At 42.2% G+C, this 144179-nt stretch overlaps 1 protein-coding gene and 2 long non-coding RNA genes across 5 annotated transcripts; 1 reads left to right on the top strand and 2 right to left on the bottom strand.

The window, feature by feature from the left end:
- Positions 1-6337: 6337 nt before the first annotated feature.
- On the bottom strand, positions 6338-23410 carry LOC120399463. 2 transcript variants are annotated; one of them, XR_005595180.1, is made up of 3 exons: positions 23334-23410; positions 9606-9681; positions 6338-6716 (listed from the first exon to the last, which is right to left on the bottom strand). It is a non-coding gene; the product is annotated as an uncharacterized LOC120399463 (long non-coding RNA). The 2 variants fall into 2 exon arrangements; XR_005595181.1 differs by lacking the exon at positions 23334-23410 and adding an exon at positions 19561-19616.
- A 20711-nt stretch (positions 23411-44121) lies between these two features.
- Positions 44122-100788, bottom strand: CRISPLD1 (cysteine rich secretory protein LCCL domain containing 1). Of its 2 annotated transcripts, none has more exons than XM_039521565.1 (15): positions 100506-100788; positions 98816-99138; positions 73434-73552; positions 73152-73284; positions 69524-69639; positions 68739-68839; positions 66634-66813; positions 66472-66532; positions 66282-66348; positions 65146-65276; positions 60012-60055; positions 59851-59923; positions 57532-57607; positions 47700-47830; positions 44122-45487 (listed from the first exon to the last, which is right to left on the bottom strand). In XM_039521565.1, the coding sequence occupies exons 2-15, from the start codon at positions 99071-99073 to the stop codon at positions 45436-45438; spliced, it is 1542 nt and encodes a 513-aa protein (XP_039377499.1). In that variant the 5' UTR covers positions 99074-99138; positions 100506-100788; the 3' UTR covers positions 44122-45435. The 2 variants fall into 2 exon arrangements, with proteins under 2 accessions (XP_039377499.1, XP_039377500.1); XM_039521566.1 differs by lacking the exon at positions 44122-45487 and adding an exon at positions 46951-47062.
- LOC120396586 lies at positions 51012-66823 on the top strand. Its single transcript, XR_005593239.1, has 4 exons — positions 51012-51268; positions 55115-55205; positions 65207-65312; positions 66688-66823. It is a non-coding gene; the product is annotated as an uncharacterized LOC120396586 (long non-coding RNA).
- Positions 100789-144179: the final 43391 nt, after the last annotated feature.

The following is a 144179-nucleotide window of genomic DNA, read 5'->3' as shown; positions in this document are numbered from 1 at the left end:
AGTGACTAAGGAGCCAGGGCTTGTGGAGGTGCGAGGCCCTTGCTTGGGTGGGTTAGAATCCATACAAATTCCTGGAGGTCTACCAGGGTGGGTGTGGACTTTGCAGCTTATTTCATGGAGAGCAAACTCCTAGCCTCAATGGGATGATACTGGAGGTGCAATCTTGGCAAGATGATTCTGGCAGAAACTTCTTCCCCTTAGGATTTTTTCATTGGTTTCTCTGCAGCAGAGTTGATCCAGGCCCATGGTGCGGGGTGGAGGGGGGTTGGAACCATCTTATATATTTTATGAGAAGTTATATTCCTGTATAGAAGTCTATAGACATCATTTGCTATTACATTAGCTTTTTTAGAGTAACACTTTCTATAAGAACCTAGTGGTTTCATCCCTATTACATTCTACAGGTCCTTTCCATAAGGAAATTTCTAGATGAGACGGTCCAAGCTTTTCCAACGATACACAAATGTTGTTATACTTGGAGGGGATGGGGGGAAGGAGGTTGGGGGAGAAAAGAAAGGATATACACATCAAGATCCTCTCAGTTAGCCTACAGTATATAAAGCATGAATTTGACCCAACTCTCTAATGGAGTGGAGTTATAGCAGGGATTAATGTGGTCCAGTGTGATAACTGGATCTCTCTGTAATAGAAAGCTTTTAGTTAGGGGCTGTAAAAGAAAAACGTATTTAACTGTTCATTGTGTACCCGTCAGCAGAGCATATCACCATATACTTAGGGTGCTTGAAGTGCTTTTCTGAATCGTGCTAGGTGTATGCACATGATTAAAATTCAGCACATACTTCAGAGCTTTGCTGAATCGGTGTTTTTATGGCTGTTCTTTTTTTTAGTGAAGTTTGCTGTTTCAGAGTGCAGGGTCCTTATAGGCACCCAGTGACAGTGTGTTCAGATGATGTAATGCTTCTAGCACATTTGATTAAGTGATTTGCCACTTAATAGCATGATGGAAGAGTTTTGTTGGGCAGAATTCACTGAGGCTGCTCAGAACTCGTCTTTGCAGCTCAGGGTACGTCTATACTTACCGTCCGGGTCAGCGGCTAGCATTCGACTTCTCGGAGTTCGATATATCGCGTCTAATCTAGACGCGATATATCGAACTCCGAATGCGCTCCCGTCGACTCCGGAACTCCACCACCGCGAATGGCGGTGGTGGAGTCAACGGGGGAGCCACGGACTTCGATCCCGTGGCGTCTGGACGGGTGAGTACTTTGAACTAAGGTAGTTCGAGTTCAGCTACGCTATTCGCATAGCTGAACTTGCGTACCTTAGTTGGACCCCCCTCCCCTTAGTGTAGACCAGGCCTCAGAGAAGAGTGCTGCTTCAATCCTCCCTGCTCATGCAATTCAGATAATGTCCTCTTAAAGCAATTATTTTTCTAATTTACTTTTAGATTCTCACAAGCTTCAAAACATAGCACTGAATAAATATTACTCAGTGCCTTTATTAAAAACAAGTATCTCATGCCCTGTCAACTTACAGCTAGTGTACAACAAGAAAAATCATTTGGCCAATATTTTTATGGGAAAAATGCAATACAATGTTTGTAGCTACTGTGCATAATAGTGCCTTGAGTTACTGCCTGGCTGTTCCTCGAGTGGAATAAAAGTTAAATTTTCAGGCAGGATACAATGAAAGTTCCTCCCAAACTTATATTCTATCACTTGTGTGTGCACAAAAAATGCAAGTCATAATCTGGGACCCAGAACTAGTTCTAGATTTGCAACTGACTTGCTGGGTGATCTTGCTCCACCCCTAAATCACCCAAACCTCTTTGTGCCTCAATTTTCCTACATGTTGTGAAGTCAAATTTATGTTTGTAAAGAGCTTTGAGATCTTTTAAATAAAAAGTGCTCAGTACATTCAACGTATTACTGCCTTACTATTTGTACTATATCTCCTTATTGAGACAAATGATGTGACAAAGCAGAATCTGGCCTGAAAACATTAAAGAATTTGTATTAGTCTCATATCTGCTGTATTTTAGATTTTACTTACAATCCACAGCCACGTATGTTTTTATCAGATTGTTTTAGGCGCTTTTAATCTTCTTTTTCCTAAAAATAGGCAGATAAATCAAGAGCAGGCATTGAATTATGCACATACTTCCCATCACTGAGGTCAATGACCAGAGTTAATATAGAATAAATCCTTGTTAAAATGTACTCCGAGTTAGAGCTGTCTCAGTCTGTGACTATCCGCTCTCATAGGTATGTAAACACATGGGCATGTCTGCATCATGGTCTCACTGCTGTACAGCTCAGAGACCTGCCACTATATCACAAGTTAGAAGACAAAGTGGACAGCTTCCGGAATGGGCACACTCATTAACAGATAAGATAGAGGCAGTAACAGCTGACAGAGAACTTAAAAATTCGATACGATATATTTTTAAAACTGATCTTCTCTTTGTAGGTGCACTTGAATTGAATGAAAACTTTAAAAGTTGTAGTTGACGGCTTATTGTATTGTAAGACTACTTAGACATTGGTTCATTCTGATTAGCAGCAAGTACTGTAAGGCTCCAATCCTAAATCCATTGAAGTCACTGGCATACTTCCCATTGACTTCATTGAGGGCAGGATGACAAGCCTTAGGAGAGATTAGTTTTAGTTTTTCAGAGCCTGACTGTGGGATCGCTGAGCCCTTTGTCCCGCCAACCTGGACTCCCTTTCACACTGTGATGCTGTTGGCAAGCTACAAATCTCTGACACTGCACTTACACAGACCTCCACAGCAGGGACACACTTAACCGAGGTACATGAATGATTCTCCCAGCCACTCATGAACCAACAATAGAGAGGCTCCAGACAATTCCCCCCAGCTCTCTAGCCTTGTACCCCAGAACTGTACTGTCTTGCCCGGATCAGAACCTGGCCAGTGTAAGTTCATTACCCAGTCTGCCACTCCCTTGATGTGGAGAGAACACACACTAGCCTTTGTAAACTGAGCTGAGATTTCTCAAGTACTTCAACCAAAACACAGTTTTAGGTAAAATATAAAACAGGTTTACTAAGTACAGAAAAATAGATTCTAGGTGATTGTAAGTAGCAAGCATAGAGTTCAAAGTTGGTTATCTAAAAAATAAAATAAATTTGCAGTCTAAGTTCTATTAACTAAACTGGATTTGAATAACACAGTGTCTCATCCTGACAGATGGTTTAGTTCAATACACAGGCTGGGGCTCTCCTCTAGCCTGGTTCAAAGTCTTTGTCCTCCAGACAAAGATATTGAGTTGTGGGGGGAGGGAGGCCAAGATATGTCACTTCCCCTCTTTATAATTTCTTCCAGCTTGCTGGAAAGATCTTTTGCTTGTGACATGGGAGTCCGACCCCATTGGTCAAGCAGTCTCCATTGTCTAGGCACTCTCTAAGAAGTCTCCTTTGTATACAGTTCCTGGGATAGTAGATTCTCTTTAATGGGCCATCAGCATGTCTGGCAACTCCACTGTTGTATCTGAAAGGCTGGTTGTGATGTTCCCAACCCCACAACATATTTCAGTAACGCACTGTGGCGGGGCAACGACTCACTAGTGTGGCGCCTCCTGCTGGTCGTCTCAGAAATTAGCTCTTCCATCCCAGAGCGCCCTCTGCAGGCTGGTGTTACACCTGCCACTGGCCCCCTGTGTCCCTTCTAGACCCCAGTGCCCTTGTATACCAGGGTTCTGCCCCCATCAGTAACCCCTCCGTCCCTGGGTCTCCACTCCCAGGGGAACCTGCAACCCTCTAACCCCACCTTGCCTTAGTGGATACTATTAGTCTCCATCTAGCCCCCGCTCCCTGGCGCAGACTGCAGTGTATAAACCACTCATCATTGGCAAGGGGGGGTTGGACCAGCTGCATCTGCCTATATCTGGGCTGCCCCTCTGCAGCCCTAGTACCCTTTTGTGGGCCCTTAACTCGGCCTGCAGCCTGGGGCTTTGCTAGGCTGGAGCTCCCCAGCTCCTTCTGCACTTCCCCAGCACTGCTCCACCCTAGGTACCCTCCTCAGCTTCTCAGGCAGCCAGATCCTTCTCTCTCATGCAGCTAGAGAGAGAGTCTCCTCTTGAGTTCCTGGCTCACAGCCCTTTTATAGGGCCAGCTATGGCCTGATTGTGGTGTGGCCTCAGCTGTGGCTGCTTCCCCAGTCAGCCTTTCCCCAGCCACAGTCCTCTCCAAGGCTGCTTTTAACCCCTCCGGGCAGGAGTGGGGTGACCACCCTGCTACACACACATAGCAAACTTCATAACTTCATATATAATGATAGCACATACAATCCAACAGGATATTAATGTTCAACAGATCAAGACTTTTAAAATGATACTTCACAAGGCATACTTTGTTCAAAACATCTCATAATTATGTCAGTGGTGTATATGGGGGTTCCAGGGCTGCTTTGAGGTACAGAGTACCTCATAAGTCACTGGCAAACTTCCCATTGACTTCACTGAGGGAAGGATGACAAGCTGCAGAAGAGATTATTTTTGCTGAGGCCCATACAGCATGTTTGAAACAGCTGTTTAATATTCACAACTTTCAACAGCATCTCATGACAGCAAGAGAGCACATTTAACCCCATGTGTCATGGCTATGACAAAGGGGTTGTTCCACATTCTTGCATGAAGTTATCAGTGTAAAATAATCATATATATGTCAGAATTGTTTTAAAACAGTTGCTTGTTTAAACTGGTTTCCAGGGAAAGTGGCATTTGCCCTGCTAGCCAAGTCTCTTTGATAGAACTAATGCATACATTAGTTATTAAGTAGATATCAGTTTTAGGGCTTCCCATCGTGATCCTGGCTAGAGTGGGAGTAGATACTCCCCACAACCCTTAGAAGTGAAGTAGGATGCCCAGATTTCTGGAGTGGAGCTCATGTGTCATCTCCACCTCTTGTTTCACTAGCCCTTAAAAACTATGCTGACTGGGTGCATTTTTAATACCCAGGCAGAAGAGAGAGATTGGTTTGGAAACTGTGGAGTTAGTTTGGAATGCCTGCTGAGCTTTATATTCTTTATTGTCCATGTAGGACTACCTCATTGAGCTAAGGATAACGTATGGAAGCCCTGCGTTTCCTACCTGCACCTGAGGTAATCAGCTATATTTGAGCTTTGCTAAGCTTTCCAGGGGAATCTGGGGATAGCCTAGAAGCCAGGGGAGAAGACACAAGAACTGCACTTTTAATATTCTATTGTGTTTGTATTTAAAAAGTGGGCACCTGAATGTAGCCTGAAACTTTCCTAGTTTCGATGTTGACTGCTTCAGAAAGATAAGGAAACCTGAGCCCCCCCAGGGAGGATTTTGTCTCTGGAACCCAGGATTCTTGCTGAGTTTCTGTCCAGGTCTGAGAATCCTGACCTGCCACATGGATCCTATTGTATTGCAAAGCTCTCTGGGGGATAAAAAAAACAGTTCTTCCTCTGGACAGTAATATAGACATCTGCTGAGGCACTAAGCCCTGGTCTACACTACAGGGTGAGGTCGAATTTAGCCACATTAGGTCAATTTTATAATGAATGTGTCTCCAAATCAACCCCATTCTGTTGACCTAAGGGGTTCTTAAAAATCGACCTCTGTACTCCTCCCCGGCAAGGGGAGTAGCGCTAAAAATCAACCTTGCTGGAGGGATAGGCTTGGTCTGTCCTTGGTGGAGCTGCAGAAAAGCCAACAAGAGCATAGACTGCCGCTGCATCCACTATACAACTGCCTATCCTCCTCCCCAGGTTCCATCTCCTGCTCACTCAGACGCCCGAGAATGCAGGAAGGGGAGGCTCCGGGCACCCAGCCACTGCACTCCAGAGGCTGGTCCAAGCCACAGAAGGCTGTCATTCAAACAGTTTTGATTTGTAGTGTGGCTACAATAAGCAGTGTGGCCTTGTCCTTCCCTCCTCGCCTCCTCCCTCTCCCCACCCGGGCTACCTTATCAGTTATCTCCCTTTTTTTTTTTATTAATAAAGAAAGAATGCATGGTTTCCAAACAATAGTGACTTTATTTCTTTTGCTGGATGTGATTGAAGGGGGGAGGGCGGTTGGCTTACAGGGAATTAAAATCAACAAATGGGGCAGGTTTGCATCAAGAAGAAACACACACAACTGTCACACTGTAGCCTAGCCGGTCATGAACTGGTTTTCAAAGCCTCTCTGATGCAGTGTGCTTACCTGTGCTTTTCTAATCACCCTGGTGTCTGGCTGTTCAAAATTGACAGCCTCAACCTCCCACCCCGCCATAAACGTATCCCCATTACTCTCAAATATATTATGGAGCACACAGCAAGCAGTAATAACAGTGGGAATATTGGTTGCGCTGAGGTCTAACCTAGTCAGCAAACCGTGCCAGTGAGCTTTTAAATGGCCAAAGGTACATTCTACCACCATTCTGCACTTGCTCAGCCTATAGTTGAACTTCTCCTTACTACTGTCCAGGCTGCCTGTGTATGGCTTCATGAGCCATGGGAGCAAGGGATAGGCTTGGTCTGTTCTTGTTTGCTGAGCCCAGAATCAGCGTTCCACTTTATCAACCAGCCCCACTGCCACCATGATGTCCCAATTGTTACATCCTGTGCTTTCAGGAATGTCTGTGTCCATGTCCTCCTCACAATCGTCCTCGGGCTGTGGTCTCTTAGCCAGGTTCTGCACATACTGCAGTATAATGCACGAGGTGTTTACAATGCTCGCAACAGCAGCGGTGAACTGAGTGGGCTCCATACTTGCCGTGCTATGGCATCTGCATGGATAAACCAGGTAAAAAGGTGTGAAAATGATTGAAAGCAACTGCAGACATGGAGAAAAGGAGAGGAGACTGATGACATGTACTCAAAACCACCCACGACAATGTTTTTGCCCTATCAGGCATTGAGAGCTTAACCCAGAATTCCAATGGGCAGCAGAGACTGCAGAAACTGTGGGATAGCTACCCACAGTGCACCGCTCCATGCGTCAATGCTAGCCATGGTAGTAAGGATGTACTCCACCGACTTAATGCGCTTAGTGGGGACATACACGATCGACTGTATAAAATCGATTTCTAAAAATAGACTTCTATAAAATCGACCTATTTTCATAGTGTAGACATACCCTTAATCTCTCACTCAGCTGTCCCTTCCCTCCATTTTGTCCTCCCATGTCAATTTGTTTTACTGACCACATGAAACAGTCAGAACAAGAGGAGGGTTGGGGGTACAATTCACTGGTAAAAGCCTAGTGCTGAATCCAGCTGACTGAGACAAAGTATTCTGATTTTCTATGCCACAGCAAAGATTAAGAGATCACCTTCTCCTCAGCCAGAGCATTTGTGAAGGCCCGAGAAGCAAAACTGACTTAGCTTCCTCCAGATCCCAGATGAAATAGTTTATGCCAGGTCTACACAGTAAAGTAGTGTCATCACAGCTTTGTTGGTCAGGGTGTGAAAAAACTCCACCCTCTAATGGACATAGCTCTGCAGGCAACATACCCAGTGTAGACATAGCTATGCCAACAAAGGAGTGCTGTTGGTGGTACCAACAAAAGCTTTCTGCTGATATAAGCTGTGTCTGTACTAGGGGGCTCTGGTTGTATAGTTATACCAGTATAACTCTACTGAAAAGGCATTCGTAGAGTTGGCAAAGCCCAAACTGAAATGAGAAGTGATCAACATACTTGCAGCTATCAGAGATCAGATGTGAGGCAATCCATCTAGAGCCAAGATATAACATCAAACAGTATGAAGAAAAAACAATGTCTTCCTAGAGTGAATGCCATCCACTTTCTTATCAAGGTAATGAATGCTCTACGAGAACTTTGTGCAGCCTTCTGTAAGTTGAAGGCCTGGCCCCTACAGCTGGTCAGAGCCAATAGGAAATGCCGGAGCAAATAGGCAATCTGCAACCATGACATATTTTGGTGAAGAAGCTCTTGTTCAAGGCAACATGCAAAACACATTTTTCACCAATCACCCAGTCCCCAACCTCTCCTTTCTGGGCAAAGGTCACTGAAACAGTGGTTGCAGCTTAACTCCAGCAGCATCCTACAACTTTTGAAGCCCCAGTTAGTTAAACGTCAAACTCAGGGATGCTAAGAAACTGCATGAGTCTTGCTAGTCAGTGATCTTTCAGCTGATGTAAATTGGCATAACTCCAGCATCTTCAAAGGCATGACACTGATTTATATGAGTTGAAGATTTGACCCAGTGTGTTCATACCTGAGGTATTAAACAGTGTACCAGCCAAAACACAAATGCCTACTTAAATTTGCTAGAGCATTGGTTCACTTTCAATCCTAAACTTTTGTGCAGCATTGCACTTGTGTGCTTTTAAACTATTTAACATTTCACTCCAATGCAGCTGAATAAAGTAATCCATGTGCAAAGTTTCTCAAAACATCCATTTTATATATCAACAGGGCTATAAAATTGCAAATTATTACTATTGGTGATTATTTTCTGCACAGGAAGGCACCTATTAGTGTAGTGACAACTGTGCATGACTTGCAAAAGATTTCTGTAACAGCTGAAGGGACACAATATTATTGTTCATAATAGAGGCTAACTGATTGTTAGATGGCATCAGAAGTTAGGAGATCCTGAATTGGAAACAGACAATAGAGAGAGAAACCAACATACCAGTTCAATTTAGAAGGAAATTTGCCAGATAAAGACAAAACAGCATTTTGAAATGCTGCAGTAGTTTATTCTCACTGCATTTATAGAAATAATAATTAAAAAACCAGCATTGTTTTTGGTTGATTTATAGTAAACTAAGCCCCAGACTTGATCAGCTGTGAGTAAACTGTTTCTGAAACTAAATATTTAAAAAGTAACTTGTGCCAGCCAGACCAGCTCTCCTTTTATCAAGCGAAATGCCTACAGGATAGGTAGGTCAAAGGGCAGATTTTACATGCTTCATTGTACCAGAACGCTTTTTGATTCACTTCTGAATTTTCTCCCTTTTGTTTTTTTAAAACTTTTAAAACACACAGTTGAAAGAAAGAAATCTATCAAAATGCCCAAGTTCACTTCCATATATAAATCAAAAATGGAGAAAACTGTTCTGTATATTTATAAGGTCGAACCTTGACATGTACTGAGCATCCACAACTCCCACTGAGGATAACTTTTAGGATTTGACCCAAAGTCATTATCCAGACCCTTAAGCGACTTACGAGAAAAGAACAAAAGTAGCCTTTGTGAGAGTAAAACTGCTATTAGCATTACTGAGGTTGTAGTAGTATGAAAATTTCAGTTTGATTCTCCGGCTGGTTCTGTGGGATGTCTGCATGGTAAGGAGCCCCTGTTGTTTAAAACACCAAGTAGAATGTAATGCATTCCAACCCCCTCCCTCCTTTTTTTAAAGTGAGCTATTTACGTACAGAAAGATAAGCATTTTTATACACATTCCTCTAAAGAGGGGGATGACTTTGGCAGATCATCAGTGCAGAAAAACAATGTTAAATGCATGCTCCCACTAAGTGCATTCCAATTCAAAACAGGACTAAGCCACATATGGGTCTGTCTTACCAAATGCCTCATTCCCAATCAGACCACTGAAATATAAAAAGAAAACAAGAGACCACCCCTCAATATTACCCTCCCAAACAAAACACCAAAAAACACTGTTTAGTTTGCCATAAGAAATCTCACTTCATTTGAGATCCTCATTCTGCATCCATTTCATACATCTGAAAGTCTTAGAAAACAACTGAAGTGTCACCTATTCCTAGAGGAAAAAAAACAAAAAACATGAAGGTTTTCACATGAGCAGATGAAATCAAAATAATGGCAGTTAGGAATACAAATGGGAAGCACTGAGTGGAGTGGGGGCATGGCTAAGGTAACTGGGGATTTGTTCATTCAGTTTGACGCCATTCTAGCCTCCACCAGTTGGGCTTTTATGCAGAACTTAAAGCTGTCTCCCTCAGGGAGAAATGCTGAAGAAGACTAGGAGACATAAATGTATCAGCCTCCCAGATGACACAGGGAAATGCCATTTCAGCTTTCCTGTGTTCTGTAAAAGTGAATCTGACCTTAAGTCTTGCTTTTTCATGGCTAGAACGAGTGGGGGAAAGACTGTCTACTGGACAGTTGTGTACCAGTGTGAAAACAATGCACATTTGGTCTCATAAGAAACCCCTGAAAGTGTGGGGCATCTATTCCATGAAAATAGAAGTGATGTTAGCTTCTTAAAGAGATGCCAAATCCTTTATACGGAACACACTAAGGAGAACAGTAAGTTAGCATGGACCAATAGTTGGACTTCAAAACAATGTATGAAGGTCATAATTACTTGTGGATTAACATTAGCTATAGGTCAGTTCATGTGAGGCAGCTTTCCCCAGATCACAGACAGCTGCCAGCTCCTGAGTCCAGACCAGACCTGCACACCCACTATTCTCCATTCAGCTACTGGAACCCGCACTGAACTTGAACTCAGGAGACCTGTGTTCATTTCCTGATTATTCCACTAGAGACACCATTAGAGAATATAAAATTGTATATACAAAATAAATGATTTATGCACTTGGAAAAAAGAGTACATTAGTGAAATTATGATGTTATCAACTGCCTGCTTACATTAGTGTCAGTCCTTAGCCCAGACAGACACTAAGGACCTCACCATTTGAGCAACTGATTGCAAAATTCTTAAGAAATAGGGAATGTGTAAGTCTTATTTATGTTGAAAGATGTAGCTTCCTGACACAATATGGAACAGACGTCAGGTGACCAGATGTCCTGATTTTATAGGGACAGTCCCGATTTTTGGGTCTTTTTCTTATATAGGCTCCTATTACCCTCCCACCCCCTGTCCCAGTTTTTCACACTTGCTGTCTGGTTACCCTAAACAGATGCCATGACTTTTTTTACTCTGTGGACCACTCAATTCAGAGAATAATTTCAGAATGCCTCTCAAGAAAGGGACTGCACTTGTGAACTAATACTTAAAATGAATTGCAGTTCTGTGAATTAGTTCTGTCTGCCTGTGCAGCCAGTTTTTTTAATATTTAGATCAATTTAAATCAGAGGGCCATAACGTGCCACCAGATTTTAAAAAGAACTCCAGCTGAAATTTTGTTTTTAATGCATACCACACTTCTTAGCCAGAAATCTAAGTAGTTTGCACTATCTGGCAATTATTTATTAACTGAAATTAAGTTGGCATCATCTGTTTGTCTAGAGCAATTTGTTGGGGATAGATCATACTGCTATTTGCTTGTTTAAAAGAAAGTATGAAATTGCCTTATAAAAACAAGCTTCAGAGTCTAATTTTACCAATGGGTAAAATTCATCCCAGTACAGAGAGGGGCCGAGGCAAAGCTCTTGCACCATTTAAATCCCACTTAAGTTCTCAAAACAAAAACAAAAAAACAGCTTTAGTGGTCATAGCTCTTGTACGCTGTAGGCAGGGGTGAATTTCACCCACTGAGTACTGAGCTGAAAATGAAGTCGTTTTCCCTAGTGAAAACATTGAACATAGCCAGGAAATATTCACCAAGAGAATCCCAAAAAGAAAACAGCTTCTTCAGTTAAATAACTGAATTTAATATCAGTATTTACTAGCAATCCAACTTGAGGCACAGGCATCCACTCCAGGAACATGCTGTTTTAGATATGAGAGAAAATAATATCAGAAACAAGCAAATGAAATGATGACAGAAGCTGAGAGATGGAAATGGGTTTTTGTTTTTCCTCCTCCCAGATAATACAAGTGTTTTGCGAACATCAAAAGCATGCAGATAAATGAGGTTTCAAGGATGGCGGAGTTATTGGTAAGGATTTATACTGGAAGACCTAACCAGAGTCATAAAGAGTTTCAGATTAAAGGTTCTTGAATAAACAGGTTTAATATATTACTCCTAACATTTTTGCTTTTCCCCACAGAAATTTGTTTTCTTAATCAAAGTAATACAAAAAAGATCACTGGCAACTGACTTTGTACCATTGGGACTGCAGGACAGGGAATCAAATATAGTTGTATTATATGTTTTAGCATTACCTACAGTATATAAGGGGTCAAGAAGAAAGCAAAACATTTTACCGTCCTTCATAAGTACTCCACAGTGGCCTTTCCACACCTTTACATTCCTCCTTTGTAATCAGAGTTTTACAATTGCTCTTCCCATTGTAAAATGCTATCCAATTGCTATGGGACAAATTCTGTCACTGTTGCTAATATGGGGGTGAAATTCACCCCTGTGCAGAGGGTCAGCATGAAGTGTATGCATAACTCTCACTTACATCCTCAAAATAGGTGGTACAAGTGATACACATTTTATGTTTTTGTCTGCCTGGGGCCATGAGTAACAGTGGCAGAATCTGGCTCTTTGTATTACTACATTTAAGAACAAGAGATTCCTTAACTCAACCTAATTCTACTAGCACCACTGAGTTGTGTTCAGAATCAGTCATTTCTTAATAATGGTATCCACATGTCTACTAGAAAAAAAACATCTTTCATTTCAGATCTGCATTAACCCTATGTAAGGTTAAGATTCTATCAGGGACAGGTCACAGGTAATAAATAGAAGCAGCAAAGAATCCAGACTAACACGGCTACCCCTCTGATAGGTAATAAATAAAAATTCACAGAAGCCAGTGACCTGTCCCTGACTTTTATTAAAAATACCCAGGGATGGGGGACAAATAGTCAGAGCTCTGCCAGATGCTTTCAGCTTCTCCAGCCACTCCGCTGCTCCTGTGACAGGGGCTGACCTCACTCCAACTGCTGCTCCAACCATAGGGTCACTGCTTTGGTGGCCCCAGGGCTGACAGCTACTCCAGCCTTGTCCCAGAAGTAGTCCTGGAGATCCCTGAAAGTCACAGAATGCAAGACCTCCATGACAGAATCGTATCTTTAACTATATGCCACATTTTGGAGTACAAGTCAGATGAATGAGAGGTTCTGTCACTGCCTGTCCTGTACCCCTGGGTGCCTTAAATGCTCTGCTGCTGGGGCTCACAGCCCAGATACCAACAGCCAGGAGATAAGTATGCAGTTCCCACAGCACGTGTGCTGTGCAGCCATGGTTCAGCACTCTGACCCCAGCAACCTGCCTACAACATGACCCCACTCTGGTCTCCATCAGCCTCAGTTACTATTTCAGAATGATCAACACACCCGCAGTCCCAATTTCCCCCAAAATGATCTGCCCTGACATGTCCAGCCCTTTCCTGGAACAGAGAATTAATAAGGTTTGTTGCTCCTTTAGAGAGACAAAAAGCACAGCTTATTACTTTAACTGGAGCTAATTGCATCAATTCAAACATAGCACTGGATTGGTTTAGATGAAAAGCAAACTTGTTGATTTAATCAGAGAGGTTAAGTGAGTACCAGGGATAAAGACAAAAGTGGCTACAAGCAAATAAAAGTAAAATATACATTCTAGTGGCTAAGGGCTTGGCTACACTGGAGAGTTGCAGCACTGGTGGTGGCTTTACAGCGCTGCAACTCACTCACCGTCCACACTTGCAAGGCACATACAGCACTGTGGGCTTGGCTACACTTACAAATTTGCAGCGCTGCAGCAGGGTGTGAAAACACACCCTCTGCAGCGCTGCAAATTGCGGTGCTACAAAGCGCCAGTGTAGTCAAAGCCCCAGCGCTGGGAGCCGCGCTCCCAGCGCTGTCCGTTATTCCCCACAGGGAGGTGGAGTACTGACAGCGCTGGGAGAGTTTTCTCCCAGCGCTGGCGCTTTGACTACACTTAGCGCTTCAAAGCGCTGCCGCGGCAGCGCTTTGAAATGCAAGTGTAGCCACAGCCTGTATCTCCCTGGCTACAACACTGGCTGTACTCCACCTCTGCCTGGGGAATAACGACTGCAGTGCTGGTGCTGCAGCGCTGGAGTGCCAGTGTAAACAGTGATTAATCTTACTACGCTGTAACTGACCTCTGGAATTTTCCCATAATGCTTTTAACTAAAGAACTCTTTGTTTTGTTATGATGCCTCTTTGTTTTGTTGTGAACTCGGGGCTGCCGGAGCTGCTTATATAAAAAACAAACACAGCTACTGTTTGCTGTGAATGAGGCAGGCAGGGGGATGAATGTCCACAGCTAGTGTTTGTTTGAGGAGAGAAACAGCACAGCAGTGGTGGGGGAGGGAGTCCCTCAGAGCAGCTGCTTATCTGGTCTGAAGGCTATTTGCATTTAAGAGTGAATGAGGGGTCGGGGAAGTGGTCGGAATTTGCAAGGCAGGGAGCTGACAGTGTCGGCTCCAAAAATCCACTCTCTCTCTCGAACATGCTCCCTGTCACACTCCACCCCAGCCCCCTCTTTTGAAAAGCACATTGCAGCCACTTGAACGCCCATAATGCACCACTCCCAACACCGCTGCAAATGCTGCAAATGTGGCCACACTCCAGCGCTTTCCCTACACAGCTGTACGAAGACAGTTTTAACTCCCAGTGCTGCACAGCTGCAAGTGTAGCCAAGCCCTAAGACTAACAAGCTACAGCCTTGGTTCAAGGTGAGTATCTTATCAATCTCTTTTTCCCCCTGACTTAGTTAGGACCTTCCAGAGAAGCACAAGATGCTGGTTTCCCTCCTCATCCTAAGTGAAAAGTTTTTGCCGAAGCAGGTTTCTCATATATGTTTTCAGTTCCCAAAGATTCCAAACCCTTTCGTTGAAGGGTCCATCTTTCTTAGGTTGCAAGAACTCTGTTCCCTTGTATCTATCCCGTGGTGGATGCCAAGATGGCTTCTTCTTCTATCTTCCCAAACTCAATATTTTGTCCCCAGACTCAGGATGGCCTCATGCTGTTCTTCCCTTTCTGGGGGCTTCCCATTCCCTGATGATTTGTATGTAAATAAGACTTCCACTGTTTTTAGTCACACTTTGCCTTGCTTAATTTCATTATAGATAGCTCCCTTCCCTCCTGTCCGGGGGAAAAAACTGTTTATCTGTGTTTGGTCAAAGACTTTAAAGCATATATCATTAAATATCCATGATTTCTCATATCACTGTAAAATGTGTACATTAGTACTATTAGTCACCAGTGTGTCATTAGATTTCATAAAATACCTTACTCAATACATTTATAATATAGTAATATTGTATGCAATCAGTTGATTCAGTCACTTATCACTTGAAGTTCAGACCCCCACAAGAGGCTTCCCACTCACACTCACTCAGTTGCTGGGTTTGTTTATCTTTTATGTAAATATACCTTCACTGTGTCTGCCCAACAACCAGCAGGCTACTCAGACAAATACATTCCTTTGTCTAAGGCAAGCTGTGCATATGTATTGCTTGCCAAACACATTAAGAGCATAATGCTAGCACATATTCATAACTTTGTAAACATGCTGTATACAAAGTCACACAAAGATATTAATGATCAGTGACCTAGTTTTCCAGTGATCTTACATAACACCTTTTATATAAAGATTATGACTGTCAGATATAGTGACTATATCAGGCCTCACAGGAGTTTCTGACAGTAGTAAACCACCGAAGTGCTTCTGTGCCACACTATTACACAGTTTAAAGATATAGATGCCATAGAACTTAATTTGGAAACCATAATTTCTGTTAAATTTATGGTCCCCCTGCAGCTTTATATCAATGGCTTCAAAGTTTATGTAGCTTCTATTAAGTTTTGTTACTTTCACCTGAAGTTTGCAAAGTAATGACACAGCTACTAAATGAAGCTCTCTACAAAACAAAGAACGTTCTAGATTATGCTTCACTGCAGAGCATCTGAGACACTTTAGGGAATAATACTTTCCATTTTCTAATAAAGTGTCAGAAGAATGAGACTCCATCTATGGTTCTTTACCATTGTGAAATGACTCTTCACTAAGAATAGGACAAATCAGTTTCCAAAGGCAGCCCCTTCCTTTGCTTCAGATTGATTTCCAGGGAGAGTGTGGGAAAGCAGCACCAGAGGGCACTGGAAAGAAAAAAGTCCAACAGGAAAGAAAAAAGCTGCCAAACCGGTCCTCAAAACAAGGAAGTTTTTACACTAAGGAGCGGGGTTGCCTGCAATAGCAGGTGATTGGGCTCAGAGACCCAGGAGGTCCCTTCTATCCTATGTTCATTTAGAGCTGGTTGGAAAATGACAATTATTCTTCCCACATGAACACTCAGAAAATAATTTTGTTTTTCATTAAGATTTTCTGCAAAAAAAAAAAAAGTTTCAGTTCAGCACTGAAACCCCAAACAGTTTTCTTTTTGGAAAATTTTTGGTTAACATTTTGTTTTGAAGATTGAAAGTTACCCCCCAAAATTGGCTATTCATTGAAAAGCCAGAAGAGATTGTTAAAAATAAGTTGTTTTTTTTCCCCCTGTAAACATTTTCATTTTGACAAAAAAAACTTCAGTCAATTAAAAAAATTTCAACCAGCTCTAGGAGGTATTTGGTGTCTACTTTGCAGCCACTTGGGCTGCCCATCAGTGTGCCTACTATTCTGTGCTCTCCAGCTTCCATTATAGTTCCTTGAATAACAGGCTGGGGAGTAAAATATGACAACAGGGAATATGTTGCAAGGGAATAGAAGATGGTAGTAGCAGCCTCTTTGCCAGATGCCCATATAGTGGTAAGGTTCATCTACACAGGAAAGTTACACAAATATAAGGCAGGGTGTGAATTTAAAGTCACTATATTTACTGGTATAAGTCACCTTCTGGTTTAGTTTGTTTTAAAGTAGTTTAAGGTAAACTGAAAATGTCACTTATTTCAGATTTTTTTTAAAAAAGATGTTATACCAATGTAACTATGGCTGTTTAACTATGCCAGTATAACTGGAAAAATATCCTGCATATAAAAGGTGTAAGTGGACAGAGAACCACTACTCAAAAAGGAGGGTGAGAAGAGAGGCAGAACCATCAATAACTTGGAGAAGGAGTTTGGAAAAACAGGAAAGATGGAGAATCCAGAAACTTGTTGAGGGTAAGAAGAGGGCACATGGATGAGGATTGATATTTGGGAGAGTGAACGGTGTGGTGGGGCCATTCAAGTATTGTAATGTCTCTTGGTGCTTAGAGTGCCATCTGAATATTGTTATGCTCTCTGGTATTCTACTACTTTGTCATGTTTCAGCTAATTAGTTAATCATACAGCACTTTTAGAATGTAAAGCATTATGTACGTTTTACTACTCTATTTTTAAATTGAGTCTTAAAGTTCTTTTCTTTGGACACAGAATTTTAAATCGAATAACCACCAATGCTGTTTTAACTATAACAGATATATTTTTTGTTCTATGAAAGATTTCAGCTTTTATACAGTTTGTAATAAAACAACCATATTTTTGGTTTCCTGAAACCTTTTTTAGAGATTTATCTTGCCATATTGGCAAATGATTTTGCTTACATTGGAATATACTTATTTACTTTTACCATTCACATTAAGAAGGCTATTTTTGCTGTGTACACACAGTTTGTAGTTTTGATTATACTTTCATTGAGCCTGCCAAAAAACAAAATCTAAATTAAATTAGATTGCTTACATATCTAAATAAAAAATGGAAGCCTCGACTACAGGGACAGAAATAATTGCAGATAATTCAGACTAACTCTTAAAAAAGCCTCAAACTATTCAATGTGCTAACATTCAAAGATGCACTCAAATGACTCCAAGGGAGGCGGATGGATCTTTCAGATGAGGAAGGAGAGAGAGAGAGAACTGTTTCTAAAGCACTGTTACCAAGCAGGAGTCTGTAATAGGAAGTTTAGGACCTAAGTTTCTTTCACACCAGTGAAGAACAGTGAAGTTAATGGAATTACTTCACTGTAAGACCAGTGTAAATGAGAGAAAGTCCTCAAGAAGCAGAATGCAAGGAAAAGGGGGACGGGGGTGAATGGTCTCCTACAAAGCAGTTAATGCTACTGGTGTATCACATAGCAAGCTAAGAAGTCAGCATGGCTTCTATATTTTTTAATTCTTTGAGCCTTGAGAGCCCACTCAGGTCATATTTTTCTAAACAGCTAGAACTCCTCCTCACCTCTTTTGTTTTCCTAAAAAGAAAGCTGAGATTCACACAGTCACTTCACTCGAGAAGCTGGGGCCTAAGGAGAATACCAAATACCAGGAGATTTTCAGTCAGATTGCAAGAGCTCGCAACACTTAACTTACAAACTGTCAGCATTGGAATTACCTCCTGAAATCAGAGCAAGCTCCTGAACTGAACTAAATTTCTAACCTGGGGCAATCTTCTGATTATAAAAAGCTTCCAAGAGGTACTGAATTCTCAAATTGAAGAGAGTCTCTTAGGGCTGGAGCTGGCCTCTGCCTCAGCTGAACTCCCAAACTGAAACGAGCAGGTGCTCTAGTCCCTTAGCCCCACCCCAGTCAGCCCCCTTCACTTGACTCAGACTAGAATCTCATCTCCAGCAGCAGACACTGCAGCCTTTCCTAGCTCCAAGATAACTTCACTAATTTGTTCCCCAAACCTCCATCATTTCAAAACAAGTTCAACTCAAAAGAGGAAAATCGAGATCAACCCTGCACACATTGCAGTCAGCTTCTACTTTCCAGTGTCTCCTGGGGACTCAATAGAGAACCTTGATACAAATAACAGCCATACAGTTTGAGGTCAGGGAGGACCACCAGATCAGCTAGTTTGACCTCCTGTGTATCACAGGCCACCACCTAGCACCCACACACTTAAGCCAAACAACTGAAGTTAGTCTGCTGTGGGCTGTAATACTTTGCTCTAAACCAGTGGTGGGCAACCTGTGGCCCACGGGCCGCACGTGGCCCGTCAGAGTAATCTGCTGGCGGGCCACAAGACAGTTCACATTGACCATCCCCAGGCACGGCCACCCACAGCCTGCCGCAGGTTGCCCACCGCTGCTCTAAACTGTTCATGTGTGACAGGCAGAGAATAGGAGGAATCGAGGTGTACCAATGCTCTAACCCCCTTGCAATGGCAGGGAATTGATGATGAGAGATATACCCAGATAATCCTGGCAAGAAGCCTGCACTCCACCCAGCAGAGGAAGACAAACCCCACCCCCTCAAGGTCACACCCATCTGATCCAGGGAAATTCCTTCCTGACCCCACATATGAGGATCAGTTAGATCTGAACATGTGAGCAAGAACCAGCCAGCCAAGCACCTGAGAGAGAGGAAATGCTCAATACCACTCCTGAGTGCCAGCCCACCCCATCCAGTGTCCCATCTCCAGCCACGATGTCTCCATCTCTGATGTTTCAGAGGAAAGAGGAAAAAAAAAAACCCGCAAAAAAAACTAGAAAACATTGGGGGCAGGAGGCAATTCCTTCCTGACCCCTGCAGCATGACTGGCTGAAGCATGAAATTTGAGGAATTTTAGACATAAACCAGAAGGGACTCTCAGGGCTGCCGAGCCCTGCCTACCACCGTCACAAGCAACCCCATAATGCAATTCCACTCATAAATGTATTAATTTCTCACAAAATATGTTAGATTTGTGAAAGGCTTAAATGGTTATCAGTCAGAGTAGCAAAACATGTCGAGCTAATATCCATCTGCATTTTTTAAAGAAAGTGTATAAGGAAATCCATGAATTCATTACTATTTAAAAGTTCACTAGATTGAGGAAAGATGTGTGAGGATTGAGAACAGGCACCTCTCTTTTAAAACAGCATCAAGAAGCAAGTCATGGGTTGAGTCTACTCACACTGATATCAATAGCAAAACTTTCAGTTTGATCTATAGTTTCCTGTTGTGTTCCTCATAAATATTCACTTCAGAGCACTCTCCTAGCATCTGGAATGCTATTGGGCCAAACAGAATACAATCAGGAACTCAAACATTAATCCCTTATGTCTGTGAAATAATAAAAACAGTTCCAATTAGCTTGTTACATACTGCTCTAAACAAGTGTCATCCATGATTTTTATGCTTTGTAGGTAAAATCTTGGCCTAGTGATCAGAGCTAAAGAACCAGGCTCTATGCCAGGGGCACTGCAGAGACCAGCAAAAGGAATTCTTCGCCGGAGGCAGAGAAAAGACAGCAGAATTGCTGCATTGTGCAGCTCTGATACTGCAGTAGTGCCTACAATTCCTGTCCCACATGCTGAAAATCCAATTCTCCCCAACTTCATTCCCAAACATCTCCACAGATGGAACCCTCAAAGAGCTGTCCTCCATACATTTATGCAGAAATCATTTGTTTTGCCAACAACAAAATTTGAAAAATACTGTTGCTGTGCCAAGAGTGATTTACAGCTGAGAATGCCCAAGCTTGGGACAGACTGCCAGAAAATAGAGCAGACACCCCAAACTGGTGATATATTCTATCATTAGATTTCACCAGGCCAGTAATAAAAGGATACTGTTGGATTACTAAACTAATTTAAAAAAATAACAGGGGTACTTGTGGCACCTTAGAGACTAACACATTTATTTGAGCATAAGCTTTCATGGGCTACAGCCCACTTCATCAGATGCATAGAATGGCTGAGCCATTACACACATTGAATCTATTTCCCCATGTTAAGTATCCTCACAGCTTCTTGTCAAACTGTCTTAAATGGGCTATCTTGATTATCACTACAAAAGTTTTTTTTGCTGACAACAGTTCATCTTAATTAATTAGCCTCTTAGAGTTGGTTGGGCAACTCCTACCTTTTCATGTTCTCTGTATGTATATATATCTCCTCACTATATGTTCCATTCTCTGCGTCCAAAGAAGTGGGCTGTAGCCCATGAAAGCTTATGCTCAAATAAATTTGTTAGTCTCTAAGGTACCACAAGTACTCCGGTTCTTTTTGCGGATACAGACTAACACAGCTGCTACTCTGAAACCTATACTAATTTACCACAGAGTACAGACATTCCGGCCCCTGCTTACCATCCAGACAAACTGGATTTCTGTGACATAAGGTTATTAAAACCAAAAACATCACACACTAGGTTCTTCCAGTCCCAAAAGATCAGTCATTCACCCCAGGTCACTGGATATTTCAGGATCTCACCAAAAATAACACTGTTAGCCAATTAGTAGTATCTAAAAAGCTAAAGATTTATTAAGAAAATGAAAGTTAAGAGATTGAAGCAAATGACATATATTAGAGGTACATTAGAGGTTGTAGTCTAGGTGATCATTCAGATGTAGAGTTTCTTAATTTTTTTTCATAAATCCTTCAGGGGATTTCCCAAAGTAAACTTTTGGGGATCTCACTCCAATGGCTTGAAACTCTCCCTGTTTAGAGTTCAGCAGATTAGAGATTAAAAAAAAAAAATCCTTCCCAAAGCCCCTTTTATAGTTGAAACTGGCTTGGTGAGTGTTGCTGGCACAGCATGGGTTTTCCTCTGGGGAAGAATAGGTAATCCAGACAGTGTGTGAGCTTCCATTGTTAGACAAATGACCCTTGCTTTGAAGCTACCTACTTCCCATACATACAAATAATTCATTTACACTGATTTACATTAGGCAATTGCCAGTCCTTCATTAAAACTGGTGTGGACAATATGGGAAAGATTCTTTAGTTTCATGCAGTGTATACTCATCTTTGATCTTAAGTCTAATTGAGTACAGGATAGAGACAGACATCAACATACAAACAACATTTTCCTTGATTTCTTATCAACACATGTGGATAGGTTTGTGTGTTAATTGTCAGCCCAATGAACATCTCTTTAATATCCACACACAGTAAATTATCCTGATTGGAATTGCAATGCTTCTCCATATGCCTATAAGGGTCATATTCAGGTAAGCTGGCCTGTTAGTTTTAACCTGAGCTGGTTTGCCAGCATCACACTTACACAATCTATTTAAAGAAAATCTCATTCACTGTTTGCATCCTACATCCCCACACTGAATGGGACAAGACAATAAGACCTGCTTACCTTGCAACCACTATGCATGGCCAGCAGGGCCGCCCAGGGGGGGGGCAAGAGGGGCAATTTGCCCCAGGCCCCGCGCCCCACGGGGGCCCCCTCCAGAGTTTTTCGGGGCCCCTGGAGCAGGGTCCCTTACTCGCTCCGGGATGCCCGGCAAACTCTTGCGGGGCCGGGCGCAGGAGCTTCTGCCGCTCCCGGTCTTCGCCGGCGGGGGGCCCTTCCCTTCCGGGACCCGCCGCGGAAGTGCCCCGAAGACCCGCGGTGGGGCCCCCCCGCCGCAGAATTACCGCCGAAGACCGGGCTGCGCTTCGGCGGCGGGTCCCCCTTCGGCGGTAATTCGGTGGCGGGGGGGCCCCGCCGCGGGTCTTCGGGGCACTTCCGCGGTGGGTCCCGGAACGGAAGGGCCCCCCGCCGCCGAAGACCCCGGGCCCCCGGAATCCTCTGGGCGGCCCTGATGGCCAGTAAGTGAACCATGGATCCTGGGCACAAGAAATCACATAATCCGTAATTTGCAGATGACATCTTATGAAGCCCAATGGAAGTTCCTATAACTGAGTCCACTCATGACCCCCTCATAGACTTTAAGGTCAGAAGGGACCATTATGATCATCTAGTCTGACCTCCTGCACAACTCAGGCCACAGAATCTCACCCACCCACCCCTGTAACAAACCCCTAACCTATGTCTGAGTTATCAAAGTCCTCAAATCGTGGTTTAAAGACCTCAAGGTGCAGAGAATCTTCCAGCAAGTGACCCATGCCCCACGCTGCAGAGAAAGGCGAAAAACCTCCAGGGCCTCTGCCAATCTTCCCTGAAGGAAAATTCCTTCCCGACCCCAATAAGGGTAATAAGTTAAACCCTGAGCACGTGGGCAAGACTTACCAGCCAGCACCCAGGAAAGAATTCTCTGTAGTAACTCAGATCCCACCCTGTAACGGGTTCAACTCACCCCTGCGGTGCCTCCTGCTGGTCATCCTTGGGAATTAACTCAGTCCAGCATTCAGAGCGCCCTCTGCAGGCCAGTGATCCACCTGTCTTCTCCTGGCCCCCGTGCCCCTCCCAGGACCCCGGTGCCCCTTTAACTGGGTCTCCCCCTCCCAGGGGAACCCCCACCCTACTATCCCCACTTTGCCTCAGAATTGGCCACTGCCAGTCATTGTCTAGCCCCACGTCCTGGGGCAGACTGCAGTATCAGCCTGTTCATCATTGGCAAGGAGGGTTTGGACCTGCTGCTTTGGCCTACCCCTGGGCTGCACCTTGCAACCCCCAGTACCTGTTAGCCTTCTCCTAGGCCGCAGCCTGGGGCTTTCCAGGCCAGAGCTCCCCAGCTCCTCTGCCTTTCCCCAGCCCTGCTCCACTCTATCTCAGCTCCCTGCAGCCAGGCCCATCTCCTTCTGAATACAGAGAGAGACTATTTTCCTTCTGGCTTCCCTGGCCTTCTTATAAGGCCCTGTAGCTCTGTTTGGGGCGTGGCCCCAACTGCAGCCACTTCTCCAATCAGCCCAGCCTAAAGCCCCTTCCCAGGGCTGTTTTAAAGCCCCAAAAGGGCAGGAGCCGGTAGCCACCCCGCTACACACCCCATGACCAGGGACAGAATAGTACCTCCTGTTGACAGTTGCCATGCTGGTTTTTGTTTCAGATAACTTGGTCCTCCAACCTTTAGGCCACCCTTTCCGAGGTCCTAAATGTCCAAACTGAAGTCCAAAACTGCCTGTAACAGAAACAAAGAGATTGTCTCTCTGGGCTCTTCCTCAGCCTAATGCTCAGTTCAGTCTGCTGGGCTCAACTACCCTTTCACGGAGCCAGTAAGGAATCCCAGTCCCATCCTCAAGTCTGGGTTCAGCCCAGGGTCTTTCACTGCACAGCTAGGTCAGATCCTTTAACTCCAATGATCTCACTCCATATGTCAGTTTTCCCTGGGCCACTTCCTACCTTGACATTTTATTTCCCCTCCAGGTCTCTCAAACTCTTCTCTAGTTAGTCAAGTATCAGAGGGGTAGCCGTGTTAGTCTGGTTCTGTAAAAGCAGCAAAAAATCCTGTGGCACCTATCCAACGAAGTGGGTATTTACCCACGAAAGCTCATGCTGCAAAACATCTGTTAGTCTATAAGGTGCCACAGGATTCTTTGCTGCTTCTAGTTTTTCAGAGTCTCTACCAGGCCTCCCTGCTTCATCACTGTCTCCCTCAGGGTGCCTGCCTGGAGAACTTGCCTCCTAGCTCTTAGCTTGCTTGCTTGCCTCCCATTCCTGTTCCCATTCCCCCCTACTGACTCAGGGCCCTGCAACTTCTTCCCTAGCTGGACACTGCCAGCACTTAAATCTAGCTTCCTTTATATGGGAGTCACCTGATTCCTCATGGGAATGGCTTATCCTGTAATCACATTTGGCTTTGGCCCAGTCTTTCCACCCCAAGGGCAAGCCATCCTTTAAAGAGATCTTGTCGTTATTTGTTCTCTTCTTGGAATGTTGCATTTTTAAAAACCAAGGGCCAGATCCTCAGCTGGTCTAAACGAGCCAATCTCCATGCCTGTTTACACCATCTGAAAATCTGGCATCAGTTCTTGAGAAATTAATCTGTGTTTTTAAATTTAAATGAAAGCCAGGCTCCCTTATTAGCATACAGACAATATGGAAGCAAATGTGCTGCATTAGAACGGTATTTTTAAATACTTCAGAGACCAATTCCATACTGTGTTCCTAGAAAAATTTCCTGGTCTTTTTCATGTGTCTTTGATCCATGCCAAGGATACAATTCCCCAATCATTCCACCACAGTGTCTGTCTAGTGTAATTTGCTCCATCAAGTGCTATCCAATAAATAAAGCAAAGTAAAGGGAATTTTGTTACATCAGTTCATTCATCATATTCCTGCCGCTTTCATTGTACCTAAAATGGTTGTTTACAGAGCCAGTTTAGAAAGGGTTCACTCTGTGGATTTTCACCTCCTGTCTTGGTGCTCCAAAGACTCCTCACTTTTACTCTGTCTTTTACTCCCTAAAGCCATTGGGCCAAATCTGCAACTGATGCAAATTAGCATAAATAAAGCTATGCGGGGTTTTAATTGGAGAAAATAGTAGTGCAAGTCTCCGAGGCTCTGGCCACTTGAAACGTCAAAATAAGATGTCAGTTACAGGAGATAGTGAAGGTTTCCACGCTACATGTGCTCTGCTGAGCTTCACTGGGTTCTCCTTCAACTGAGTTCTGATAATCCAGCTGTGAATACCCATGTAAGGCACAGGCATGATCGGCCCATGCTTAAGTCCCTTTGTGGTACATTGCAATGCCTAAGTCCCTTAGGCATTGCAGTGCCTAAGATCCCACCCATACCTCTCTGTGCCATCTCTAAAAGGGGGATGATAATGCTTCCCTACCTCATATGGGATAACTATATTAAAGATTGTGAAGAGCTTTGAGATCTACTGATGAAGAAATAGGCATTCTGAGTCTGCAGGCAGCCTCCAGTAGAAGGAAGAGCAGCAACCACTACTTCCAGGGATGGAATTCTCAGGCACCACACTGACCACCACGGCAGACTAATCTAATGTAGGGGGATGACACTAAGATGTCCAGCTGGGTTGTACAGTATTAGAATATCCTTATAAGATGTGGATGCCCCTCTGGACAATATGGGAATGGATCCTCCTTCATGGAGTTCAAAGATCCTCTGGGCTTCATTCTTCCCCTCAGGCCTTTTGAGTCCATGGGGAAAAAATGTTGGTCTTGTCCCAGATCCCATCCATTTGTGGCACCAAGATGAGATGCCATTCATGGTAGATAGTGCATATCTGTGATCCTCCTAGTCCTTTCTTACGTGCTTTGAAAACAGTGAAATGGTTAACAATGTTGACATATCTGGGCACCCAAGTTAATACCTATTGAAATGAATGGGCAACTCACCCCTCTCAGAGCTACAATACAGTATAATATGTGGTTTGTTAAACTTCATTGTGCATGAAAATTTCCATTTTCTTTAGTTGTTCTACTCTGCTTTTTATCACACTTTTTCATACCTGATCATGGAACTGAAGAGTGTCCGAATTAGCTAAAGCCAAGTGGCTGCGTTTATTTAGGGACAGATTACAATTTGGGCCGGGGAAGGAGGCAATTTCCAACTGGGACTCAGGTAAACAATGCAAACAAATTTAAACCAATAACAATGTACTGTATACTGCTCACCACACCACCAAATAGACAGGCACACCAATCTCTCAAAGAGACCCACAGGCCACTGCCTAGAGGCAGCTCCCGAGTTTAACCACACACACTGGACACAGACAGAGCAGTGATTCATTCACATAAAGCAGTTTGCAATTAACAATTCAATAACAATTATAATGATTAAACAAGCTAGCTAGGCAAATGTGCAAATGTACAAGTGTGCAAATGTGCAATTGTTTGGGGCTGGTACCCATTTGGGAAAGGGAAAAATGAGAGGCTAACTATACTAACTGCCAGAAATTAAAAACAAATACTCCAGGAGCAGCTGACCAGCAGAACAGACACCAGGAGCATGATGAAAAAATAGATCCAAAAGATAAATCCACAAGATAACAAATCCAAGGTTGATCGGGCCCTTCAGCTGAGGTTGATCAGGCCCTTTAATGGTCAAGACAAGATTTTCTACTGGGGTATCTGGGCAGAATTAGGTCTCTGTATACAGTACTCTGGAGTGCTAGGCAGAACTAGCCAGACCTCCAGATGACCAAATGCACACAGCACCAAAAGGTTGCGTTGCTGGGCAGGATCAGGTCTCTGCACACGGCACTAGCCCGACAGATGACCCAGAAAACAAAACAGAAAAGCATACACAACCAGTGTTGCTGGGCAGGATAGCATCTCTGCCCTCTAGAACCTGGTCCAAGATGGAGGCTGCCTTGTCCTTTTAACAGGACAAGATGGCCGTGGACCGACAATTGGCCATACAGAGCCATAACTATGCATCGGATTGCGACAAAGAGTTTCCCCCTCTTTTTTGATGTTATATGAATATGACTGAGCCCTGCAAGGAGTCTGCCATCCCTCTAGCCCTGCTGAGCTGAGTAGTAACTCTCAAGATTTTCTTTCACTTTGTAACTCCCACCTCTGACTAAGAGGAAGAGAGGCATTTATGCTCTTGCTGAGACTCAAAGCAAATGGGCTAGGTGGGAGGAGGGACAGTACTGCTATTTCAGAGTCATATCTGTCAGTCCACATGAGGTATGAGAGTGACAGTAGGAAAGCAACTTCAACTTATAGGTTTTAGAGTGGCAGCTGTGTTACTGAGTAGCTCCAAGGTCCAACCCACAAGATATACTGCTTCACCACCTTGGTCCTGTTGTCAGCTGAATGATGTCATCTTGTAGCCAGTAGATTTAGAGAAATTAAATTATTTCCTCTTCCTGGGTTTGCTGGGAGCACAAAATTGATTTCCCATCAGAAGATTATCTTCCCAGTTGTGAAGTGAATGCAAAATTCACAAAAACTTACATTCTGTAAAATCTCTCAACTCTTTTTGCTAGTAAGTAATCTGATTTACACTACTGAAACCATTGCAGCTGGGAGTTTATACATGTGGGGCATATCATGGGTTTTTGCTAACTAATGAACCGGTAGAAGAAATAGTGATCTGTGGCTTGTAAGCACGGCTTTTTTCATGAACCTGGCTTGTAAAGGCTGAACAAAGGGTACAGTGCTGAGTTTAGTGGACTAGTGGGCAATTAATTCATTTTTAATTCTTGAGAATTGAATAAAATAAAAATTACCTTGGCACCTTTATAGTTATCAAACTTATGTGGAGAACTATTTATGTCCTCCAGGCCGAAACAGACCCAGATGCCAGCCCTGTATAGAAAACCTCACAAAATAATTCAAGAAATATATTTATAAAGATCTAAACAACCCTGGTAACAACTGTGGCAAAAAAAAACAAAAAACACCTTGTTCCACCTTCTGTTTACTAGGCAATTTCGCCCCTTCCTCTGTGTGAGCATTTGTCCACATTGATCCACACATTCATCACCTCCAGACTAGGGTGCTCTAACACTGTCCCTGGAGCTGAAAGAAGTCGAGCTGTTGCAGAATGCAGCTGGCCACTTCCTCAGTGGCTTTGGTTGCATGAGCTAGGAGTGGGCAGTGTAGTTCTATATCAGTGGCAGCTCCCAGACATAGAGCTGCTCCTATGGGTATGTCTACACAGCAACTAGACACCCATGGCTGGCCTGTGCCAGCCGACCCAGGCTGGTGGGGCTCAGGCTGCAGGGCTGTTTCATTGTTGTGTAGATTTCCAGCTTCGTGCTGGAGCCCAGGCTCTAGGACTCTGGATTCCAGAGCTTGGACTCCAACCTGAGCCTAGAAGTCTACATAGCAATGAAGCAGCCCCGCAGCCCAAGCCCCATGAGCCCGAGTTGGCTGGTACAGGCCAGCTGTAGGTATTTCTTTGCTGTGTACGCATACCCTTAGAGACACAATCCAACCATAAAGGTCCTGACTTATTATTTACAAAAGTGTTTGTGTTATTGCAGGCTCTGATTATCCCCAATAAATGTTATGAGCCATGCTTTCAAACCAGCCTTGACCCAGCCTCCTAACGTTGTGCATAGAAAGGTTACATTTATACACAAGAATTGAATAGACATCCAGTTAAGTGATTTGCCTGCACAAATGACAATTGTCCTGGACAAAATTTGCATATGGAGTATTGGTGCCTCTGACTGAAAGTTACAATCACCTCAGAATAACATTCCAACATAACTAAAGTCCAACAACATCTTTCAATAAACTCATATCTGGCAACCTGGAAAATTACAGTTGAAAATCACCCTTCTACTCCAACATTAAATTCCCACTTGATTCTCCTGTTTTCAAATACCTAGAAGAAAATCTGCATATTCCAGCATGCCCTGAAGGTCATTAGATTTGGACTAGTAGCGAGCAACTTTTATCATAGTAAGATTCATCTTTTTTATTACTTATTATTTGAATTACAGTAACACCTAGGGGCCTCAGTCATGGAACAAGGCCCCATTGTACTAGGTGCTGTACTAACACAGAACATCTATTTTCGAATACATCATAGCATCCTTCTCAGTAGATAAGAGGCATTTTTCATATTCTCGGAGCCCACAGTTAAATTAGCCTTCAGCATGTGTTCTCGCCCTTCTAATTAAAGGCCGGATCCCATGACGAGTACTAGGAATTAAGGATGATTAGTGCACTGCAGGAGGTGCTCAGTACTTCACTGGAACATGCCTTATTTTCTTACATGAGTCAAATTAGCAGTCGGGGTAAAACAGACTTTCTGGGCATTATAGATCTCAGTTTATAGGACTGGTTCTCAGTTGCAGCTTCACCATAGTGTTGATGAAATCTAACACGAATCTGCAGCTGAATGCCTTCCAAGACGATAGGATGGAGATTATGTTTTTCCTTCATTAGATCATGACAGCATATTTGGGGGAGAGGGGGTGTGTGATTAGGATCCTCATGAAAACTACAAATTAAAATTGAAGTTTTGCTAGTGATAAATTAAGCTGGAAATTTTAATAGTCATAAGAACATAAGAATGGCCGTACTGGGTCGGACCAAAGGTCCATCCAGCCCAATATCCTGTCTACTGACAGTGCCCCAGAGGGAGTGAACCGAACAGGTAATGATCAAGTGATCTCTCTCCTGATGTCCATCACCACCCTCTGACAAACAGAGGCTAGGGACACCATTCCTTACACATCCTTATTGTTTACTAGGTGCCAAATAGCATATCCTCAGATCTTATGCTCATCATACCCTAGGTATGATTTCATCATTCCTAGCACAGGTCTTTCCACATTGCTGAGACAACTGACTTGAAACTAATGGGAAATTGCCCCTAAACCATGTTGACGTTGTCCTGGGTCTCTTACATAGCTGCGTCTGAAGCTTCCAATGACCAGTGCCATTTGATCTTACATCAGTGTTTAGCCGTAATGCCAAACTTATTAAAATCATTGATGGATAATCCGTAGACCATAGAATATATTTTACATACCATACTTGAACCCTGATGACAGGGCAAGGCTTTATCCTAACCCTACTGTCAAGTGATTGCTTTATAAAAAATGCAGAGTGATCTAATTTAGCCCATAATTCTTACTAGATGAATGAGAGGGGATCAGAGTATTTCACTAAGCCATTTCTTTAGCTGTTGGATCAATTATAGCTGTGCCAGGGTAGGAATATCACCTCCAGTGCAGCAAGCATTAAATCAACTCATACAATACCAATCTTTGTGCACTGAATTGGGCTAAATCCAGAAATCTGAGATTAAGTCGTTTTGCATAAAATGATTGCTCTGTTTCTGTGCTTAGAGCAGCCTGCTGCCCAAAAAGATTTTGGAGCTGTTCTGACACAATAATAGAAATGTTTTTTCAGAAGACATGATCTTTCAAAAGAAAACAAAAACTCAAAAACCCAGAAACAGATGGATTTTAACAGATAAACAAGGATTGAAGACTGAGGACTAAAGGGAGATTTATTTAGTGAATGCTTCTGATTTATCTTTGAGATGCCGTACAGTAGCAGCAATTCATGACAAATCAGAAACAACTTGCTGTTTACAGTGTTGTGAGGGGGAAGTAACCCTTAAGTAAATAATTAAACAACTGAAGTACTGGCTTTTCAAACTCTAGGTTAAATTTGAAAGGATAGAAGTCTCTGCAGCAGTTTTTGTTTCTTTGCTAATGTTTGCAAAATATAACACCAAAACTTAAAATAAAGTAAGGGTTGTCTATACAATACAGTACTGCATGTCAAGTGGGGTGTGGATTCTAATACACACCAATGTGTCAAACACTAACTGGCCCATGTAGACCCTGCTGGCATGCATGAGAAGTTCCCTAGTGCATATTAACATAGTTCTGCTTGAAATGGTACTATGGTAAAGTGCACTGGGGAACTTTTTGTGCACATCAGCAGGGTCTACATGGGCCAGTTAGTGTGTGACACATTGGTAAGTATTAAAATTCACACCTCACTGATATGCACTATTGCACCATGTAGACAAGCCCTCATATTGCTAAAAACCTTGCATAATCTTTCAATCCTTGCAAATGCTATATAATATATAGGTGCAAGTTAATTTAATACAATTTGAATGCATATTTAAGATATTTCCCCTGAAATCCATCTAAGTCTAGACCCTTATTGAGAACATTGTTTCATAAACAAAGTCTGTAGTACAGTATGTACAATTCCTTGTGACATCTGTGGTGAAGTAGATAAGCCGCTCACCGGCACAGAAGGAGTTAAAGTACAGCCCCGCCCTGTTATACCTGCAGCCAATGCCAGGCCTGGAGGGGAGAGAAAAAGAGGGAGCCTGGCTCAGTTCAGGGCTGACAGGCAAAGAGGCAGGAGCTAGCTGCCTCCCTACCTGAGAGGAAGGATCACCAAGTCAGCAACCAGAAACCAACCAGCATCTTCCTGGCCAAAGGAGACTGAGAAAGATGCCTAGGAGCACCCAGCCTAGGAGGAACCTGGGTGACTGAAGCTCGGAGAACTTTTGAGCTTCCAACACTGCCAAACTTATGGTTGCCTTGCCTGGAGGAACCTGGGATTGTAGTAGGATGCAGACAAGCCACCAAAGGAACTTGAACTATACAGGCCATGCCCAAACTCCAACCATTAGGCTGCCTGGCCCTCCAAACCCCCATTACAACATCATTTGTATTGTTTCATGAATACCAGCTTTGTTAGGTATTGTCTAGAAACCAATCCACACGTAATTATTATCCAGGCTTTTCTGAACCCAAAGAAGTAGTAGCATAACTGTTTCTCTCCAGGTGGTGACAGAATTAAATCAATGAGGACACAGCTTCTCTGTCTGATAAATGATTGATACAAACCAGAGTGCCTTATCTAAAACTACTTTGTATTAGGTCTTAAGCACGTACATATATGCTGTAGCAGTAGGTTTAGAGCGTTCCAAACATTTATATTTACCCAAAGTCTGAAATGGTTTTGAGTGATCAGCAACCAGCCTTCCAGGGCCCTCCTTTCACCCAGCTGCTGGAGGGGGTACAGGTGTCAGCTCCTTGCCCAAAGAAAAACTTCCTTGAATTGCTCCAAAGTGTATCCTTTTCCTTAATCTTTTATAGCTAACTTAAACAAAGCACATAATTCATAATGACTCCTATTGGGTCACCATCATAACCCCTAGTAGGCCATCAATTCTCCTAGTTTCAGCAAACTATTCATTAGCTTTTATCATCAAAGTATTTCTAGTATTTCTAGTCATAACAGCAATGATACTTATACGTCAGGTCAACTGTCCAAATATTCCTTCCCTTATCACGGTACATTAACTCTTTGTCCCAGCCTCCCATTCTCATTAGCAGAACTGCAAACATGCAGCCGCACAGCCTTGCCTCTCAGGGCCTAAGATTATTCCTAGCTATGGGGTATTTCGTTTCCAGCTAGCAGTGGCTATACACACAAAAATGGCTGACCTGGGATTACATGCAGTAATATTACATTTCAAGACCTGGGGTTACATGCAGTAACATTAAATTGTGGAGCTACACTCCCCTCCTTGCAGATCACATATTTTTAATATTAAGATCTGTACACATGTACACAACCAGTTTAGTGGGTTGCTAGTGAGGCCCAGCATGGGTTCAAGGTTCTCGACCCAGACTGAGAAATGATCTTCTCACTGGCACTCTAAGTTTTCATTCTGCCTTGTTAGAGACCAAACCTCATGTAAATTCCCTTGTAACTGATAAATTCCTCCTGCAACTGATTGATCTTCCTCCAGATCCAGCATGTCAGTGCCAGGAACAAAACAACCACCAATATCTGAAAGACCAAAACCACCACAATCAGATGTAAAACCAGATTAAAAGTCTGTGGGGGACCATCCCAACATGTCTCCCACCATTTGTGTTCCAAATCTTTGTTAACCCTCTCAATTACTTGTTTAATTTTATTTGTAGAGTGATGGACAGTGATCAAGATTTTAAATGCTCTCTTTTTAGCAGCATGTAAATAATTCCTTAAAATGGAATGCTAAAGCAATATCTGTAAAACAATTACATTTATTACAATGGGTACAAGGATGACATTTGAATACAATGTGAATTTCACTTTTAATTGGCTATATTTCAGCTCGGGCACTTGAAATTTAAACTTGCATCCTTCAGTAGCTACAATATGGCAAAACATTTTGTGTTCATGGGGATTATGAGGTACATGATATACTTAATTGTGAGCACTGGGCACCAGCTTTTAAGACATATGCGATTATCACCCACATACACAATCACAAATTTATTTTCAAATGGATTAATGGCATAGTGACATTTTCCCTCTGTTATTTCTAAACACACATCCTGTGGCTGCAAGGTATTTTTGGTGCATTCATATCCAATCCCAGGTTCTTCTAAACAGGCTCCCAATTCTACTGTCTTTCACCCCAGACCTCTTTTGTTACCCATACCCTGTGGTCTATGGGCTCCATCACTATTTGACTAACATAAAGGCCCAATGCTACAATGGGGGAAACCCACTTTATTTCTGCTTCTGACATTAGCAAGACAAACACAGTGATTTGTCCATATTCTGGTAAAATTTACCATTTTCCAACAGGAATGCAAATCTCTTTTGGTCTGGGTGGAATTTTTCCAAACAATGTTCCTAATTTCCAGTGGGAGTATCTCACTCATACTATCTCGAATCATGTCCTTTACCACATCAGTAATTCACATCTGCATTTGCATGCCAGATCCAAGGAAACATTACCCTTGAGGGCACCAATAACCTTCAAGAGGTGGAGGTGGTCCTTTTCTTGGGATTGCTCCTATTCCACCCCATCCTGAATGGAGCTTAGCTGATCTAATGACACCTTTAGGTGTTGCCACACTGCAATCATTTTATTCTCAACCACCTCCTCATTGATACTATTAAAAACCCCTACCCCTGTGCCAAATGTTCCCAATATGTCCCTTTTTGCTCAGTCCTTGCGGGATCTGGGGGCATCATGAAGATTAATTCAATTTTTCCAACCCTCATATAACTTTTCAAAGTGGGTTTTTATTGCCAAGATGTTTGCTAAAGTAAAATCTACAATGACCTTTTTCAGGGTGTGGGTTCGATTAATTACTAGTTGCTTCTTTACATTGGTTTCAACTACATATGCCTCAACCAAATTAATTACAGATGGTTCCAAAATCCACACTTCTATACCTTTTACTCTATGGGGTGGGTCTCTGCTGGAGCCATTTTCCTGTTGGGCCTGGGGTGAAGGGAACGGGTTGTCCTGGGTCCTGCACCCTCCTAGGGATGGCCCTGCTTATACTAATGGGAGCATTCTAATCAAGGACCTTCCAATCTTTTGGAAGCAGCCAGAGACTTAACAAGCCAGCAGTTTATTTCATCACTTCTTCAAGCCTGAGACAAGAACTTTGCAATTAGTGTATATGTTTGATTCCTTTGACCATTTTAACTCTCCTCTTTCTTTTCTCTTACAAATAAGCTTTTAGATATTAGATACTAAAGGATTAGCAACAGCGTGATTATTGGGTAAGATCTGGGTTATATATTGACCTGGGCATGTGGCTGGTCCTTTGGGATCAGAAGAACCCTTTAGTTGATGGAACTGGTTTTAAATAACCACTCATCATTGTCTAGTATCTTTAGCCAATGTGGTGAGACAGAAGTTTACTTTTGTTACTGGTATGGTATATCTTATGGAAGAATAACCACCAGTTTTGGAGTATATTTGCCCTATTTCTTAGTAGTTTGTCCTGAATCTGATAATATCAGTTGTGATCCACAGAGGCATGGTGACACTTAGCAAAAACCATTCCAACCTGGGTAGCATTCAATCCACTCCACTAACAAATCTGCTCCCCCCACTAGCCCCTTGTGTATACATGAAGATGGTGCTATTGCCACCAAAGTGACAGGGATTCCATAGCTGACAGCATAGACCATTTGCAACCCAAATCATAATACATTGCCAGTTCTCGCACACATTCCCACACTAATATTTAAGGCCAAAACTTTCAGTTTTACTGAAGTGAGATAATATCCCTCCAAGGGGGCTAAAAGAGTGATTTGTTCTTCTGGGATGTTGGAATCAGTAGTGGTGTTGAGGGTATTGTTCACTTTACATTACACTGTTATCCACGGGGAGTTTCCCCATGCCTTGAACAGAACAGGTTCTGGATTCACACCACCAAAGGAGCAGGTCTGCAATCAAAACACCAGCAAAGGCAGCAGACAGAAGTGGATCATCTCCAAAGTCTTCCAGCATCCACACAGTAATCTAAAACACAAAGCAAAACAAACCTTTCCCCTCTCTATATAGAAGGAGGTATCACTAGACATTTAAGCAAAACTTACTAACTTTTACTCTGAGCCATTAGGGTCTGAGTTCCTCTCCTCCCTCCCCCTTTCTCCGGGAGGGGGCTCTTGAACTTTTAACTGAGCTTTGAGCAACCTCTTGGGGCTCATCAAATTCATCAGCCCTCATTTGCTGAGGGATTGCTGGGGCTGGACACATGACTATTATTAATTTTGCCAGTGAGAACATATTTTACTGGAGAGTGGGCAGTTTTCAGTAACATAGGGGACAATCCAACCAGATACTCCCAGTGTTGCAAAGCTCAAACTTGTGCCCAAACCTCCTTTTCACACAGAGTAAATCCTCTCTCTATTTCACGTAAAGCTTGGAGGCTTATGTCACAGGGCAGAGGCCTGTGCTATTTTCCTGACTCAGTACAGCTCCCACCCCCCTCTTAGTAGTTTCCAGTTGCCACACAAACGGCCGTTCCAATGGAGACATGCTAAAGCTGGAGCCCGAACCAAGGCCTGTTTTAACTGGACCATGGCTTCCTGCTATTGAGAGTCCCAGTCTCACTCCTTCAACAATTCATGCAGTGGAGGTGCTGCCTTCTCTGAAAATCCCTCAATGAGATCTTGGGAGAAATTAATAATTCCTGGAAAGGATCTAAGAGCAGTTACATCTGTGGGAGCTCGAGTTTAAGGATCAGCTCCACAGCCTGTTGGTCAGGGGAACACCCCTTCTGTCCCAGAGGCACTCCAAGATAATTTACTTGTTGGGAGCACAACTGGGTTTTCTTTGGGCTTACTTTAAATCCAGTTTCCTGAATCTTTTGTAACACCCTGTCCAACACCTCCAGATTCTCTTCCCTGGTCTAAGGATATCATACACATAAGAAATCACACTGTCTCTTTCTGGCATTCCATCCCATATCTTGACTACATGGGAATGACAAATAATAGAGGCATTGCTCCAGCCCAAGCGGACCCTGGCAAAACACAAATGCTTCTTTTAAAGGTGAATGCACACTTATAGTAACTGTGCCAATGCAAAGGGATACCAAAAAACATTGGTCAAATCTCATATTGAAAACCACTGGGCCCCTCCTACAATGCAAATCTTCAGCAGGCTCACCCGATTAAGGGAGTGGAAATCAATTACCAGCCTCAAAGTCCTGTCGTCACCTTTAAGGACCAGCCATAGGGCAGCATTATTGGGAATTGACTGTTCCACTAAAAGCCCTTGGCTTAAGCGCCAGCAGTTTATTGTTTCTTTCAAGCCGCTCCTGCCTCTTTTGAATACCTATACTGGTTCTGGTGTGGGGGATCGGGGCTTGTAACTGGGATTTCTGCATCAATTTTACCACATTCTATTTTATTATCGGTCCACACCTCTCGGTGTTTTCTCTGCAATTACCAGAACTTCTGGAGGTCACTTGTCACTCCAGTTCTTCAGATGCCTTAAGTGCTGCTAGCTGGTAACTCACTGAAATCTCCACTGGCTCCCAGGGTGTGCCAGGAAGCATTTCCCCCAGGACCTTGTTAGCAAAATGAACCAGCATTCTCAATTCCCTTAAAACATCAATTCCCAGGATCCCTTCTCCTCCCAAATCCCTTAAGCCAAATTGCCCTTTTATTTTTCTTTGCCCCACCCAATACAAAATCCTTCTGCAAAAGGGAACAATTCCCCCTGCTACATTAAATCCCTGTAAGGTCTTAACTCCAGCTGGAGATTCAAACCAGATTCTTATTCTGAGTACTCATCAAGGAATAAGTGGCAACTGTATCTAACAACAAATTCTGAGTCTCCTTCAAATTCCACATAAACCGTGAACCTCCTGCATGCATCGGTGTACAGACGTGCCACTATAGGAGAGCTAGGGGCATCCGGCCTCCCTAAGGAGGTGCACTCAGGGTCTTCCCTATGTGCTCAGCTAGCTTTTACAAACGTTCCGCAGTGGACAAGCCATCCATCTTTTCCTTCAGCTCATATCTTAGGAGCTGTCTCCAAATTTCCACCCACCAGGGATCAGGGGCTCTCCCCCGACTTTTGCAGAGCCTGTCTCCCTTCTCTTTCCTTTCTCCCTTTTAGCTCTCATCTTCCTTTAGAGTCTTATCTGGGAAGGCTATTGCTTTAAACGGGGTTGCTTCATGTGGAGACACAGATCCCCTTATGTCCATAAAAATAAAAGGCAATCTTTGGGCTCAATCCTTCTTTTGTTAATTTACTACTTTTCTCAAAACTGTTTTCAAGGCAGTGATTAGGATCAGTAGCAGAGTTAACATTCCTATTGCTTGGCAACCATATCTTCAAGGACAGTAAAATACTTCAAGCTGTGGCTTAACCCTTAACTTTTAATAAAAAAAAAACACACAAAAGAAAAAAAAAGTGTGTGGGGGGAAGGAAATGAAAAAGGGCATGTGAAGAATGAAGAAGAGGAAGAGGAGAGGAGAGCGGAAGAAGGGTGTGAAGAACAATTTAGGAAGCACGGGAAACCTAAGCCTAAGAAAAAGTACAGACAGCAACAAATCTAGAAGTGGAGTTCCCTTGGCCAAAGCATCTGGGAACCCATACTCCTGGCCCCTAAACTGGCTCTGAGAGGAGAGTGGGGGATGCCGACACATCTGCCGAAGTGAGACCTAGGGATCCTCACCAGCCACCCCAAGGCTGTGCTCCAATTTAACGGGTCAACCAATTTTCCTGCAACTCTGACCTGGTCAGGAGAGAAGGGCTTGACATCTACTCATTCTTCCCCACCTTGGTTAGCCCCTTGGGGACCAATCTCCTCTACTGGGTGTTTACTATGGAAATTATGGGTGGGGGCTTCTGCAGCTCTTCCAGTGTTTCAAGCAAGGGACCATATGGGGACTGAAGGGTCCAAGCTGAAAGGAAAGCTCATAGGGATCATCCCTCTCATAATCATAAGAAGAAGGATACAAGCTGGGGTCTTTCTCTGACCCACGTCCCCTTCCCAGACTACATCTGCCTCAAATCATAGCCACTATTCCCTTCTGCTCTCCCAACCTGGCTCTGAGAACACAACTTTGTCTTTTACATTCTCCATGATCGGCCTGAGTCTTATCCTGGGAATCCTTCAGTAAGGCTGTAACAGTTCCTTCACGCTCTATTGTCTGCTGTTTCAAACCAAATACCTCCTGCTCCAGCCCATCACTCTTTCTGTTTGAACCAGGTTTGTCACGTAGAGCGTGTCTGACTCTGCCTTCAGGTTGGATATCTCCTGGTCTTTTTCAATTTTATCTTTCTTTAACTCCTTTATTTCCTTTTCTTTCATGACCCTATCCTTCTCTGAGTCCTCCACTCTTGCCTTTAACTGATCTATCTGTTTATCTACTACCATTTGATTACAGAGCTGCAGGAATACTCTGGGGCCGGTGAAGGCTCCAGGCTTCCAAAGACCATTACAATCCTTCTGTACAAAATTGGTCAGGCTGTTTCCCAAAACCATTTCTAACTCTTTCTTTCTTTCTTTCTTTCTAGTTGTTCTGTTTCCTCACTTGACCAGACTACCAGCCTGAGCCTTGAGTCCCAGTAACAGAATGTATCCATAAATTGACTTGGGGACTACGTCACATGAAATTACATGTTTCTACCCTTCCCACCATCCCCCTCTCTTGGACAGCAAACAAACAGACAAACTGTTTTATACCAATCGTCCACTCCTTTCCACCACTCCTGGCTGGCTTGGAGAAAACCCAGGGTTTTCTGAACCCAAAGCAGTGGTAATTTAACTGTTTCTCTCAAGTCACTCTCAGGAATAAATCAAAGGGGACGCAGCCCCTCTGTCTGATAAATTATTGATACAAACCAGAGTGCTTTTACCTAAAATTATTTTTATTAGGTCTTAAGGACACACACATGTATGCTGTAGCAGTAGATTTAGAGCATTACAAACATTTATATTTATCCAAAGTCTGAATTGGGTTTGAGTGATCAGCAACCAGCCTTCCAGGACCTTCCTTGGGAGTTCATGTGTCAGCTCCTTGCACAAGGAAAAGCTTCTTTGGACTGCTCTAAAGTGTATCCTTTTGCTTAATCTTTTATAGATAACTTAAATAAAGCACATAACTCACAATGACTCCTATTGGGTCACCAATTCTCCTAGTTTCGTTATCTCTTATCGTCAAAGCATTTCTGGTATTTCTAGTCATAACAACAATAAAACTTATATGTCAGGGGTACTTAAAACCCTGACCAAAATCAGGCCATGTGCTGGCATGATTATTTTAATTTTTCAAATGAATATAATGGGTTTGAAAAGACCTCTGTGGATTTATTGAGAAAACTGAAGTCCTTTGTACATCCATTAAACAAGTACGACAGCAATGCAAATTTTCCCATGTTGCTTTTGCCAGTGCACCTCAACTCTGACCATTCACAACACTTCTAAACATCTTTCAATATTTGGCCCCTTGGCTGATAAAGAGTAAGGTCATGAACAAGAGTAATAGAGTCAGCGTTGGCTAGATATGGAATCTGGGAACTAAAGTTGGACTGTGACATAAGTCATTAATTTTATTATCAAAGAAAAATATTGGAAGTAATAAGACCTTTGCCTATCATGACTCTGATTTCTTTGTTTGTGTGTTCTTTTTCCTTCCACCCTGACCCTTCAGATTTTTTGTGTCTGATCATATTGTACACTCTGGATACTCTCTCTTCCTATATGTTTGTACACTGTCTAGCCTGACAGGGTCCCATGTCTTATTGGGGCCTTTGGGCACTGCTACAATACATACATTAAATAATATATACTAAATGGCTGGAAGCTGAAGCTGGACACCTTCAGACTGTAAATAGGGTGCACATTTTCAACACTGAACAACATACCACAGGGTATGATGGAGTCTCCATCACTGGAAACATTTAGATCAAGATTAGATATTTTTCTAAAAGATATGCTGAAGTTCAAACAGGAGTTAATTCAGGGAAGTCAAGTGGTCAATATCATGCAAGAGGTCAGACTAGATGATCAGAGTGGTTCTTCTGACCTTATAATCTATGAATAAATATAAAGTCTTAGTGCAAACAACAATGGTGGTATTTTGTGACGTAGACACCAGACTTTTAGCACCCAGACTAACCCAACCAAGTCATTTAACATGGACTATTGAATAGTTGGTGACAAGTTTCAGATGCTCTCACTATCAACCTGGGTCAGATTTAAACCAATGAGCTAAAGGTGAAATGTTGTTTACCATCACTGGTGTCTAGCAGCAGGAATATGCTAAGGTTGAATGTATGGCTTTATATTATATTCCCATTATATTCATTCGACAAATTAAAATAATCATGCCAGCACATGGCCTGACTTTGGTCAGGGTTTTAAGTACCTTCATATGCATAATATATACATTGTAAGATGGTCCTGAATTACATAATCACAAGCTCTTTTCCAGTTAATAGAATATAATATCACAGTATTTTAGAAAAATTGTACAAGGTGCATCTTGCACAGTACATAGGCAATGAGACAAAGCTCTTCAGGCTCTTCATTCTCTTTATAGTTCCCTATAGTTTTATAAGTGCTATAGAAAGCCCTAAGATAGTTAGAAACTACAGGAATATGACAGCACAATATTTCAGTCTAAGCTATTACACAATCTTGCAAAAGCAGTATTGTACTATATGCATAATCTTTATCATTTCTAAATATTTGTATGTCTAAGTCTGTGCCTTTTTATGAATAGAGAAAATGCAGGAAGTAAATATCCTCTAGTGTGTTCACATGAATCTGGGTTATCTTATATCTTTGCCAAATCCAAAGCATACTTCAAAAGTGATAGCCCCCCCAGAAGACATTGTGTGTAAGGACATGAGTACATCTCAGCCATCTCAAGCTACACGGCATTCAAGTTTTTCTGCATATGTATCAATACAGCCAAACAAACTAGGTTTTTTCATGCTTCAAAATCAGCTGATGTTCTGCACTCAAATGTCTATGATGTTTACCTAACTTGAAATTTAGCACTTTGCCAGCTCAAGAAATGACACACTTCTACACAAAGTTATTCTTACCTGAGGATATATGGGTCGCCTCCCTGGCTCAGCTACCCCATATACATAGAACTGACAGACCAAATTGTCTCCTTTGCAGAAAGTACCCACCTAAAGGACTGGACACTCCACCAGGCTCCCCAGCTTGCAGTTTTCCTTGGCAGCGTTCCCTGTGGGATAGTGGTGTGTGCTAGCTGGTGGAGCAAACAGAGGGGTTTCCTTTTGTATATTTTCACATTTTATAATAGCAAAAATGGGCTTTTCCTGATTACTAATGATTGTCTGGGGTAATACCCTCCACACCCTGTCATCAAATTCTGGGCACAGGGCCTTAGCTGGTGTAAATTGGTGTAGTGCTGTTGACTTCAACGATTGATGAATTGGCCCAAGGTTTGTAACTGCCTGGAAACACCGTCCTTGTTAGACTCTCCAGCTTAATTTACAGTTCATTTATAGCAGAATTTTGCAACATAGGGGGGCTGACCAGGATGGGTGGAGAAAGCTGTAGCAGCCCAGATCCACCAGGGTATGTGCTGCAAACATGCTGCCTCATCTACTGGAAAAGTTCCAGGCAGCTATAATGAGAGTTGTGTCATAAAGATAAGTCACCCACTCACCCTCCTTCCCTGCTCTCCTTAGGGGCCTGTCACAGGGTGGCTGGCCCTTTAAGAGGAAATGTGACAATATCACCTCGCCTCTTCAGATGGGTAATAATGAACAAGATAATGAAATCATCACAGGCTTAATTTAGGCCAGGTGTGGGGATATAAGGGAGCATGGGACAGCTTTCTGGAGTAGTCCTTGAGAGGGGGAGCTTGAATAGGAGCTGGTAACATGCCAGCTCAGAGAGTAGGGAGTGCTAAATATGACAGAAGCCTGGAGAGCTACAGCTGGCTGAAATAAAGCAGCTGTGGGTGAGTGCTACAGGGAATAACAGGACAAGTTTGAACTGAACCCAACTCCAGGAAGGAGGGCTAGGGGATTCAGTTTCAAGAAGAGAACTGTGGAATCAGTGGCCAGCTGGGCAAAGCTGGTGTGGAGTATTAATGTGTGTAAGGACTAAATAAATTGGATTCTGGAAGGAGAGTGTTTTAACTATCATTGGATTGTGATGGTGAATTATTGAGGAGCTCCCAGGAGCAGGGCCTGTGCAAGGATGTTTCACGCCCTAGGCGAAACTTCCACCTTGCGCCCTCCCCTGTCCCCAAGCCCCCATCCTGAGCACACCCCTGCAGCAGCTCCCCCACTCCGCCCTGAGGTTCCGCCCTGAGGCGCCCTCCGCCTCCTCCCCGAGCACGCCGTCGCTGCTTCACTTCTCCTGCCTCCCAGGCTTGCGGCGCCAATCAGCTTAGGTGCCGCAAGCCTGGGAGGCGGGAGAAGTGAAGCAGCCATGGCGTGTTCGGGGAGGAGATGGGGCAGGGGTGAGCTGAGGCGGGGAGTTCCCCTGCATGCCACCCCCCACCCCCTTACTTGCTGCAGGCGGCCCTCCCCGCGCTCTCCTGCCCCAGCTCCCTCTGCCTAAATGCTGGCGACGACCGGGGCGGCCGAAGATCCGGCCACCGCAGTCGCTGCCGAAGAAAATGCCGCCCCCCCAAATCCTAGTGCCCTAGGCGACTGCCTAGGTTGCCTAAATGGTTGCGCCGGCCCTGCCCAGGAGAGAAGGGAAAAAGAGGAAGAGTGCTGAAGAGCCACCTGAGGCTGCAAGGGGTGCTTGGGACACAACTGCCCTGTTATAGAGCTACTCGTAAGGCTGCTTACAGGAGCCACTCATATACAGGGTGGCAGTCCCTCCCCCTGCAGACCAAGCTTCTCTTCTCTGCTTCCTTGGTATTCAGCTCAGGCTTGGGTGGCATCAGTGGTGCCCTGCCTCACGAAGCCTTCTGGTGAATGGGGAGGGGGATTAGAGAAAACAGAGAGGGGAGAGAAGAGTCAGTAAAATCACACAGAAGAGCAAAAAGTTGACCAGAAGGAAAGCGACAGAAAGAACAGATAGAAAAAAGGAGGGGGTGACAGCAACTGTGGGGGTTGGAGGAATTCACCTCACAATTGATCACAATGAGGGGCTCTAACAAAAATCCCACCAAGATTATTACAAATAATGACTTTTGCTAACTGTCAGCTCTTCAAACCAGAACCTTGAGTCTGAAAGCAAAGCTGAGTTTTTTGTGGCCCAGAGATTGTGATCATCATCAGTAAATATTCATAGAACCATAGAAGATTAGGGTGGGAAGGGACCTCAGAAGGTCATCTAGTCCAACCCCCTACTCAAAGCAGGACCAATCCCCAGACAGATTTTTACCCCAGTTCCCTAAATGGCCCACTCAAGGATTGAACTCATAATGTGGGGTTTAAGCAAGCCAGTGCTCAAACAACTGAGCTACCCCTCCCCCCATCAGAACTTAATGAACAATTCTGCTGATGAAATGCAAGCCAGAAAAGACTCCATTTCATTCTTCCATAGCTGCATGGGTTCTGTAGGGTTTATGGAAAAAAAAAAGTATTAAAACCTTAAATTTGTAAGAACTAGAAGCAGATATTACCAGGAATATTTCTTGTTTGGGCCTCTTTGCACTAGTGAAATTCCATTAGTAAAAGATTAAACACATATAAAGGAAGTAGATGGGTTGAGTAAAGTGGTGGCCTTTTTTAGAAAGTCAGTTTCCTGATACAGAATGGACTATAAAGAAGCCTAATCCCATATATCCTGATTGTGACTTTCCAAACCAACCAGAGGAATTATCCTTACAATTTCCAGTATAATTGATGGGAACTATGCAGCTAAATCACCTAGCCAGCTTTAAAAACCTCAACCTCTTTCTATAGCCATGTCCTACAAACCATTTGCAATGTTTCGGTCAGCAACAAAAGTAAACTTTATTTAGCTGGTATTTTTCTTCTTGAGCTAGGACATTTTCTGTGGGGGAAAAAAACAAAGATTGCCAATTTTACAGTTACTATGTAAATTAATTTTATTCAAAACTGATTAAAAAACTAACAAGGCTTGCCTAACTACATGAGGTAGTACATGTAGCAAAACAAAGGACAGAAAATAATACTCTGAAATAAGAAGAATACCAATAAGTTTACAAGTTAGAAAGAAATAATAAATTCATCAGCAGAAACAAAAACACCAAAAATAAAGTTCAACAGCTTTTCAGTCTTAAAGCACAATACACTTTTCATAGAAAGAAACATAGTATCACCATTATATTTTCTTCATATACCATAATATGGTAAAATTAATGCACAAGGCTATTCACCATAAATGAATTAAAAGGAAATGGTGAGGCAATAAATGAGTTAATCTTCATTAGGTTCCATACCGCTATACGTCCTGGCCTGCAGGAGTATCCGCCAGGTTGTGAGAAGTAAGGGAGATTGGCCTTGTTACCATTTTCTTAACAGTGTAGAGATTGTGTTGACTGTTCACCCTCAAATCTATGTGTAGTACACAGATACCATGTACAGTTTAAGGCCTGAAACTTGCAATTACTTATGCATGTGGTTAACTTTATTCCCATGAGGAAGCCCACTGAACTCAATGAAACTGGTCAGAGGCTTAAAGTATAGCTTGTGTGAGTTTGCAGAATCGGAAACTCAATCCTTTCAGTTTATTCCTCCTCTCAGTGTGAAAATGATCTTTTAGTGTCTGGTTATTTGAATTGACCGAGTAACCAACATCCAATAACAGTCTGTTTATTATCAAATTTAATCTAGAAAATAAAGAAAATGTAAATTGACCATTCTTAACAAAAAAATGTTTCTTTAAAGGAACACATTTTAATGGGTGTCTCCATTTCCTATTTTTAAAAACATCTGATATTTGTCTAATAATTAGTGTAAAGTATAAAACACTCCAGCTCTTCTTTCAGATTGGTTAATGCTAGAGTAAATCACAAAAAGTGTTATACTTCTGACTTACAGGCATGATTTATTGTGTACATTTATTGGGATGGCTATTTTTTAATGTAAATTGGATACAAAATCACTGGTCTATCCATGGTATAGTTTTTAAGTTATTGTTAGTGGCATACATAAAGCACCGTATAATAAATGTATTCAGATAAAAAATGTAGAACATTTATGAGATTTGAATTAACTGTATAGGAAGAACTGCTAAGAAAATATAGCAATATTTAACACAGGATTCAAAAATTGTGATATATCATTGTAGTTTTTCAAATGCATTTTCTCCCATGTTTAATTTTACAGATTTTTCTCCATTAAGATGTACATGCAGCTGAAAGTCTTTTGGCGGAAAATAGTTGATATCTTCTGTACAATAATGTTACAGCTTTATACAAACTTTAGGAAGTATACTAAGTGATCTTTATTATCCTCTTCCAAGTGCTCTGGTTGCAGTTTATTTTGTTTTTTTACACTTTAGTAACTGGACTCAGACAACGGCAAATATTCTGAAAGCCTTGCCTCCTGGAGGATTCTGTAAACTGCAAAATAAAACAATCCCAGAGGTTATTTATAAGACAACAACACTCCAATGCACTCTTAGGAACTGATGCAAGCCCTCTGAGTCCAGAACTCTCATTGACTGGGCTCTTAGGCTCTGATCCTGCAAATTATTTTGTGCAGGAGGAATGCTGGTACCTGTGCCAACTGATGCCGTGGCAGAGTCAGGCCATAATTCGCTATATGACATATAGCAAGTAGGTTTTAGAGAATCCTGAATTAGAGCCTACTTCTGTTCTTCTTGAAGTCAATGGCAAAGTTGCTATATAACCCTGCTAATCATTTCAATGGGAGCAGGATTGGGTTAATTTATCAGAATGATAGAACTTTCTGCCAGAAATAAAGTAATCTATAACAATAGTTCTACCACTGATGCTCTTTACTTCAAAAGAAATGCTTATTAACAAAACAAATAAAGCAAATACTAATATTTAGGGGAAAGCCTTGAATGTGTCAATTATTTCTAGTCAATTATTACAGAACCCGAGGGTACAACTTATGGAATTAATGCTGTTTTGTAAACATTAGCAATAGCAGAACTGCTTAGTTTTGCTGTTCTTTCAACCACACAGCTGAACAGTGTCATGGTTCTGTAGAACAAACTGCAGGTTCCTTAGGACAAACAGTCCCGAGTCAGATGGCACACTGGAGCCATCATCTTGGCTTCTTTCCATTTGAAACTGGTTGCTGTGCAACTGCTATACGTGCTTTGAAACGTTAGTTTTTAGTTTATAAATGCCTCTCACCTGGGGATATGGATTAACAATGCAGGTTCTTCTATGTTCTTAAATACCTGCCGCATCGTTTACATGGACCACACAACTGATATCTATTTACTTTAATATACTGTTAAAAGGCTGCAATGGGTTAATAGTGCCCAAATAGCATTTTCTTCTGCAGACATAAAATCCAGGCAATTAATCAGATAACAAATCACAGTTAGACTGGGGCAAAATTTTTCTGACATATTGTTTATTTACCATAAAATGAAGTTTTAGTTGACCCCAAAATTGTCACTAATTTGACAAATTCACAGAATAGTTTTAGGCAAGCTTATTTTTGGGGGGGGACTTAGGTGCCATTCATAAAATTGGAAGGGAGGCATTACCCACTTTATAACCCAATGGTGAGGGCACTTAGCTGAGCTATGGGAGACCTGAATTCAAACACCCTCCCCATAGGGGGAAAGGGATTTGAACTTGGGTCTCCCACATCCCAAGTGAGTGGTATAGCTGAGTGCTGTAGTCCCTGGGCTATGGAAGATTCTTGGGGTGGGGGAAGAGGCTCTCTTAATCTCACCTAGTGGAGCTGTTCCACTATGTATAAATAATTAGTGCTTGAAGCAGGGACATGAATTTGGGCCTCCCAATTGAGTACCCTTACCACCAGGCTACACAATCATTCGCGCTTTTTCCTCTTTTCCACATGCATGTAATTCTTGTGTAAGGGATGATCTGGCACACTGTTTGCAGCTCCAGAGTTCACAATTAACTTCATGATTGTGGGATGGGATGTACCAAGAATATTGTAAAGTCAACATTTTGTTCTACTAGAACCTGGAAAAATATTTCAGAGCTTCAAATTAACTGGAAATATTTCATCACAGAAGGTGATATATAATGGTAAGTGATTTTAAAAGACTCAGATACACATCTGTATATCTTAGGAAATCATGTTATATGTTAATCTGTTGTCCGTATCATTTGTAGACTATGCTCATTGATAAAAAGATATGCAAAAAGTTAATGGCCATTCATATAATCCACCCTCAATAAGAGGGTGCCATATAAACAGGAAGTACTGGACCATTCCAAACCCCACTCACCTAGACTGAATGAATCACTAATCTAAAAAATGCAAAAGGAGGCAAAGGTAATTTTCTTAGCAAACATAGCATTATTTGCCACAGGATCAATACACAAGAGAGTTGTTTTGATTTATAAGCGGCTTTTTAGGGTTATGATTTATGAGCTTAGAGGAGACAAGCAGTTCTGGTACCGCAGCTTCTCCAGTCATTGTGACTCTTACACAACCCTGTAAATCACCCATGTTAGCCTATTTATTTAGCTTTCAAGCACACACACGCACCCCTTAACCTCACCACACGCAGAGACTTAGTGCAAGAATCTGAAAATGATGGCATGCATTACTAGGAGAAGGGAAAACTACAGTCTTTTAAACTAAGCATTTTACCTTTCTGAAAATATTCCATTTTGAAAGGAGGCGATGTACACCTTCCTTTTATCTACTGGCATAACATCAACATAGCCTCCTTGATTGCGAACTACTCCAGCATGTACCGCTGCCCGACAGATACTAGACACCTGAGAAAAGAGCAGAAGAGGGTTTTTTTGTATTAGTTCTATTATGTTTTTCATTAACTTTTAGATTTAAAAATAATAATAAATAAGCATATCCATGGGTCTAGATACCTTATCATAATTAATCATATAATAAATGCAATTAAATTAATCCTCAGCAGCACTGAAATATATTCCACAGGAACTCATCTGGCTGGACAGCAGGACACCAGCCCCCTCCATCAACTGGAAGCAAGCCCCGTTAGCTTTGTCCAGAGAACAAGGTATCTTTTGCCATGTCTGGAAAGTCACCAAATTCAGGATATTTAGGACCAAGGTGTAAAAGGAGGTGAGAACAAGTTCCAGAGTCCTGGAGCCCTCACAGGGATGTTCTGTCAGCCTCCCCCTCACTTTTATAATGAGAGGGATCCAGCTCAAGTGCCCCTGCTGGCTGCCGCTGTGACAACATCACACTCAGACAGTCTGTCCTCAATAAGAATTAATGGTTGTGCCATAAAAAACAGCAAGAGAGGTGATCCCTTGGGTAGGCCAGTTCCAGGGCTTTAAAGTTCATAACCAATACCATAAACTCCAGCCAGAGACCAATGGACAGCAAGTCTCCCAGAAAGATGCCCCATTCAATAAGTGCCAGCTTCAGTCTCCAAATGTTTTTAAGGGCCCTATGTAGAGCATGTTGCAATAGTCTAACCTTGAGAGGTAACAAAAGCCTGGATAACAGTGGTAAGGTCTGCATCTGAAATCACTCCTAAATTGCAAACACTAATGACAGATATACTCCTTCCATCAAAGTGGATGGTGTTCCCTCTGCTAGCTCATCTTGCTCTTTCCCCAAACCTCAGTCTTGTCTGGATTGTGCTTCAGAGTGCTCTCGTGCATGCCCAAATCTCAACTAGACATTGACTGAGGAGCTGAACTACTTCATTTCAATCAGATGATAGAGAGACAGAGGTAGGTGCCAACCACATATTGAAAACTCTGAACCAGATGCCTCATCATTACCAGCCCCATATTTACAGAAATGGAGGGGAGACAGAATGGTACTCTGCATTTGAGAACTCTTTGGGAAGAGGAGCAATTGCCTACAACTACCTGTAGAGAACTCCCTGAGAGAAAATGAACAATGCCACTGAAGACCAGCTCCATCTACTGCCATGAGATCGGCAGGTGAGTTAACAGCACTTCAAGATCAATGGTATAGAATAGTATAGAATAATCTATAACCATCTGCATGTACATACTGGTGTTTTGCCAACACCAGGATGTATTTAGATTAGTGAAGGACTAGTGAAGGGAAACCGATGTGGTGTTTTGCAAGAGGAAGCTGAAGCCACCACCACATCGGTTTCCCTTCACCAGTCCTTCATTTTGTTTTAATGTATCAAAGTGATATGAAACAGGACAATGTTGAGGGATCAGATATGTTAAACTAAGAATTGAATGTATACATTTAAACCCATATTCCCAAAAGCCCAGCTTACAAATATGCACCCACAAAATCCTGTATTTGTCCCTAAATAGTATTTGCACAGATTTATAGCATTCTAGGAAGATTTACTCCTTTAAGCCAGTTTGAGAAATATCATTGACTGGTTTGAGTCAATCTTGTTTGCAGTTATTCCTATCTTGAGCTCCTAATTCCCCATACTGCTTTATAACAGAACTTGCCCATAATATTAATCTGCAGCTGGACCTGAACTGCATGTCCTCTTACTGCAAAGAAAGTTCTGACAGCAAACCTTACACAGGCAAAGTTCTCAGTGAAGTCAATGGGAATTCTGTCTCAGTAATATCTGCAGAACTAGGTCATTAATGTGCTCTCATGAAACTGCCCAACTCTGATGATTTACATACTTATTTATTTTAAATAAAGTGCACAGAAGAGTAGTCAATTACTCAGAGAATTGGTAATCTCTCTTTTTAATTACTTAAAACTTTTAATAACTTAATGCTATTTTCAGCAAACTGCAGATATAGTGAAACTCCATTTATACTGTAGAAGATAAGTCTTTATTTGTTTCAATGCACAGCTTTGTGCAATTTGCAACTCCAGGTACAGGGAATCTCCATTTATAACCAAGCTTTTTTGTAAAGAAGAAGAAAAAAAGTCTTCACTGTAAGAGGATTCCACAGAATCAACATTAAAAACGTAACCAGTATAAATATCAACATTAAAAGACCAGTTTAAACAAGGCTTGCATTACCTTCCAGCTATAATTGGAATAACATATATCTGTAACTGTAGTTATTTTGTAATCTAAATGCTATATAAAATACAGGAATTCAAAATAGCAATTATTTTCCAACTCCTATTCCAACCGTTGAAGTTGCCAGTGTCACTGTTATATTGTCAGTCCATTAATGTCACAACATTTCTGAGAATATAACTTTGACAAAGTTTATCCAAAGGCCCTTCTAATCTTTCCTCCTCAGAATGATTGACTGCAGCTCTTAAACAAGCCAGAGGGGATACAGTTTATACTATTCAGTACTTTTCTTTCCTTCCTCCCTAACAGCCTTAGGATTTTGCTGTATTCCCAACCTGGCAGCCAGTGAGCAAGAGACTAATTTTAATTATTTAGGGCTATTGCTGCTCCTAAATATTAATATTATGGTAGTGCCCATAGACCCCAGTTAGGATTGGGGTCCCATTGTGCTGGGTGTCATACAAAAGAAGAGAGACAATCCTTGTACTGAAGGATTTACAATCTAAAGATACAAATGAAGGGTAGGGGATATGAATGCAATGTTCCACAATGAGTATGGTGCAAATGAGTATGGTGAAGAATTGGCCCAGGTAGTTACACGTATTTTAAGAAGTTCATTTGCTTGTTTGTTTTTAATTGGCATTAGAGGAAGTGAGTAGGAAAAGGAAAGAAGAGGAAGAGGAAAGGCCACTGCTTGTCACCTGTCTAAGCATGACAAGCAGGCTGGATTTTGTAGGCATCATAGCAGAGGTGAACGCTCCAGAAGGATCTGAAGGAAGATAATGGCTGCTTGGATTTTATCAGTGTGTTTTTCCCCTAAGCAAAAGGGACAGTGTGGGAGAAAGCGTGGAGGTGTTTAAGGGAGAAGCTGAAGGGTGGATGGTAAAGGTTAGGAACACTGGCAGAGCTGACATCACAATAGGTTACTAGATCAGTAAGGTGGAATGGAGATATGATATTTGGGGTGTTAAAAATATAGACAAGAAACTTATACAGTGAGAAGAGGAAGCCAGTGGGAGACTCAAAGGAGGGGTTTATGTGGTAAGAATAATGAGTCAAGAAGTTGGTTTTAGCAGCAGCTAAAGCTGCTAAAGCTGAATAGACTTGAGAGATGCAAATATGCAGTAGTTAAGACCAGAAAACAGGAGGTTACAGTAGTGAAGACATGGGATGAGGGCTTGGATGAGGAGATTGGTTACCCTGATGTCCTGGCCTGCTCTGTGGGCTGATGCAAGAGGTGAGGATATGGGACAAATGTATAAAGTTTTCTAAACGAAGTGTCATTTAATTCTGGGTGTTAACTGGATCTTCAGTCTTAGTTCTTAACTAATTTTTGTATTGAAGTAATTTATTTTAAATAGGAGGATGTTTCCTATTTTGAAGGGTCAGACCATCTAACATCTTGTCCAGCCTTTCTTGGGTAAACATTTTGGGTGAATTCCTGGCCATATTGAAGTCAAAGGCAATATTCCCATTGATTTCAGTGGGGCCAGGATTTCACCCCCACGGGTTTACTTTCTGTTTCTAAATATTACTTAGCAAGTCATTTTATTAGCAGCCTTAAAGGCATACCTCTCCTTGGAAGTCTCCATCAGTAGCTTTGAGCTGTTAATTTAATTCAGATATTATCTCAGCCAAAACATATATAAGGCAACACCATGCATTTTTAAAGTAACAAACATTTCATACAGCATTACATGACCTTGCTTTATCGGTGTGCAGTGAACTCTCTGATATTTGTCAGTATTTAACAGGTCACAGAATCTGAATACCAAGCTGCTTAATCCTTCTTTTGCTACTCAGCAAAATACCACAGCATACCATTACTCTGCAAAGGCACTTTACCCACAAGCTTCCCTTTCACAAATAGCAATTGTTCTGAATGTTATTCATAACAGATAGTATTGCTAATAGTTCTGTTTTTCTCTCAGTATTTTACACTGTTCCACAGCAGAATGCTATGGACAATTATTCAAAGATATTAGGAAAAGTATTTCCATGTAGTTAATTGAAGCAAAAGCATTTATAAATATGAGCCAGATCCTGAGCTAGTGTAAATTGGCATAGCTCCATTAATTTCTGTAGTCAATGGAGTTGGGCTGATTTACTTCAGCTGAGGATCTGGCCCACTTTTTAACATTTGTGATTGACTCAAAAATATTACCACAGGATTCTCTATCATAAGAGATTATTCTCAGGGCAGTGATGCCTAGAATGAAAATAAGACGATGAAACAGGAATTTGCTAAGAGTTTATTTTGAGAGAAGATATGTGGGATGTAGCTAAGAACACACACTGATTCATCATTGTCAATGGAGTGATACCAGGCATCAAATCTTTTATCAAAACAAATTCTAAGTGTGAAATAAGTGATAACTTGGCAACTTCAAAAGTGTCTCTTTATTCTGTAGGTGTATTTGGTGTTCGGAATCAGGGACTAATAGCAGTGACAAAAGCCAGTCACTGTACAAATAGGTGCTTCAAAAGCATCTCCAGAAAGCTTTGACAATTCACCTCAGTCGTCATCTGACTCAGTTTCCTGCAAATCTTACACCTTTTGCAAACACCAAAGTCAACTTTGAAAACTGTTTGTTGAAGTGTAAATACTGTTAAAAAGTTCTGTGGCATAAGGCATAATATCGAAATGCCAGAAATAAGGTTCTAAACCTTAGATAATTGGAATAGGGGAACCTGAAAGTATGGACTTCTTGCTCCCATGAGTGGAAGGCAGGAAGCTGTTGGGTGGTCTACCAAGAGGACAAAACATTGCCATGTGGACAGTTTGCATTGCTGGGCCAGCAGGGATCTGGTAGTGTGTGCACGCCCCTAGCAGAGTGAGTAATTTGTACAATCTGTTGTGAGAGCGGCATATATTATTGTTATTTATTATCTACATTATGATAGTGCCCAGAGGCCCTATTTAGCATTGAACCTCATTGTCCTAGCACTGTACATACACAGAGTAAGAGTCATTCCCTGCCTCAAAGCACTCACAATCTACTTTTAGATAAGACAAAACAAGAGGGTGCACAAACCAATGGAGGGTACAGGGGAAGGGAGGATGAGTAACAGTGACAGCAACCCACATGTGGTTACCGACACACTGTGCACAAGTACACGGTTCTGTGTTAATTTGTGGGAAAAGCTGACAAACAGACTGGCACTGCTGGCAGAGCAGAGGGTAATGCAATAACTAGCAATCTCATCAAGATTAGGGGCAGTCACTGTAACCTCAGAGCTTGGTGGAAATGGTATGAGAAGAAAATAGCAAAAATTTTGTGGGGCACCATGGAGGGAGGATTCAGGGTCATCCCTGCTTAGATCCAGGGAGAACGGGAGCAGAACCAAAATTTTCTAAATCAATTTAAGAATAAAACACTTTGCTCAGCCTGCTGTGTAGCAGTATTTTCAACCTTCTAGCCTAGCTAGTGGAAAAAAAAAAAGTCTTAGAGCTTCACGAATGCTGCAAAAATAGGTTTGCAAAAACTTTTATTTCCTTTGCACAATGGATGCATTTTTTCCAAGCAACACTGCTGCAAATATTTCTGTATAACATGGATGAATGTTGAGAAAGTAAATTGTTTGAAAGCAGAACTCTTAGGAGACTAAATAGAGGCTATTTGGAAATACTGAGCAAAGCACACAGGATTTGGCCTTTTGAGATCAATGGGACTTCCTGCTTGAATGAGGGGAGAAGAAATTAGTGTTTATCCTCTAACAGGATAATCTCCTGTAACTCATCTTGACCCCAGGGCATTGACTACAGACTGCTACTGAGGAGCTGAAAGTAATTCCTTCCTCAAAAGGCATATGCTTTTCCATTTCCCCTGTTGACATACATACTAACAAACATGCACATGAATAACTCAGTGAGATGTACTGAACTGAAGGGACTACTCCCATATGTAAAGTTACTCATGTACATCAGTGTTTGCAAGGTGGGAGCCCAAGTTATTTACTAAGTATTACTTCTTTCTAATAATAATGATTAGTACGTATATAGTGCTTTTCATCCATAGATTCAAAGTGCTTTAAAGTGTTTGAGTATCATCACCTTGGTCAGCTACTTGTCATCACATTACTGAGGACTGATTAAATATGCAGGCTAGTGCCTCTTACTGGGAAAATGGTGAACTGCTTCCTCTGCAGCTAACCCATTGCTGCTCCCTGGACAGATGACAGAAGAACACAGTGCAAAGGACTGCATCCTCCCTACTTCCCCCCTGCTGCCTGCCCCAAGACTAAGCATATCTCCTCCTATGTAAAAATCCTACACAGGTTAGAAACAGTGTGCAGTCTGTATCTAAAGTCCCCCGCATACTGTAACAAAACAACACAACTCTGAGTAGCACCACTGCTCTGCTGCAACAACTTTCTCCTCAAAATAGATAAATAAAGGAAAATCCATTGGTTTTCTGACTGAAAAATGGATGTTTTGGAAATGGATTTGGTTTGTTAGAAAGTCAAAAAGCAGTTCAGTTTAAAGGATCATACACTAAGGTGAAGAAGAGTTTCCACCTATTTTTAAACAATTAATTAAACTGAAGGTAAAACTAGGAAAGTGTTGCCAGGTATCATAATTGGTAAAAATGTATACAATTTTAATGCCTAATGAGTATAATCCAAGTGATTAACTGCACAAAATTGGACTTGATAGATAAAGAGGAACTTTGTCAAAGTCAATTGGTCTAAAACTTGGTCTACCTTGTTGTTTCTCTTGGAATGGTTTTCCAACTAGTTATGCACCCACCTTATAGTGGTTCCATCTAGGCTATATTTCCCTAGTTTATTTATGAGAAGGTCATGTGAGACAGTATCAAAAGCCTTACTAAAGTCAAGATACACCACATCTACTGCTTCCCCCTTATCCGTGAGGCTTGTTACCCTATCAAAGAAAGCTATTAGGTTGGTTTGACATGATTTGTTCTTGACAAATCCATGTTGACTGTTACTTATTACCTTGTTATCTTCTAGGTGTTTGCAAATTGATTGCTTGATTATTTGCTCCATTATCTTTCTGAGTACTGAAGTTAAGCTGACTGGTTTGTAATTCCCGGAGTTGTCCTTATTCCCCCTTTTACAGATTGGCATTATATTTGCCCTCTTCCAGTCGCTGGAATCTCTCCAGGCTTCCATGAGTTTTCCATGGCTCAGATAACTCTTCAGCCAGCTCTGTGAGTATTCTAGGCCCTGCCAACTTGAAGATATCTAAGTTGTCTAAGTAATTTTAACTTGTTCTTTCCCTGTTTTAGCCTCAGATCCTATCTCATTTTGACTGGCATTCAGTATGTTAGACATCTGATCGCTAGTAACCTTTTTGGTGAAAAATGAAAGAAAAAAGTCATTTAGAACCTCTTCCATTTCCACATTTTCTGTTATTGTCTTTCCTCCTTAGTTGAGTAATGGGCCTACCCATCCTTGGTCTTCCTCTTACTTCTAACGTATTTGTAGATTGTTTTCTTGTTACCCTCTATGTCTCTAGCTAGTTTAAGATGTGCCCTGGTCTTTCTAATTTTGTCCCTACATGCTTGTGTAGTTTTTTTTTTATATTCATCCTTTGTAATTTGACCTCATTTCCGCTTTTTGGAGAAGATTCATTAAATTCTTTTTAAGTGACATTCATGCCACAAAACTTCTCTATCCAGGATCCTGGGCCCAGATTTTCCCTCATATTCAAATCCATGGAAGGGGACTTTTCATTAGATTTCCCATGAAGATTTCCTTGAGGGGATCCCCCTACATTGTCCAATCAGTGGTGTTTGCCTCCAGAGTAATACTACTCCAAAACACAGCTGATCTTGTGGATGGGCCTGCACTCATACTGGCTCTGTGCAGCTCTGCTGACTGCTTGCCATCACGGCTCTTCCCTTCCTTACACCATTTTTCAGTACCTCTAATCTCAATTAAAAATAATAATACTATACATGTGTATAATAAAGCCAGGCCAATCTTCACCAGGTCCATTTGTTTGTATGTTGTATGCTCTGGCTCTATCCATTGTCTGTATATTAGATTGTAAGCACTTCAGGGCAAGGCTAAAATAGTATTCAGAAAGGGGAAATGGAATGCTTGGGGACCTTGGGCTCTACCTGAGGACCCTGGGTTCTCCCATAATATAAGGATTGAATAATCATGGCTCAAACAGAGTTGCATTACCAGGGACCCCTCTGTGCCAAGGTGGCACCAAGTGACACAGAGGAATCAGGAGAAAGTTCAGACATAAGATTGTTAACTTTTTTGACTATTTTCTGAGGACCAGAGGGAGGATCATGTGTGTCCCCATCCTCCAATTCAACCCCTAGCCCATTCACTGTGTGGGCCCTAGCCCATTCAGAGATCCCATCACCAGGTCCAGGAGGAAAAGTATCATAGAGAAATCCCATCTCCCTTTCCACACAAAGTAGGAGAGAGCCTCACCTCAACCCTCTCGTGAGCTCAGTGAGAAATGATCTGCCCCCCAAGGGGAATTTATAAAAGTGCAGGGAGTACAGCCATTTAAGCACATTGTGAACAGAGAGGAATGGGATCTGTGCCAGTTCCATATATGCTGTCATCAAGAGAGCTTTTGGGGGAATTGGAAGAGCAGTCACCATATACAGATTTTGTGAGCAGGAACCCTACAATGGCAAGGGCTAAAACAGTATTCAGAAAGGGGAAATGGAGCTGTGCTCTGCTTCTGGTGGGTAAACTCCATCCAAGCCAAGCATATATGTGTGTGTGTGTGAGTGGAGTGTGTATGATTGGGGGGAGCTGGGGCATGACTTTCATGCTGTATGTTTGAAAACATGGTTCAAACATTCTTTAAAAAGGAATTCAACATGAATAACTGTCAGCATCTCAGTGCTCAGGAGCCATTCTCTAATAACAATGAATGGTTACTGTACTCCCACTGGAGAAAAAGAGATGACAGAGAATTAGATTTCAGTTTCTGATTTCCAAAAATACCTTTATGGTATTCCTTTGCTTTCCATCAAAAAGTCTTATTTATAATTTTGAAGACTGCTACAAATATGTGACTGTACATAACTGAAATATGTCCAAAATAATGGGATTATGTATATTTATTTTTAGAATAACATGGTATTTTGTTTCACTGGAGTCTAGAAAATATGTTTGTATCTGGAGAGGGTCATTAAGGGTCTAACCCTTCATTCATTGCTCATGTCATACAAGTCAGTGGCAATTTTGATCAAAATTTTCAAGTTTTATAGTAAGGCATGTAAATCTATACTTAGGGACCAAATAACTGTCCTGATTTTTAGAGGAGCTGAGTACCACTGAATTCTGTGGGAGCTGTGTATGCTCAAATCAGGCCAGTAGCACATGCCTAACATTAGGCATCCAAGTTTGAAAACTTTGGTCTTTGAGTGCATGAGGTACATAGGATCAGGCCTGAACTGTCACACTATACAATATCCTCTCATTGTATATTCCATTGTACACTGTAACAGTTTCATCATCCACATTTATAAATATGCTTGAATATACCATGCTACTTACATCAGAATAAATTTGAGTTCCAATTACACGAGCATAGTGTGGGTTTGCCTGCATACAGTTGCGAGGACAATACACTCTGAAAATTGAACACAAACATACATTTTAAGAATGTGACTACAATATTACAATACCGCATGATATTTCATTAAACTGGGCTTCAAGATTTGACAATCAATGAATTCAGTGATGGGTAAAGATAAGGTATCCATACTGATATTAGATCAATCAGCTAGCATTGATGCTATGGACTAATAGGAGTTATTGATGCACTCCTGGTCCCTGGCAAGAGTGGGTGGTGGAAAACTTCAGTAGCTCTGGGCTTTTCTGGCAAAGAAGACCCACAGGGCAGTGCTGGGCAACTGCTGCCTCTGCCCTGAGGAACCGTTACAGGTTTCCTTCCTCAAAATATTGAGGCATAAGCTTCTTTTGATGAGTGAAAATGTTGGCTTCAAAGAAACAGCTTACACATTTTGCTGAAAGCTATAAATTGACATAAAACACCATGCTCTACTTTACCAGTCTATTAATATTCCTTTGTAAACAAATATTTCCCTGACTTACTATCCTCCAACCCCAGACTCCCCGCCAATGAAACAACACAGAGCTGTGTCAGACCCTTTTATGATATCTATTTGGAGTACCACAAGGATCTGCTTGGTACCCTCTTATTATTCAATGTGCGTGCAAGACTGTTAGGAAAGTGGGTAAAAAAACACACCGGCTAAATTATTTTCACCGTGCTGATGACAGCTATCTCTACTGCATCCAATCCAGACAGATTAATCAAATGCCTTTCCCAGTGTCAAGGCACCTCTGGGGCATGGGTAAGAGTGAGCTGGATGAAACTTTGTCATGAGAATACTGTGGTGATGTGCAGGTTGGAGGAAGGAAGCACAAAAGCTGGATGTTATATCAGTTCCTCCAACATCTGTGACCAAAGGTTGTGATTTGGGGTTGTGGTTAGACTCCCAGCTACTTCTGGATGATCAAATAGCAATAGTGACCTTTCTCCAGTCTGTGCCTGGCCATTCTGCTACAGCCTTTCCTCTTGAAGGCAGACCTTGCCATTGTGGTAAATGCCTGTATCACCTGTGATTAGTATATGAGGTGTCGTTGGGAGACCATGGAGGAGAAGTGCTGTTGCCATAATTTATTGCTGCTTATAACTTGCTGGGTTGTTTTTTTTAGATGTGTCCTCAGACAGTGTTGGATCGGACTTTGCATTGGAGTTTTTAAAACTGATCTCTTTGTCACTCTTTGTCTTCAGGTTTTTATTTTTAAATGTTTTCCTATTTTTTCACTTCAGAATGTATTAGATTGTGTAGTAACAAGAAAGAAGAAAGATGGGTATAAGGATGGGATTTGCACCACCCATTCCTGCATTTCACTCTTTTACTTATTTCTACACCTTATCCAGCAAGACTATGCAGCTATAGACAAATACCACATGAGTCCAAGGTCCCAAATGCTACATTATGGGATGTTTTCTTAGCAGTTCTGGCTTTGTGTTTGCTTCCTCTATTGACTGTAGGACAGCTATAAAACTACTCTTGTGGCTAGCTCCACTCTTGCGGTACATCATGCTACACTGTATTTACCTCTGACTCATCTACGGTTTTAAGAACTGTTACAGGTTTCCTTCCTCAAACTACTGAGGCACAGTCTTCTTTCAAAAAGAGTGAAAATGTGGATTTCAAATACACATTTCAAATACACAGCTCACACATTTTGCTCAAAGCTATAAATTGGCTTATACACAGGATTCTCACCATGGCCTACTTTACCAATCTATTAATATTTCTTTGTAAACATAAATATTTTCCTGACCTACTATTCTCCAAAAAAACCCAACCAAACAAACAACACCTAAGACACAGGGCTGTGTCAGACCCTTTCATGATATCTATTTACAGAGGAGTAAACGGAGGCTCAGAAGTCCATTGCCCAAGGCACACGGCAAGTCCGTAATATAGAATGGAATATAGACACACACACACTCTTGCAGTCTCTTGGTCTAACCACTAGGCCACACTTCTCAAAAGTGAAAAAAGACTCGTGCTATAGAAAGTGTAGAAGACCCTTTATTTAAAATAAATAAAAGTATACAGATCCTCCTCTCTTCAGAAAGTATTTACTAGCTGACAATGTTCTTAAACCAGAGACTGAAAGACAAGCAAAACATTTGTGGCCAGATTTGCAAAGGTGCTGAGTATCTACAGCTCTCACTAACACCAGTAACGATAGTGGGTGCTCAACACCTCTGACAAAAAAGACTATTTCTTTGTGCTTTGATATGACAGAAAGATTCAAGACTTTTACCTTGGGCAATGCGAGGCTGGTTTTTGAAATGGGCATAGCTGTTCCACTGTTGTTTCACAGGTGATAGCTTGAACTGAAGAAATAAAACAGAAACTAATAGATATATGCAGTCAAAATACAGTCCAATGTATGATGAAGATAATATATAAATAAATGCTAACCTGTTACTTTGGAGACTGTGAAGGAATTAGCAGACTGATATTTGCTAACAGAAAGAAGAAAGAAAAGAAAAAGTCAACAATCAAACAATTTATTTCACTGATTTCTAGACATAGGCCCAACAATGATTATGCTTCATTGGAATCCACTAGTTCAGACCCCAAGTATGGAATCCCTGCATGTTCACTACAATTACTACATTTAGTTTACATTCACAGTGAAATTCAGCATGAAATCAATGCTTAGCACAAGGATGTGTGAAGCACTGGATTTCCCACATTGTCAATAACTTCATTTGACAGTACAATAACAGCTAATGTAATCGGGTTCCGTGATTCTGTTTTAGTCAGAAGTGCGAATCAGCAGGAGCATTCATCGTCCGTCTCCTCATTAAGGACCTAACCACAACATTAGCATCATGCAGACACAGGATGCCGTTCAGTCAAAACTGGTGTCAGAATCTGGAACATGCTTTTTCAGATTCATTTCTGCTTTTAGATTCAGTTTCTACATTCACATTGTTACTGGTATCATCATCAGGGCAGCAAAAAATATACAAATTTTCTTTTTATTAATAATTACATGGTCACCAGCAATAGAAATTCCTTTTCCTGTCTCTGAATCTTTATCTAATAACTGATCAGTACTTTTCTTCATTACTTCTTCATCTCAGGGGATCTGCTACTAGTCCTAAAATCTTTGGGTTTTTTACAATACCCTTAACCAAGAAGTAAATGACCTTGTTTGACTTTGGTAAGTTTAATTACTAAAGGAGGAGATGAATCCTTAGTCATCTCCAGAATGGATTACTGTGATGTGTGTTTTGTTGGGCTACATCCTGTACTTGGAATGGTTTGCCTGCTTATTTAATTGATTTATTCCTATTGCATGGTAATTGCACATGTGCTCTAAAGTCACCACTGTCTTCCAATTTGCATCCAGCTGCAATACAAGATGTTGGTTTTAACCTGTTATATAAATGGTTTGGATCCTTGCTCCCTTAGGGTACACCTAGACTAGGATAAAGGTGGTGGCATAGACAGGGCAAGTTGTATTTTAACATGTGTTAGCTGGTCAAGGTGAACCCTAATAGAGGAAAAATATAGTCTTGATTTCAAGTCTAGCTTCATCTTGACCATCTAACACACTCAGGATGTGTCTACATTCAAGCTGGATGGTATATTTTTCAGCTTGAGTAGACATACCAGTGCTTCGATTGAGCTAGAGCACTAAAAATAGAAGTGTAGCTGTAGTAGTGGAAATGGTAGAAGGGGCTGCCTGCCCTAAGTATGGTCCTGTCCAAGACCCTAAGTACAGACTTGGGGCAGCTAGCCCCTTCTGCTGCCACAGCTACACTTCTATTTTTGGCATGCTAACTTGATCACCACTGGGCACAGCAGAGAGAGAGCAACAAGGGGGCTGTTCATAGCTCCTATAGCTGTCTCTGCAATGGCCCCTGCCCCAATATAGATTAGATAGACCTGGAGTCTGCTCTAATCTATACCATCTGGCTATGGCATGCAAGGGGACTTCTGCCAGTTGGAGACTGACTGGGCAAAGTGCATTCCAACCATGCTCCCACCCTGCACATCAAGGGCTGAAAAAAATAGTCAGCTATGTTGGCTGTATGCTTGCTGGAGCTTCCTCCATACTGCGATAATCTCCACCTGGGAAGACAAAGCTAATTTCTATCCAATTTATGCTGCGTGGCTGATGCAAAGTACAGAGTGAGCCAGACAAATGGGCTTTACCTCAGGAAAACTTTCCTCACATGACATTCTGTCCAATCCCTAGTTTAGCATTGTAACCCTGCTCTGGACTTTTCAGTACTGCACACTATTCTATATACACAGAAGCATGTGAATGATAGCTGGACATTATTGCATTTTCCCTTACTAAGGTAGTAAAAGTAGTATTAGATTACATTCCCACATGCTATATAAAGTCAGTCATGATTTGCAGGATTTTCTTTTCGATATCTTTTATGGTTAAAAATACCAGTATTGGGAGCGAGGTCAGTATTACAAATATCCACACTGCAAGTAATGTCCTCTGGCTAATCGCTCAGGTTTGCATCATTGAGAAACAAACGACCAGATTTGCATGTGGCAATCCAGCCTGAGTAAGGAGCAGCATATCAGAGCAGGACGAGAGGGGGAGGTTTAGGTTGGACATTAGGAAAAACTTTTTCACTAGTAGGGTGGTGAAGAACTGGAATGGGTTACCTAGGGAGGTAGTGAAACTCCTGCCTTAGAGGTTTTTAAGATCAGGCTTGACAAAGCCCTGGCTGGGATGATTTAGTTGGGTTTGGTCCTGCTTTGAGCAGGGGGTTGGACTAGATGACCTCCTGAGGTCCCTTCCAACCCTGAGATTCTATGATTCTATGAGAACTCAGACCCAGTCTAAGTGGAAAGTAAACTGTGATTTCTCCTCTGTGCTGGTTCAACTGCACTAGCCTATGTGCCCCTCAGTGGCCTGTTTTGGGGTCAGAGGCCAGGCTCCATTCACTCCACATCCCGGTTTATACAAGACAGCCATGAACAAAAACAGCAACTGACAATTCATCATAATATGCTAGGGTGAACCCTACTTTGTTAATACTAACACTGAAGTAACATTAACCTCTTAGTATTCTAAAGAGTTAGTACTGATGCTGCGCCATAGTTGAGCCCTGGCAGACTATATCCACCCACCACATTTTTAGTTTGTTTTCTTTTACAAGTTGAGAAGTAGTTGCACCTGTTTTCCTGTACAATCACGCCAACAAGTCTCCAGATAAGGATCTAAACTTTGCCACAAATTTCTGAATCAGACCTCCAGAGTGTTTTAAGTTATCCCATCACTAGCAAACATAAAAGGTTGTGCCAAGTACAGAATTGTAAATTTGCCTGAAGTTTCACATGCAGATACTTAGCCTTGTAAGGAAACTGTTAAATATTTACTTAAATAGATGTACTTTCGTGTTTTATGTGAGCACGTAGTAGGAGTGATTCACTTCTAAATACAACTTCTTATGGTTATTAAAGATCCCACAACACTCTTCAGAACAGCAGAGAGGGATGTGCTCCAGTATCCTGGGAAAATTCCAGTTTAGCTAATTATTATAGAATATTCTGCCTACTGTAGCCCTATAGGGCTAGCCTGTTTGCTTGCTTATATAGCTTTTCTTATGGGTTTGATTATTTGTTTTATTATAATAGGTTTAAAGATTTGTACTAGAATATTTTTGGCCATAACTCAAAGAAACTACAGGCCACATCCTGTATTTGAGTTAAGGCAAGTTAGCATACATATGTTTGAGACTGTTAGCCTAGATAGGTGATGATGAGCTAAAGCAGAAAAGATATATATGTTTATGACCTTTAACATAGATAAGTGAGGTTGCTCAATCAAGTTGGTATAGGTAGGGGCTACCTAAGTTCATACCCTCTTTAAACTTTGCAGGTGCTTTGCAGGAAATAACTGGTTTGGCCAGAAATAACAGATGTGAGAATGAATGAATGGTCATTAATAGGTATGAATATGTCATTAATATGTTCAAACATGCCAGCCTATAGAGTACATGTACCCTGATACTTTGTGGGTGAGGAAATTCAGTTTGGACATGGAAGGAGGACACATAGTGCTCAGGTTCTATAAGAAGGGTAACCCACCATGTTAAAGGGCAGTTCATCATTGTTCACTTACTTCATTAGTTTGTAGTTGTTTCTTAATTCCTTGTTAGTTCTTAATTCTTAGTTCTCAAGTTACTTAGTGGAGTCAAACTCTAAGTTAGCTTCTGTAGTCTTTCTATAGCTTTTTAGCTCTAGCTTCTCCTAAGTTATTCAGCCCCCATTTGAGAACTGAGGAACCTGAGGAACCTGAACCATCGGACTCTCTTAGCATGCAAGAGGCAAGGCTTGTCCTTTGTCTCTTTCTACCAGGTTATCAAGGAAGGGTGTGAGTATGCTAATCTAGAAACCCTTCTAGTATATAATATCACATGTACCTCTAAAACAATATTACTGCCTTTGTAATTCTGATGATTTTCCATCTGATTACTATTTGATTACTTTTATCTCAATAAAAGTCTTTAAGGCTGTATTTTGTTCTCAGTATAAGTGTCCTTGTCATACATCCCAAGGGTCCTTGCAAACTCTGTGTAGCCTGATTCAGGGACAAGAACCTTATTATCTTCTGATCAGATTATTTGGTGAGCCTATAACCCATATTGTATAAACAATATTATTAATCTCCTAAAATTACGCAGCACTGCCATGGTTAGTCCTTAAAAAACATTACAGTACCAGTGTTACACAGGATGAGCAGATCATTTTAACTCAGGCTATGTCTACACTACTGCGGTAAGTCAACCTATGCTACGCAACTCCAGCTACGTGAATAACGTAGCTGGAGTCAACGTACCTTAGGTCGAGTTACTGCGGGGGTCTACATCTCTCGTTGATTTACCTTACTCTTCTTGTCGGGGGTAGAGTACAGGGGTCGACTGGAGAGCGATCTGCAGTTGATTTGGTTGGTCTTTACTAGACCTGCTAAATCGACCTCCGGTGGATCAATCTCAGAACGTCAATCCCAGCTATAGTGTAGACCTGCCTTAACTCAGTTTCAGTATGCACTGTTCCTTTGTAGGTACATCTTTACATTTGTATCGGAAATAGATGAATGCTGCAAATATTGAGGTAATTTAATCATAAATACTAATTTAGCTATTTGAGAGATGGGGTGAGTTAATATATTTTATTGGGCCAACTTCTGTGGGTAAGAGAGACAAGCTTTGAGTTTACACAGAGCTCTTCTTCAGGTCTGACTATCTGACTTAATTGCCGAGGACAACCATTATACATTTTCCCTGCCTCTTCTATTTGATATAGCATTTTTGTCACTTCCTAGCCCATAGCTATTCTGTCATTTTGCAGTATGCTCTTAAGAATGGCTACACTTTCCGGGTGGGCGAAATGATACCTGTATTCCAGTATGTGTCATTTTTACAATGCTTTCAGACCCTTCAGGATGAAAAAAAGTATATGGGAAAACTATTATTGTGACTTATTTCAGGTGCAAAAAAAAATGCAATATATTGGAAACGTCACACATTTTAGTTGTAAGCACTCAAAGTATCAGTAATCTTGGACTTACCCAATTGACTGAATGCCATTTCTATAAGATTTGATGAAATAGTTTTTCCTTCCTTGCCTAGTGATATCAACCCAACCACCATCGTTGTCTAGGATACCATAATGTATGGCAGCTCTACAAATGCTGGATTGCTAAAAAATGGAGCAAGAAAATCATTTCCACGTCAGGTGAAACAATTATTTTCCATTGTATTTTAAATGTGAAAAGGCAGTTCATCATTACAATTGTGCCCAATATCCAATATTTGCATTTGTTAAAGCTACTCAGTCTTATGCCTTGCAGTCCTCATGCCCATCAAGCAATTCCAAAAGCCAGGGATCAGTCACATAAAGTAGCAACTCCACCATTTTTTCCTGCCCACACCCTCTGGGGACTGGGAGGGTGAGTGGTGAGTCACTACATGAGGCCTTCACCACTTGGGGATTCCCCAACACAGAGGTAGCCAGTGAAACCACTTTTTGGCTGCTTGTGCCCTCAAAGCGAGGCAAAGCCGTAGGAGCATGGTCCTGAATCCAGCCCTTACCAAACTTGGCATAGGTAGTATCACTGGCTGGGGCTGAAGCCTCCGCCGACATCCCTGTTGAGCTTAATGTAGTGAGGACAGCCACCACCGCACATGAAGAAAATGTCGTTTTCCCATTACTCAGAATGAAAGCATATGTTTTCATAGTGTCTGTTGTTTCCTCCCTTTTGTTTTAGTGCCCCACAATGATATGCAACAGGATAAAGCTGAAGGACCAGATATTTAAAACTAAGGATTAAATTTAGACATCTAGACCCATATTCCCAAAAGCAGCCTATAAATATGCACCCACAAAATCCTAAACAGCATTTGTACAGATTTATATCTGACCAAATGATCTGCACCCACAAATCCTGCTTATGTGGAAAATGTGAGATATTAGATACCCAAAAACTACATGTTCAGAAGTGCAGGAACAAATCTAGACCAGGTTGAGGCTACCTTAACAATTTGCTGTAGGCTTTTTACTTTTCTGAGCATAGACTTCTTCAGAATGCATTCTTGCTGATAACACATATTAGCTAATATTCCAAATTAAAAAGACAGAATTTCATTAATTATATCTATGCTAAACTCAATTTAAATATATATATATATATATATATATGTTTACCATTTCATAATGAACACTTCCAATCACTTTGCCCTTACTATCCAAGCAGCCAGCAGGACATTCATACCTAGAAATTTAAAATACACATTGGTTTGAGATCCTGTGATTGCAACAGGGAAAATATTTTAGATAACATACACACAACTGTTTGGAATAACCTCAGATAGGCAAACTGTAGAATGTATCATACCTATTGCAAGTTGTCCCTTTGCACTGGTCTCTTAGCCTTACTTCACAAGAAACAATCTGAGCTAAATAACAAAAAGCCAGTTTCATTAAAATGTTTTAGAATGCTTTTTGTACCACTTGGTTCAAAATAGTTGGCATATAAAAAAAAATGCAAACTCCTTACACATTTGTTGTGTGCTTATTACTTCATTTCTCTCACTATCATCGCTCCTTGTAGAGCCTGCAGGTGAATGGATCCTGGATCGACTTTGTGATGTTCTATCCTGTGCTTTGGATTGCTGCCGTTCAATCTCGTTGGTTTCCTCCTCTGGCTCATGAGGGGAGTAATGCCTGTCTGAACCCTCTGTTTTAGTGAATGAATGAGACAAATAATTTCTCAGAACAGCTTTTAGTCTCTTTTTGTAAATGGTACTGACATAAATGTGGCAACTTTTGTGAATATTCATGCTTTTAATATTTTGTTTTCATGGAAAGGTTTAAAAAGAGATAAATAAAATGAAAAATTTGATCCTTCCATTGACTCATGGGATTCATCAGCTAGATGAATATCTGATGTTTGGTAACATACACCATATACCTTACTGGTGTCTTACATGGACGTCTTCCTCACTTTGTAGCACTGACAGCATAGTTTTAAGTGTGAATGTGCTGGCAATATTTCTATTGCAGTAACTTCCCTCTGTCATGAGGGAATCCATAGACCAATAGTGGTATTTCTTCACATGATGATACCTAACCAACCTTTTAAGTGCAGCTTGCTATAATTAAAGAAATTGGGCTTCTAAATCAATATCCACCTGAAATTAGGCCCTTTTCTAGGTAAATTAAATAGGATCCTAATTTTCAGAGGTGTTCACATCTGAGCACAAGTCCCTTATTTAGGTACCTAGATTTAGGCACTCAACTGTGACCCGGATTAACAGCTGAAGAACTGTATTCAGTAATCTTACTTTTCAAAAGTATTAATGTAAGTAATTTTCAAAGTCACTTATATTAAAAAAAAGAAAATAAATATAAGCCCCATAATATGCTTCATTCTAATCTTATAAAATGTAATTAATGCAATTTTGAAAAATATAGAAGATCATAATGATGCAAGCTGGCATTTTACTGGAATGAATATGTTCTTTTTGCTGACACTGGTTTTTTCCCTTTATAGACTCCTCTTTGGTATTTTGCTGAGATAGCAGGAATTTCCAGTTAAACAAATTATTACATAGACTTTTCAGTGACTCATCAGTAAGGCTACGACTTAATCACTGGCAGTCACGGATTCTGTGACTTTCTGGACCTCCATGACGTCTAGGTCTTCAGGAGGAGGAGGCAGGACTGTGAGCCCCTGCCCTGTAACTGGGGCTGGCTGGAACCAGGACCCTGCAGCCCCAACTGCGCTGCTTCCTCTGGCAGGCTGCAGCTGGGGCCAGGGGCTGCAGCTGGGGCCATGCACCCCAGGCCCGTGCCATCCCAGGCTTGGCGGGACTGCAGCCAGGGCTGTGCGCCCCAGCCCCACGGCTTCCCAGGACTTGCAGCTGGGGGCCGTGCACTCCTCTTGCAGCTTCCCAGGGCCCTGTGCTAGAGATGGGGCTTGGCAGGAACTGCACTAGGGGCTGTGCACCCCGTCCCGCACCTGGGCCAGCTGTAGAGCAGGGGCTGTGTGCATGGCTGCACGCCCGCTGCAGCCACAGGAGTCAGGGCTGTGCCTCCTGCCCTGGTGGGGGGCTCAGCCTGTCAGTCATCCCCTCCCCACCCCATGGGACTCCATTCCTACCTGCCTACCTAGCCCTGCCCCCGGTTATTTGTAGTAGGGTGACTAGATGTCCTGTTTTTATAGGGACAGTCCCGGTTTTAGGGACTTTTTCTTATATAGGCGCCTATTACCCTCCTCCCCGCCCCCTCTCCTGTTTTTTCATAGTTGCTATCTGGTCACCCTAATTCGTAGTAAAGTAATGACCTGTTCATGACTTTTACTAAAAATAACCATGAAAACAATCTTAGCCTTACTCATCAGTAAGTGATGTAAACAACATTCAGCTGCATCCTACACCTTCAACCACGACTGAAGTCAGTGGGAAGTCAGCACACTTAACTCTTCATAAAAAGGGCCCAGACTGTCACAATATCAGGCCTTTAATAGTTGCCTAAGCAAAATTATACTATAGTATACTCCACTGTCGTAGAGCATAATAAAGAGAGTAAACAAAAATGTTACATTTATGGTATCCAACTACAAAATCCAATTGTGACTGCATTTGTTGAAATGGTACATACCCCTGTAGCAAAGATTTTCTCTGCAGCCTCCTCCAAAACTAGGTGGACATGCAGAACAAGGGCGGCCATGTTTGTAAGGAGCATGACCCCACCAGTTGCCCCTTAAAAATAAAAATGCTAATTAATAAAATATGCATAAATGCATTCATCGTTAATATTAACATCATTTCAATATGTGGTCAAACAAAATGAGGAAAAACCTGTTTCTATTTATGTTGACATTTGAACTGTGATGTTGTTATAATAAACCAGGTCCCCAATAGGGGTGTTTGATTTACAAGAGTCTGGGTTCAGTCACTGAGAAACTCATGAAGGGGAAATTGAGGCAGTGGCATGGTCCAGTGTTAGATCAGGTGGGACGCTGTTACTAGTGTGCCACCTAAGCTAAATTCCTCCACCATAACCGAATGGGACTCATGCTGTCCTGGATTTCAGTCAACTGAAGGTACAATTTGACCCTAGGCATGGTAGGCTCTCTAAATGAGGAATCTATTGTTTATTTTGGTAATGTTGTAAATCTGCTAAAATGATAATGGGGAGATAGCTTTATTGTGGTCTGACGTATCATTTTGTCTGGAAAATAAAGGTCTCTAACCCCAGAAAACAAACAGTCTGTTTTTGCTTCATTCAGTTACGGCTTCATTAGAAACAAAGTATCTTTTTGTGGCTGTACAGAAATAGAAAATTTAGCTTGATTTTCTGTGGGATTATCTCCTGGATTATGAAGTATTTTCCCCTTTCAGGATAAATTTTACAGAAAGTGTTAGCCTACTGTATATACTTACTTGGGAGAATAATTGCACACTAAATAGATTGCTTTTGGCCAGATCTGTCCCCAGATGTTCATATTATGACACAAGTTAATAGCACAACCTATCCTGCTACTTGTGGCCCATACCACCTAGATGACGGGAAACAAGAACACATGTGAAAATTAAATGAGTGATTAACACAAAACAAACATATCTATGAAACACTGAACTATAAAAATCAAATCACAAAAAAGCAGCAATGTTTCTGTCTCTCTCATACTCATACACACATACGTTTGGACAGGGGAAACACTCAAGCATGGAATTCAACTATTATTTAATTTTTGAACATTCAATACCAAGGGTCATGTGTATTGGTTGCTGCTGGTCAGATCTTTGGCTAGTATGAATCTGTGTTGTTCCAGTGACATCAATGGAGTAATGCTGATTTTCACCAGCTGATGATATGGCCATTCAGTTATATCTCTTGTTATAAAGAACAATTTTATGCTGATGCATAAAGGTTTTACAAAATAAAGCTAAACTGTGAGAAGTTGGGTTCTTACATATCACAGTTATGAACACAATCTAAGAACAGAAGAAATTCAGAATTAGGTAGGTAGACAAACGATAGCCAATAATTGCTAGCAATTAACAAGCAAGCAATTAACACAAGTAATTAAACTATTAACAAAAGGCTTCATTCACTGAAAATACTTATGTCTACTACAGACCACAAATTTTAAACAATTAGGAAAATTGTGTCATTGCAGTTGAAAGGAAAGTTGTAGTTCCTTCATTCAGCTGTTGAAACAACTCTCATTACATAATTTTTAAAAGATTCTGAAAGACTAAGCCTGGGATTTTCAAAAGTGATGAAGGGAGTTAGGTGCAATGCAAATCTCATTCCCTTAGGCTCTTGTACCATCCCAGCCTAAAGGCTCAGATCGATTCCGTGCAGAACCACCAGCATATTAAAGGTATGTCTACACTGCACACTCCTTTCACTGGAGTATAGAGTACATACACTACATGCCCCTCCCCACACTCCCAGACAGGTATAAATAGTAGTGTAGACAGTGAGGCATTCCTAAAGTGACTAAAGACACGCCTGAACGCTGGGGGTGTATAACTTACATGGCTCTCTACATGCCCAAGCAGCGCCTCTCCCATCCACATTGCTATTTTTAGCAGGATGATGTCCCGCTGCCACCCTGCTGTGGAAGTCTTTCCCCACCACAGGGAAAGATCCTGGCAATGGGGGAAGACCCCAGCTGTTCCCTGGAGCCTTTCTCCACTGCAGGAAAGTGCCAGAGCCTTTTCCTGCTGCAAAGAAAAACTCCAGCAGCAGGGAAAGGCTCGGGAGGCTCCCCGCTGCCAGGATAGGCTCTTATCCACGCTGCAATAAAAGGCTTCGGCAGCGGGGAGCTGCCAGAATCATTCCTCTCTGCCTCCCCTGCCTGAGCCTCTCTCTGACATGTGTAGCTACATACTAGGGTGGACACATCCCGCTTTCCATTGTGGTGTGTAGATACACACATACTCTACACACTGCCATCAGTGGTGCACTGTGTAGATACAGCCTAAGAATACCCATGTGGTGGGGATCCTGCCTGTAATGGAGAAGGGTAATCTATGGATGTTTCTAAAAGAACTTTAGTAGAAAACATGTCTTAATATTAGGTAAAATGGACTTATGCAAATTACTACTAGCAAGAAAATTTGTACAGAAGGCTTATTGTCAATTTTCTTGCTAGTAGTAATTTGCATAACTGAAGTTTTGCCCATCAGATTTTGGTAGAAGAAGTTAGAAATACTTTTTTGTTTTCATTGCCAAATGACAGAGAAATTCCTAGGTCAGGACTTAGAACAGGGGTGGGCAAACTACGGCCCACGGGACTATCCTGCCCGGCTCCCGAGCTCCTGGCCCAGGAGGCTCACCCCTGGCCCCTCCCCTGCTGTCCCCGCACAGATTCAGCTCACTTGCTCCGCTGCTGGCGCAATGCTCTGGGCAGCAGTGCTGTGAGCTCCTGGAGCAGTGCAGCTGCAGAGCCGGGCCTGACCCGGTCTCTGTGCTGTGTGGTGGTGGCAGCAGCGTGGCCCAGCTCCAGCCAGCCACGCCGCCAGCCACCAGTGCTCCAGGCAGCGCGGTAAGGGGGCAGGGAGCAGAGGGGGTTGGATAGAGGGCAGGGGAGTTCGGGGTGGTGGTCAGGGGGTGGGGGTGTGGATAGGGGATGGGGCGGACGGCGGGGAACAGGGGGCTGCATGAGGAGCAGGGGGCAGTCAGGGGCAGGGGTTCCGAGGCAGTAAGAGGACAGGGAGAAGGGGTGGTTGGATGGGGCAGGGGTTCTGAGAGGGTTGTCAGGAATGAAGGAGGGGTTGGATGGGGCGGTGGGAGTCCGGGGGCAGTGAGGGGATGGGGGGGTTGGATGGGGCAGGAGTCCCGGGGGGGCAGATAGGAGGTGGGGGCCAGGCCACGACCCCCTCCCCTAACCGGCCCTCCATACAATTTACGAAACCCGATGCAGCCCTCAGGCCAAAAAAAGTTTTCCTGCCCCTGACTTAGAAGCATACAATACACAGCATTGGGGAAACATTCAGGCAAAGGAGACTTTGCGAACTGAAAAACATGTTCTAGATAGGAGGAATTATTTGGGACAGTGTACTGACTAAGTATAATTTTAACAATTTTTTGTTATCCTGTTTGGTTATTTCTGTGCAATCTGGTACTTTTCAAATCTTTTTATTTAACCTTTTTTAATACCGCTATGCTTAGGCTTCAAGTTAAATACTTTTACTGATACATGGCTGCAGTGGTTTGTGCCTGAAGTTCTCTCTCAATGCCAAGGCAATATGGCAGGGAACTTCTTAGAAAGAGTTCACCCCACCCTCCCCACATTATAGTCAAGGTGCTGACAGGGCCCATACAGAAAACAGAAGATCCTATGCCACTTCAAAAGGTTACTGCTATTGTAGCAATATAAGTCCATTGCTATAATACTTTATTATATAAAAGGTGGTTTATTTCCTATATGATGTTTGTTCCTGATTATTCACAGGACAAATCTCTTTTCTTTTCTGCACTATAAATCTCTACTACATATCTGCATGTGAAACTTCCCTTGCTGTCAACTAGCTAAGTGCAGAATCTGCAATCTGCAAAGTGGACTTGAGAAGAAGATTTTGCAAGTAGTGGATGAAATTCATACAACCGCACCCCCATTATCCTTGAGAACTGGGCTTTGTAGAGACTCTCTGGATAGGTTGAGAAGGTGGAATTCTCACTTTCTCACTGGTACATCCCCAAGCTGCAGGAAGTCAATAGATATGCAGCACAACCCCCCTCCATACCACCTATTGTGCTGATTTACAGCTAGTGATGAATTCAGTAGACCCAAACATCCTTCAGTGGAACATATCTGGCTAACCTTAAACTTAACAATAAATTAAATTCTAAGGTCCTTACCCAACATGAATGGATAAGAGTAGAAACTGAGTGAAAAGTTAGTAAGCGCTATAGACTTTGGCTCCCAAGAATCATAGGAACATGATGCTTCCACATTTTCTTTCAAGTATTTCCCTAATGCTGTCCTCCTGAGGCACCATGGGATTACAACTGTGAAAAACAGGAATAACTTTGTTGTAAACCCAACACACATACCTGTGTATAATGAGTGCAAACAGGACCAGAACATCTGTAAGGACAATAGGGATTGCATTCCTGAGGATAAGGGTAGGTGAAGTCTCTCACTTCATCATACCATGCTTGGACATGAAATGTTGGAGGCCTGTATCTATAAAAAAATGACAATGTTTAATAAAATTATAACCACTATAGAACAACCCTGAAAAAAAAAGTATTTTTCATCACTCTGATTTTAAATAAGAAACAGATTTCCTTATGATTCAAAATTGTTTGAGATAAAATGGTATTTTAAACTACCTTCCCCAATGTGCCCCCAAATTCTGCCCAATTGATGGAAGAAGGCTTGCAGGTCCATGTTCCCACAGACAAGTTTCAGCCCAGGATTCTGCAGATCTCTCCAGCTCTACATCCCACACCTACAGTTCAAGAGGAAAAAAAAGATAGGCACGACCTGAGATATACTTTGCGGCTATTTCATATATTTGAAAAGAATCTCACCAAAACTATATATATATTTTTTTAAGTTTCTTGTTTTTCAGTTAAAAAGGCAGTTTTAAATAGTTTATCCCCCATTTGAGTTATGTAAGAAAAAACTTCTTTATAAAACCATGATGTAATAGAAATATTTTCACAATATTAAAAAATGTCTTTTCTCCCCATTTAAACAATTTCAGCAGCATTGTTCAGTGCAGGAAAGAGAAACTATGAAAGTGACAAGCTCAGTTCAACTTTCCCTGGGCTGAATTATATTTTCTGTTTTGTGAGATTTCTTGTATAGTAGAAGACACAATTCTTAGCCAAAAGGCTATTATCCAACACATTTTCAGCATAAGGGGTTCCCCCTCATAATCCAATAGTTTATCTGAAATGAAGGGTTTTTCTCCTCCTTTTTCATAATCAGCTTTCGTAGAAATAACATACAATGCAAACATCTACTTGAGGAACAGTGCAAGCTTCCAGAATATAAACAAAATGACTGTCTTGGCTGTATGATTAGGCTGGTAAAATAGGTTATGTTCAGCATGTGAAGCAATTCACTATGCCACTAAGTGAAAAATATTTCTGTCCATTCCAAAGTGTTTTAGAAAAGTAAAATAAACTGATGTATGAATTATGGTCTGTTTATCACAATGTCCTTTAGAAACAATTGTCGGAGTAAGCTTATTGCTTGAGAGGTAAACAGAAACTTGGAAGTTTCCCTCTCCTTCCAACCATATGTGAAACCCCACCTTTTCTCTGATGCACATCACCAGTAGAGACCACATCTTACTATGTTTGTACTGTCTGTACTGCACTAACCATGCAATATTAATTTTAGAAGAGGCTTTTCTCAAAGTTGAGCAGGTATCTCCTTTTTTAGTTCAAGCACCATATTAATGCTGCCTGACTTCTTCTATCTCTTAACTGGTAGTTATAGAAACTGCTTCAAAATATTTGAAAAGTTATCTTGGATTCACTGGAGCTGAAATTACTCAGGTCGGCAAACTGGAATATTTCTAGGAAGTAAATAGGTTTGTTGATGGAAAACAAAGTTATTCCTTTGTATGTTCAGTCTAACCGTTTCTTAAAAATGAGTTTGTGTTATCAAAAAAAAAATTGTTCAGTGCTTCCTAACCCCACTTCCCATGCAAAAGCTGGAGTTGCTATCTAAAATCTATAGCACAGCTAAAAATTGAAAACTCTAAGTTAGAGCTGAAGAATATAGAAGAGACTGGTTATTATGGTTACAGCCAGATCTGCAACATCATAGGAAGATATGACATGTCCCATGAAATTCAGCCAAATTTCTTCAGTCATATTATATCTTCAGTCAATGTTTCATTGTCATCATATCTTCCTATGATGTTGCAGATCTGGTTGTTTGCAACCTTAGTACCCAGACACTTATTGTAAATTCAGTGTGCCTTTGGTTATGCAAACATTTTACCAAGAAGTTTAGAGACTTTAACTTTTATCTCCCCTTTCCAGTCTCTGAATACTGTCTCTCAGAGTACAAAAACTTCTTTCAAGAAGTCTAACACAGTGGCTTCTACCTTGTCTTTAACCATCATCACCATCGAGAATATTTCAAAGTTGAGAATGATTGTCTTTTATGGATTGTCAATTTCAAATTATCAGTGGGTCTGCTGATGACTGACAAGGCCTATTCTGGAGCCGCAGACGCTGCCACATTGCACACATGTTTCTGAGCAGGGAGGGTGAACGTGGGGCATTGGTTTCGGCCAGAGCATGTTCTGTCACTTCCATTTTTCTGGTACATATAATCACATCTGATTCTCAAAGAACTGAGTTTCTCCATTATTGTTGATCCTGGATTATACATTCCCACGAGTTGATATCAATGTTGCATTTCCTCCTATTAGCCTTAAGAATGTCCCTGTAGCATTTTTTCTGCTCCTCTGGCACATTTGCCTTGGCTGAAGTGAGAGTAGAAGACTACAGAGAGTTAGCTCTTTTAATCATGTCATATAAATCAATAGCAGTACAGTTTATGTAGCATTCTGAGATGGCAGCATGACTTGGTTAAAAGTCACTATACTGTGCTTTTGCTATGTGCATTGTGACAATGCTACTCCATTCAAGTCTGCTCAGATTTTGCTATATTTAGATTTAGTTCAGTGAACGTGAACATGACTAGTTTAAGCTGTTTCATATATTTTCTGAACTCTGTGCCCAATCCAAATTTAAATCCAAACTGCACTCTAAACAATTGCCCATATGGATGGTCTTATTAAGTAGATCTTAGGGATGTGCTTTACATTAATACAAAAACAAAGTGTAATCTTCTTTCCTGCAAATCTCTAGAATATTCTGTCTCCAAGGCAAACTAAGCTTAATTTTATTCTTTAAAGAACCACCCAAACTATATTAATATTCTATTCCGAAGACCTCATTATGTCTTCTTCCTTAAAAGCAATTAGTCACTCAGAAAAGAATTTTACCATCTTCCTTTTCAGACGTTTCAAATACTTTATACAGTTAATCCAAAAATCAAATTCTGATTTACTGTTAGATCTAATCTAGTTAGTCTGTCTGTGTCTGCTGGCGAGCAAGACCTAAAGCTGATGCTTAAGTGACTTTTAATACATTTTCTGCAGAGAATGATGAAATGTATCCATCCAGAGAGCTGCAAGAACAGTCTCTGATGAAAATATTTTATTAATTGTCACTGCTGATGACAGATGAACAGCTGTACTCCCGGGCACTGTTGAGATTGGATAGTCTTCAAAAAGTTTCTGAAATGTTTCCATTTTTCAAAATGCTTTCTGGCCAGAAGGTATAGTGCAGTGTTCTCATCTCTTCTTTGTCCACATTAAAAAATATCCTCTCTATTACACCAAAAATGGGAATGTACAATTTTTCCTGCTCTTAGGCTACATCTTCAGCTGCAGTTGAGATACACTCTGCATGGCTGAGTAGAGCGGGTGCAAAAAAGGCCTGTGCAGACTCCCAATCTTAGAACAGCTCTCTCCTGCTCCAGGCTCCTGGATTAGGTTGCTCTAATTTGCACCAGCTGCCAATGGACTCAAGGAAACATCCAAGTAGCAGTGGATTACTGAGGTTCAGGGATGCCTTAGGCGTGCCCCCCAGCCACAGCCCATACTGCAGCAGTGGGAGAGTAGTGGTTTATGAGCCATTGTAGGAGCTCTGTTCCAACTGAAGGTCCATCTATGCATGTGAGATCCTCTAGGATCCTCTAGGATCTAGATCCTATAGGATCTGTTGTGGCAGAGCAGCTGAGAACATAGTGTGTCATAGGACTGGGGCCTCAAAGTTTCATAATGGGACACATTCTGAGGACTATTGATACATAACTACTCTAGGTTTTTATGTTGCAGAGGTTAAAGCTGTGGCCTTGGGGTAATCCCTGAATTATGGTTTTTATATTAGCAGATGGTGCCTCCAACTGGAAATCTCCAGGAAAAACAAACAAACTGCACAATATAAGGGGAACACCACAATTCTGTAGTCAGATTGGGATTCTGAAGTTATCAAATGGTATATGCCACAAAGTGGCACATTTATTAGATACAGGCGGAGAGGATGAGGAACTTAGATTAGGAGGTTAAAAAATATATTCAGGAAATAAAACAGATAAACAAGAAGTCACTTAGAACAATCTAGAGCCAATGTTAGTGAGTTTATAGTGGCCCCATACTCCACTTACAAATAGAAAAACTCAAAGAATCACTCCACTTTGGTGCCCAGTGTCTCTGCTGCTTAGGTTGCTTTGTTGGAGTGTCTGCAACCCAGGCGGGATTTTTACACAGGGTTTCTCCTTCAAGGGTGTGGCAGCACTAGCAGTAAAGGTGAGCAAGGCCCAGTTGTGTAGGGGCTGTGACAGTATGGCTTCTCTCTTGGGTTTCCCTCTGCATCTCCCAGTCTGGAGAGAAGGATGCCAGGAAATGATATCATCACCCCTCTTTGGCCCTTCCTTCTCTACCTACAAAAAAGGACTGTCACACAAGAGAAGCTCAAAGAATCTTCAATCCCTGGTACAGTACATACTAGCAGCTGAGGAGAGGTGACAACCAGAGTTGAGCTGGTCAAAAATTGTTGGTTAATACTTTTTTTGACAAAAATATAGATGTTCATCTAAATGAAAAATTTAATGGAAAGCATCTTCTCTCAAAGAGATACAATTTTGCATAACAACAAATGCTAGAAAACTGAAATCAGTTGTTTTTAGCAGTTTTTAGCTCAAAAATTTCAACTTTGAGTTCTTTCGATAAAATCTTCTACAGGAAAAAAAATCCAACCAGCTCTAAGTGAGAGGAAACACAAGTTACATTTCATTTTTTATTCTTTATTCTTTTCTCAAGCAAGTTAATTGGAGTCAGGACATCAGCATTTGGCACAATAAAATAAACCTCTTTAATCTGTTTGATAAATTATATAATCCAATTATCAAATAATGTTTTATAATAGCTCTGATAACTTCTGATACTTGTAAAACTTTGTAGAAAGAATTTGATGCCTAAAGTTCAGTTTCATTACAATGCATTTGCAAAACATTTGAGTTTCTTAATAGCTCATAGCAACTATCTCAAAAATCAGATCATCTGTATCAACATTGAGAAGATCTATGAAAAATGTGTAATGAAAATTCCAGAAACTACTACACCCATTTAGTTTTGAATAGTTTTATAAAAAGAATAAGGTATAAAACAAATCTTTGTTAATCAACTGCTTAACTGATTACCTGTGCCACCTTTCTTAGGGTTCTTTTAATTTCAACTGCATAACTAAAGAAAAAGGATGAAATAGTTTTAAACTAATTTTATAGAGTTTGTTAAATATCTGTAACAATAGCAACTAATAACATAGGATATAAAAAGGAAAAATGGTATTTGACTATGCTTTGGCTAACACTAACCAGAAAATTGGTTGATATAACCATTCAGGTTTCAGAATCAAATTACACAGTCACAATAGAAAATAACATATACACAAATACTATCTTGGGTAGGTGACTTTGTTTAGATTTTTTATTAAGAGTCACTCAGAATAGGACCTCACTTGTGCCAACTAATGATCAACTCCAGTGTTGCTGACACAAAGGAAAAACAATCCAAAGCTAGATCACAACACATTTTGATCAATTACATATATGCCAATTCACCAAGTTGTTCTTCCCAATCTATAGTAATCAACCCTTTTAACCTATTTCCTAGCCCCAGGATCTGATTAAAATTCCTAACTACCTCAAATAAACTCCTACATTTATAACAGACTATAAAGAATGAGTGCAGGACAAGAAGCTTGCTTATTTGGTCTCATTTTATGTCTGTGTACACCTAGAACTTGAAAGGCAGTACAAAACCATAACCAATGGTAGACAAAATGTACAGTTTTACAATCTTACTTAACAGTAACTTGTTCAGTTTTAAAGCTAGTTTACAACCATTTTAATTAGAACCTGTTCCAGTATCTTTAGAGCACATGCAAAAGCATGTTTACTTCCTTGCTAATTAGGTACTCCATTTCAGTAAGTGGTCAACTGACTAATTTGGGTCACAACCCAAGAAAAAGTCTATGTTACTTATCATCAGCTCTTTACACAGCTGCCAACCTTAAATTCAGTTATTGTTCACAGCAGGCGTCGACAATGAAAACAGGTTCAAAGAAGGATGGATACGACTATCATAATCTTTTAGCGATGTGGTAGGGGGCAAAATGAATTGCTGGAAAATAGTAAGAGAGACAGTTAAAGGTGCTTATCCAAGACAGATACTTGATTTCATTAGGAGGACTCCACCAGTGACTAGCCCATGACCTCAGTCTTCTGTCTTAACAGGTGTCTTCTGCTTTCAGGAAGCAATGTGCTAAAAGAGACAAGTAATTTTATCCTATTTATTGGTTCTTACCCAACTTGGTTTCTCTTCTTGGAAGTGCTGGCACGGACCAATCAGATAGTGCCCCATACTTCTTGCTAAGATTTGAAATGTCTAGCGAAAATGAAAGTCATCCTCTCTCACCATCCAATTACGAAACAGGACGTCAGCTTTTGAGTTCTTGAAACTGCAACTGGAATTTTCCAGTCTCTCTGAGTAACACCTTGTCACACCAGCTTGTGTAAGATAATCAGTTAGGCTCTAACTGTTGGTACAATCATCTTGAGACATACTTTGAACAGCAGCTGGCTTGCTTGGGTCAGCAATTTACCTCCACAAGTTGCTTTCCATGGGCCTGTTTGTGGAGCATCCCTCGGCCAATTTTGCAGTTATTTTTGCTCAACTTGCAGTTTCTCCATCAACACTATGCTAGCTGATGAACTGTCCAGTTTAACATTCATATAATGTATACAAATTTCTCCATATTCTTTGACGCTCTTTAAACTTGTTTTAACTGTCAATTATACAATGCAACGTCACTTCAAGAACTGTTGTTCTCCAGCAAGTCAGAACAACTGGATAAATCTTCCACCTATGGTCTCCTTGTTTTAACATCAGTGGTAGAATCTTAGTATGTATGGATGAGCTGAGTCCATATATTATTAATAAAACAGTTAAATTTCTGATTATTACACTCTGTGGTCAAGTGTGCTTATACATACATTATTTGGTTTCAGTTCTTTTATTTACCGCCTCTTTCAGCACAAGTGTATTTCACCTCTTTCAGCACAAGTGTATTTCACTAACTTAATAGCAAAAACATGCTTGATTGCAAACATTAGCCTTACTTCTTCACTTTATCATTTAAACTAAAAAAGCACAATATAAATGCAATCTCTTTCTTTCTTCACTGGTTTGCCTGTAAGGTCATTAAAATTTACAATATTTTGTCCAGAGCTGTATCACTTATAGTTGATTTCCCTTTTATACACATTTTAATTATAAAATTAAATTCTATCAAGTTGCCCATTTTACTGCTGTATCTGGCACATCATATAATATCAATGTTTGATATTAATTTAATATGATTTTAATTGATTCATTGACATGATAAAAGAGGAAATGAGCTGTCCTGATGAAAAGTCGTGACTAAAATGTATATTAAAAGAATAGGCAATTGTTTGGCAGATAATCATTTTTGAAGTGAAACCTGGTCATAAAGAAAATGTAAGTGGCACTGAGCTGTGGAAATATCTGGAGCCAACTAGAAAGCAGAGAGACTATGCATATAGACTTTGCTTCTGCAGCAAATAATGTCAAATTCCTTATTGTCTTCCCCTCCAAACATACACACCACTCATGAAGTTACTCCAGAGCATTCAGGAGTTCAAGTAATTCTCCTCTGTGATTTTTATGGAAGAAGGCTCCAGCCATCTGCTTCCATAGTGCTCCCATTTATTATAATATAATCCCCACATGATACGTGGTCTGTGGGGATTGAACCTAAGTACCAAAAGCATCTGACTCTACCATCTGAGTTGAAAACTGACACTGTTATTCTCTGTGTGGACCAACCAGTAGAAGAGGACAGTGCACTTAGCTACGATAGCACATTGCCAGAAAAGTATGGTGATTTTCTTGTCTATCAGATGGTTTCATTCGGTTAATGGATTCTTTTGGAAAGGAGGGGAGGGGAAAATTGTGGAGAAATGGGTGGGCAATACATTAAGACCATGGTCCCTTCCTAGCTGAAACTGTGTTCTTGACATCAGGCAGAGCTATCCATCTACAGTGTGGTGAAAAATTACCTCTACTTCTCCATCAAAACAAAAAGGATTAATAGAAAGGTGTTTTTTATTTAATTTATTCTTGCTCTGGGCACTTTACACCAATTTCACATAAAATTATATTTTACATGGACATATTATTACACATTCAGTGAAGTTAATACAATTATCCAGAAAACATAAAAGAACTAAGCTTCTTAATAACAGAATCTATTGTCAATCTTTCTCTCATTATTCCACCACCTTCCTATATGACAGAAATAAGAGTTACAACCAGGAAACTTAATCCAAATTAACTAAAGGTGTGAATGTGAAGTAGATTAGGTCCCTGTGAAGAGATGTTATTGAGAATTAAAGTGGTCTAAATTTGGTTTAGCTTAGTTCACTCTGGAATTGAATTAAATTAAACTAAACTGAATTAAGGCCGCTTTACTTTTGAATGAGGGTTTCCACACAGGGCTTTAATGCAGTTTAACTAATCCACTTCAAATTCACACCTTTAGTTAATTCAGATTAAATTTTCTTGGGTGTCCCCCTGTAGACAAACCTTCAGATTTTTTTTTTTCTTTCATGTCAGAACTCATATGGCATACAGGAAGAAGACAATCATTATACTGACTCAGGCCAGGTCTACACTAGGAATTACATCGGTACAGCTATGTCTCTCAGGGATGTGAAAAATCCACATGCTGAAAAGACCACACAGGATCTTGTTCTTACACCTGTCTGGACAAGGCTCTTTTTAAGTGGATAAATATATACATGGGTTTGGGGGTTAATCAGAAAAACATAGCCTGCAAAGTTGCTGATGGCTACTGATGCAAAGTCTACTTTAGTAATAGATCTGCAAAGAGAATACAAAGCTCAAAAATGTATATGACTGCAATGCATGAGAGCTTGTCCTCAGAGTAGCATGCTTCTATGGAAATCAATTGTGTGAAGCAATTTCTCTATTCAAAATTAAGGTATTAGGAATATCAATTTAATCAGACTCTTGAGCAGGACCTTCAAAGCTTGTTAATAGTGAATGGACAGCTTGCCAAATTTTGCTTTTGTCTTTGATTAACATGAAGCCAAATCCAGGTTCTGTTGAAGTCTATGGGAATTTTGCCATTGATTTCAACAGCATCAGGCGGATAAGAGGAGCACCTTTTCATTACTACTATTCAGAACCCAAGATAATGAATTTTAAAACCGACTGATGTAACTGAGAGGACAGGTGTTAAAGAGGACTGGACTTTAAAATTAATTTCCAGAAGTTGGGACAGAGTCATTCAGCAATCCCAGTCAATCAGTTACCTGCTGGTCTAAAGTCTAGGAGACCAAGCATTCAAGCTCTAACACTCCTAACATCGCCCTAGCTCAATATTCAACAATGAACTGTAATAATGACTCTCTTCACAGCAACTATTCTAAAGTCTGGCAGCTGTGTATGCAGCCACTTGTTTTCATTTCTTCCTGTTGCTACCATGTGCTCATATATCTGTATATGGCAGCCAGTGCTTAATTTGTGTCAGGGCTTGTCAGGGCTGACCCCAGCACCTCTAGGTTCAGCAGTTCAGAGCCCCAGTACATCTGAGCTTGCTGCATCAGTTATGAATGTAAAAAATTGCTTGAACCCCAGCATGTAATTGCTTGAGCTCCAGAACCTCTTTCATTACAAATTAAGCACTGAGGGCATCCTTTTTGTAGGCCAATGGGCAGAATCCCCAGCCAAAGAAGATGAATAATACTTACCAGTGGCAGAGTTTCAATCCCTTTCCTTAGGGCTTGCTTTTATCGATTTATAAAAAAGGAGTTCCAAAACAAAAAACAAAGACACTCAGAACAATGGGTCCTAATTGCCAGACACCCTTCCAGCTTTTTAGTCAGCTGAGAGAAGAAGAAAAAAAAATACCCTTCTTCCTAAGGAACCATTTACACAGCCACTTTCCCTCTGCAGTTATGCCCTCATCCTCGATCACCCATGTGACAAGCAGGGATCTGAGTTAATCTTTCATGCGCTAGAACTGTGCAGCATCTCTCTACCTTGTAACACCTTCAAACAGCATCCCAAAGCACTTTCTAGTGGGAGGCAGAACACCAAAATAACATTAGCTAGAAATTCACATACTCTGGGTAATGAAAAAAGGCATAAAGCCGTGTATTGAAGGCTGAGGTGTTTAATGCCTGTTTTGTTTCAGTCTTCACTAAAAAGACGGCTGGTGATCAGATACTCAATTCCATTAATATTATCAACCCGGGTAAGGAACACAAGCCAAAATAAGGAAAAAATAGGTTAAAGAATATTTAGATAAGTTAGATGTATGAAACTCTGCAAGTCTTGATTAAATTCACCCTAGGGTAATGAGGAGCTAGCAGGAGCAACCTAGAATAATGGGGTAGGCAGTACTACTGACAAGGATCTGGGAGCTAAAGCATATCACACATTGAATTTGAGTCAACAACATGATAGAGTAGCAAAAAAAAAAAAAGGCTAATGTCATTCTGGGATGCATTAACAGGAGCATCATATGTCAAAGACAGGAGATAATTCTTCCACTGTACTTAGCACTGGTGAGGCTTCAGCTGGAATACTGTGTCTAATTGTGGGCACCACACTTTAGGAAAGATGTGGACAAACTAGGGAGTGGCCAGAGGAGAGCAACAAAAATGATTAAAGGTTTAGAAAACCTGACTTATGAGGAAAGGTAAAAAAAAAGGGGGGGGCATGTTTAGTCTTGAGAAAAGAAGACTTGAGTCTTGAGATAAGTGCTCAACTGTATTAAGGGCTGTTAAAAGAGGATTGTGATCAATTGTTCTTCACGTCCACTGAAGGTAGAACAAGTAGTAGTGGGCTTAAATCTGCAGCAAGGGAGATTTAAATTAGATATTAGGAAAAGCTTTCTAACTATAAGAATTGTTAAGCACTGGAGCAGGCTTCCGAAGGAGTCAAATCCCTGTCACTGGAGGTTTTTAAGAACAGGTTGGACAAACAGCTGTCAGGGATGGCCTAGATAATACTTAGTCCTGCTTCAGTGCAGGGGGCTGGACATGATAACCTCAGAGTCCTTCCAGCCTTACATTTCTGTGATTCTACTGAAGTAAATTTAAACTTGCTAAAGATGGAAATAAGTACAGTGAGTTCCACTGAAAGTAAACATTTACCATGGCATGGTATAAATACCTCACAGTGGTATACATTCTAAATATTGGGAGTAGAGTTGTAACAAAAATACCATGGTACAGTATGGTATTTAAGTTTTAATAGCTTCCACTGTATTCTTTAAGACTAATTACATTGAGAAAGGAAAAAAGGAAGGATGAAATATTGGATGAAAAATACTATGGTCAAATAAGCCAAAAATAAATAAAAATCAGCAGCTTGGCACCAACATATTATGCTAGTAAGAAAGACAAGGTGCCCAGAGCCTCACTTTATGATGACTATATGTTCCATGTAATAATACATGTATTATTAAATGTAATTCATTGCACATCCCATCCAAAGTTCTCAAAGCACTTTACGGACACTTAATCCTCTCAATATCATTTCAATATAGGTAAAAAATATTATATTGTTTAATACAGAGGAGTACACTGACACAACGAGTAGTTAAGGTCAAATTCTGCAATGCGGATGACTGAAGTTAGACATCTAAATTCACATTTAGGCACCACAAAGAAATCAATGGAAAGTTGTGATGCTCAGTACCTCTGAAAATCAGGTCACTATTTAAATAGTTAAATATGGATCTAGCTCTTGAATTTAGCCATGAAAACTTTGGTCTTAGTGTCTTACTTAAGGCCACACAGATAGTGACAGAAGTTGGGATCAAATGCTCCATTTCTGCTCCAACCATTACATAACCCTTCTTCCAAAATACGAAAACAACTATACCACCCTAAAGACTACTAGTTCCATTATTAATCATCAAGCATATTTAGGATAGTAAAAAAAAGAGGGAATAGATGACGTTATTATACTTTCCCTTACTGAGGAAAGCATGAACCCATTTTCTGCTATAGCACTGAAAACTAACTGGAAGGAAAGTGGCAAGAACTTTGTCATATTCCAGTTGTGACAGACTGATGTTTATAAAACTTTTTTAAAAGATCCCTGCACAGACCCAGAGGCTTCAGCTACTCTTTTGGAAAAAAGAGTAGAAAGCAGGAAAAACTGTGGCTTTTCCCTGGAAGCAGCAGAGTGCTCTGAAGCCAAAAATATTGTTCCTGAACACTGAGTAAACCGCACCAATTTCTGAAGTAACCCTGTATTACAGTTTCATATGTTTGCAGTTTTGGTTTTAGAAGAGTCAAAAACAAAAATAGGAAGAGCAAAAATGATGAATCACATTTCATTTTCAGTGTAATCTAAACATATTAAGATCTTGATGAAATATTCAGATTTCTAAGGTGACTTGTCTGCAATGTCAATGTTGCTGTTTTAAAACTAGATAAAATCCACAATATTTTAAAATCATCTTATTGACTGTATATTCTAAAAGCAATACTGTTATGGAGTAACAAAAGAACTGCGTTAACTGACCTTAATTTCCCAACACGTTCTATTGACAAAGTGTCGTTTAGTCCACTTCTATTACAACTTATTCATATATATAGATATATATATCCTCCTGTGTGAAGATCAGAGCCTTAAACATTCCTTTAAACACTTCTACCACCATTACAAGTTAGTTTTTAACAACTGTTATCATATATCAAGAGGTGTTGTGGGAAGTAATTGCAGTGTCTCAGATACTATGGTCTGATGAATATTAGCTTTTTAATGGTGACTCCTGTGAATCTGATTTTAATACAGTAGAAATGGAATATTCGAAAGGACGACAGAGTAATAAGACATGATTTAGCACCCCTATAAGAGATCTGCTTAAATATTTTCCATAAAAACCAGAGTTGAGCAACTGTCTTCAAGTAAGTTGCTTGCCAGGGCAAATATGGTGAGCTATTTAACAAATACTTGTCTTTCTTGTAAATGCACCCCAAAACATTGAATTTAATAACTGAAGTAAACTCAATTTATATTACGAAATGGTATTGTTTTCACAAAATATGAAAAAGGGTTCTCATTATGGAGAAAAGCTGCTTTCTTTTAAGAGTCACTTTTGGCCTCACAAGCTACTTTTACTTTGTAAAATCAAGGGTTGATGGCACCTCTTTTTGTAGATGACAAACCAAATTCATCCATAGTATTCAGGGGAGTTTCAGTCAATGTTTCTCAATAAACAAATCTTAAATTAAATCAGATTCCCAGTCAGATAACATGGAGAAGACATGTTAGAGTTACTCAGTGTAAATCAGCAATTCTCTCTGTCTTCACTATAGATTTTACTGCTTGAGCTCTATGTTCTACTATTGCAAATTAATAATTTTGCTAACAGTGTTGAAGGAATTCTCTGACAGCAAAATAAAAATGACAAATGAATTGCATCCCTTCTACTTTTGTAATTTTTATTTTTATTTTGGTAAAGCTCTTTTAAACTTTGAAACACTAAACCAGTCTGCTGCTTTCCCACTTCCAGCTTCTGTTCCTGGAGCCAGTTAGTTGCTACTGGCATTATATCAAAGTCATAACATGGACTTACCCACTTGTTCACTGGGCCACTTTCAAGCTGCAGAATCCTTTGCTGAAAAATGCCAGATAGAATAAGAGGATAAGTCAACGTCACAGTATTCTTTGATGCAGCGTCAGTAGCCTCTCAGCACTGGGCAAAGAAGCTGAAGCACTTCCACCAGGCTTTGAAGTGAAGCAGGAAAGTGGAAAGCCAGAAAGAAAGCGGACAAGTTCGCTCTGAAAAGGGAGCTACGTTGTTTTTTTAAGTGCCCTCCAGCCACTTAAAGGATTCCACAGACAATAGTTCTCAGCTCTAAAGGAATGGGAATTGTGTTTTTTCAAGTGTCCCTGTGAAGCTTTGGAAAAACTGACAAGATGACAAACAAAACAGAGACATGCCAGAGATGTTTCAGAAAGGCCTAGGAACTTAAATATGGTCATTGATACACAGAATAGAGAAATTCACCAAAGTGTGGAAGGCCAGTGAAAATCTCTGTACACTTCTAAGCCCCTTTTTAGTTCTTCACAATACACCAGGGTACAGAGACTGGCTCTACCACACGTAGCCCTGGTCTACACTGGGGTGGGGGGTACCAATCTAAGTTATGCAACTTCAGCTACGTGAATAATGTAGCTGAAGTCGACGTACTTAGATCGACTTACCGTGATGTCTTCATCACGGTGAGTCGACAGCTGCCGCTCCCCCATCAACTCTGCCTGCGCCTCTTGCGGCGCTGCAGTACAGGAGTCGATGGGAGAGTGCTCGGGGATTGATTTATCATGTCTAGACTAGACACGATAAATTGATCCCCGCTGGATCGATCGCTGCCCGCCAATCCGGCAGGTAGTGTAGACATACCCATACTGACTCTGTAACCTGAGTGTGCTGTAAAATGGGGCTGATAAATAGCTCACCAGAGATGGGGCTGACAAGAATCGATAGGGAGGATGGGGCTACTGGATCCAGACTTGTATAGACCCTGTGGCCCAAAAGAATCTTATGGTGTCTGAGTAAGGTCTTTAGCCATGATCCCAGCCTGCCAACAGGTTGGTGCGCTGAATAACAGCTTACCATCACATTCACAGAACGGCTTTGTGTACCAATGAGTCATGCTGTATTCTTAACTTCAAGAGGAATTTGCCTGAGTAAGGATTAAGTAATCAAGAAAACTTGAGCAAGCATTTGGCCCCAAATGTGGGACTTTCAAGAACCACAAAATAACCATCTTTGAATTTTCTTCTTCTAAGGGGCCAGTCCTCAGGTGGTAACTATGAGATGGTGTGATAAGGCTTCATGGCTCTGAAACGTGAAAGCCAGGGGTTAGCCACAGTCTTGAAAGGGACAGCATTGTGTCAGCATTGTCAGCGTAATCACTTACCATTATGAAAAGACACCAGAATGACGTGACCCACAGAGGACCAAATAGACACTACAACAATACAAATTTATAATAAATGTCCATACTTCTTTTATACCCTGTGTGGGCAGGAAAGAGTATAGTTCTGTAGATGTTAATTATTTATCTTTTCATTTTCTGTGACAAATAAACAAAATTGGGATCAAATGCTGCATTCACATACACATGCATAGTTGCCAATGCCATATGGCTACATCTGAAAATAGAACTGAGTATGAGGTAAAAAAAAAGTGTAGTTGGTTTTATTTCCTTCCCCAGGTTTGTGAAATAAAACATATTTTAAAAAATCTTAAATTATAGATTTATGGTAATTTATAGAGAGAATCAGGTGACAGGAAGACTAAATAAATAAATAAAGCCTACCTTCAACTGTTACAGTAAATACAAAACATAGTACTCTCAGTAAATGGCAAAGTGCCAAGAAATTCAAAGTTGCATTAAAGGTACTACTTATAATAGAATTAAGTAGTATTGAGAACTTAATTATGCAGCAGTACAATATTGGAATGAGGGTCTTATGTGAACTATACTTAATTCACATTGTTCTTTTTGTTCCAGAAAAGACACCTACTTCTGGCAAATGCAGGAATATATGGAAGGAGGCAAGTTTAAAAACAGAATTCATGGCTAACTCATGTTAAAGTTGCCTTTGGAAGGTTTTATTTGTGGAAACCATTTTTGTGGTCTTACACAGTTGTTTAGGAATTAGAGTTGGCAACTTTCTAGTAGCAGAAAACCAAACACCTTTGCCCCACCCCCTGCCCTGCTCCTTCTCTGAGGCCCCGCCCGACCTCTCTCCACCGCCCCACCTCCGCTCGCTCTCCCCCACCCTCACTCACTCATTTTCAGTGGCCTGGGGCTGGAGGTTGGGGGGAAGAGGGGGCGAGGGTCTCCGGCTGGGGGTGCAAGCTCTGGGATGAGGCCGGGGATGAGGGATTTGGGATGCAGGAGGGTGCTCTGGGCTGGAGCTGAGGGGTTCAGAATGTGGGAGGGGGCTCCAGGCTTGGGTGCGAAGGGCTCCGGCTGGAGGTGCGGACTCTGGAGTGGGGCTGGGGATGAGGGGTTTGGGGTGCAAGATGGGTCTCTGGGCTGGGGACTAGGGGTTCTGAGTATGGGAGGGGGCTCAAAGTTGGCGTAGGGGATGGGGTGCAGAAAAGGGAGTTTGGGTGCAGGAGGGGGCTCAGGGCTGGGGATTGGGGTGCGGGAGGGGGTGCAGGCTCTGGAAGGGAGTTTGGGTGTGGGAGGGGGCTCAAGTCTGGAGCAAGGGGTTGGGGTGTGGGAAGCAGTGCTGGCTCTGGGAGGGAGTTTGGGTGCGGGAGGGGGCTCAGGGCTGGGGATTGGGGTGCGGGAGGGGGTGCAGGCTCTGGAAGGGAGTTTGGGTGCGGGAGGGGGCTCAAGTCTGGAGCAAGGGGTTGGGGTGTGGGAAGCAGTGCTGGATCTGGGAGGGAGTTTGGGTGCGGGAGGGGGCTCAGGGCTGGGACAGGGAGCTGGGGTGCAGGCTCCAGGCCAATGGGAGCTGTGGAGCCAGCATCCGAGGGCCGGTAGAGCACGCGGAGCTCCCCAACCACCTATTAGGAATACAGGAGTAAATAGCTTGTAGAAAGAGTTCCTTGTATTTTCCAAACAGTACAAATGTAAATATGGCTCCCTGGCCTTTTTGATTTATAATATTTCCATGGTTTATTTGATGAAGTGTCCTTTTGATGCTACTTACTGAATTATTTAAAGGATAACATTCATGGCAGATGAGTCTATAAGGCCATGAATAGTTTTCAAGAATGGTGAAATGCCAAGTGAAGAATATAGCCACAAACACAGCATATTGTCTCATATACTCCTGCACTATGAACTTCAACAAGATAATTAAAAACATCAAACAAACAATTATACACAACCACACTCACTTTAGAGTAAATAGGTTGTCCATTGAAGCAATGCAGAGTCTGGAGTGCAAACAACACCATAATCAATGGCACAGGATCGGAAATGACACAGTTTTAAAAATCTGCATGTTTTTAAAACAGATTAGCAAACACCTTAGATCAGTATATGCTCCACACCAGAGTAACTGCTAGAGGCTGAATGGAGCACATTACACAACACACACAGCTCCTCAAAGGGTGTGGACAGTCAGAAAGCAGAGTTGTTGCCTCTTTGTGCTCTCTTGAGTACTAGTTAGACCTGAGCTGCTCCTCCTGCACAGGTGCACAAGGGGGCAGTGGGGAACTAGAAGAGGATACGCTCCTTATTCATGCTTTTCCCAGTAGCATACTTGTACAATGCCAGGCAGAATGTGGGCCTACATTTACATAACATATGCACATTTCCATTGTATGTAGCATTTTCATAATGCATGTTATGACTCATCACTATAACCCAAAGTGATGTGCTGATTCATGTGAATAACTATTTGAGGGTGGGTTCAAAAACTGCCTTACTGTTCAAGAGAGTGGCCTGTGAAAAAAGATGCAATGTAACTATACACAGCTAGTGCTAATATAGATCTTACGGTAGCTTGTGATTTGATACATTTCTGGACTAAAATCTTTCCTGTCATGTACAGAAAAGTAAGGTTCATAACGAAAAAGAAAACTAGGATTTATAGTGAAAGCTTATTTTATAAAAATCAGGGTCTAAATAATTAGTAGCCAACCATAAACACCAAGAGATCCAGTGGAATCTCTAAGAGCCACATCATAATTAGTTACTCCTGTGGGAATTCTGTGCCAAATTTTTTTAAAATTCTGTAAAATTCTGCAAATTTTATTTGTCATAATAACACTATATAAATCACACCAGTTTCAATTATTTTGGAAATTTATTTCAAAATACCTATCAGCAAGTATGTCTGTATCAATATCATCATCATCATCATCATTTCCCATAACCCCACTGGTCATTGGGGAACCATCACTGATGAGCAATCAACCAATTGTCTCCACCCCTGATGACTGTGTGTCAGTGCTTGAGTCTCCACGAAGTCCATTCCTGTCCACTCTTTTATGTCCACTCTTCTGTCTACGTCTTCTTTTCTTCTCCTGTACTGTCCCTTGGAGGATGATCTTGGATAGGCCAGATGATCTTGTTACACGGTCATACCACTTCAGCTTGTGCTTCTTCACGGTCATCAGGAGGTCTTCATATGACCCAGCGCATTGGGCGATGATGTTGCGGACCTCTTCATCAGTGGCGTAGTTGAAGTAGGAGATGCCCAGGATTTAACCAAAGTATCTCATCTCTACTACCTGTATTTTCTCTTCAAGTTCTGCCATAAGTTCTGCATGCATACAGAAAAATGGAGATGATCAATGCGTGTAGCAGTTTCAGTTTGGATTCCAGGGAGATGTTCTTATTCCTCCAAACTGGCTTTAGCTTTGCCACTGCTGCTGTTGTTTGTGCAGTTCTTGCCCGAATTTCTGCCTTTGATCCTTCATCAGTGATGATTGCCCCCAAATACTTGAACTGTTTCACTGTCTCCAGCTCTTGTCCACTGAAAGTGATATGTGAGCTGATCCCATCACGTTTGTTTGTCATCAGCTTGGTTTTCTCTGCACTGATTTGCATGCCATATTTTGCGGAGGTTTCATCCAATCATTTCACAAGGTTGGCAAGTTCATCTTTGCTGTCTTCCAGGCTACCAATGTCATCAGCAAACCGAAGTTTTGAGATTGTTCACCCCCTAATGCTGAGTGCATGTAAGTGATCTTCTAGGGCACCAGTCATTATGTGCTCCAAATAGATGTTGAACTGTGTGGGCGAAACAAGGCAGCCTTGCCAGACTCCAACAGTGGTGCAAAACCACTCTCCTATTGTGCCATTGACGAGAACTGCACTGCTGGCCTTGGTTTAATGGTAAGAATAAGCTTACAACCAACATTGTACTTCTTCATGGTTGCCCAGAGAGCTTCGTGCCATACTGTGTCAAACGCCTTCTTGAAGTCAACAAAGATGTGGAAGATGTCCTGCTGGTGTTGTAAGTACTTCTCACATAGAACACGAAGGCTGAAAATCTGTTTTGTGGTACTTCTTCCAGCACGAAAGCCAACCTGTTCTTCAGCGATGATATTCTCCGCTTGCGGTTTCAATCTGTTCAATATGACTTTCAACATCACTTTGCTGCGATGGCTAATTACGCTTATGGTCCGGTAACTTTGACACAATTGCAGGTTGCCTTTCTTTAGCAGAGTGATGATTAGTGACTGTGTCTACATGGAGGGCCACTCACCGGTCTGCCAGATCTTGTTGCAGATCTTGGTGAGTACATCTATTACTATTTCTCCTCCGAATTTCATCAACAGTATAGACACACACACAAAAATTCCCCCAGGAATAGAAAGTTAAAGAAACCTCCATGACAACCCAGTTCCTGCTTCTCTGCCCCTTCCCCAACAGAGCCTAGCCAGTGGGCCAGACACTCACATCCCCTATCCCCCAGAGGCCAGCTGCAGAGCCCCCCTGGCCCAGACACTCATAGACCCTACCCTCCTAGAGCCCAGGGATCCAGAGGGAGAAACAGCCTGATGCTGGGTCCCAGGTTTCCACAGAGTTTCCTGCACACTGCTGCCTCCTTCCTTCAGGGAGTCCTGGGAACCCTCCAGATTCCTCCCTCTCCCACCCCCTGGCCCTGTCTTCTATTTGCAAGCTGAGCTCTGCCAGATCCAGTGACCCCTAGTGGTGGTCAACATCTCTGCAGCCCAATGGGGGGTTGGGGAGGAGGAAGAGAAAATTCTGCAGGCCCAGCCCAACATTAATGCAGAATTATGCATTGCGCAGTGGCACAAAATTCCCCAGGGGTATTACAGTGTAACATCATCATATACAGTTGGCATTGCATCATTGCAAATCAACATCACAGGCTGAGGCAAAAATCAAAATCCAGTCATTATAATGTCATCAGGAAATCATGCATGATTATTTTATTAATATTATTCTTTCCCTCCGTCTGCCTCCTGAATCTTTATATTGGCTACTACCAAAGAACAGAGAGTGTAAGAAGTCTTTCTCCTATGCAAATCTGAACTAAGGGCCAGCTATACTTTGTAGTCCCAGCAACCTGGATACACTTCCTTTGGCTATATCAAAGGGGGCAGGGAGGCACAGGACTCTTCTCCCTACCCACTCCACTCAGGGAGCACACAAGAGAATAGGAGAACCTTTTAAACTTTGTTTTTTTTCCTTTTGTTTTTGTTAAATTCTGCTCAACTCAAACTTCTGACAATCTTTTAGGATAAAAGCTCTCTATTAAAGACTGAACCTTTTCTTCTCCACAGCTGAGGGCTACTAAGGAATGGTGCAGCTCAACTTTCAATAAGACCTGATGTTCCTAATGTAAAATACAAGCAGAAAAAAAATTATGGGGATAAAATCTGCATGTGGTCTCTATAATTCATTCTTTATTGTTGCTTGTGCTTCAAATCTGAGTATAAAATTTGGTCCCCCACCTTTATTTTTCAATTAACAGCCAAGGCTCAGTTTTATTATCATCATTTATTTATTATTTGTATTATAGGCACATCTAGGAGCCCAGTCATAAACCAGGACCCAACTGTAATGCTAACAATATCTAAAGGCAGCTAACAAATCTTGCCTACTTTAATCTTAGTTTTGAAACCCAGATCCAGAAATCATAGGACCATATAATTCCTAAAAACCAGACATTCTGTAAGTGGCTATTCCTTATTTTGAAAGGCAATATTTCTTTAAGAAAAATTGCTCTTTTCTGTTACTAAAGTGTGTCTTGGAACATGAAAATGTGCATTGACTGACTCAGCATTTAGTTCTCTACATACCATATTACCTATACCACCCCCGCCCACCGCCCACAAAAAGTTAAAGTTGCAAAGTCAAGCACTCAAAAGTTACGAAATAACAGAATTAAGGTTGCCTGTGCAACACTAGATGTGTATGCCTTATAATACAGTCTTTAATTACATGATCACATACGATTTTTTCCACAGGGCCCTGGCCTCATTCAGTACACAGAATGGATGGAATTCAAATAATGAACAGCTATCCAAGTCTTTGTATTCATATTTTTTTTCAGTATGTAGCCCCATGCTTTACTTAACACACTCAATTCAACTCTGCTCTGGAGATGGCATTATTAATTTCCTCACAAGCTTTCTTATGGTGTTCATCATCAGAGCCATCCCATCCATAGGACACACTGGAGACAACCCGGGCCCTGTGCTTTGGGGGGCTCCACACTTTGGGACGCGGGGTCCAGGGCAGCCTGGGTGGTTAGCAGTGCGCCTGGTGCCAGCAGCAACAAGCAACCCAGACCCAGCCTGCTCCGCTCCGCTGGCTCCCAGCATCACTCGGGGGAGGGGGCGGAAGCTGGAAAGAGGCAGGATGGGGGTGGGGACTAGGGGGAAGGGGTGGAATGGGGGCAGAGCAGGGTCAGGAAAAGGCGGGGCGAAGCAGGAAGAGGTGGGGCAGGGACCGGGGGAAGGGGTGGAGCGGGGGCGGGGCCTGGGCCAGAATAGGGGTTGTCCCGGGCCCCGCACCACCCTAGGACGCCCTGCTCATCACTATACTATCTAAGGTCTGAATGCTCAAAAAGGAGTTAGGCACTTAACTTACTGAAATCAGTGGAAGTGAGAAGTCTAAGAAGAAGTTAGGAGCCTAACTCATTTTGAGCATTTATTGTCACAACACCCCTAAGAGATGAGAGGTGGTATTTTCTCTATTGTACAGATGGGGAACTGAGGCACATAAAGATTAATTTCAGAAGTGTTCACTAATTTTGGTTGCCCAATCTGAGACACTCAGGCTCTGATTTTTCAGAGTACTTAATATTATATAGCACTATGTTTGTTCAAAACACAGGACCCATGGACTTCTGTTGCACTGTGAGTACTCAACACTTCCACAAATCAGACCCCGTGGTCTCAAGTCAGGCACCCAGAAAATGAGGAAAACACAATTAGTGACCGCTGTAAGAGTTTGGTTTAAATGCCTTGATCAGAATCATACAGGAAACCTGTCTAAAGGGCAGGGACAGAATTCAGTTTGCTTGTGTAGTACTGTATTCAACGGCCCTAACCACGAGACTATCCTTTCTCTTCCTGCAATCTCCTGTCTCTTTCATTACATGCTTTCCAACTTGGACAACACATAAAGCAGGGATGCCTCCAGACAACAGTGTCCCACACTAAACAACCCTGATTAAGATGTTTTTTCTAGAAAAATATGCTCTAGTTCAAATAGGAATTAATTCGGGGAAGACCTATGGCTTTAGGATTACACAGGAGGTCAAACTAGATGATCGCAGTGGTCCCTTCTGGCCTCGTAATCTATGAATTCCCAGAGCAAATCCATCCTGGCCAGTGAATTAGGCAGTGGTCCTGTAGAAAAATTAGTATTTGATCATATAATAAAAGACTGTATCATAACACATAAGGGGTGGCATCCACAAAAGTATCGAGAAGTTCGGTGGCACCTTAAAGACTAACCGATTTATTTGGTCATAAGCTTTCATGGGTAAAAAAACCCACTTCAGATGCATGGAGTGAAAATAACAGATACAGGCATAAATATATATTGGCACATGAAGAGAAGGGAGTTACCTTACAAGTGGAGAAATTAATTAACCTTGATTATAGCATTTCCTAACTTTTGAATGTTTGCTTCACTTTGCAACCTTAATTATTTTCTTTTAACATAGGTGTTTTTTTTTAATTTCCTAGGTTATGAAAAAAGCAAACAGAAAAATCAGAAATCCCACTATGTAGCATCATATGAACATCCATGTGGGTCATCAGCAGGGTTGGTACCTTTAGATCCACTACATGTACCTCTGGCACTTGAGCTGACAAAGTAAATGATAGCAGTAGTAAGTTGTTACCCTGGATGTGGGCCAACACTAGAGCAGGATGAGAGGCTTTGCCAGTGGGTTTCACTGATATTTGCTGATAGCAGAGAAAGGATAGATGAGACTCAGGAAACCTGGGTTCCATTCCAGGCTCTCGGGGGAAGTGTGTTCTAGTGGGCACAGACTCTTCTGTCCATTTCACTCCAGCAAAATCTCTTCCATTACTTCCTTCCCAACCTGTCCCTGACCCATTCCTATATCTTCCCCATCCCTGGCATCACATCCCAGTCCCATTCTCCTTGTTCCAGTCTCCACTCTTCAATTTTCTCATCCCAGTCCCAGCCTCCTGACCCACCCAGTCCTAATCTCAGCCCCAGTGTCCCCACATTTCCTAGTCTCAGTCTTCCTGACTAGCCAGTCCTAGTTCCATCCCACCCCAGCACCATGTCCCAAGTCTCTTTGTTGAGTAAGTTTCAGGTCCCCATTTCCTGGCTCCTCATCCAATCTGTTTCTTTCCCCCACCCTGGCCTCCAGCTGCTTCCCACCCACATTCCCTATCTTCAATACCTCCCTGTCCCAAACTCCTTCCTTGGGCTCTTGATCCAACCACAGTGTCCCCCTACATCTATCCCACCACTTCACTGTCATGGTTTATTTGACCAACCAGTTCCAGTCTCCCTCCAAGGTTCCTCATCTAGTATCTTCCCTCACCTGTTTCCTTTCCCACCTTCCAATCTCTTTGCCCGGTGAGTCAGTCTCCCCTTAGCTCTGAGTCCCAGTTGTCTTGTCAGGTCCCAGTTCCTCCTGCCCCACCACTAACTAGCCTCTAGTCCCAGTCTCAATGTCTCTCCTGGCTCCTTGTCCCATCTACCTCACCCCAACCTGCACAGGTCCACCTATTGCTCCCTCTGCATTCAAATAAGGCAGCTTCTTCCTCCATGCCTGAGCCCAGCACAGGGCTCATTGACAGCACAGAAGAAATTGTCTTCCTGCTTTCAGTTCAGATGCCCAAACCCAGCCCACAGCAGGCCTGCTCAGCCCCATGCTGGAGAATGTTCAGTACAAATAGAATTGTCAGGAATTTCAGCTGCTAAAAAAATCTAAGAAGTCTCTACTGAGCATGTGCACACTGAGATTTTTCATACGCTTTTAACATGTCTTAAACTTAGGTGGATTTCACATGGATAACAAAAGCACTGCCCTAACAAAGGCTGCTTGCTTGACAAATTTAAATTTCCAGTTTGAACACATGCTTTTCAATGGTCAGTAGAATTTTCTAGCAAGAACAAAACATATTTTTCCTAGCCTCATTTTTGCATATGGCTGAACTGTTGTGGCTGAAATTAACACAAAAAAACCCCCCACTAGCCTGTGGCAGATACCTGGCATCGAAAATTTCAGCCTGAACAGTTCAAGTTTGGCTAAATTATAAGCAACTGAAACAGGATCTTATGATGGGAACTGTTGGGCAACCTTAGTAAAAGGGGTGCAATCAGTCCTGCCTATAATAATGCAATCTCCTTAATATCTGTATAATCCAAAAAAAATGAACATTGTGACAAAAGTGTTACTTTTTCTGCAGATGTAAGAGTGATAATACAATTGCCCCATTCTTGTCAGGCCACTGGCCTTTTGAGGAGTTCCAAGGATAGAATTTTAGTATTCCCAATGTGCTTTAATAAGTTAGTAGGATCATAAATAGGGCCCTATCAAATTCCTGGCTGTGAAAAACGTGTCATGGACCACGAAATCTGGCTATAGGAGGGCAGAGGCAGGGCTGGGAGTGCACAGCTGGGGGCTCCTATCGTGCACCAGGCTCCAGCTGCTAATCCCAGCCCAAGCTGACTAGGGATGGGACTTCCTTTTCCCATGCATGGGCCACTCATGAAGCCCGGTCAGACCCACCTCTGGGAACCTCCCCAGGCTGCAGGAAGCTCCACAGCTGCTGGCTGGGAGCCCAGCTCTGAAGGCAGCGCAGAAGCGAGGGCAGCTGTCAGGCGGACCCAGGCAGGAGGCTGCCAGGAAAACTGGAACATATGGTAACCAACTCCCCATACCCTGTGACCCTCACTTCTGCGCTGCTTCTGGCGGTGATTCTGGCTTTAGAGCTGCGCACCCAGATAGCAGCCACTGCTCTCCGGCTGCCAGCTCTGATAGCAGCATCCCTACCAGCATCAGCCCAGAAATAAGGGTGGCAATCCCACAACCCGCCCTACAATGGCCTTGCGACTACCTCCCACCCCTCCATGGCCTCCCTTTGGGACGGGACCCTCACAATTACAACACCCTGAAATTTCAGATATAAACACCTGAAACCATGAAATTGACTATTTTTAAAATCCTATGACCTAGAAATTGACCAAAATGGACCCTGAATTTGGTAGGGCCCTAGTCATAATGAAACCTAAATTATCCTATAAAAAGAAGTTGGGAAAAGTGAAAGCTTTAGGTTCAACAAATACCAAATACACATTGAGGCACAAAAAAAAAAGCCAAAAACTAAGGGAAATTATCACATACTAATATATTAAACATAGAAATATACCAGTTTAGGAGCTAGGAAGAACCTGTGTTATTTTGCAATGCAATGTTTCCAGTTTAGCACCCTGCTTATCTTTTAGCTCCTGAAGGTACTGTGTTGCATTTCATCCTTTTATAACAATGTTTTATAGACAAACATCAAGAAACAATGACTGAAAGTATGCTATTTTACACGACAGCAACTACTACATTAACATTTCTTTCTAGACACCACTATCAATTTGTCCTTACCATATATTCCATATTGGAAGCTGGTGGATACACCTGACTCCGTAATTTATTATGAAGATCCAAGACACTTTGCATATCACTGTCTGTGATAGCCCTTTTCCCTCTTTGCTTGGCAATCCACCACTCACCATCCTCGTCCATGTACTTTTCCAAAAGTTCCTCTAATAGTGTACCATTGGGAAGAACCACTGCAGAAACTGTTTGAGCTATGAATAGCAAGGCAGTTACACTGAGCCATTCCTGTGCTACACACTTCATGATGAATGACCTCAAAACTCCCCAGGGTTAATTCCAGGACAAAGTCTTTCTTCCAGGTCTGTTGGCTGCAAAGGCATAAGAGAGAGTAAAGTGATTCTGAGGTTAGAGTGTTGGCCTGAATTAATCTGTTAAATAACAAAAGTCAAACTGTAGTTGGGAGGGGAGTGTGCCAGTGTGGTTTTTAGGGATGCCAGAGAACATAGACACCCATCCTTTACACTGTGGCTTTGACCTCATGAATTGAAGATCATTCAAGTAGTTATGTAAAGCACACTTAAGAGTCTGCATAAATAAAAGCAATTTTTTCATAAACTGCCTTCATCTGATAGTGCCTCCCTTTACGCAATCTAAATTAGATGATTAAATTAAATTAGGTCCTCTTAGAATATGCCAGTGTATAAATATAGCTGTTTTCAAGCTAAAGGGGCTTGCAGCAAATCCCAAAATGAAAACCACCCCAAAAAAGAATGAAGTATGCTTTAAAAAAATCAGAACTATCAAATCTGATGTTGATCAGAATCTTTTGTTTTATGATTTGAAAACATTTTGAGTCTCCAAACTTAACAACAAAACTTAGATTATTAAAACCTGTTAGTCAAACAGGGTTTATTTATTATGCTTGGAGAACAAAACTGATGAATTGTTTTAAAAGAAGGTTTTAAGATGCAGTTCTCCTATCAAGAATGTTCTTCTGATGCCCGCTACCGTTTGGAAAGCTGCAGTAGCTCCCTCATCCCAGTCCAAAATATATTAACACTGAAACACCAATCCCCTAGCACTCCGGTTATGGACCTAGCTGTGGAGGGTAGAGGGGGAAAGGAACATCTGGCATCTTGAAGAAAATGCACAGAGAGGCTGCATAGGTAACCAGTATACCCAATGTTCCAATAGGGAAGATACATCGTATTATACTACTGGGCCACAATTGCACTTTCTGCACCTGTTAGGCATTAAATAAAGATGCTGGAATTAGAAAGTCTGGCTTTTTGGCTCCCGTTCCTATGATAAAAAAATATCAATCTGCCTTCACTGGGCTGCATTTCAACCACACGCCCGCCCGGCTTCTAAGGACAAATCAACTGCTGCTGCCCCAAAGTTGCTGCTCAGCAGCACGCGTCCTGTGAGCGCGCGATGGAGCGACAACTCTGCGGAGAGTCGAGTCTTCCAGCAAGTCAGAGCTGGAGCTCGCCCCTGGCCCCTGCCCTCCCGCCTCAGGCCCTTTGTTACACGGCCCCGGCTGGGACGGCGAGGAGAACAGGACAGAAAGCCCAGGCGGGGAGCTGGGTCTCCCCGGGAAGTCCCCGACTCGTGCGCGGGAAGAACCGCAGGTCCGGGGGGGCGCCGCGCGCAGCCGGGGCGCTGCTGATGGTCGCGGGAGTCAGGGCTGAACGGCGCGGAGCCGTTCCCAAGCGATGCTGAGCCAAGCCCTTACCTCTCCCGGCCTTTCGGACACCCAGGTCCAGGCTGCAGCCACCCAGCCACAGCCGAGTTCGGGCCGCCGCCCGCCCGCCCGCGTCTCCTCCCCGCCTCGCAGAGCCGGGAGACGCGCCGGATTTGCCCGGGCAGCAGAGCAGGAGTCGGGGCGCGCTGGAGGCTGCGCCTGCAAACTCTGCGAGAAGTTTGTGCACCAGCCCCTCAGCGCAGACACTTTCCCTGCCCCCCGCTCTGGACGTGGAGTCCCCTTCCCGCGCTCGCTCCGGCCTCTCGAAGGCCCCCTCCTGCTCCCTGCAGCTGCCCGTGCCAGGAGCTCCGCGCTTGCTTCCCCTTTGCTCCCAGCCATTTATCCCGGGCCTAGAGCGCGCCCCCAGTGACGTGCCTTGGCCACCCCGCCCCACCAGCATCCCGCCCGGCCGGCCGGCACCGCCAGGAGACTCGGAAAGGGGCTCTGTTTAGCGCCACTCAACCCCTGCCTGGAGAGGGAGAAGCTGGCTCCCGCTGAGCTCAGCTACCTGCCTCCCTCCTGCAGATTTTTTACCCCCAAGTTGTACCATCAGAACAGAGAACAAAGGTCCTCACTGGACCAAGCAAATCCAGAGCCGCAAAGGCGCGTTAAAACCCCAGATCCTGCAGCTGCACCCCGCCAAGTTTTGGCCGTGAAGCTACAAATCTTAAAAAAACAAAATCAGGTCAAGACAAATGCGGCTCCAACTGCAGCAAAACATTCTGGATCCTAGCACATGCGTACTGGAAAAACCCAGGTCAAACCCCTTGATCCAGCCAAATGTTGCCCCATCTGTCCCTACAGTTTAACCTAACAGCTAAACGGATGACGGGTCCAACTGCAACCAAAAACAAACAAACAACAAACAAACAAACAAAACAAAAAACTGGCCTAGGGCACAGCAACTCTGCAAAAACTCAGATCCCATGGAACCCGCTGGATCCATCCAGTTATCAGGGACGAGATGGAGTAGAAGCAGCTGCACTTGATCTCCCCCCAGTAGAATTTAGAAGTTTATCGCCAGAAAGGGTGCTGTTAAATAGGTGGTTTTGCATTGTTCTTACAGGAGCTTTGTCAGAGCCTGGATTTTTCTAGCCAAGTCGGGAATGGTAACAATTAGGTGCTTGGGTCCAAAAAACGGCAGGATCCAGCTGACTTTGTGCCGGATACATTCACCCATTGGTACTGCTGTCCCACTTTGCAGCATGGTCCCAGGTTTTTTGGTGCCCATGGGATTTATATATAGAGACAACACAAGTTAAGGGATTGAGGTTAAAAACTGGCAGGATCAGAAGGATCCACCAGCTATGTGAGGGTTGTTGTTTTTTTCAGTGCTGTTGATCTGGGATCCATCAGAGTACATGCAGATTTCTCCACTGAAACAGGAGCAGCTTAACTTGTTATCTATTTAGATTGTACAGTTTGGGGTTTGAGGCAAACAATTGCCAAGATCCAGCTGGATCCAGGTGCTAGAGTCAGGTTATTGCAGGGGTTATGCACCAGAATTCATCACAATCTGGAATTTTTGGGTGTAGTGGGAGTGGCTATACTTATTCTCTGTTGATGCTGTGGAATTTGAGTGGAGGCCAAAAATTGGTTGGATCTGGCAAGATCCATATGCCAGATCTGGGTTTTTGTAATGCTTGCATCTTAGTTTGCATGCTGTGTGTGCTTCTGTTCCTCTCTCTGTACATGGGCGTTTTTCTTGTGTATATGCCTAAATATCTGTTTCCATCATATAATAGCATCAGGAATGTGTATACTTAGGAACAGAGAATGTACGCCATATTTACAGGATGGGGGACTCTATCCTGGGAAGCAGTGACTCTAAAAAAGGTTTGGTTGAGGGGCAGATCAATTGAACATGAGTTCCCAGTGCAATGTTGTGGCCAAAAGAGCTAATGCAATCTTTTGATGCATAAACAGGGGAGTCTCAAGTAGGAATAGAGAGTCACTGGTGCAACTGCTGCTGGAATGCTGGCTCCAGCTCTGGTGTCCACAAATCAAGAAAGATGTTGGTAAATTGGAGAGGGGTCAAAGAAGAGCTACGTGAATGATTGAAGGATTAGAAAACATGTCTTATAGTGAGAGTCTCAAGAAGCTCCATCTATTTAGCTTAACAAGAGAAGGCTAAGGGATGACTTGAAAGTACCTACATGGGAAACAAACATGTGATAGCAGAAAAAGGTATAACAAGATCAAATGGCTGGAAGCTGAAGATTGTCAAATTTAGACTGGAAATAAAGCATAAATTTTTGAAGTGATTAAACCCTGGAACAATTTGTGGTGGATTCTCCATCACTGACAATTTTTACATCAAGACTGGATTTTTTTTTTGTAAAAGATGTGCTCTAGGAATTATTTTGGAGAAGTTCTATGGCCTGTGTTATGCAAGAGTTCAGATGAGATGATTGCCATGGTCCCTTCTGGACTTGAAATCTATGTAACTATGAATGGGAACTTTTGTTGGTAGTAGTTTATGGCTGCATATTATCACCAGGGCCAGTGCAATCCATTAGGCGACCTAGGCGGTCGCCTAGGGCACTAGCATTGGGGGGGTGGCATTTTGGGTCCTTCGGCGGCGACTGCAGCGGCCGGATCTTCGGTCGCCCCAGTCGTCATCGGCATTTAGGCGGAGGGAGCTGGGGCAGGGGGGCACAGGGAGGGTCACCTGCAGCAAGTAAGGGGGGGGGCGGCACGCAGGGGAACTCCCCAGCCCAGCTCACCTCTGCTCCGCCTCCTCCCCTGAGCACGCCGCCCCGCTCTGCTTCTCTCCCTCCCAGGCTTGCGGCGCCAAACAGCAAGCCCGGGAGGCGGGAGAAGTGGAGTGGTGACGGCGTGCTCGGGAGGAGGTGGAGCAGAGGTGAGCTGGGGCAGGAGCTGCCACACGGCTCCCTGGGCTGGAGGGAGCTGCTGTGGGGGCCACAGGGCGGAGGGGTGCTGCTGCGGGGTGCCTCAGGGTGGGGAGGAGAGTGGGGAGCTACGCGGGGGTGCCCTTAGGGCGGGGGGGGGCGGAGAGCTGCCACAGGGCTCGGGGGCGGGGGGTGCAAGGTGCAATTTTTGCCTAGGGCACGAAACATCCTTGCACCCGCCCTGATTACCACACATGACAAATTCAAAATTCTCAAAGGGAAAGGTAGCCATGGTACTCCTGTAAATCACTGAGGCTCTATATCTCTCTTTACCTCAGTAGTATGCACCCCTTTCAGTTTAAAATGAAACACATACCAACCATCATCTTGCACACTTCATTTTGGGTATTCGTCACAAATTTTACTGAGACATATTTGGAGTTTGGCAGGTTGAAAGCTGTGTTACGATATTGGAGTACAGGTTTTGTTCTCAATAAAATGCATAAAAATAAGTTAATTAAGCAAATAAGCTCCTTACATTTTGTGTTTAAGCAGCACCCTTTGTATTTGATTTGTGATAGCCCATGATTTGTGACAGCCTAAAAATGTTGTGACTGTGACAAATGTGGTTTTGACCTATCTTGTCAATATGTGTGTATATATGCATTTAATTGCTCCATTCTTTTTGTCTTTATCAGTTTATACGAAAAGAAAGACCCATGCTGTCTTTTTATGTAAATTGATAAAAGCAAAGAGAATGGATCTAGGAGATATACATACCCATATTGAGAGGATATGTTTAATTGTAAAAGCTTGTGACTTTACTTAAAAGACCAAAAGAAATAAGCCTAAGTGGGGTCTGATTTCTGTTGATGTAAAAATATCTTCATTTATTTTATCTATTTCTGTCTGTCTTCTACAGCCACCCATCATTGTGGTATCTGAGCACCTCCCATGTAAAATAGTATCAACGCCTCTTGAGGACTTCAGGTAGTCTCTGATTTTTCTCCCTGTTTAGGTTTGACAAACTGCGTGGAGTAGGGACCCTTTTGGGGGGGATGGGAAAGAGGAATGAAAGAAGGAAAAAGAGCATGGTCAATGTAGAAAATATCTCCTCTTTCCTCCTTCCATCCTTCTTCCCCATCCCCCAAAAGAGAATTCCTATTTCAAGTATTTCAAAAAATTGGTCAGACTCTGGCTTCCTCTAATCGCTCAGGAAGTTCATTTGCCAGCTGGATCCCCTCAACTGAGAATGCTTTGGTTACAGATCTTTGTGATCTGCATTGCTCCAGCAGAACACAACCGTGGTGATTATGATTGAAATGGTGATTCATAGATTGAAATGTCACCAGGATAGTTAATGGGATGTAGGCTCTGCAGGGCCAGATTTACAAAGGTATTTAGGTGTCTGAATTAGGTGTCTAGTAGGATTTACAAAAGTGCCTAGGCAGCCTTGGCCCTTAGGAGTCAATGGGAGTTAACTTTAGGTGCCAAAATACCTTTGCAATCTGCCCTTTTGAAAATGGGACTTAGGCAACTTTGAAAATGTTACCCTAGTTTCCTCAGCTTTGAAAATTTAATTGCTTTGAAAATTAGGACCAAGGCATTAGACTGTCAGCAGAATCAGGCAGGAAATCAGTGGAAGGACTGGAGCACAGAACTGATGTGCTCACACAAACCTAAAGTGCATCTTGTACCAGCTGGGAGTCTTTGCATTGTCTTCATATTTGGTTTCAGGAGCAGTGAATTACAGTACTCCAATCTGGAGATAACCCATGCATGGATCACTGTGGACAGGTCCTCATCTGGGAAGAAAAGATGAAGTTTCTTAGTGAGCTGAAGGTGACATATGACATTTTAAGTCGCTAATGCTACCTAATTATCCAAGCTTATTGATGGGTCAAACTGGACCCTGAGGCATCACACAGCTTTGAGAAATGGTGGCTCTATGGTTTAAGGACAAATGACGGCAGAGTTCTGGCTAATTCTTCCAACCATTTCCCTTTGCCAACAAGTAGGGTAACCAAATGTCCCATTTTTAAAGGGACAGTCCCATATTTAAGCTCTCCTGCAGGTGTCCTGACTTTTTCTTAAAAATGGGCAAATTGTCCTGTATTTTCCGTCTCCCCCAATCAATACTGGCGGATCCTGCTGCTGGCCTGATCCCCGCTCACCAGCTGCCTGCCCACCAGCGGTAAGTGTGGGAGTCCTGTGGCTGACGATGGGTGTGGGTGTGCAAGACTGGTGGCGGGGCATAGCTGCAGCGTGCTGGGTCCGGCCACTCCCCCTGCTGGTCTGTCAGCGCACCCTGTACTGCGTGCCTGCTCTCAGCCAGCAGGGCCCAGTCCTGCGTCCAGTTTCTGGCCAGCACTGGCTGCGCACTGCGAGCTGCTGTGATTGGTGAGTGCGGGCAGGTGCCAGGTGACGGCCGGCTACATGTTGCCTCTGCTGCCCACCCATCAGCCCTTTACATGCTCCCCCTCTCGCTGCTTTACCCCTTCACCCCCCCCCCCCAGCCTGGCTGCTCCTCCATATTGCCCCCGGTGGGGCGTTTTCCACTTCCAGGACTGTGCAGAAAATCAGCTTCTGGTCAGAAAGCTGAGGTCACCAACAGCCTAGCCAGCAGGCTCCTTCCTTCCCCCACTGCCTCTGACTGAGCCAAGACCCTCCCACATGGGGCACTGGCCATGAGGAGCCGAGCCCTGCATGTGCGAAAGCCCCACACAGCATTGGCATGGGGAAGCCTCTCCATCCCTCAGCCTCTTCATGCTCGTGGGCAGGGGCTTAGCACCCTTTTCACCTTCCCCCCACCAGGTCCTGCCCCTAGGGAGTGCAGGGCTAGGGCTGCTCCGTCCCCTAGGCACCCTCCCCAGCTGAGCTACCTCTCTGGCCAGGTTCGCTGAAGCCCCTGCAGTCAAGTTCCCTGGGCCCTGGTGCACAATGCATCCTTAGGGTTTAACCCCTTCCTGCCCATACTATAGCCAGGGTACAGGAGGTGGCTGGGTTATGTTGGTGGACAGCAGCAGTCTGGAGGTGTTAGCTGCCTTTCGACACTGTGCAGGCAGGAAAGGACAAGCAGCTTCCAGCCACAGGGGAGTGGAGTGTGAGGGGGAGAGAGAGGAGATGAGCTCTGCAAAGACACATGGCATGTCATCCCTTCCCCCCTCCTCCTCCCGCACAGTGAGGAAAGGCTGCTGCTGACCACATTCTGGTATGAACTCTGACAGGAATCTGGAGTGGGGGGGAAGTGACCCTGTGTGCCCCTCCATATGTTGCCTTCGAACATGTGGCACCAGGTACAAGGACAGGCAGGACCATGAGGGTGGGGGAGGCAGCCAGGCATGGAGGGCGGAGAGCACAAGCAGGGAGGAAGAAGTCAATCGATCACCCCTCTGTGTGAGAGAGGTGTACCGGAGTGAGTGTGTGTGTGTGTATGTGTATCACCTCTCCCCATGTGAACCCTAAAGCCTTAAAGACAACAAGGTAAATAAAAAGAATCCAACTACGCAGTATTTCTTTTTAACAGGGGCTCAGTCGACTTGATGTTAATGTGAACATTTATACGATTGATTGCCATTGAACTCACTTGAATATGAGTAATTTTATCAGGTGTCCCGTATTAAGCATAGGGAAATATGGCCATCCTACCAACAAGTATCACTTAGACCTTACCTGGGTGGAGTTTATGCCAGCTGCTCCAGGAACTGATTTTCTCTAGGCATTGTGATAATGAGATTTACAGCTGGGTGTTTCTCAGCATACTGCTCACAGTAGCCTCTTAGAGTAATGTCTACATTGCAATTAAAAACCTGTGGCTGGTCCGTGCTGACGACTGTTTCTCTGGCTTTCTGCTCACTTTCTCCTGGCATTCTTGTTGGCACTCTGGTTGTTTTCTGCATCTGACACATGCAAGGTGGGTGAGGTAATACCTTTTATTGGACCAACTTCTCTTGGTGAAAGAGACAAGCTTTCAAGTCACAGAGAGCTCTTCATGCACAGCTCCAGCCAATCAATGCCCCAGCCCCTGCATCTGCATTCAGTTCCCACTGAAACCCCTCAGCCCACATGGCTTTACAGCTGCTGGGCCTTGCATGTGACCTAGAGTCTTTGCCTACGGTTTCCACTGTCTCCCGCTATTATACTCCATATTTTACAAAATAGCTAGCATGCCCATCAGCTGTCTCAAGGTCTGTGATTGCCTGCAGATCAAAGACACACTTGATATCAGCCACAGAGCACAAAATATGAGTTAAAAATTAGAAACGTTGTGAAACTCCATGTTTCAGCCTAGCTAGGCTTCTGGAAAGTTTCCAAGCACACACATATTAACAATGAATGTACACCACTTTATACATCACCTATGAATTTTTCTCAATATTGCATCCTGGGTGACAAAAAACAACAAAGCATGTAAAACAAAGATGGCCTAAGATTTGTTATTACATTTTCTAGATAAATTTAATTAAATGTCTGATTCAGACTCATGAAAGGAAAAAAATGTTAAAAAACTGATTGATAAAGAAAATTTAATTAGAATTACAAAGCACAACTAAACTAGACCAGTGAACTTTGTCAGTTGGAATGTGGCTCTTTCATACATATCTCTTTGAAAAAGGTGGTCATTAGCATACTTCTGTTTTTGCCTACCAGCACTTTGGCCAGATTTATTCAAGTTTTATTAATATTTTAAAATTTACAGCAAAATGTAACTTTAATTATAGAGTTGGATTATTTGAAAATCAAAATACTGCCTCTAGCTATATTACAGGAGCACTCCAACAAGACCTTTTGTGAATCCTATTTCTCCTTATATCCCATAAGATGGATTCAATTTCTATTTTAATTAATAGCTTATTTGCTAGTCATTTACAATTCAGTGTACAGTCTGGACTGTTAACACTACTTAACTGCTTTCTTGTGCTGGGCAAATTGTCTTAGGAGTGTCAGGTGAGGACCCATTCTTGATGTGTTACAGGCTCTGCGTATCTTGCCATGTGACTTTTCTTGTTGAATCAAGTAGACAAGAATATTGTTACAGAAAGATGAGACTGAAAATAGCATGTAGCATTAATACACACTGTAACATCACACAGGTGTTTTTGCTGTTGTTAATAGGGATTTTTTTAACACTTTTTTCATTTAAGTCTTATTTGTCCAAGTCTGTGTCTGAAGATACAGGCCAGAAAGATGTCTTCTTTCACTTTTTGGAAAGCCAAGAGATTGTGCCTTTTCAGTTGTTGGGTTTAGTGTTCAGGTGCTGGGTGGTGTTGGTGGCCTGTGAGATACAGGAAGTCAGACTAGATGATCTGGTGGTCCCTTCTGGTGCTGAACTCTATCACTCTTTCAACTTAAATGCTGACCTAGTCACAGTACTGCAAGGCTTGATCACCTCCAGGCTAGGAAGACCATACCAAAACTTCAGCTGGTTATTCAATATGAAGTGATCTTATAACTTAGCCCCAAGCTGTCCAGTTTGTCCATTAACTCATTGTGGCATCAATCACTATCCAAACTCCACCAACATTCTCAGCTTCCACTGCATTTCAGCTTTTTCACAAATGCTTCCATTCTTTCACCTATGTGCCTTCATAACTATAGAAAAACTCTCCAGCAAAATCCACCTAGGCATTACCTCATCCATCATATGTTTTCGAGACATTGAGAGCCAACAATGGCAAGGTAGGTGGTGAACTAATGCTCATTGTGCTCAGATACACTTGTTTAATTGTTATCTCATTCTCCACTTCTATCCTTCCTCCATCCCACCCACTCATTGCTTTGTCCACCTGTTGTGTCCTGGTGTACTTTAGATTGTAAACTCTTTGGGGCAGGAACTATCTTTTAAAGACATGTGTGTATAGTGCCTACCACAATGGAGCCCCAATCCATGATTTCTGTAAAAAAATAATAATTACATTAGTACAAAAATTCAGCTATCTTCAGAGCACAATTCCATTATAAAGCTTTATACAGCTCAAGGCATGAAACAGTTCAGCCACATTCCTCCTGAAGATATTTTAGGACATCATTAGTGCTATATAAATAAACAATATTGTGATGGGGTGGACTAGGTCCAAAGGCTAGAGGCCTCAGGGTTCTGCCACACCCATCCCAGAAAAAGAGCAGTGGAGAGGTTCCCCAAGTGTCCTAGAGTGGTTGCAAGGAAGCAACCAATCAGAGGGGCTGCTGGAACGACCAATCAGGGGCCAGGAGGACCATATAAAAGGAGCTACAGAACAGAGCAGCAGTTAGTTGATGCTTGGAGAAGAAAGGACTGTGTGCTTGGCTGGAAGAGCAGCAGTACTAAAGACAGTCTGCTGGCAGGGACTGGGAGAGTGAGAGGCTGCTGCTAGGACTGTGCCTAAGGGTAGTTCCATTTAACTTAATTCGAATTTGTGGAATCGACCTTACAAAGTCGAATTTGTGTGTCCACACTAAGGACACTAATTCGACTTTGTGAGTCCACACTAACGGGGCAAGCGTCGACATTGGAAGCGGTGCACTGTGGGAAGCTATCCCACAGTTCCCACTGTCCCCGCTGCCCATTTGAATTCTGGGATTTCCCCACAATGCATGCTGGGGAGAAAAATGTGTCGAGGGTGGTCTTGGGTAACTGTCATCATTCAACGTGCTTTCGGATGTCTCAAGGGGGGATGGAGGAGCTTACTGACTCGCTCGGATCTCAGTGAAACCAATATCCCCATTGTTATTGCAGCTTGCTGTGTGCTCCACAATCTCTGTGAGAGCAAGGGGGAGACCTTTATGGCGGGATGGGAGGTTGAGGCAAATCGCCTGGCTGCTGATTATGCTCAGCCAGACAGCCGTGCAATTAGAAGAGCCCAGCGGGAAGCGCTGTGCATCCAGGAGGCTTTGAAAGCTAGGTTCCTCAGGGAGCAGGGTAACTTGTGACTGTTCAGTTTCTTTACAGAGAAGCTGAACCTGCCCCTGCTTCAGTTACTGTTGACTTTCTTCTGCGGTTACATACCCCGTTCACAACGTTTCCCCCCTTCCAACACACATTTAAAAATAAAGTTAATGGAACATTGTTAATTAACGTTTTCTTTATTAATGAATTCGCGTTAAAGGGTTGAAACAGGTATGCAGACTGTGGTGGGTAGGGTGTGCAGTGATGTTAACACCGCTTCTACACTCAAGGAATGATAGGCTCCTGCTCCTAGAGCGGTCTGCAGTGCCAGACTGGTTGTTTCAACGGAGCCTGCCATCCCTCCTTTTCGGGACTCTGTGTGCGGGGGCTATGTGACCTTGTGGCGGGGGAGGACGGTTACAGATTCCCCTGCTGCGTGGCTCTGTGGTCCGGGACAAGGACCGCTGCATAAGTTCTGTAACCGCCCTCCCATGCCACAAAGTCACGTACCCCCCACCCACACAGAACATGGAAAACACCTCCCAGACCGACCAGGGTGCCTACTGACTGCACTGTGTGTGTGACCTGCTGTTGATCCTGCCCCCGTGTCTGTACCCTGGTAAAGGTGACTGTCCTATGCAATTAACAACCCCCTCCCCCCCTTCACAGACAGTCTTCTGTAGAAAAACTTGACGGAAATAGTAATTAACAGCAAACTACTTTTAATAATCAACTACACAGTTAGGGGATGAAACTGGGATTGGGGCTTCGGTGAGCCAGGAAGGGAAGGACTTCTCAACATTTAGGGAATGAGAGCCTTCTTGTATTTGTGCACTCTGCAGGGGTGCAGTGACAGTTTTCACGGCCCCTGTCGCCCCTCCTTCTTGTTACTTTGGGTGAGGGGGGTTTGGGACTTTGTGGCGGGGGAGGGCGGTTGCAGATACAATGCAGGGGGGCTCTGTCCTCCTGCCTGCGGTCCTGCAGAACATCCACAAGGTGCCGGAGCGTGTCAAATTTTCCCTGGGCATTTCCTGTGTGGCTGGTCAGAACATCCAAGCTCGGACTGCTGTCCAGAGCGTCAACAGAGTGGTGCACTGTGGGATAGCTCCCGGAGCTACTAAGGTCGATTTCCGTCCACACATAGCCTAATTCGACATAGCCATGTCGAATTTAGCGCTACTCCCCTCGTCGGGGAGGAGTACAGAATTCGAACTAAAGAGCCCTCTAGGTCGAACTAATTAGCTTCCTGGTGTGGACGGGTGCACGGTTAAGTCGAATTAACACTGCTAAATTCGACATAAACTCCTAGTGTAGACCAGGCCTAAGACAGTTTGCTAGCAGGGACCAGGATAGCATTAAGGAAGCTCATGGCTGGCTGTGGGGACTGAGTAGGGACTGAGCCTGGGGAGGGCTGCAGGAATAGAGTGTCTCCAGGGAGGAAGCCCTGGGGATATGGCCCCATACCAGGGCTGGGACTACTTACTGAAAGAATGCAGACACACCCAACCAGAGTAGGTGCTCACAAGAGGAGGGTGCTGACCCTGTTACAAATATTATATATAAAATTATAAAGGTATGTGGAAGCCAGTAAATAATTAACAAGGTTTTGAAGAGATCTTAATGAATGTTAGTTAGCATGAGTTAGGTTAACTGTGACCCTGGTGACGTGAGGAAGCAAGATAATGTAAGACAGAGTGAATTGTGTGAAAGTTATTACGACCTTGCAATGTGCAGTCTTGCAGTCTTGTTTTTCTAGTGAGATAGCAGAAAAGCTTATGTATAAACAAAATGTATTTGTTGCTTTTTACTGTCTGTATTATTGCTAGAAATTGTCTGTAAAAGGTATAAAGGCTTGCTGTGATTGTTTACCAGTTGAGAGACCTGTCCAGGACCCTGTGTCCTATGGCACTCTCTCCCTCCATGGTAATTACTGGAGAAATAATAAAGTATTTGATTTTGCTGCATCCAAACAAAAAGTGAGAACTGAGTTTTTCTTCGACAATTTGGGGGCTCGTCCGGGATGGCAACGCCCACGGACCCACAGACAACTACTACGGATCATTCCCCTTCAAACCCCATGGCGCCACATGAGAGGTATGAGACCTTTTGAAATCTCTATTGGGGTATCGGAGGAGGACTGTCCCTGAGGACGTCTGTCTCTCTGTTGGGCTCACGCCATCTGAACTTATTGACTGTGCAGCAGGATCAGATGCAAAGTGGTATTGGGGAGAGGCCCCAATAAGGTTAGTTTATTGCAGTACTGGGAACTGCTGAGTTGGCCAAGGAAATGCATAAGGTAATGCATAAGGTAATGCATAGGTAAATGCATTAGAATGCACCGGTGCTGAGGGGTTTTTACCGCCTCAAGTGGGGTTGTCATACCTCATAATGGTATTGGTCCGTACCAGGTAAAGATGAATCATTGTTAAAAAAAAAAAAAAAAAAAAAGGTTGAAAAAGGGTTAAAAAAAGAAAGAAAAAGAAAAAGGAAGAAAAAGAGGCCTGGGTGTGTGTGTGTGTGTGTACACCAGTGTGAGTGGCTGTTACCGGGCTAGCCCAGTAACTAGTGGATCTTTAGGAGAGCCGACCCACGGTGGGCTGACTCAGCCTGGCATAGTCCGGCGAGGAAGCTGCCTGGGTCTAGGAGTGTGTAAACCCATCTTCCCTCCCCTTTCCTTGTGAGTCTCTCCTGTGTGAGTGGAAAATGGGTAAGGGACTGTCTAAATATTCCACCTCACCCCCTAAGGGTGCCCCAGCATATTACATGTACGTACATTATGGTCCTAAAACCTGCAGGTATTTAAATGATTGGAATCTGTATACGCGTGAAAATTCATTTAAACAATGCCCATTAGAAGGTACCTTCAATCTAGATAAGATCATATATCTCAGTGGAGCTTTAATCACAAAGAAAAACCTCTGTTACAGTGTGAGCAATTTGTCTAGGAACGGGTTAATTTGAAATTCGGCTTAGCCCTGAGATAAGGGAGAAGTTGTTTTGTCTTCAAGGTCATGAATTAGTGCGGACTATGCTAAGTGCTAAGTAAAACTGCTTCAGCCCCAGCTGGTTGTGGAAAATAAAAAAGGCAAACCAAAAAGCAGTATAAGTTACAAAACTGAGATTGCATTTCAAAAACTTAACGGTTCAGTGAGATCCAACAGTTTTTGCAACCCTGAAGCCGGACAGGCAGCTGACCTGAACTGGAATCTCTGAAAGAGACGCCGCAGGAGATTCCAGGGTGTAAAAGAACAGCCATCCCAAGAGTGGAAGCATGTTGGAAATGCTGGACAAGCTGTATACAGGATAATCTCCCATCCACCTATTTCCCTTCTCTGAACATTATACACAGACATGCCAGTCTGGATATGTGTAAGTATTAAAGTGGCTTAAGGCTTGGGGCATTCATATTTTTCCCGAGTGATGTGGGAGCATTCCCAACACTCTCCATTGTTGTTTTATTATTTTTAATGAAACTTTAAAATTTGATTATATGCTCTGTCAGTTTGATCACCTGACATGAGGGATAAATTAGTAACAGGAATTTGTCACAGTTTGATGAGCAATTAAGAATGGGGGGCACTACAGAATTTACACCATCTATCTGTTTTACCCTTGTTAGTTTATGTTTGCTTTGTTTGGTACTGTTGGTGTTATGTGTTAAGAATAGCATGATTATAGGTGAGCTCTCATAGAATAAGGAAACACTATTTGGTTTTGGTGCACTATTTAGCTTTGGCTCTGTTTTGTTTAACCGGTTGCTGATGTTTTTCTGCTCTGTTCATTTGGGCGTTAGGTGTGTGAGCGGAACTGAACTTCTCGTTCGTAATTCCTCAGGGTGGAAGCCATGTGTGCGATGAAGCTCTGAGGTTGTCCTGAGATTTTTACAGTCCCGCCCCCCCGTAGCGGACAATGTAATAGAAGTAGAAAAAAAATTTGGCTTAGACTGTAATTTTCTTTGTTTTTTGTGTAATTTTCTTTTCTGTTTAAGTGTCAGCAGACAAATGGGTGGGTCTCTGGGTATGCCCCCAAAGGGGTTTGGATTATGTGTTAAGTGAATGGCCATGTATTTTTGCCCAGGTGGCAAGCCTTACTAGGAAGGACTCAGGTAGTCTTGTGAGTAGAAATGTTTTGGGGACAAGACCAGAAGGGTGGGGGCTAGTTGAGTAGCCCACCCTCCTAGCTAAGAACTGGTTGTGGAACAAGCTCGTGTCCATGGACGGGACGATTCAGTGAGGAAAAAAGGATCGGGCCCAGGCAGGCGGGCAACAGACAGAGAGATTTGGAAACTTTTGAGGGTGTAGTGGAAAGAAGGAGTAAGTGAATATAAGCATGAGGATTTCAAATACTCAGAAGGATATTTGGAATGGTGATTTGCATTGGTAAAGTGGCTGTTGGAAGGAGAAAGCAATTGATTTTTAAGGAAAATGAAAAATTGACTCTGTGTTTGCTGGGGAACAGCACTTGAACTTTGTGAAAAGCTGAAGAGAACAGTTTTTTGGTGTCTTTGATATGTTTGTGAATGAATTCAGGCAAAGAAATTATTAGATTGCACTCATTTGGCTATGAACAATTTTGTTAAATCAGTTGAAGAATGTATACAGTGCTATGTAATGACATTGTATTAGGCCCTACAGGCACTATAAGTGGTGATGTTTTCTTTCAGTGTTTAAAAGCAGGAGTTAAAAGAAATAAAAAGCAAGCCGGAGAGCATCTGTGTTAATGCAAATTAACTAACTGATAAGGTAGAGGCCGCTGAACCAGGGCTGTCTAAGAAGCACATACGAGAAAATATGGGGTAATTCCTCTGTTTTGCCTAGAATCAACAAGAGTATTTGTATATTTTAAGTATTTAACTGCCCCGAAGGGGTGGACCTCTGTTTTTGTCTTTCAGATAATCAAAGAACATTAATGCCAGCTACACAGCATTCAACATACTATGATTTACTGGCAGTCACAATTATGTTGTGTGTTCTATGTTCTGTTTTGTGGTGTTTTGCCAAAAAATTGTTGTGTTTAATATTTTCATGAGATGGTCTGATTTGACATCGAGCGAAAATGTTGCATTGCAATGCAGATACTTGTTTTGTTCAACTTAGAGTACAAAGTGTTTAGTTATATCAGAAAAATGTGATCTACTAAAGTCTAATACATTTTCTTAAGTACGAGAAAGAAACTACATTGGCCAGATCTTTTAATTGAGATTGTTGTTAAAATTTGCATACTGACAGTCTTTGGAAGCAAGGACATGAAAAGTTAACCCACTCCCCATATTGTACGAGGGATCCTTCTGGCTACCTCAGACTTTTAGCCAGAGGGCTGGGGATGGTGGATAGCTATTGGACTAGAAGTTATATTAAGTGAACTTCTCAAAGTGGGTGTGCTTGTCCTGGCTTGTTCTTCCAAAGTTCTGTAATAAGGTTATTTTAGTGAAAGGGTATATGTGGCATACATTGAATGATAATACTTCTGTACTGTATAACAGTACTGTTTATGTGTTTATGGTATGAAAAAGGTGTATAATTGAAGAGTAAAAGTTTCCTTTGTAGGTTAAATGAAGAAAAAAAAAAAGCCAAGTAGAGAATGGCTAACATGCGCTGGCCCCAGTCAAGGACACCGCTTGGCTGCCTACCAAGGGAAGGGGGGGGGGGGGAAATGTTTGCTGCAATTACACGAGATTGGTGTGCAGCGGCCAGCCCACTCTCCTCCTTGGGGACCTTTTGTAAATATTCAGATTGATTTTATTTCGATGTCTACATGTTGTGGTTATGGATATGTATTTGTTTTAGTTGATGTATTTACCAATTGGGTTAAAGCTTTTCTCTGCAGGAAAGCAGGTGTCAGGACTGTTGTGACATTTTGCTTAAAGATTTTGTGCCACGTTTTGCCATCCCTGTGGGTATCAACAGTGATCGTGGAATTCATTTTTACTGGACCGATTGTGAAGGAGTTATGTGCAACTCACTGCCCTCACCACCCACAGTTGGGACAGTGGAACGCCAGAACAGGATTTTACAGAATAAACTGGCCCAGATTTGTGCTGAAACGAACTTAAGGTGGCCGGATGCCCTTCTTTTGGCACTGAGGTGTATGAGAGCCATTCCCAATCGAACGACTGGACTCAGCCCTCATGAAATTTGACAGGACACCCAATGCTGACTACCAACTGCACCCCCGCTAACCCCAGCTCAGATGGACATTCATTTGCTGGATAACATAATGCTTAAATATTGTCAGGCACTAATGAAATGTGTTAAGTCTTTTTATACACAGGTGATGGAAGCACTACCAAAGGATCCTGTGCAACCTTGCCACTCGTTGGAACCAGGAGCCTGGGTCTACATAAAGATCCATCAGCGAAAGACTGCCTTGGCTCCATGCTGGAAAGGCCCTTTCCCAGTCCTGCTGACTACCGACACCGCTGTGAAGTGCCACAAACTGACTGCTTGGACCCAGGATTCTCACTGCAAAAAGACCCCTCCACATCAGAAGAATTTTCCTATTGATGATTAGCCTATTCTTTCTTCTAGTTCTACTGTGCTTCTGGACAGCAGGGAAAAAGCTCCCTTGACCACTGACAGACCAACTGTGCCTTTAGACTTTTCTAGAAAAGAGCACAGCTATTACAGGGTGATATGTGCTGGAAACCTCTCCCCTGTAGGATGCTAAATCTCGATTGTTTTGGGAAAGAAGAAGACACACTCACTCCACTGACATTGCCAAAGTCCAGGAATTCCTGACTGAAAAGGACACTGAGAACTGACCCTGGTGAAGAAACGAAGAATTACATACTGGCAGGAAGAAATTTGTGGGACCCATGCTTGGGACTGTGGTATTAATTGGATTTTGGGGTTTATTCTACAGGCTGCGCCCTGTGTTCTGGATACATCCTTCAGTATGTATTGCCCTCCCTAATTGGATTTTACCTGACATTGCCCTTATCCAGTTTTCTACATACCCAGATTGCTCACAAGGGGCTACCAGTAGATTAGCACAACAAAAAGGCCTGGGTTATTTCCTCTGGACAAAAAGGGAATTGACCAGATCCCTGTGGGCTGGGTTATTTCATCTGGCCAATAGTGTAGTAGCCATTTGGACTATTCTTCCAGGCCAAGAACATGATAAGAAATTGGGGCAACTAGAAAAGGCCACTAGTCTTATTTTTGAAGCTCAGCTATCTTCAGTACAGGCTGGAGTTGCTGAGTTACATGTAATTTCCACCCTTAGTTCTATGACCCAGAAGTTACTGACAGAGATGGTATTGAATATCACTGAGGCTGGGAAGGCATTGCAGTGGGATCTGGACTAGACTTGGCCCACTGCCCTTACAGACGTCAGGAGTACCATCTGATCTGTGGTCATGAAGACATACTTGGACACTTTCTGGATGGAAGTGTGGACATTCACAGTGCTCCTTCCAAGCATATGGACCGGTTAGGGTGGGTGTGGGCTCCCACATGCCGAATCCTGCTGGGTCCATGGGGAGGATGCCTGTGGGACTGTAATTGTTTACCGAGACATCTGGGGAAATTAGACCACCTGGTATCTCCAACTGATTTCTAGACAGTACCCCTGGAATGACACCTGACATTTTGGATAAGAATAGAGAGTCAATGGACATTTTGGCCGTTAGAACCACCACAGCTCAGTGTATCTATAAACTGAAGCTAGGGGAAGTTGTCACTGTTTATGACAATATTTGTTGAGAGGGTGGAGGTCAAGGAACTACCCTGACGGGACACCCACTTTTTCAAGCTAATGATAGCTGTGTGTGCGTTAATGACACCACTTTACAAGATATACATATTGATCTTACCACTGCTGCAGGCAATCCTATCATTTCCTGGCCTGCAGATAGAATGTTACATGTAGCTCTTAGATTTCAGGTATATTTTAATTGGACTAGAATAGTACCTGATTGGTTTCAAAATTTGCTTTCATTGTTACCAAAGGTTCAAAGAATCTCTGAATTGCAAGGGCAAATTCCCATGTTTTAGAATGTATATCAAGCTGGAAGGAATGCCTTTCATACAGCTTATAGAGTGTTTACTTTATGTACTAGGTATGATGTTTTGTGCTTTGTGTTCACGATTGTAGTTCACAACAGCCCCATTATATTATTCCTATAGGATTGTTATTATTTGTAGTGTTGTTAGTTAATTTAGGATTATATTGTTGTTGTTGTTGTTGTAAATAACGTAAGAATAGCAATACCTTTCATGTTCATGCTAATCATGCATTGTCATTACGTCCCATGACGGTTGACATGTTTGCTGTAGTATCTGAAGTCCATGGTTTCATGCGAATTGAGATTTGAAATTGTTTGTTGTACTAGAAGTACAAAAGGGGGGAGTGTGGAAGCCAGTAAATAATTAACAAGGTTTTGAAGAGATCTTAATGAATGTTAGTTAGCATGAGTTAGGTTAACTGTGACCCTGGTGATGTGAGGAAGCAAGATAATGTAAGACAGAGTGAATTGTGTGAAAGTTATTACGACCTTGCAATGTGCAGTCTTGCAGTCTTGTTTTTCTAGTGAGATAGCAGAAAAGCTTATGTATAAACAAAATGTATTTGTTGCTTTTTACTGTCTGTATTATTGCTAGAAATTGTCTGTAAAAGGTATAAAGGCTTGCTGTGATTGTTTACCAGTTGAGAGACCTGTCCAGGACCCTGTGTCCTATGGCACTCTCTCCCTCCATGGTAATTACTGGAGAAATAATAAAGTATTTGATTTTGCTGCATCCAAACAAAAAGTGAGAACTGAGTTTTTCTTCGACAGGTAATAACAACAAATTACTAGGGCTGCTGCAACTCAGAAATCAGCCTAAAATGAGGGTACAGAATTGTTTTGATCCTTTAATAACAAAACAGATGTATACTAATTTCTATACAGGATATTTAGATTAGATTAAAATACTATTCTCTGAACACCATGTTATGAAAACTAAAAGTGGGAATTCATAAATTGGTAGATTGATGAGGCCCCAGAAGAAGTGGAATCAAGCAAGTTATATATTAATTGTTTTGCAAAATCGCTGTAAGAGTTCCAAAGCCTATAAAGACTTTCTGAAAATGTGTCATCAATATCAGTTAGGAGGGTAAAAAACCTTCTGGGTAAATATTCAAAGTCAATTTCCCTTTTGGGGGGAATCTTCAGTATATGCTCTTGAACACTCATACTTTAAACAGACTAACACCTGTATGTGCAGAACTGTTAGAATATATATATTCACAAAACCCATTGGACCCAGTGTCTCTCTTTCCTGAAGAAACAGTATTCTAAAGGTTTTCAAATCTTCAGACAACATACAGACAAAGACACCTTTGATGATGTCAAAAAGAGCTTTGGTACCTTGGCATTGCTATAGCAGTATGGTACCCAGCCAAGTTGAAAGTAAATTTTGTGGGACATACATATTTCTGTGATCAGTTCTCCTGAGGATGTTATGAAACTTACTGAAGCCAAGAAAGTGGAGGCTACAAAGTTTACTTAGGCTACCTTTGAGAAAGAGATTGAAGCAGATTTATTTTAATAATTATGAACCATGGGAGAAATCCACCTTGCTAGAGAGGAGGTGTGAAAGGTCCGAAATGCAGCAGAACTACGGTAGCTGGACTGGAGGCCAGACTTTGGAGAGGCCAGTTAGATGGACTACTCAGCTTCTTGTGCATCTTGAATCAAGATACCATGGCAGCCCACTCTGCAGAAGGATGGAGCGGAACTTGTGGACCCTAGAGGAGAATGGTGGGGGCATGGCCAGTGGGGTCAACAGCCTGGACAGATCTACCAGCCATTATTTCTACATAGGGATGGCGAGGCACAGCTGCCTGCTTCTTCTACAGCAGCTTATAGTGGTACTTGTGGACTAGCTGCACTGTTACCCTGTATCCTGACTCCTGGTTGGAAGGGGGAGAATTTCATTCCCCTACAATCATCTTCGTTCCTGAGCTCAAATTCCATTACTCAGTCTTTCTGCAGGAGCCAAGAATCTCTCCCACAAGAGTTACTCATGTTTTCTAAACAGTGACAATTGAAAGTATTGCTGTTATTTATTTCTCTGCTGCTGTAAATGAAGCTGCATGTAGTTTTTGGTCTGTTAAAGTATTGTCTAGTGTGATTATATGAGAAGTTCATGTTTTAATGCTGGGTTGTTAATTTTCTTCATACAATATCATGTTTTTTCATGTTTAATAATTTATTTCAAAGGTGTTATTTGGATTCTATTCAGGTTCTTGCACCACATCTATCACCACAGCATGGAGTGCTTACTGCATTATTTCCAGGTGAAGTAAGATTTGAGGAATATTTCAAGTTTCAGCTATGCTAGTCAGGGCCTCAGTGTGGCTTAGGCAATTGGCAACAGTGTCTCCTGGAGCAGAGGGAGAGTGTGTGTGCTGTTTGCCCACATCATGTATTGCAGGCTGAGCCTACAAGCAACCTTTAATAGAAGTCAGAGGCATGCGGCTGTCTACATGTCCTAAAGTAGAACCTTACACACTCACTAATAAATGAGAGCTCCACTGTGAATTACTGAATTTTGTGACTTACTAAAGGAACAAACAAAAAAGAAAGGATGCTGCATCAGAAAAGTTACTTTATTCATTTTATTCTGCAATGAGCCCTGATCCTCTAAATATTTAAGCCTGTGCATACTTTGCTCAGATGAGGCTTGATCCCGCACCCATGGAAGTCAATGGAAAGAATATGATTGCCTTCGATAGGCACTGAACCAGGTTCTTGATTAGCCCCACTGAAGTCATTGGAACTACACATGTGCATATAGCTACACACATGCTTATGTCTGCAGAATCAGAGCCTGGAGCTTGGTTTTAATTATTTATGAGAACATTTAATGATGTATTAGTAAACATGATGTAATATAACTTGTAAAAATAATCTAGTCTTAAATAAAACTCACTGCAGCACTCTGAGGAACATGTAGTGAGAAGTGGGAGCGATTAGAATTTTCACAAAAAATGGCAAAGTATGCATATTAGTGAGGTTTTGCTGTATTATGTGTGTATATACTTGGTGGAAATAGTGGCCCAAGAGGGTATTTCACTGAGATCAGAAGTTGTTGGAGAGCCTATATAGTGTAAAATGACCCTTATAGTTTTTGTGAAAATTACTGGATGTTATTCATGTGTGTGTGGGAGGGGGTGGGGGTCTGCTAAATATTTCCTATAGTATGAATTATAACTGAATTATTACTTATCACATACACACACACACACACAAAATGACAATAACATAATAAGAAGCCCCATAGGATTTGTGTAGTAACCTACCTGATATTGGACAAATCTATCAACTCTATGTACCTCTTCCCTTCAACCCCAGCCCTCTCCAAATTCTCTTTCTGACTAGGGGACCACCCACCCTGCGACATAGGATAAGGTTTTGAAAAATGACTTGTCAGCAAGACTTGCATATATAACTAATCACAATAAAAGGTTTTGAAATTTGTTAGGTTCCCAAAATAGACAGTAGAAAACAAATGCTGCAAGGAAGCTATATAATGCATTATTTCCAGATGTACAATAAATGGTATGTTTCTTTTAAAAATACTAGAAGACAGTTTACATGACAATGGTACATGAAGGAAACACCATTAAAGAAGAAAGAGGATAGTTTGGCAGAGAAAGGCAGTAGTTACTGTAAATGAGAGCAAAGGTCAGAATCTGGGGTTTTTTTTGTTTTGTTTTTTTTAAATAAGAATTTCAAGCTATAACTAATATTTCTATGTACTGTACTATAGGACATCTGAATGAAATTCTTTCTGCTATACTTAACCCCATATTTAGCCCCATTACAAGAGAGCACGATCCTCTCACACGCTCGTGTGTGGATTGAAAACATTCCCCACTACAACTCACATAGGAATTTTAGGTTCCCTAACATTTCCTGTAACATTACCACTTGTTATTTTTGCTGTTGTTTGACTTATGAATGAATGACTAGACTTTTCAATGTACAACTCACTAAATGCAGTATTTACAAAATCACAGTAAATTAACTGACTTGAGGAATAGACTATCAGTTACCCCAGAGTTATCTGGAGTTTATTCTGCCCAAATAGTCCCTGTAATGCTCAGGTTGCGTAATTACTCTACCTGTGGGAGTTTTGAACACTGGGCTTGAAAAAGAATCAATCATTGTTGACTCTTTCTGATGATCTAGACAATTTGGCAAAATTGTTGCTTTATTGTTTCTGAGTAGCAGACCTCTCCATTTCTGCTGGCAACTTTGAGTCTGGAACCGTTAACTGTTGAGGACCATTTCTATGTTCTGGGAAGAAATGCAAATGTCACCAATCCCTGCTGAATATTATTCTGTTCTTGTCCATGTACCACCTTCAGATCTGGCATTTTTCCTCCCATTTTTTTTCCTATTTCCCCCTTCCCTCTCTACTTTGCCGACTTCCATTCTGCCCCTGAAGCTAGAATGTCCTTCCTGAATCTATTTGCTAAGTCTCTACCTTTCCATGCATCCAAAAAAATCTTCAAACTGGCCCTTAAACACTGGTGATTCAGCATTTCCATAATCTACTAGTACATTTTGGAGTGCAAGCTATATCACATTGCAGAAGTTTATTTTTATTTTTTTGCCTAAATAGAAAGGGTTGTTTTCCAGTAGAATTTTCCAGGGAGCAAGCTGATATTCCAGATCTGGTGAACATCCAGCTGCTCTTTATAGGCCCTCAGAAATGTCTGACCAAGGTTGATGTAGTTTAAAGCACTTTCAGAATGCTTGTTCAAATGTCCCATGAACAATTACATACCATCTGTTGAATATAATGAATCTACTGTTTCACTGGTGTGTAGTGCACCTTGTGTGTAAGAATAAATGTTCAACCCTATACTTTGTGCTATTAGACACATCTTGTACCAAATTCAGGGATTTTTCTCCAGTTAGTAAAAAAATAGTTTCCACAATGTGTCCACACCAAAATTGTTTCCATGATTCTTTGTCTGACAGAATTAATTTTCTCATTCTCACTCTAAATCTCTAGTTCCCCCTTCCTCTTTTCTTCCTGAATTCCTCTCCTCTACATTCCCTAGCATCTATGTTGTTCCTTTCTTTGGGTCTTTTTTTTTCTTCTTTTCAGGGTGTGTTGCATTTGTTCTTAACCCTAGTTATTTGCTGTTCTCTTTCCTCATCTCCATTCACAGTATGCTGTCCTTTTTCTGCTTTTATATCCTCACAATTCTCCTTCTTGCTCCATCTGCCTGACATGCTAGGGAGCTGTACTTACATAAGAGGAGTTCCTCCTAGGAGAAGGAAGCCTTGCATTTGTACTTAGCAGAGCACAGCCTCTCTGACTGTAAGTATCAAATGTAATAAGGGTGTGACACACAAAAGTGCTGGTAATTTCTCTTCCCAGTTACATGACCTGGATCAAGATTTACAAAAAGTTAAGACCCTTGTCAAATGACTGGGGTCAGTATCCGCTGAGTTGGGTGGTTAATGTTATATCTTCCATTTCTAAAAAAGTCAAATACAGAAACAATAATATCAGTCAAAATAAACTAATTAATAAAACAGAAACAAAGTTGGAACTAAGGTGGAAAGCAGAGTACTGAGTATTTGACGATAATTACCATTTTGCTGAACTTCAGTGGCTTTCTGATCACATGCCAGTTTTTGTTCTCTTCTTGCTCTTATTCCTTCTTCAGTGGCCTGTTTGGCAGCTGAGGTGAGTCCACCCTAGATCCTGTGTTTGCTGCTGTAGGTTTTTATTGTCAGTGGTTGGATGTGCTTGTGTTACTTCTGTGAGTGCAGGAAGACTGTAAGTAGCATTATACCTAATGATTTTGGTTGAAATTTTATAGATGTTACCTTGGCAGGTGGCCAACCACTTTGTGTGTGAATACTAACATCTCTTCCACTTGCAGTGGGGTGGAGGATAACTGCATGGCATTCTTGTTACATTTCATCTGTTCTAATTTCCTGGTGTGTGGTTCTTTTATAACTGCTTCAGAGCTAATTGTCTTTGGTTTCAAAGGCTCTTAGATTTCTCACTAAGAGACGTGTTTTTTTTGTCCCGCTTCCAAATCTCTGGTGATCTTTTAAACCCATCTGACTGTGCCTACTAAGGGCTTGATGTGATATGCATAAATTGATGTATCAAAAAGAATTGTTTAAAAAAGCCACTAGTTAATTAGTGGGACACTACTTTGGAATCCCATGTGAGCAAACTAAGTTATAATGTGTTAGTGCATTATTACTTCCTTTTTTGCAATGTCTCAATGTAAAAATAAATCTGATTAATATTCCATTAATAAGAGGAAATCCTCCCTATTTCATAGCTATGTAAAAACCTTAGACCACCAGTGAACAGGAATCCCATGTTGTTCCGGCTGTTCGTTTACATCTTGCTTTGTATATTTATTACAGATTTCACACTTGATCCTTTTTCTTGGATGGCAGCATTCATGCCTCAGAGCACACCTCAAACTCTGTTCTTGTACTTCTCCATACCCAGATAAGCACTGTGGGTTATGATATAATGTCCTTTGTACAGTCACATTATATGCAGCATTATCATTGACATATTTCCAATGATTTTTCCTGTGGTTTGAGGTGCCTGGGCTTTTTCTGTAAATCATCCATCTAGAAATGCTCTCAAGCTATTGTGATGGTGGATCATTTTGTGTTTCTTATTATAGCTTGTCAGATTTTGAAATAGAAGTAAATATGACTCAACCAGTTCCTTGTCTTGTGTCTCCTTACTTTCACTATTTATAGGCACTATTGAAAGAATCTCTATAATAATTCCTTGTTTTGGAGTCTGACCATTTGTACAAAGAATTCCATCTTCCTTGGGCCTCGCTGAATTCCTTGTTGCTGTGTATGTGCTCTATATGACTAATTTCCTTCAAGACTTCATTCAGTGAGTTGAGGGTGCAGAATTTTGCACTTGCAATATCAGGTAGGACTTGACAAAACCCTTCTCTTGCCTCCCAGGATGAAAAGCATCTTTTCATTTTGAATTGTATACATGTGTGACAGGGTGTACTTTCCCCAGACCTAAGCGGAAGGGGTTAAAGCAGCACTCTTAGCAGGGGACGCCACACCCCCTTGACACTGCTGGGCATTCTCCAACTGCTGCTACAGTATAAAAGAGAGCTGCCTAGCCCAGTCTGGGCTGACTGCTGAGGAGGAAGGATGCACCTCACTGATTCCAGCAGGGGAGCAGACAGGATCCTGGACCACAGCAGCAGGAGACACCAAGGCCCAGACAGGTGCCCTGGTAGCTGCGAACCCCCAGGAAGATTGCAGCAGCTGCCCGAGGAGCCCTGAGACTCTGAAGATATCTTGACTTCAATTGCAGGAGTCATGGTAGGAAGTAGCCCATGGAGGGACTAGCCAGTGTCCCTGCAGCAGTCAGTGTGTTGTGGGTTGATTTCCTGCTGACTTAGTGGCAAACCCATTTGTCACTACCAAAGCCCTAGGCTAGGACATGGTGGACCAAGGAGGGCCTGGGTCCCCCTACCCTGGCTGCCCCTTTGGGGGGCTGGCCCTCCAAATCCCCACGTATTAATTCTGGCCATTATGTTGTGCTTCCCTACAGCCAAGGGGAGTCCTACTGACTCTGGCCATTGGGCCATGCAGCCCTGAGGCTGAGGGCAGCCATATTGACTTAACTGCAGGGCTATCATGCCCTTGTCCCACCCCCAGGTTGATAGGGTATACTTGCCCTAGGACAACATGACTGTCCTCAACAGCTGTCTTCATGTGGTAGCATTCACAGTGGATGGCTTTATTCAGATTTCTTGCATCTTTACCAAAATGTATTTGGTGTTACTGTGGCAAGCATACTGTTAACCTAATCATTTAGTGTTTGTATTTGTTCAATAGCATCTAATTTTATAATCTGATCAAACTAGTCTTTTACTTTATTTCTCAGTTCTAATATGGGGCATGTATTTTTGTGGTATACTGGTTCTACACCATTGCAAGATATTGTAAGTATCTTCTCTTCCATGTTTATTGCAATCAGTTTGGTCTTTGCCATTTATCTTTTTTTAGTCTGTCTTAATATCCTAGTATGTATTTTTAGCTAGATATTCTCCTGTTATTGCATTGCTTTCATTTGGGAAGCACAGTTTTCACTAGCCCTGAAAATTTACTGTTCTTTGGAAAATTAAGCCCTTTGCTTACAATAACTGTATTTGGACCTAGCTGTCAGTTATATCAAAAATAATCCCTGTGTTAACAGTTCAAATGAATATGATTTAGGTTTAGGACACATGTATGTAACATCGTGGTAACTGGTCTCACCTGGTAACTGGTTTCTTGTAAAGAAAATGTGCCTCTCAAGTTGCAGTCTTAAGTATCTACTTATTCTTGACACTTCTGAAGGTCTTTGTCTATCCATGTGCAGTTCCCTTCATGCTCCCAGAGGAACTGCAGTGTGCTGCAGATTTCCAGTGCCTCTGGGCCGACCTATTGTAGCAATGTGGAAGATTTTAACTTTTCCAATTTCTCTGCAATACTACTTGCTCCAGGAGAATTTGGGAGGCTGTAGCTACCTCTTACAGTTCTCTTAGAGGATACTTTCCAGACAGGGATTTGAATGGCTTCATTTGCTCAATTTTTGACAACGCCTACTTTACTTCTGACACCATGTAATAAGGATGTAACACACAGGAGTGCTGCTATCTTTTCATGGCCTCAATCACATGACATGGGTCAAGGTACAAAAGATCATACCACTATCACAGGCTAATATTCATTGATTCTGGTGGCTATTGTTACACTAATCTCAGTGTGGCTCACTAGCACATTAGTCAGAAGAGGAAGAAATCGCACAGGCCAGTCTGCAAGTAAGAAAACCCTGCTTCCAGGCAGGCCATATTACAAGTCTCTGCAGGCTGTGTGCAGACCATGAAGTGCATGGGTGACCAAGTTGTGCACTGAATTCAAGTAATATCAGTGAGCTTGAAATTCTAAAGTAGGACAAAAACAGGCAGTGGAGTGAAATATAGAAATTTGCATCTCAGCTGTTAAAAGTTGCTGAGTATGATTATCTATATGAATAGATGGGCAGAAAAGGAACAAATTGATTTACAAAATAAGAGATTTCAATCCCTGTATGAAGTGTAACGAACTACACGTCTACCCGATACAACGCTGTCCTCGGGAGCCAAAAAAAATCTTACCGCGTTATAGGTGAAACTGTGTTATATTGAACTTGCTTTGATCCGCCAGAGCGCGCAGCCCCACCCTCCCGGAGCACTGCTTTACTGTGTTATATCCGAATTCGTGTTATATCGGGTCACGTTATATCGGGGTAGAGGTGTATTTAGATGAGGTTACTGAAGTTGCATACTGTCCTCTTCATTTCACTCACAACTCTGTTTAAGGCTTCTCTTCATCTCTAGCTTACTGACTCTTGCCTAATAATAGCTTAATATGCTAAAAAGCAGTTGCACAGAATTGCTTTCTGTATATTGGATTTAGCTTACTACCCTTTGGCTGCTAGCCCCACCGCAACATCAGGCTGCTTGTCTAAGTGGTAAAAGAGGCACACTGGGCAGTGAAGAGAAATAGTAATTGCCACTGCAACCACAGTGCCACAACCACATAACTACTATTCATAAAACATTTGCTGTTCTACAAGAGAGTTCCACATGGAAAAAGCATAGACCTTTAAAATGCATTAAATATAAGCAGAAGTGAACACGCTTTGCCAGAAACCTAAATAAACTTGCAATATTTTAAAGTGCCGTGAAGCAACTGTGATATTACACTGTAAGAGGACACTTTGCTTTCATTAGTTTTAGTTGTTCAGGAACTGATGAAGAAAAGTGAATACTAAAAAGAAATGCTTTTCAGTAACTCGAAGCATGTGAGATAGAGCAGAAACTGCATTGTCCTCCATAGAATCTCACTACTGTTGAGACCCTTCTCCTCTGCAGCAGCTTCTATGTAGTACAGCCTTCTTGTTTCTTTACTTTATCCATTACTCCATCTATTTTCAAATGGGTACAATGCCCAGTACAATGGGGCCCAGTTGTGAGTAGGCCTTTAGGTATTACTGGAATAATAATAATTTGAAAACATATGTCCTCTTGTGTCTTTTTCTCACCTGCAGTTATTCCTATTTAACTCTGCATTATCTAACTCTCTACATTGTTTTGGGATACATTTTACAGGAAAGTCACTACAGGGGCATATTTTCTGGAGCCACCACTGATTTTCAAAATAACTGTTTTCAGTAAAAACTGGTTCATAGATTCTAAAGCCAGGAGGGACCATTGTGATCATGTAGTCAGACCTCCTGTATAACACAGGCCATAGAACTTCCCCAATATAATTCCTAGAGCAGCTTTTTAGAATAACATGCAATCTTGATTTAAAAATTATCAGTGATGGAGGATCCACCACTACCCTCTTCAAAAATTGTTCCAATGGTTAATTACTATCACTGTTAAAAACTCATGTCTTACTTCCAGTCTGAATTTGTTTAGTTTCAACTTCCAGTAATGTTATACCTTTCTCAGCTAGATTGAAGAGCCCATTATTAAATATTTGTTCTATTTATAGACTAATCAACTCATCCCTTCACCTTCACTTTAAGCTAAATAGATTGGGCTTGTTGAGCCTGTTACTACGAGGCATGTTTTCTAATCCTTTAAATCATTCTTGCGGCTCTTTTCTGAACCCTTTCCAATTTATCAACATCTTTCTTTAACTGTGGGCACCACAAACTGGATACAGTATTCCACCAGCAGTCACACCACTGCCAAATACAGAGGAAAAATTACCTCTCTACTCTAGATTCCCCTGTTTGTGCATCCCAGGCTCACATTAGCTCTTTTGGCCACAGTGCCAGAAGTTCATTTTCAGCTGATTATCTGCTTCCATCCTCAAATTTTTTTCAGAGTCTTTGCTTCCCAGGATAGAGTCACCCATCCTGCAAGTATGGCCTACATTCTTGGTTTCTAGATGTATACGTTTACATTTAGCAGTAATAACACATTATTTGCTTTCACCCAATTTACCAAGTGATCCAGATCACTCTAAATCAGTGACCTGTCTTCTTTACTGTTTACCGCTCCCCGCAACAAACTTTATAGTTGATGATTTTATGTTTTCTACCAGATCATTAATGAAAATGTTACAAAGCATAGGGCCAAAAACTGATCTCTGCGGAACCCCATTGGAAACTGACCCACCTGATGATGTTCCCCCATTTAGTTACATTTGAGACCTATCATTTAACCAGTTTTAATCCATTTTATGTGTCCATGTTCATTTTATATTGTTCTAGTTTTTAATCAAAATGTCGGATGGTACCAAGTCAAATGCCTTACAGAAGTCTAAGTATATTACATCAACATCATTATATTTATCAGCCAAAATTGTAGCAATATAAAACAGACATCAAGTTAGACAGGATCTATTTTCCACAAAGTCATGTTATCTGCATTAATTACATTACCCTCCCTTATCAGTCGCGCCATCTTTCCTGGGATCGATGTTAGGCTGACAGGCCTATAATTTTCAGGGTCATCCCATTTATCCTTTTTAAAAAGTCTTAACATTAGCTTTCTTCCAGTCTTCCGGAACTTCCCCAGTGCTCCAAGACATATTGAAAATTAGCATTAACGGCCAAATGAGTTCCTCAGTCAACTTGCATACAAGAATTTTAAGAGTTACCTGGATCTGATGATTTAAAAATGTCTAACTTTAGTAGCTTATGTTTAACATATCCAGAGATGCTAGTTGAATGCAAAGTGTGTTATCAGCATTTGATAAAACTATATCTGTTTCCCCCTCCCCCCCAAATACAGGACAAAAATAGTTATTGAACACTTTTGACTTGTGTTATTATTGATAATTCTACCATTTCCATCTAGTAATGGACCAATACAATTGTCAAGATTATTGTTTTCAAATATGTTATTAAAATTCCTTATTGTCCTTAACTCTGGCTATAGAGGGCTCCTTGTGTCCCTTGGCTTCCCTTATCAATTTTCTACAATTCCTAACCTCTGGTTTATATTCATTACTAACAACTCCCCCTATATTTATATTTGTTTTGTTTTTTTACAGCTGCCTTCACTTCCCCTCCAAACCAGATTAGTGTCTTAACCAGCACAACCTTCTTCCTCAATTGTGGCTTTTTGGTTATCTGGTAAGGTGTTCTTCAAATATTCCCAATTATCATTCACATTTGTCTGATTAAATTCTTCCTCTCAGCTGATTTAGCTCATAATTGTTTTCCAGTTTGTGAAATTGGCCCTGTTAAAGCACCAAGTATTTATATTACTTGGCTGAACTTTACTCTGCTGGCACATTATAAATGTCACTGGGTTTCCTAAAGCCACCTTTCTACTTCTCTTGCACAGGTATTCAAGAGAAGGACTTCTGGACAGAGCAAAACACAGAAAATACCTATAAGAAAGTAGACTGAGGGCTGGGAGTATTCTTATCTACAACACTCCTGTAAAAACAACCCAGAGTGACATTAACCTTATTTTGCAACTGCATTACATATTCAATTTGTGAAACACTATAATCCCCAGATTCTTTTCAGGAGTACTACCTAGCCAGTTAGTCCTAAATTTGAAGCTGTGCATTTGATTTTTTTTCTTCCTAAATGAAGTACTTTGCACTTGTGTTTATTTAATTTCCTCTTGTTTATTTCAGACCAATTCTCCAATTTGTCAAGGTTGTTTTTAAATTCAAATCCTGTCCTCCAAAGTGCTGGCAACCCCTCCTGGCTTGGTGTCATCCACATATTTTTTAAGCATACTCTCCACTCATTATCCAATCACTAAATATTGTTGTGACAGGTTCGGTCACAGAGACCCCCTTGGGACTGTCACCTGATGTGAAACTACCTCTAAGCCCATTTTCCCTGATGGCTTGGGACTCCAGAACCCTGTCTTGTTGAGCCACACACACTAGCCTGCTGCAACAGAGACCCAGGGTCTGAACCATGCCCCCAAAGCTGCAGACTTAACTGCAGACTTTACTCCTGTCTCCAGCACCCAGACACCCAGTTCCCAATAGGATCCAAACCCCAAATAAATTCATTATACTCTATATAAAGCTTATACATGGTAAACTCATGAATTGTCCACCCTTTATAACCCTGATAGAGAGATATGCACTTACTCTGGGGTTTGTTAATAAACAAAAGTGATTTATTAAGTATAAAAAGTAGGATTTAAGTGGCTTTAAGTAATAACAGACAGAACAAAGTAAGTTACCAAGCAAAATAAAACAAAACACACAAGTCTAAGCCTAATACATTTAAGAAACTGAATACTGGTAAATCTCACCCTCAAATGTTCCAATAAGCTTCTTTCACAGACTAAACTCCTTCATAATCTGAGCCCAATCCTTTCCCCTGGTACAACCTGAGCTGGAACTAACAAGAACTGTAACTAGTTTTTCTCATGACTGGCAGCCCCTTTGTTCTGGTCCACCCCCTTTTATAGCTTTGGCCCAAGGTGGGAATCTTTTGTCTCCCTGGGTCAGCACCCCTCCTTCTAAATGGAAAACCACCAGTTTTAAGATGGATTCCAGTTCAGGTGACATGATCACATGTCACTGTAAGACTTCTTCCTTCTTTACCTAGTAGCTGGAAGACACATACATAGGAAGGCTTGCTGGTAAACAAACCCATTCACAGTTCATTGATTCTGAAGCACCCTTAATGGCTTCCACTTAACATGTTTACATCAGTAATACAAGTTTATATCTTATTCTCCTAACTCCAGACATAGAAATAATACATGCAAATAAATAGGATGAACACACTCAGTAGATTCTAAGCTTTGTAATGATACCTTACAAGAGACCTTATGCATGAAGCACATTCAGTTACATTATATTCACATTTATTACCATATTTCCATAAAACATTTATTTCAGCATGAAATAAATAAACAGAGACTGGGAATGGTTGGGTCATTACACTAACTGAATCTATTTCCCTATGTTAAGTTCTCCTCATACCTTCTATGGGTCATCTTAATTATGACTTCAAAAGTTTTTTTTCTCCTGCTGATGATAGCTCATCTCAATTGATTAGACTCTTCCTGTTGGTATTCATACTTCCACCTTTTCATGTTCTCTGTATGTATAAATATCTCCTGTCTGTGTGTTCCATTCTATACATCCGAAGAAGTGAGCTGTAGCTCACGAAAGCTCATGCTGAAATAAATTTGTTAGTCTCTAAGGTGCCACAAGTACTCCTGTTCTTTTTGCGGATACAGACTAACACGGCTGCTACTCTGAAATGAAACATATTGAGTGCAATGTCACAATTGTAGCCTTGCATATATCTATAGTGAGAAGTATTGATTAATGCAGTGATGTAAGTGACAAATAGGAGGCCCAGAGCCTGCATGATAGGTTGTTTAACATAACTAAAGTCTAGCTTGACATGAGTAGCTTGATATAAGGAATTAATAGGAGATTGACAGTAAATCACAAGATTCAGCACAGTGGAAAGTGAGACTGGCAGTATGAAGGTTATTGATAGTTTAGGATAAGTTTAAGGAATAAGTATAAATGAAACTTAACACATATTAACCACAAATACCATGGCAACTAATTGACCTAATGATGATGAGGTAAATGGGTAAGTAACCAATTAATAGTGTATAGCCCCAAAGATGTAGAGTGCAGAAGTTTAAAAAATGGAAAAGGACTGACACCATCATAAATATGCATAATATACAGAGAGCATCAGCCTAACACATTATAAAAGATTGTTACCCAGTCTGTGTGCTGTGGGAGATCCAGGATGACTACCACTGGTGACAGTGATAGTGAAAATGAGGAGGTTTAGGATAATGACTTACATTTTAGGTTTCCCTGCAAGGGATGATGTGAATAAGGCAAGGGATGGGCATTTTGTATTCTCTCTCTCTCTCTCTCTCTCTCTCATTTGCTATATTGCAGGGTGTGTGATCCTGTTTGGCTTGCTAAATAAATTTTTTAGTAGTAAAGGTTTTGGATTGTTTCTCATGTGCTCCTTGGGTTTTCATTTTAATGACAACCTCATTGCTGTAGTTGATCTGGGGGACAAACCCTCTGAGGCCACTGAATCTTAAATTAAAGTGAACTTCCAAATTATAGATTAGGCTGCATTATTATACCACCATATAAAAGACTGATCACTGCAAGACCCCACTAGATACATCCTCCCATTTTGACAGTGCACCATTGATAACTACTGAGAGATTTTTTTTAAAACCAGTTTTGCACCCACTTTATAGTAATTTAAGCTAGCTCACATTTCCATAGCTTGCTTATGAAAACAGCTTGTGGGACTGTCATGGGATCCATTCACCACTGGTGGCACCTCCTCCTGGACATCCTGGGAATTAGCTTTGCCAGGCATTGCACCCTCCCTTTGTGGTGTCTTCACCCATCCTGCCTTACCCTGTGGCTCCTCTCACTCCAAGAACTGCAGCCTCCTTTTCATGACTCAGTCCTCTATCTGGGTCACCATACGTGTCCCCCCTCTTTCAGGTATCAAAATCACTCTTGGCAGATCTGCTCAGGCAGTCTTCCTGCTCACTGCTCTGCTGGTGCCACTTTATCAGTGGTGGTAGAGGGATCTGAGCCCTGAGATCCTCTACTCTGGGTCCCGGCTCAGGAGCCCTCTTATCAGCAGCCAAGGTTTGACCTATCCCATACCTCACTGCCTTTCCCCTGAGGCCAAGCCGAGCCTTGCCTTGCCTACCTCTCTGGCTCTCCCCCTTCTCCTGGCTTGTCTCAGGGAGTCACTGAAGACTCCTTCCCTCTGCTCTGTTGCCAGCTTCCTGGCTGATATAGGCCCCACCTGTTCCTGCCCAGCTGAGCCTCTTCTACTTAAATGCCTGCTCCCTGTCTCCTTCTCCATGTACAGTCTGGGCAGTTAATAGGCCTACTTAGCCATGTTAACCCTTTCAGGCCTTGTGTGGGTTGAACACCCCATCACAGGAACAGTGTTAAATGTTTTATTAAAATCAAGATAGATCACATCATCTGCTTCCTCCCTTAACCACTAGGCCAGTGGTCTACAATTACTGCTCTGTAATTCTTTTTCCTCCCCGCTTTGTAAAGATAGGCACTATGTTCACCCTTCTCCACTCCTCTGGGACCTCACCCATCCTCTGTGAGTTCTCAAAGCTACCTGCTAATGACTCCAAGATTGTTTCAGCTAGTTCCTTGCTGACTTGAATACATTTAACTTATCTAACTATTCTTTAACCTTACTAGTTAGCCTTACAAATACTCACAAACAAGGAATAATATTGTAATTATTAAGACTTCTCAGTACGTCAGGCTAGTAGCATGCCGGGTGTACCATGACTCAAAGGTAAGCACTGTATGAGCTTCAGCAGGTAGGCCTGGTAGGTCCCAATAACTATTCAGACATGTGACAAAGTGAAAGGATATTTTATTAGGGCCAGCAGGACAGGGAAAGGTGGTAGATACCTAGTTAGAGTGGCTTAAACAATTACAGTAGAAAGTGAGCAATAGTGGTTCTTGTCTGGGCCTCTGGGGCAGTCCAATCAAAAGTTGGGGCTCTTCACACTTAGTGCCTGGGGTGCCCTCTCTAGTTCACACTATTCCAAGCAAGTTAGCACTTTCAAGTTTCCAGCACAGCCTCAGTTAGTGTCTCTCATTAGGACCCCTCTTCCCTCGCTCCCTGCTCAGCCACTACTGCTCCCCTATATGTCCCACCCAGAGCAGCATCCATTTGTAATGTTCATCACTCACATCCTGTTCCACATGTGGCCCTGTGTTCAGTTCCTGGTGGTTCATCTCTGAATTCAGCTTCTCTCCAGCACCCTGCTTGCCATCTGGCGGCACTTTCAGTTTCCCTGTATCTTCTGCTTGCCATGTGGCTGCCAATTCCAAACAGAGCCAGGCCACTTGCTGTTTCAGGACTTTCCCCCTTAACTGACAAGGAAGAAGGGGATGTGCAATGGGGAGGAAGATGATGGGAGTTGTAGTCCCCTGCTTAACTGATCCCTCACACTGTGATCTCACAAATCAGAGTGAACCAGACACTCCACTTTTAATTCCAAAAATATGTACACCTCTTTTCACATTATTCAAAGAGTACTAGCTAAACACCATGCCAGCCTATTAGTGCTCTGGGATGGCTTGTAGTGGAATTTTGATGTTCAGTTACGTGACCTAGAGATTCAGCACTTGTGCTGTTTTCAGTGCTTCCTAGAAGAGAGGTTTCAGTTTTGTATATGTTTCAGACTTGTCATTTGAAGAAGGCCATTGGTATGCCCCTGAGTTGCAAATGGGACTCATACAGTTGCTGCAGAGCTTCCAGACTAGAGAAGCTACGAGGAGTTTTTGCTTTATTTGCAGTGGAACTCACAAGAAGCATGCTTTCCTGCTGAACTAACTGGATCTGCCCTCAGAATTTCTAAAATTCAGTGGAGAGAATATTACATGAGGTGGCAAAAATTGTACAAATTCTATAGGGAAGTGTGAGGAACTCCAGAGAACCTAACAAATCTAAGTAGCAAGGTGACACAACAAAGGTAAAATACAGTATAGACAAGTATGGTGTCATATGCATTGGGATGGATGACTGAAGTACTTGCACACATTGATGATTCTAAATTAAGTTTAATGACTCAGATAAAATTCTGAGTGTCATTCTGGGCAACTCAATAAAAGTACCGGCTCATTTTGCATTGGTGGTCTCTAAGTATACAAGATGTCACAGCTCACTAACAAAGGTTTCAAGAATAGTGCTGCAACCATAATGCCATTATATAAACTACTGCTATGTACTTGCCTTGGATATTGTGTTATTTCGTGTTGCTCCATCTCAAAAAGAATATAGAAATAAAACCAGTTTGCAGGAGGCCCATTAAAATGATTAGAGGCATGGAAATATTTCTATATGAGGAGGCAATAGGACTGAGGTATATAAAAAGTGAATGTGTTAGAAAAGATCGGTACACTCTTCATGATCTTTTCTCAGAATACAAAGACAAAGGAACAGCCAATAGATTTTAAGAATAGCACATTTAAAACAAAAGGAAAAATGTGTTTACACACTGCATTCTTAACTTGTGGAACTCACTGTCAGAAGATTTTTTGAGGCAAAGAGCCCAGTAGGACTCCAAGAAAGATTAGACATTTATATGAATAATAAGAATATCTGCAATTCATTCAATAAAATACATATTTCTTAAGGAAATAATCCATCATGTTTCGGGACATTAACCAGCCATTAACTTTCTGTGTTAAAAAACTACCCAATGGCATGCTATTGCATTCCATTATGTGGATTTTACACTTTCCTCTGAAGAATCTGGGGCTGGTATTTATTCAAGAAAAGGTACTGGAATAGATGGACCATTGGTCTGATCTAGTGTGGCAGTTCATTTGTTCCTTTCTTAGTGTTATTTCATATGAAATAAATATTAGAGTTTTGGCTGTCACATCTGTAACTACTGCCATTGAGGTAAAAGGACAAAAGGTGATCTTTGGATGTTGCTATAGATCACACCGACTGCATAAGAAGGTAGACCAGGAAATAATTCTGCAGATAAATGAGACTTGTGAAAATGCCAAAGCATGGTTAATGAGGGATTTAAATTTCCTAAATATTGACTTGTAAAACAATAGCAGGAAAAACTAAGGAAGGAAGTATGTTCATAGAGCAAGTGTAGGATTGCTTTCTTACTCAGTGCTATGTGTTAAATGGCTAAATAAATTTACAGGTCAGTTTCGACCTAACAACTAAATGAGTCCGGTATCAAAAACAGTGTTGGAAGACATCTAAGATCTAGTAATTATAAAGAATTTAATATACTGATTTAAAGTCTGTGGAAGAGGGAGTAATTTAATACTATTGGACTTTAAAAAGGAAGCCTTGACAGAATGTAAAATAATTTAAATAAAATTAGCTGGCATTCAAAACTTCATGAGAAATCCACAATGGAAAAATAAGAGTATACAGTGAGGGAGATAAAAATCAAATTTCTCTGCAGTAAAATCCAAGAAAGCAAAAGGGACAATAGAAATTAATATAGTTAAGAGGGTTTATGAAGAATAGTGTAAGAGGGCATTTAAACTACAAATGTAATGACTGAAAAAAGTTATAAAAAACAATCAGAAAAAAATTGAGAATCAAAGGCAAATAAGTAAAATGCTGAAAACATTTCAAATAAGAATGAGGTTTTCAAATGCAGTAATATATGTGTGACCCTAAGGACCTTTCAGTGTCAACTGAGAAGGGGGTTACAAGAATATCCCAATCCTGGTATATTCTGGTTCACCAGAGAATATCATGTAAGGTCTTAAATGAAAACCATGATCATGCTAGTCATTAATATCATTGTGCAATGTATGTACAGATACAATGTATGCAGTTATGTTTGTATACTGAAAATATGACAAAAGGATTTTCTTTCAGACAAAAGATGTTTATTCACCTGTCTCTGTGGCATGTAAATTAAGCATTATAAATTAACACAATGGAGTACAGGCATTGACTTTCTAATGTGCCAGGGGGTGCTCAACCCCTGCCTCTGGCCCAGGCCCTGTCCCTACTCCACTCCTTCCCCCAAGTCCCCACCCCCACTCTGCCTCCACCCTGACCCTGAGCATGCCACATCCTTGCTCTTCCCCCTGCCCCCAGAGCCACCTGCACACCATAAAACAGCTGATTGCGGCAGATGGGAGGCATGGAGAGGGACTGATCAATGGGGCCCACCAGCAGGCAGGAGGCGCTGGGGGAAGGAGGGAAGAGCTGATGGGGGGCTGCCGGTGGGTGCTCAGCACCCACCATTTTTTCCCCATGGGTGCTCCAGCCCCAGAGCACCCACTGAGTTGGCACCTATGCACTGGAGAGACATTAATATACTAAGTCAACAGGGGGATGTGAAATCAACAGGGAAGCAGCACACTGGAGATTAAGCAATGAGGGGGTGTAATAGTCCGGTGCTGGGGCCGTGCCCTCTCAGGGGCCGTCGGGAGCCAGGCCGCCTCACTACACGGCCCCAAATCAGTCCTCGGGTTCTGAAGGTCTCGGGGTTCTGCCCCTCAGGCAGGGGCTAAACAAAAGGCACACGGTCACTGCAATGAACCCCAGCCCTCAGTCAGGGCTGGGCAGCAAACCAGTTCTAAGCTCCGGTTCTTGCAGCCGGAGCTGAGCAAACACAAAGTCAAGAAGCCCTAACCCTAGCTCAGGGCGGGGCAGCACACCAGAGTCCAGGGGGCTCAGATCCTTTCTGCAGGCTGAGCACCAATAAAGTCAATACGCTAAGCCCCAGCCCTCAATCAGGGCGGGGCAGTGACACAGCAGTCCTGAGCTCAGCTCCTCTCAGCAGGAGCTGAACCCACAGGGCCACTTGTAAGCCCAGGCCCGCAGTCAGGGCGGGGCACCAAACACTTAGTGCTAGGTTTAGGGCTCCGGTCCTTGCCTCAGGAGCGGGGCAGTAGCACTAGTCTCAGAGCTCAGGTCCTTACCTTAGGAGCTGAGCAGTAATAACAAAGTCAGGAAGCCCAGGCCCTTAGTCAGGGCGGGGCAACACACAAGAGTCCAGGGGGCTCAGGTCCTTACAGCAGGGGCTGAGCAGCAATGATAGTTCAGGGCTCAGGTCCTTGTATCAGGAGCTGAGCTACAGCAATAATAGTTCAGGGCTCAGGTCCTTGCATCAGGAGCTGAGCAACAATAATAGTTCAGGGCTCAGGTCCTTGCATCAGGAGCTGAGCAACAACAATAGTCAGTAAGCCCAAACCCTAGGTCAGGGCGGGGCAGCAACCAATAGTTCAAGGGGCTCAGGTCCTCGGGCAGGAGCTGAGCAACAGCAGGTGCATGCAGGCTTCTATGCCTGAGCGCTGGTGTGAGGGGTAGACTGCCACCCGTAAGTGGGGTGGCAGGGGGGACACAGGCCCACCCACTCCACTGTGCCCCAGCCCGGGGCCCTACCAGCAGCAGTCAGTCTGCTGCTGTGTTGGTGGGGTCCTGACCGAAACACACCGACATCGGCTCTTCCTCTGTCGTAGCCAGACTGGGGTCGGCTACCCCCGGGCTACTTCCCATGTCCCCCTCCATGGGTACCTGCTCATCGCTGGGCTCGGCAGCGGGGTCCCACACCATGGGCTCCTCGGCGTGCTGAGGGCTGTCTAAGTCGGGCCGCTCCTCCGGACTCGGGTCAAGGGGATGCTCGGGCCGCTCCTCGGGGTACCGGGCTCGGGGCAGGCTCGGCCAGTCCACCTCGGGGTACCTGGCTCGAGGGAGGCTCGGGCGGTCCACGTCAGGATACCTGGCTCGAGGGAGGCTCGGTCCGTCCACGTCGGGATACCTGGCTCGGGGCAGGCTCGGTCTGGTAGGAGCCCGAGCAGGAGCATCTGTCCTCTCCGGCCGCTGGGCTCCAACTGAGTGCTGGGGCCGGGCTTTTATACTTCCTGTCCCGCCCCTTGACTTCCGGGGGGGCGGGAACAGGTGGTGGTAGCTCCGCCCACTGGGGTGGCTGTTCTGGTTCCTCTCTCTCTGGGGCCGTCGGGAGCCAGGCCGCCTCACTACAGGGGGTTATCCTGATTTTTGGGACAGACAATGAACTTGGGGGGATATAAGAAGAAGGCAAGGAAGACATCTTTTTATCCTGCACCTTGGAAGTAATCAGGCAGTGTGATTACATTCATGAAAACAGGATCCCAATCTACTCTGGTTGAAATGTTGCCAAGATAAACTGCTTTAGAAAAGGTTAGTCTGTTTAGTCTCTGGGGATCATGTTATGATTTTGTTTCCATTATTCTATGTCACTCTATTTCTCAGATCTTGAACCTGTGGTAATAAACTTCTTGATTTCACTATACGTATATCTCCATGCTGTGGTGTCACGGAGTGTGGGGGAACACAAGGCCCTGCACCCCTGGCTTCCTGCGGTCCACCATGACTCTCAGCCAGCCAGTAAAGCAGAAGGTTTATTTGGACGACAGGAACACAGTCCAAGACAGGTCTTGCAAACACAGACAACAGGATCCTCCCCAATTAGGTCCATCTTGGGGTCCTAATGGCACCACAGCCGCATTGGGGAATCAGAGCCCCGTCTGAGTTTCCCTCCATTCCCCAGCCAGATCCTGAAACCCTCTCTCCCCGCCAGTGTCTCCTCTCCCAGCCTTTGTTCAGCTTCCGAGGCAGAGGTGTCACCTGGCCTCTAACCCCTTCCTGGGTTCTCATGTTACATGCTCAGGTATCTTTCCTCAAGGCCAGTCTCCCATCCCCCAATGCAGATCATCCTCCCAGGCCAACCCTCCCCATTCAGCATTCATAGCCCACAGTAAGAACAGTCCCAGTTCATCACATGTGGTAGTACACATGGAGCTGGTCTTGAGTTGAACCATCCAAGCAGGTGAGTACACTGTTCCTTTGGGGACAGCAGACCTGGTATTATTGTGCATGTTAGTGGCTAAGGGGCAGGACACCACAGGAGAATGCTTCAAAAGGGTTTGGGGACTGGAGTGCACCTATTGTTAACTTGCAAGGCAAAATAAGGGCTGGTTTAGCCCAGAGAGGATCATGTGGGTGGCTCACAGGCTGGTGGTGTCAGGGAGCTGATATCCAGTTAAATACAAACAAGTCTCCCTCTCTCTGGAGGGCAGGGGGTAGCAAAGTGACTCTCAGTCCTGAGTACCCTGAGAACCATGACACCATGTAACAAACAATTGATAAAAGGAACCACTGACTTTTTAGGGACCATCATTTGAGAGACTGAGCATCTCCTGGGAAGCTGTGAGTACCATCAACTCTCATTGCCTTCTATGAAAGTTGAGGACACTTCACACCTCCCGCTGTCAGACAGAATTAAACTCAAATTAGTTGTTAGAGTAGCAAACCCAGTAGCATGAAATGCTGCAGGATTTCTGTTGACTGGTTACTTCTTGACCTACCATAGTTGAGTTGCAGGCAACAGCATCAACCCAAAATAATATTTAATTATGTGACAGCTTCTCAAATATATCTATTTACAGCACCTCAATGTCTTTCCTTCAAGGAAGCTTTTTCTCTGCTTTTAATATGAATGTAGTGTTCCTGGAAGCTGCTGGACTAGAGGCCTGAAGAGTAAAGCCCTCTAGCCACAGAAATAGTAAAGCCAAAGTAGCCATGGTGCAAACTTCCCTGCCTCTAACAGTTTTCTCTACCCTAACTTGCACTGAGAGGGTAGTTCCCTCTGCCTGCCTTCTGATATGCATATTTCAGTGTGCCAGTTACCATGGTTATCTATGCAACAATAAATCTTCAGCAACATCCTAGTGGGATTATATCTTCAGAGGGATTGTTCTCCATAAAGTTGCATGATGACAGATGCATTTGAAGATCTTGATCTTTGGCAGAAAGAGCCTTTTCTGCTTTTGAGGTTGGAAAGATATATGGTGGCCAGTCCAACTTCCTTGCTACCTTGGGACTCATGACGTGCTGTGTATCCTGCTGACATGAGCTGTGACAGAAGGGGGCAATGAGAGTCATCAAGTCAGGTTGTGGTGATGCGGGCCAGATCAGATGCTCCATCCACAGTCGTATACAGCTGGGGTTTATTTTTAATTTGTCTTGCACTCAGGAGCTTATTCATAGATTGTAGGGCTGGAAGGGACCTTGAGAGGTCATTGAGTCCAGTCCCCCGCTCTCATGGCAGGACCAAATACTGTCTAGACCATCCCTGATAGACATTTATCTAACCTACTCTTAAATATCTCCAGAGATGGAGATTCCACAACCTCCCTAGACAGTTTATTCCAGTGTTTAACCACCCTGACAGTTAGGAACTTTTTCCTAATGTGCAACCTAAACCTCCCTTGCTGCAGTTTAAGCCCATTGCTTCTTGTTCTGTCCTTAGAGGCTAAGATGAACACGTTTTCTCCCACCTCCTTATGACACCCTTTTAGATACCTGAAAACTGCTATCATGTCCCCTCTCAGTCTTCTCTTTTCCAAACTAAACAAACCCAGTTCTTTCAGCCTTCCTTCATAGGTCATGTTCTCTAGACCTTTAATCATTCTTGTTGCTCTTCTCTGGACCCTCTCCAATTTCTCCACATCTTTCTAGAAATGCGGTGCCCAGAACTCGACACAATATTCCACAATAACCAGCGCAGAGTAGAGCAGAAGAATGACTTCTCGTGTCTTGCTCACAACATACCTGTTAATGCATCACAGAATCATGTCTGCTTTTCTTGCAACAGCATCACACTGTTGACTCATATTTAGCTTGTGGTCCACTATAACCCCTAGATCCCTTTCTGCCGTACTCCTTCCTAGACAGTCTCTTCCCATTCTGTATGTGTGAAACTGATTTTTCCTTCCTAAGTGGAGCACTTTGCATTTGTCTTTGTTAAACTTCATCGTGTTTACTTCAGACCATTTCTCCAATTTGTCCAGATCATTTTGAATTATGACCCTATCCTCCAAAGCAGTTGCAATCCCTCCCAGTTTGGTATCATCTGCAAACTTAATAAGCATACTTTCTATGCCAATATCTAAGTCGTTGATGAAGATACTGAACAGAGCCAGTTCCAGAACAGACCCCTGCAGAACCCCACTTGTTATACCTTTCCAGCAGGATTGGGAACCATTAATAACAACTCTCTGAGTATGGTTATCCAGCCAGTTATGCACCCAACTTATAGTAGCCCCATCTAAGTTGTATTTGCCTAGCTTGAGGCTTGAGGCTATTGTAACTGGTCTAATTACCCCAGCCAGTGTGGGAACATTTGGATTTGTGTGAATATGCAGTAAGGTTCCGATTAAATTAAGCATGTATTTAAGTGTAACCCACACACCTCCTGGATATGGTGTTCTGTCCCATCTAGTGGCACAGAGACCACTTTGAGAGAGAGAGAGATTAATGAGTCTGCTCTAGAGCCTGAGCTAAAGGCCATGGGGCTTTTAGCTCATGCAGTAGAAGCTCATGCACTAAGTTCCAGAGATCTCGTGTTCAATCCTGACGATTAGGGTCTTTCAGTGTTACATAAGCACCCTTTTGAATCACCTCAAGTTTCTATTCTTGAGGTCATTCCCCTCAAAAGGGCCTCCTCCCCCTACCCCCCCCCCCCCATTCATGCCCAAACTTGTCAGGAACAAGATCAAAGAGGGTGAGGGAATTATGCTGGGTTCCTTTTTCCCCATTTTTTGGCTTTAGTGTCTTTGGGTCACCATATTCCCAGTCCTATGACAAATTCTTCTTACTTTTAAGGTCTGCTGTTGGCATGGTCATACTCTCTGAAATGGTGTATCTGGCATAGTCAAGTACATTCCTCCAAGAATAACTTATTTTTAGTTCAACTTTCCTTGTTCATTTAATTTAGACTTTCTCTACTAAGACTGCAAACAAAGGTGCCAGTTATGACAGACTCTTCATAGCCTCATGCTTCCTCCACCCAAAGAACAGATTCTTTTGATCCATTTTCCAACCACATGTTGACTATATATAGTACTATATAAGCAGACCTAGTTAATCCAAATCTTCTCAGGCTCACAAGGTGACTCCTCTGTGCTATCTGAAACATCTCAGAAAGATTCAGAAGAATACACAGCTCTTTTCATGAATGTGTTATATTTTATGGCTACCTTCTTTTTTTTTTCAGATTGGCTAGATAAAATATTTACCTTTGCCTGTTATAATTTTAAGTGTTTTGAAGTTTTACTGATGCAAGTTTCTGCAATTATGATAGACAATCGGTAGCAGCTGGTGCCCAAAATAAATTATAGGGCTACATGTAGCAGTCTGCAATCTTGGCATCCTACCCGACATGTTGATCATATTTTCAATGGGAAGAACTGGGACACTGTAGTCAAGGGTGTCATAGGGACGCATTTTCCAAAGGGATACGGGAGATTGGTGGGAAACTGGGAAGAAAATGCTCTTCCCCTTTCTGTAAAGTGCATTGTGGGAGAAAAAGGCACTTAACCCTTTGTGACCCCTTTACTGTTCTTTCCAGTCTCAACCTCTC

The sequence above is a fragment of the Mauremys reevesii genome, linkage group 2 (assembly GCF_016161935.1).
Source record: "Mauremys reevesii isolate NIE-2019 linkage group 2, ASM1616193v1, whole genome shotgun sequence".
Classification (NCBI taxonomy): Eukaryota; Metazoa; Chordata; order Testudines; family Geoemydidae; genus Mauremys; species Mauremys reevesii.
Note: the sequence above shows the minus strand (reverse complement) of the source record. Positions and strands in the feature narration are given on the sequence as shown.

Bases quoted from the DNA above. Each gene is read 5' to 3' on its own strand.
- CRISPLD1 (XM_039521565.1), bottom strand. From the start codon at position 99,073: ATGAAGTGTGTAGCACAGGAATGGCTCAGTGTAACTGCCTTGCTATTC. The intron at 66,349-66,471 runs GTATGATACATT...TTAAATTTCTAG, and splicing joins AAAGGGACAACTTGCAATAG to GTATGAATGTCCTGCTGGCT. The intron at 59,924-60,011 runs GTTAGCATTTAT...TTATTTCTTCAG, and splicing joins CACAGTCTCCAAAGTAACAG to TTCAAGCTATCACCTGTGAA.